This window comes from Emydura macquarii, unplaced genomic scaffold (assembly GCF_026122565.2).
Source record: "Emydura macquarii macquarii isolate MOO-44397 ecotype Brisbane River unplaced genomic scaffold, CSIRO-AGI_Emac_v2 contig_1041, whole genome shotgun sequence".
Lineage (NCBI taxonomy): Eukaryota > Metazoa > Chordata > Testudines > Chelidae > Emydura > Emydura macquarii.
Genome location: NW_027131178.1, coordinates 1,624,532 through 1,766,979, shown reverse-complemented (window position 1 = coordinate 1,766,979; position 142,448 = coordinate 1,624,532). Strand labels below are relative to the sequence as shown.

Below are 142,448 nucleotides of genomic sequence, written 5' to 3'. Positions count from 1 at the left end.
TACTAAAGCACCAAAGATGAAGGTTGAGGGCCGGCGACATGAAACTGGGAGCCCCTGAGGCCTGAAGAGTGAGCGTCAGGTAACCAGGCTGGAGGTGACCATGCTAGCAGCTGCAAGGCAGCTCTCCTGGCTGATTCACTGAGCATGCCCAGAGATCCATGCTCTCTCCAGGCCCGGCTGCTAGCATGGAACTGCCACCAGAACCGAGTTAGCCATTGATAGAAATGGAATTTCCCTTCATTCTTTAAGAATAAGTTATCTATCACCTAAGTAATTATCTGTCATTTTAGCTTCAGCTGTGCTCAAGGTGTCTTTGATTGAACAACTGTACCTGGATGAGTCATGCTTTTCTGCAGTGTAGTATTTATAACCTGTTTACCTGTTTAGATACATATGACTATTCTCCTTATAACTGTACGAGAATGTTGCAGTAGGGAAAATGAATTCCCTGTGCTGAAGTTAACCAAGAACCTCTTCACTCACTATTCAGTGACTTGGAAATTCCTCCTCTTCCTTTAGATTTGAAATCAAACATCATATTATTCCTGTTCTATGGGAAAACTTCAAAAAATCTGATTCTCTTTTCTTTGTACAGGGGATTTTTTGACTGATTGTCTAGGCAGGATCTCTGGGAATCTGGCAGACAGCCACTTGCTTCTAAAATCATCAGATCCTGCTTAAATGGAAAGCTGAAGCGCTGTTTATCTGGCCTGTAAAGAACCTTGTGACCTGGAAAAATTCCAGAAGGGAGACATTGTATCACCCATCTAAGATTTGTTAGTCTCCTTTTAATAAAAGCAAGTTGGTTTGAGATAATGTTGCTGAATTGTGTGTGTATGTTGAGGGGAGGCGAGGGGGCTGTTTCTGTCATTCTTCAACTTTAGAAATCCAATTAATTTTATTTTTAAAAATGTAAAATAAAATATTCTAAAAACTTTCCTATCACGTGTTATTTCCACACTTGGGTATTTGTAGACCATGGTCCACACATTTCTTTAGCTTTCAATGAGCTCCTATAGGTAGATCTTTATTTCTTATAATTGTTACAAATCCTTTCAGTCTGTGATGTCAGAGGAGCTGGATTCGGTTACAGATTGACTGTAGAGTGTGTGAGACCCACTGTGGAGCTCCATGGCACCTCAGTTCCCTTCCTCTGTTTCCAAACTCATCATCCACATTGAGGGGAACAGAGGAAATTAGGCCAAGCTGTATTAAGGTCTATGGCCTGATGCTCCTCCCTGTTACACTTACTGGCCTAAAACAGAAGTAACTCTGTGGAATCCACTGTAGTTACTCTAGTTTAAAACTGGTGTAAGTGAGATCAGAATCAAGTCCATAAAGAGACGAAAACAATTTTACAAAAGGAAAAGATTTTGGCTATTTCAATCAGTCACATGATCTCCCAAAGCCATATATGATCCCACCCTCCAGGTTCCCTGAAACTAACCTCTGCCACTGGACTGCGCATCAGAAATTTCTGGCAGACTTTTTAACCCTTTCAATGTGGGGGATTCACATTTGAAAATTTATCACATCCTTAATTAGGATGACGCTGTCATCTTTCCATGATTGTCTTCATTGTACTGTCACCAAAGTCCATCAGGCTGCCCTGTAAAACAGCAGGTTCCTGCTTGTCAAAAGCAAATCATGCCTAACTAACCAAATTTCCTTCCCTGTCAGGGTTACTGGCCTAATGGATGGAGGAGCAGAAGGTGTAATAAATCTTGATTTTAAGGTTTTTCACCCTGTCCCACGTGACTCTCATAAACAAACTAGGGAAAAGTGGTCTAAATGAAATTACTCTAAGGTGGGTGTACACGTGGTTGAAAAACTGTACTCAAAGAGCAATTGTCAATGGTTCCCTGTCAAACTGGTAGAACATATGTAGTGGGGTCCCACAGGCCTCTGTTCTGGGTCTGGTACTATTCAACATTTTTGTTACTGACTTGGAAAATGAATGGAGAGTATACTTATAAAATTTGCAGATGGCACCAATCTGGCAGTGATTGTAAGCACTTTGGAAGGACAGGATTAGAATTTAAAACAATCTTGATAAATTGGAAAATTGGTCTGAAATCAACAAGACGAAAGTCAGTAAAAGCATGTGCAAAGTACTTCACCTAGGATGGAAAAATCAAATGCACAACTAGGAACAGTACTGCTGAAAAGGAACTAAGAGTTACAGCAGATCACAAATTGAATATGAGTCAACAACGTGATGCAATTGCAAAAAAAGGCTAACATCATGCTGGGCTGTATTAACAGGAGTGCTGTATGTCAGACATGGGATGTAATCGACCCACTGTACTTGGCACTGATGAGACCTTAGCTGGAGTACTATGTCCAATTCCAGGAAATATATGGACAAGTTGGAGACAGTCCAGAGGAGAGCAACAAAACTGAGAAAAAGGTTTGGAAAACCTGACCTACGAGGAAAGGTTGAAAAAATCTGGGCATTTTGAGGCTATCAAAAAGAAGACTGAGAGGGGACCAGGCAGTCCTCAAATATGTTAAGGGCTATTATAAAGAGGACTGGGATCTATTTTTTTCTCCACGTCCACTGAAGGTAAGACAAGACGCAATGGGCTTAATCTTAGGTTAGAAATTAGGAAAAGTTTTCTAATCATAAGGGTAGTTAAACTCTGGAATAGTCTCCCGAGGGAGGTGGTGGAATCTCAGGCATTGGAGGTTTTTAAGAACAGGCTGGACAAACACCTGTCAGGGGTGATCAGGGTTTACTTGATCTTGCCTTAGCGCACGGGACTGGACTTGATGCCTTCTCAAGGTCCTTCCAGCCTTACATTTCTAAGATGCTATTTTTCTGTGATGGTGGAGGCAGGGACAGAACCCAGTGTGGGAGAAGCACAAGACCCAGAGATGTGGTTAGCAGTAGTTTGTGGGTAGCTTAGCTGGTAACAGACACTGTTACTCAACTGAGCTGTGTGACACACAAAAGCAGCAGCTACTATTTGACATGGTTTGAAAGCTTTGGCCATCACAGCACGGAAATAAGAATGATTCTCCCCAAGTACAGAAGTATTTTCAAACCAGTTAAAAGTGGCAGCGCGTTGAAACTTCCCCACCCACACTAAAGAGTCCATCCAGAATGGCCTGGTGGGACTAACATTTGAGTGGAAACAGAAATTATGAGTGTGTGAAAACTGCAGATACAACAGACACAATGCAGCATTTCATGGGGAGCTCTTACAGGACATCTGGGCCCAGTTCCTGCAAACTCTTCCGGGAGGAGCCACATCGAGCATGACGTAGCTCATGTGTTCTTAGGACTGAGACCCTGTGACAGCTGCTAGTTTGGACAACACAATGAGCATTGGACCCAGGTCTTCCAGTGCTAAAAGCATGAATCTCTGCAGCCTGAAAGAGGCTCTGTAGAATCTCTGAGAATCTGGGCAATGTCCCTTTGCTTCTAAAATCACTGGATTCTGGTTCCATGGAAGCCATATCCCACCATGAATTTTCTCAGAAACCTCTGCCCTAGGACCACACACCAGAAATTTTGGGCACTTCGGTTTCTTTTTGTCCCACTTAGTAAGGGGTTGGGGAGAGATGAGAAAGCTCATTTTAAACTTAACTAGGCAGAGGTGGTCTTTCCATGATTGTCTTCATTGCAGTATCACTAAACTCCAACAAGCTGTTCTGTGCTGGTTCCTACCCTCAGGCTGATATTTGGAAGAGCACCTTTCTGCAACCTTGGTCTAGGGGTTGGTATACAGGATTGAAAGGCAGGGGTCCAGTGAAAGGCGCTTTTGAAATAGAGGTAAATCTCTCCCCACCCAATCCCTGTTGAAGAGACTTTAATCTCTCCCTTCCCCAGATGTACAGAGTTTCTCAGCCCCCAGCTCCTACTAGGGACATGATTATTATTAGGCAGCTCCAGGCCCCTTTTGGTTCAAACTTTGTCTTCAACCAATGTTATTGTTTTATTAATATCTGTACTACATTTGTGCGTAGAGGCTTCAGCCTAGAACAAGATCCCTGCGTGCTAGGCCCTGTACATAGTAAAGGACAGTCCCTGCCCCAAAGAGTCTGCAATCAAAATAGACAAGAGAGAAAAAGGAAATATTACTATCTTCATTTTACTAGTCAGGAGCAGAGGTCCAGGTAGATGGAGTGACTTGCCCCTTACTCTAGAGCCAAACACCCTGTCCCCTGAAGCACACAGCCTGCCCGGATATGCCAGAGCAAACTCTAATGGTGTCAGTCTTTTTCATTGAGCTGTGCTGATGACGGAGCGGGTATGAGGACTGCAGTGCCACATCCACCCTCCGAGCTGTTGTGCTGCTTCACCTTGAGCTGGGGATGCATCACTTAAAGGTGCAGTCAATTGGCTCATTGGCTCAGTGAGGAATCTTCATGGAATGTTTGGTTGCAGCCATGGGTGTGTCAGACAACACTGGCTGCTAAATTTTGTATTGAGGAAGACTCACATGGGAGGGCCAGCTGGGCCCATGTGATCTCTTGCTGTGGGGGATTCAGCAAGGCAGGAGCCCATTGGAGCCCAATATATCATTTCCAGGAATCGAGGGTTAAGGGGGAGGCTGTTGAACTCCCAGGGGATTTTCAAAACTGGTGCCCATAGATTTCATAGATTTTAAGGCCAGAAAGAACCAACAGACCCTCTAGCCTGACTTCCTGTACAACACAGGCCACCAAATTTCCCCTGTGTTACCTGCTTGGTCATGGCCAAATTGTCTGAGAGCCCAGTGCCGTAAGCTATGTGAGGGTGCGTGGTACGGGGGATGTCAGGCATCCCAGCAGCACTTCCAGAGGGGCCCAGGTGTGCACCATGTGCTCAGAAATTACTTGTGTCAAAAGTTAGTTTCATGTCAGCCAGCAGATGTAGATAAGGTTAACTGCTTCTTGGAACAGCTAGTCCTGGAACCCACAAGGGGAGAGGCAATTCTTGATTTAGTCTTAAATGGAGCACAGGGTCTGGTCCAAGAGGTGAATATAGCTGAACCACTCCATAATAGCGACCATAATATAATTCAGTTTACTATCCTAGTATGGGGGGAAATACCAAAGAAGCCCATCACAGTAGTATTAAACTTCAGAAAGGGGAACTACACAAACATGAGGAAGCTAGTTAAATGGAAATTAAAAGGAACAGTCACAAGAGTGCAATGCCTGCGAGCTACATGGAAACATTTTAAAAACACCATAATAGAGGCTCAAATTAACTTTATATCCCACATTAGAAAGAAGAGTAAGAGGATCCCCAAACAAATTCCACCATGGCTAACCAACAGAGCAGAGGCGGTTAGAAGCAAAAAAAACCCACAAACCATTAATAATTGGAAGTCAAATCCTACTGAGGAAAATAGAAAGGAGCATAAACTCTGGCAAGTCAAGTATAATTAGGCAGACCAAAAAAGAATTTGAAGTGCAACAAGTAAAAGATACGAAAACTAACAGCAAAGCAAGAAGCCTGCTAAACAATCAGGAGGGCCACTGGACAACTAAGAGTGCTAAAGAAGCACTCAAGGAAGATAAGACAAATGCAGAAAAGCCAAATTAATTCTTTGCAAGGGTCTTCACTGCAGAGGTTTTGAGGCAGATTCCCACACTTGAGCCATTCTTTCTAGGTGACAAATCTGAGGCACTGTCCCAGATTGAGGTGTCAATAGATGAGGTTTTGACATAAATTGATAAATTAAACAATAAGAAATCACCAGGACCATATGGACCTTATTCACCCAAGAGTTCTGAGAGAACTCAAATATGCACCCTTAGCAAGTTTACAGGTGACACTAAGCTGTGGGCAGTGGTAGATACACTGGAGGGCAGGGATAGGATACAGAGTGACTTAGGCAAATTAGAGGATTAGGCCAAAAGAAATCTGATGAGGTTCAAAAAGGACAATGCAGAGTCCTGCACTTAGGATGGAAGAATCCCATGCACAGCTACAGACTGGGGACCGATGGGCTAGGCAGCAGTTCTGCAGAAAAGGACCTGGGGGGTTACAGTGGACAAGAAGCTGGATATGAGTCAACAGCATGCTCTTATTGCCATGAAGGCTAATGGCATATTGGGCTGTGTTAGTAGGAGCATTGCCAGCAGACTGAGGGAAGTGATTATTCCCCTCTATTTGGCACTGGTGAGGCCTCATTTGGAGTATTGTGTCCAGTTTTGGGCTCCCCACTACAGAAAGGATGTGGACAAATTGGAAAGAGTCCAGCGGAAGGTAACAAAAATGATTAGGGGGTTGGAGCACAAGACTTATGAGGAGAGGCTGAGGGAACTGGGCTTGTTTTGTCATCAGAAGAGAAGAATAAGGAGGGATTTGATAACAGTCTTTAGCTACCTGAAAGCGGGTTCCAGGGAGGATGGAGCTAGGCTGTTCTCAATGTAGTAGATGACAGAACTAGTAGCAATGGTCTCAAGTTGCACTGGGGAGGTGTAGGTTGTATATTAGGAGGGTGGTGAAGCACTGGAATGGGTTACTAGGAAGGTGGTGGAATCTCCATCCTTAGAGGTTTTTAAGGTGCGGCTTGACAAAGCCCTGGCTGGCATGATTTAGTTGGGGTTGGTCCTGCTTTGAGCAGGGAGTTGGACTAGATGACCTCCTGAGGTCCCTTCCAACCCTCATCTTTTATGATTCTACTAACTGTGGTGTAAGAGGCGTGACACAGACTTACAGGTAAGGGAGGGGTCTTGGCCCTGCGCATCTATCAACGGCACAAATGCAACAGACCAGGGTTCCTTCGAAAACAACAACTGCCAATTTATTGTGGTGACAATTCATAAACAAAACACGTGGGTCAGAACACAACAGGGGTTGAACCCCGGGACCCAATACCACAAAACACAAAACCTTGGATAAACCCCAAAGTCTCTGAGCTTAGATGACTTGCTCACGGTCTAGCTTCGCCTCCAGGCATTGTTCTCTGATTGCCAGATGGTACCCGTCTGCTTCTCGTCCTCACCTGCCTCCGTCTACTTCTTGTCCTCATCTCGTCGAGCCTACCCAGCCTACAACCACGATGACACTACCACCCACCACACTGTCTCTGAAATGGACAGCCTCGGCTGTCGGGTGCGTGGAACCTATATAGGCTCGGTTGGTGTGGTACGAACCAATGGGAAGATGGTATTTTCCCGCCTCTGGAGGCTTTGCACACCACTCTCTTGGATGACGCACACGGCACCTAACCTTTGCACTCAGCATTCCGCTAGAATGCACACGGCACGCTAGTCTCATTCTAGGGTCCTGATTGGTTCACAGCTGTTACTAGGCAGATCTGACTTCAACTGCTCACCTAGACCGCTCACTGCCTTGGCTGACCTTTTGACCTTGTCACTGCTGCTGAGGCAGACTCCATCTTAACCTAATATGGACTCCATAAACTATATACAAATAGGCATATAACAGGGGGGAGAGCCACAGGTCTACAGTGGTATGTCACCTATCACTTAAATCAGCCTCTATACCAGACGACTGGAGGATAGCTAATGTGACGCCAATTGTTAAAAAAGGCTCCGGGGGCAATCCTGGCAATTACAAATCAATAAGCTTAATTTCAGTACTAGGCAAATTGGTTGAAACTATAGAATTATTAAACATATACATTAACACAGTTTTCTTGAGGAAGAGTCAACATGGCTTTGTAAATGGAAATAATGCCTCACCAATCTATTAGAATTCTTTGAGGGGATCAACAAACATGGACAAGGATGATCCAATGAATAAAATGTACTTGGACTTTCAAAAAGCCTTTGACAATGTCCTTCACTAAAGGCTTTTAAGCAAAACAGGCAGTCAAGGGAACCCCAGGGAAAGTCCTCTCATTGAAAAATAACAGGTTAAAAGGCAGGAAACAAAGGATAGAAGTAAATGGTTAGTTTACAGAATGAAGAGAATAGCAGTGTCCCCCAGGGATCTGTACTGGGACTAGTGCTGTTCAGCATAGTCACACATGATCTGGGGAAAGGGGTAAACAGAGAGGTGACAAAGTTCTAGACAATATAAAATTACTCAAAACAGTTAGTTCCAAAGCAGATTGTGAAGAGTTACAAAGGGACCTTACAAAACTGTGTGACTGGGCAACAAAATGGAAGGCGAAATTCAGTGTTGATAAATGCAAAGGAATGCATATTAGAAAACATAATCCAAACTATACATATAAAATGATGGAGTCTGAATTAGCTGTTACCACTCAAGAAAGATCTTGGAGTCATTGTGGCTAGTTCTCTGAAAACATCCGCTCAATGTGCAGCAGCTGTCAAAGAAGCTAACAGAATATTAGGAACCCTTAAGAAAGGGATAGATAATAAGACAGAAAATATCATAATACTAATATAAATCAATGATACATCCACACCTGGAATATTGCATGCAGTTCTGGTCACCCCATCTCAAAAAAGATATATTAGAATTGGAAAAGGTACAGAGAAGGGAACCAAAAATTATTTGCGGTATGAAACAGCTTCCATATGAGGAGAGATTAAGAAGACTAGAACTATTCAGACTGGAAAAGAGACAACTAAGGGGGATATGATAGAGGTCTATAAAATAATGACTGGTGTGGAGAAAGTGAATAAGGAAGTGTTATTTACCCCTTCATATAACACAAGAACCAGGGGTCACCCAATGAAACTAATAGGCAGCAGGTTTCAACCAATATAAGGAAGTATTTCTTCACACAACACAAATTCAACCTGTGGAACTCATTGCCAGGGGATGTGGTGAAGGCCAAAACTATAAGTGGATTCAAAAAATAACTAGATGAGTTCATGGAGGGTAGGTCCATCAATGATTAGCTAAGATGATCAGGGATGCAACCCCATGCTCTGGGTATCTTTAAGTATCTTACTGCCAGATGCTGGGACTGGACCATAGGGACTTGAGGATTGCCCTCTTTTGGTCATTATCTTTGAAGGATTTGACATTGGCCACAGTTGGAAGACAAAATACTGGGCTAGATGGTCCATTGTTCTGAGCAAGTATGGCCATTCTTAGGTTCTTATGGCTCTGAACCTTGAAGATTCCTGTACCCAACTGGAGGTGATCCCCAAGGTCAAATGGACCAGAAGCACCTCCCTGTGCCAGCTGGTGTGCAGGGCTGGAGAGGGAGCTACCTAAGGCAAAAAACACCCAGAATGCCAGTGCAGGATTGTTCTCCACTGTACATGTACCCATGTTCAATCTAATCTAAGCCCAGAGCAATACAACTTCCACTACCCCAGGCGTGGATTCTACAGCTGGAGAGATCTCACTGGCAGGACATTATACCTGATATTCAGTTCACATTTTCCCTTTCTTAATTTCATCCCATTCCTCCTAATTAGATCCCATTATGAATAATTCCTCCCCTCTCCTCCTCAGGAGTACTTTGATGCTTGTCCCCTCTGAATATCTGTAGACTGTTATCCCTGCCTCCCTGCTGATTTGCTAAATTACACTTAAAACACATTGGATCTTTCCTCATAAACCAGCTCGTTTGAGCATTGTGTCGCTTTTTCTGAACTCCCTCCAGTGTGTTAATCTCTTCCGTTCGCTAAGGTGAGGAGAGGGCTCCAGAACTAACACAATGAGCTAGATCCTCAGCTGATTTCAATGGATCCGTGCGGATTTACTACAGCTGAGGTTCTGCCCCACATTCCAGGAGCCATACGAAGGAGATATTATTACCTCTCTCTCCCAGGTTCTGATGCCTCCCCATACGCAACCCCAAAGCGGCATTTCCCTTTTGTGTTGCTATATCACATTGCGAACCTGTGTCTCGCTCTCTGGTTGGGTTACGGCTACATGACAGCGAAAGCTTTCGCTGAAAACATGAAGCATCAGCTTTCTTTGTGGAAGACCAGAGGACAGATTTCAGCTAGAGATTTAGGAACCTTACATGGCTTGAAATGTGGGTTCGTTTTAGCTGTGTTTCTGTTGACTGAGTAGAAGGCCAACATTTGGGGTCTGGTGGGCGGATGATGAATCAGGGAATCCTTGATGTAATCTGTTTATTTACAGAAATATATACAGAGTGCCGTTTCCCTGAAGAGGAGTGGGAACATCCAACACTTAGGCTTTTACAGACATCCCAAGTCCAACAGTCCAGCCCTGTGCCCAAAAAGCATCCATCCCTCTGCCTCTGGTTCTTCCCCAGGGTCACACACAATTGCTCTGCTCATTCACTCCAACTTCTTAAACACACAGCCTTGGCACAACTCCTGCCTTTCCCTTTGCACCTGGGGAGACCTGTTTTCTCCATCTTCTCCCTCTGGCCATCTGGCTTGCCAGATCTCTTGGTCATTAGCTGTATCCTTTGTGTCCAGCTGTTTTGCCATACACAAGAATATCAGTTGGCCCTACTGTTGGGCACAAAGAAGAATGCTTTTGTGCACCCATTTCTTTTAACAAGTTCTGTGTTTGTCTGGGGAGGGCAGTGTTGCCTAATGGATAAAGCAGTGAACTGGGACTAATGAGACAAGAAATCTATTCCCTGTTCTGCCACTGGCCTGGCCAATGACCTTGAGCAAGTCACTTTGTCCCAGATCCTCAAGGGTATTTAGGCACCTAACATGCATGATTTCAATGGGAGTTAGGTACCTAAATATTATTGAGGCTTTGGCCTTCACCACTCTGTGCCTCACTTTCCCCATCTTTTAAAATGGGGATAATGATACTTTCTTTGTAAAGCGCTTTGAAATCTACTAATGAAAAGTGCTATGTAAGAGCTAGGTGGTATTAATTATTATTATTGAATCCTGACGGAGAGCCGCTTGCACTGTTTGGCATAACGTCAATGATCGGCTTTGCACAACCTTTTAACTCTGACACTAAAGAGTAACATTTAATCCTGGACTGAAGCACATGGCTTAATTAGAAGAGCTGGTGCCTGTGGCTTTGCTTAATTACCTTGCAGGGTGATGTGAGTCTAAATTCATCAGCAGAAAGACCTTTTCAGGTCCAGGGATGGAAGGTGCTATTAAGTGCTAAGTATTCTCATTCTTATTATTGGTATACTGTATTATATAACAAAGGAAGTGCTGTGCATCTTCTGGACTAACTACATCTGTCTGTGTTGCAGCTTGGCTTTGCCTGGAAATAGTGCTGTATTGAGTACTCCACAGAAGTGAAGTAGCTTCTAAGCTTCTTAGGCTGCTGTAGCAATCCCCGAGGCCCAGATTTAGACTCCTAACGTCAACTGATTTTAGCCTGGCCCTCATTCCACAACAAGCCTGAGTCATTTCCCCCTACCCCACCCTGAGCAAAAAATACTATGCTGGCCAGTTTTCTTAGAGATGTTCTATGGCCTTTTACCCCTTCTGATATCTTCAGGTAAAATCCCATTTGTATCCAATTAGGCCAGAGAGAGAGAGAGAGAGAGAGAGAGCTATGGTAGAAAGAAAGAACCAGTAGGGTATATCACAGGTACCAATGAAGAAGTTAAAATGCTTTACTGACTGTGTTTATTAACATACATTTAATTCAAATGCTTTATAGGAGTTGGGTGAAAAACTCTCTTTGTTAAATTTCAACACCTTGACCTCACCTTGTTTATAGCAATTAAAAGCTAAGGACGCTCCCATCTATTTCTGACATCCACCAATAACAGGGAGGATCAGGCTTGACTTCCTTATACTTCTAAGGTTAAAAAAACAAGTGGAGGCGGGAGAGGAAATGACATGTTAAAATCACAGTCACATCCACACACACAAAACATAAACAAAAACAAAACCCAGGTGCTTCAGACCTTATTTATACTTCTTGAGGAAGCAAAAAAGGGTAATTTTTAATAAATAATCTGGGGCTGAAATGCCCTGAGTGCAATAGAGTATTAGCAAATCCCTGATCTCACTTGAAAAGTATCACTTCCATCTCTTGCTACTGCTGTATGTGGATGAAGTGAAGGACAAGCCTCCTGTTCCCCAAAATATACCAGCAGCTTGAATTTGTGGATGGAGATGCTGGCTAGCTGGCCATCCATCCACAGTACCGGGGGCAGGGAGCGGTCAGTCTAACACCTTCTGAGAAGCCACGAGAGTGAACCAATGAAGCTACTGTCTCCTGGAGATGCTAGATGGGGAGGGCAGAGGGGGCTGGTAGATGGTAGAAGGTAAGGGTAGGGCATGGGTCTGTGGGGAGGGGGAGGGAATTGGGGAATATTCAGGCTTCCCCCATCTCCTCGGGACGGACCAGTATTTGGAGGGGGGGAGAAGGCCAGGCCTGGAGGTTAATAGAAATGGTCTCAAAAGTCAGCAGGGGTCTGTCCAGCTTGCAATGGCTTCTAAAAGGGGACTGGGATGGGCATCAGGGGAGCACTTCCTATATTATCTGACCCAGTTCCCCCATCTGCTCTCTGCGCCTTCTCCGGGGTAAGGCCTGTGCATCAGTGCTGAAAGCAAGGGTAGGTCCAGAGCCGAGCCCTGGACTCCAGCCCTGCACCAGTGGCAGGTACAGGAGGGGGCATTATACTTCTACCCATCCTCTCTGACCCCTGATGCTCTGGGGGAGCAGCTGCCGGACACCTGCATGGGACAGCGTCCTCCCTCCCTACAAGAGGAGGTCACGTGCTGCAGCCCCACTGCCTGCATGGAGGAGGGAGGCCTGCGATGGCTGGCAAGGCTGAGCTGCCTGTCCCTCACACCTGTGCTGAGGCGTGAAGTGCTCTGCCCCCTCTCTGTGGGGAGCAGGGCTGGAGAGGACCCCATTAATGCATGGAGGTCAGGGAAGGAGACTGGGAGATAGTTGTGAGCACCGGGAGATGAGGAATGCAGACCTCCCAAGGGTCCCAGGTTCCATGGGACTGTCCCGCTTTGACCCCCCCCCAAGCCTCCTGTCCTCCATTTCCCAGGCTCCCCATTTGAAAGGGCCCCCAAAGTAAGTGGAGCTGTGATGTTCCCCATCCTGGATTCCTGCAGACCAACAGCTTCTTTACAGCCAAGCTCTACAGCACTTTGCCTTTCCATCGAAGCAGGTTCCGTTGGTTTTTGTAAAGAAAGGACATATCATAAAAGAACATTTGCCCTTCGTTTTCCGACACAGGACAGTATCTGACAAGATGTGCTCTGTAAAAAAGGAAAGTGTCTATAAGGTTCTTTGTGCCTATTCATACATGTAGTGAAAACACAGTCATTGAATAGGTCAACAAAGACAACAGGATTCAACCAGTCAGGTGAGCATCAATATGCCTTAAACTATATCCCAGGGAGTTGATTTTACTTGCTGTGAAATTTTACTGCCGCGTTTTAAAGGGACACCGTCCATTTAAAAATCACACTCTGAATTTTCATTTTATTTTTGCCTTCTACGGCTCCACGTAACACCTAAGAGACTATATCTGAAATAGATTAAAAGAGGAAAATAGTTGTTTCCAGTTTGTTTCTTGGAGCATTTGAGGGCACTTTATGTACCGTCAGCATCACTACTGCCTCTGTGTTGTCTGTGTTTTTGGCAAGCAACCGAAGAAAGAAAAATGTAATTGGAAAACCACAAAAATTGCCCAGGGGGGGCGCAAGGCAGGAATAAGCCTTGAAACTATTTGAAACTCATTATTTTAACCTGACTAGATTTCAAATTGGTGGCATCCCTTTTATATTAAAGGAACAATTCTAATGATGTGCATGTCCCAATGCAACCTCCATGATCAGTGGAGACAAAGGTATTTAGATAGGTGTGTGGGTCTCTGTAGTGCACCTCTGCATATACACTTCCCCCACCCACTGTCTCTCATGTCAGGATTCCCACATCCACAGCTAAATTCCGTGTGGTTTTCTTAACTCATAATAAATACAACCATACCGAGTACATCCTGCCGACAAAGCACTCTTCTCCAGCTGCCTCCAGACCAATGAGCTGAGCAGGTTCCTTTAAGCAGTTGTTAAGTAATTGGAACCAACCCCTTCAACCATGGGTGCTTCCAGTGAGTCACCTTTACTGGCGAGCAGGCACCTAAATAAAAGTGGGGTGAATACCCACAACTTCCTCCTATGTCGAGGGCAGCCAGGGGCCACTACACCTCTGAAAATCAGACAGCTTTTATTTAGGTGCCTGAGTATGGATGGAGGTGCTTAACTTTACGCCCCCCAATTCTGAGCACGTTTTCCCAAGCATCTCATCAGGACTTCGTTCCTCATTTTACACTGTTTACTCTTTGCCAGGCGCAAAGATGGCCCCTTCCACCGTGCCTGGATTGTATTTACGTCTTACCTGCAGCAGCCTGGAACACCAAGAAGAGAAGAGCAAGCAGGAGGTGAAGAATCCTCATCACTGAAGGCCAGCTGGGCTCTGAGTGTCCCAGGAAGAAGAGGCACCAAGATCGAGTGAGAGGAGGCGGAGAGACCCTGTGTTTATAGGGCCTTGTGGGTTGTGATCAGTGGAGATGAAGAAATCTTGTTTGGAGCCAAGTGATGTTTAGAGCGTATCTGTTGCAATCTCTTATTACCAGTGATTGTTTAGGTGTACAGCCCTGTAGGTGTGCCCGGGGCACTCCTGACAGGACAAAGCCCTGCCCTAAGAAAGGTTATAATCTGACTATTTACACCTGGTACACACCCAGGTTTCGGGCAGCCAGGAGCAAAATCTGAACCTGAGGCTCCTCATCCTTCCAAAATGTCTGACCCCGCCCCCTGGCCCAGAGCCCCTATTCCCAATCCTCCAGAAGCCCCTGCCTCCCCGACCCTGATCCTTAACATACCCCTCCCTACTGGCAAGACTAACCTTCAGGTAACGGATCCGTCCCGATTCCTGGCCAGTCCCTGGCTCTCAGAGGAACTGCCGCAGCTTTGGCAGATGGGGACCCAACAGACGGCAGGCTACACACAGGGGCTAGAGTAGCTATAGTCGTGCTGTGACGCCAGGCACCACATCATAACACCACTCACCCAAATTTGACCCAGCCTCCCTTCCATCATATTGTCCCAAGGGTTGGGGGGGGCCCTCTCAAATGGGGGAATCCAGGGTAAATTGCCCCTTTTACTCCCACTGCCACCCCAAGCAGCCCTGGGTAAATACCCATGCCCTAATCCAAGTCAATGGGAGTCTTTGGATCAGATAGATAGCGCAGAGAGATAAGTCTTTGGATCAGATAGATAGCACAGAGAGATAAGCTTTCGTGGGCAGAAACCCGCTTTGTCAGCTGCATGAAGTGGAAACTGCAGTTAGGTAGGTATATATACACATGGAAGGATGGGTGAGTTACATCACAGTGAGGGGGGCAAGTGTTACTTGCCTGCCTGCCTAACTGTAGTTTCTACTTCATGCAGCTGACGAAGCGGGTTTCTGCCCACGAAAGCATATGCACAAATAAATGTGTTAGTCTTTAAGGTGCCACAGGACTCTCATTGTTTTGCTGAAAACAGACTAACACGGCTACCCCCTCCGGAACTGAGTCAATAGGAAGACTCTGACTGACTTCACTACGCTTTGGATCAGGCCCACCGTGACCGGAAGAGTTTTTACTGAGTTTTGCAAAAGGCTCTTGAGGGGCTGTGCTTTCTATGAACCAGGGCATTTCAAAGGGTTATTAGCAGTATGTGGCAATCAGTGTCCATGACCCTAACGTGGCTCATCAATGAAGCACTTTGCTGAATGCATTCAATTGTTGTGAAATGTTATCGGAGAAAAAGCAGGCACGCACTTTCCAGATGTTATCGGTGCTACTGATTGCACACATACAATTGGAAGCATTACTACAGTGTCATTGGCCTGATACAACCACCATTTAAATCAATGGGAGTCTCTTTATTGGCTTTCCTGGCAGCTGGATCAAACCCAGTGTGCAAGTTACAATGGACGCCAAGCATATTATTGCAGACGTACACGCAGCATTTCCTCAACCTTGTCGTGCTTCCTTTGCAGCGGGCACTCCATAATTGGCCTCAGCACAGTGGCTGGCTCTTAGGTGTGTGAGTTGCATTTTTACTGCTGTATTCTGCACTTAGCTAAAGGCCTTTTAGACTAGTTGTCACGTAAGCTGCTATTATGGACGGCGTGGCCAACTCTCGTGATTGGGTTGCAAGTCTCACAATATTTTTTTTCATAAAGTCCCAGCTCCTGGACTCATGTGAATATCTGAGAATCTTGGCATCCATTTAATAAAAAATAGCTTTCAGGGCCTCTTGGCTGCAGAGAAAAGATTGAAAACAGGAACTGAGTGCTCCGTAAAGGCTGAAAAACACTGAAGGTAAATAAAAAGAAACCCCAAATCTCATGATTTTTAAACCAGTTTTGTGATTTTAGGAAGCCTGAGTCATGATTTTTGAATGCTTGTGGTTGGTAATGCAGACAATACGTGGCCATACGTATAGCAGTGATAAGGCCAGCGCACATATATGTTGCTCAAGGATATTAGTTTACAGGGTAAAGTTTTCAAAGTAATATTTATTATTTGTATTGCAGTAGCACTTAGAAGTCCTAGTCATGGACCAGGACCCCCGTGTTGTAGGCTAGTGTTATACACGGCACGAGGTGTCAATACCGCTAGTTTTACATAGATTCCAAAATCTCAATACGATCTGCGGATCTCACTGTGCTCTGAATCTCTTTCACAACCTGGAAGAGATGTATGTGTGAGTGTGTTAGTACTGCTGTCAACCTTTCTATGTACAGGCTCGGAGAAATAACAAAGACCAAGGAACACAGCCGAGCTTTAGAGTTGATTTCTAATAGCTTTGACAATTTCCCTGGTGAGTTTAGACTTTATTTGAACAGCCCTTTTTTCTCGTGCAAGCTCCTGGTTAGGATTCTTTTTTTAAATCTGTGTGGTGGGCAATGACTATTTTATCTTGAACATGGATTGTAGCGCTGGAGGCTAAAAGCAGAATGGCAGGGCCGCATGCATAGAGCTAGATCCTCTGTTGGTGTAAACTGGCACACAGATTTGCAAGCTGTGGAGACAGCATTCATGATGCCTGTTGCTTACAGAGGACACTTGAATGACTCGATGCCTTTAGCAATTGTAATATTGCCATCTAGTGGTGATTTTATGATGGCCATTCTATTTTGCAGGATTTTAGAAACTGCCGGGTTGATAATCCAGTGAGTTTGTTGGGGTAGGAATAGTCCCTTCTTGTGCATCTAGGAAACAGCTGCAAACGAATAATAATCCGCTGGCTCCTCAGATGGTGCAAAACAGCATCGTTCCGTTGGCTTCCATGTAAACACCTGCAGAGGATCTGGCCGTAATGAGGTACAGCAGTGTATAAAAGCAAAGCAAATTTAACATTGAATTAAATAATGCATAAAAAAATACTGCATAATTGGATGATCCATTTTCATAGTTCATCCAATAAATCCCTCTGTGTTTTAACTTACCTGAGGCTGTGGCTTCAGCCTGCTATGCTGGAGAGTCACAGAGTTCAAGTCAAACTTGCTACAGAGCACGTAGGGTACTGGCAATGGGCCGAAGTATCACTACTAATAATAACAGGTTGGAATTCATCCCCGTGCAGAAGGCTTAAAAGGGATGTAATTGGTGTATAGGCCTCTCCACAGAGGCAAGATTTTCCCCTCCCTCCCCCACAGCAAGTTGGGAAACCCTCTGCAAGTGTTCAGTACTATTATCATCACTGCTAAGCCTCAGCTTTTGCTGATGACCCGGGGTGCAGCGGAAGGTTCTAACACAGCATCACAGGCGGGGACCTGATGTCACAGGGACCCGGCGGGGCAGGTTCCATGGCAGTTTGAGGCAGCCGGGAACCGGCAGGCCACGCTGCGCCGGGAAGGAAGCTGTTGGCAGAAGCTCAAAGGGGCAGGGCAGTGAGAACAACATTGTCCTGGGACTGCCGCTGCCCAAGGCAGCACATCCTGCTCTCCGGTGAGTGCCTCTTGCTGCTGCTTCCCCAACAGATCCACCAAAGCCTGGGGTCTTGTCAGACAGGACTCGGGGTAAAGGAACAAGGAAAAGGGGATCTGAGGCTATAGCCATGGGGCCAGAGAGAGAGGGAAACATAAGAAAATCCATGAGGAATTCCTATCCCACAACCTTTCCCCCTTCTTACCCCAACAATACTTTCCTCTCCCCCTACTTCAACCCCAAATGCCCCCTGGTCCCTTTAAAAAATCCTAAATCTGTTTTGTTCAGTAAATAAAAGAAACATATTCAAAGTTACATGTGGACAAGGAGAGACACATGGAAACCCCGTGCCTGTGAGGGAGCAGAGTGAGGGGGAGCACCAGCATTCAGCTGGACTAGACCAAGGTGGCCTCAGATGTGTGGGTCCCGTGCCTAGCCAGATCTCCCACTTCTCTGTAACCATGACAGGCCAGATACCCAACCTGTCACATCCTGCTGCTGGTGGGTGGCATCCCTCAGACATACACTCTGTGCTCTGAAGACAGCTTAAACACTGCCAAACCTGGCCTGGGCCAACACTATGGAGGCTGAGTGACAAGGTCCCTGATGCTAAGAAAAGCTCTGCTACTGGTCTAGTGAGTTTGACTCCAGAACGGACAGCGAGAGTGTCTCAACTGATGACAACCAGGACTTAGCGAATAAAGGGTGAGGCAGCCCCAGGAAGCTGAGTCTGGATCAAATAGGGCTTTACAGATTGGCACCATCATCTTGCATTGCACCCAGAAGTGAAACAGCAAGCTAGGGTAGATCCCTTGTACCAGGCCTCCTCCCAAGAGGCAGGGAACTGCACTCTGTGCCGGCTGATGGGAACCCTAAGCAGAAGGCATTAGTGTCATCTGGCCTGCAGGTGGAGCTGGAGGGACGCAAGGTCATGTTAGAGAGGAATAGCTGGCACCTCTTAGCCAGTCTGAGGGTATGTCTACACTGACGGCAGCAAAGTTGCCACCGTCAGATCGACTTATCTGGATCGACTGAGCGGTCAGTGTAGACCTGCTCAATCAAGCACGAAGCTGGTAATCCACCCCCTCAAGTGGCGTAGTGCTGCGTCGACCGGAACACGGTTCCCATCGGCGCAGTGCAGTGAAGACGGCGCACAGAAGGGAAGCACAGCCGTCGACGGGAGTTACGCAAACTACTCTGCGTAGCTTGCTTAACTCCTGTCGACTGCCGCCGAATCGCCGGGTAAGTGTAGACCAAGCCTTGAGATGATTAAAAAAGCTTTGTCAATGTTTTATCTGTTTTCTAGTGATTTTAAATGCTAACTTAATTATTGCTATTATTTGCATTATGATAGACGCTACAGGTTCCAGCTGAGATCAAGGCCCCATTGTGCTAGGCGCTGTGCAAACTCACTGAAAGAGGCAGTCCTTGCCCCAAAGAGCTTACAGTCAAAACAGACAAAGCAAAAGGAAGTATAATTACCCCATTTCTCAGATAGGCATCTGAGGTGCAAAGAGATTCAGTGACCAGGCCAAATTCACATAGGGAATCTGAAGCCAAGCTGGGAATGGAAGCCAGGTTCCCAGAGTCCTACTGAGCGTATGCCTACAGCCCACAGCAGCAAGCCGCCACGTTCCCATCTACAGAATCAGACGCAGGGGGCTTGTGCTATGGTGCTAAAAATAGTAACGTAGACACTCTAGCGGGAGCCCAGGCTCTGAAACGCAATGAGGGGGATGGTTTCAGCCAGAGCCCAAAAGTCTACACTGCGATTTCTACGCCCACAGCCCAAGCCCTGAAAGCTTGAGTCAATTGATCCAGGTTCTGAGACTCAGTACTGCGGGTGTTTCTTTGCAGTGTAGACGCACCCTCAGTTGGACACCCGTGGCTGGCCCATGCCAGCTGACTGGGGCTCAGGCTAAGAGACTGTTTAATTGCAATGGAGATGTTCAGGCTTGGGTTGCAGTCTGAGCTCTGGGACCCTCCCACACAATTAAACAGCTCCTTAGCCCGGGCCCCACAAGCCTGAGCCAGCTGGCCGAGGCCAGCTGCGTGATTTTATTTGCAGTGTAGCCATACCCTCAGTGTCTTCCTGTATGGATTTAATGTTCTATGTGCGGTGCCATGGCAGGCTGGGGCAAGGTGTGTGTTCTCGACAACATTATTATACTAAAGAATCTCCAGCTCATTTTGCCTTTGTTTCTCTTCTCCCTTAGTGAGGCACCCGTCCCAGCTGAATCCCAGCGATCATGAAGGTCCTTTACCTTCTTTTTCTTGTTCTCTTCTTGTTCTTCCAAGCCACTTCAGGTAAGATGGAACATACCGTAGGACTGATGAAGAGAAGGGAGAAAGAGGAGGATAAAATAATGATCAACCAAGGAACTAGATCCTGGTCCTCACACCAATGGACTTGATTCTCCAGTGCCATGCACCTTGTGTAATCATTAACGCATATGCATCATGGGCATCAAAGGCTACTACTAGTGGGCGTGGAGAATTCTGATTGGCTGGCATTTTACACTCACTTTGCACCAGTGTAAATGCCTCCATGAGGTGCCAGGTCATCGAGAATCAGGCTTATGGTCCAAATCCTCAGATAACTTAAATCCACATGGCTCCATCAAAGTTAACAGAACTATGCCAGTTTATCCAGTTGAAGATCTGGCCTGAATTATTTTTATCATGGTTAAACCACTGGCAAATGGCAACTTGCCAGTAGGGAGGGGAGAACCAGTTCAGCTAAATAACCTACCCAAACCTTCTCCCAAGGCTTATAGTCACACATAGTCATAGTTTCCATAGTGCAATGGAAAGACGAGGATGTTGAATGATGTAATTATGGGGAGTTAACTTCTTATAAAGTGTAGAAAAGTAAAATAACAAATAGTACAGGATGAGTAGACGGCTTTAACCAGACAAACAGGTTAGTCTCCTGGGTTCCTCCTTTCTACTTCAGAGCTAACCCCAGTTTTACATATATTAAACCTTGCTTCACCCCCTTTATTATCATAACCACTCCTCTGACAAGGCCCACTGTCCTTTATCATTATGGAGTTAGAGGCAGAAAGAAGGGCCCAGGTATGCCTGGGAAACCTTTGGGAAATGGATGAAAGGAAAGGAACAGAGGTGACCATGCTAAGATGGAGAGCACCCCCTCTGTCCAGCCTGTATCACTCACAGCTTTGGAAATAAAAGCATAGAATCTAACACTGAAATAACAACACGGGAAAGGGAAAACACTGCTGCTCCCCAACGCAGGGGTACATTTCAAGTCCTCTGATCATACCCATTTGAAACTTCCAATTGGGAGGCTTGAAAGAAACAGAGCTAATTTTACTTTACTTTACTGGGTTCCTCCCTTCCCCAAATATTGATGCTGAAACTCAAGCACTTCTTATCTTATAGTGATATTGATCTTAAAAATATGGAGACATATAGGGCCTCTCCCTCAGCTGGTATATATTAGCAACACCTTATTGAGTCTGGTTCTCATTTACGCTCAGGCCCATCGACATCCATGGAGCAATGCTGATTTACACCTGCTGAGGATCTGGCTCATATATCCCCTCCCCCACCCCCTGGCCTTTCATTTCCCCAGGCTTCTGGACTGGGCGTTAAAACTTGTTTCGAGGATTCCTTCTGGGGCATCGTTCAGACACAGGGTCAGTGGAAGGGGGAGCATCAGCACTGAGATGCCCTCAGTACTGCTGAAAGGATTTGGTTGCTGGATCTCTTGCCACCTGTGAAGACCATGCTGGGACTCAGGGGAGGTGAATGGGCTGGCTATGAATTCTGGAGATGGAGGGGGTGGGAGAATAGATGGTTCATAGATTCATAGGTTCCAACGGCAGAAGGGGCCATTGTGATCCTCCAGGGTGAATGCCTGTTATAACACAGGCCATAGAACTTCCCCCAAATCATTCTGAGAGCAGATCTTTTAGAAAAACACCCAGTCTTGGAGAATCTGCCACGACCCTTGGTAAATTGTTCCAGTGGTTAGTTTCCCTCACTGTCACAGAATCATAGAAGATTAAGGTTGGAAGGGACCTCAGGAGCTGATCTAGTCCAACCCCCTGCTCAAAACAGAACCAACCCCAACTAAATCATCCCAGCCAGGGCTTTGTCAAACCGCACCTTAAAAACCTCTACGAATGGAGATTCCACCACATCCCTAAGTAACCCATTCCAGTGCTTCACCACCCTCCTACTGAAAAAGTCTAATTAATATCCAACCTAGACCTCCCCCCCTGCAACTTGAGACCATTGCTACTAGTTCTGTCATCTGCCACCACTGAGAACAGCCTAGCTCCATCCTCCCTGGACCCCCCTTTCAGGAAGTTAAAGGCTGCTATCAAATCCCCCCTCATTCTTCTCTTCTGCAGACTAAACAAGCCTAGTTCCTTCAGCCTCTCCTCATAAATCATGTGCTCCAGCCCCCTAATCACTTTTCGTTGCCCTGCGCTGGAATCTGTCCAATTTGTCCATGTTTTTTCTGTAGTGGGGGGCCCAAAACTGGAAACGTACTCCAAATGAGTACTGATGTCCACTGTCAACAATTTACGCCTTATTTCCAATCTGAATTTGTCTAGTTCAACTTCCAGCCTTTGGATCATGTGATACCTTTTTCTGCAAGACTGAATAAATCATTATAAAATATTTGTTCCCCATGTAGGAACTCATAGACTGTGAACAAGTCACCCCTTAGCCTTTCTCTTTGTTATGCTAAATAGATGGAGCTCTTTGAGCCTATCATTATATGTTTTCTAAACCTTTAATCATTTTTGTGGCTCTTCTCTGAACCCTCTCCAATGTATCAACATGCTTCTTGAAGTGTGGACACCAGAACTGGACACAGTATTCCAGCAGCAGTCACACCAGTGCCACAGACAGATGTAAAATGACCTTTCTACTCCTATTCGAGATTTCCCTGTTTATGCATCTAAGGATTTTATTAGCCCTGTTGGCCACCGCATTGCACTGGGAGCTCATGGTTAGCTGAATATCCACCACAACCCCCAAATCTTTTTCACAGTCACTGCTTCTCAGGATAGAGTCCCCCATCCTGTAAGTATGACCTACATTCTTTGTTCCGAGATTTACACCTTTATATTTAGCCATATTAAAATGTAGATTGTTTGGTAGAGCCCTGGTTTACCAAGTAATCCAGGTTGCTTTGTGTCAGTGACCTGTCCTCTTCATTAATTACCACTCCCCCAATTTTTGTGTCATCAAACTTTATCAGTGATGATTTTATGTTTTCTTCCAGGTCCTTAATAAAAATGTTAAATAGCATAGGGCCAAGAACCAATCTCTGCATGACGCTACTAGAAACACACCCATTTGATGATGAATCCCCATTTACAATTACATTTTAAGACCTCCCAGTTAGCCAGATTTTAATCCATTTAATGTATGTCATGTTAATTTTATATCTTTCTAGTTTTGTAATCAAAATGTCATACAGAACCAAGTCAAATGCCTTACAGAGGTCTAAGAATATTACATCAATACCATTAACTGTTCCAAGACTTATTGAAAATCAACATTAACAGTCCAGCAAGCTCCTCAGACAAATCTTTTAAAAGTTTTGGATGCAAGTTATCTGGATCTGCTGATTTAAAAAGCTACTCTAGTAGCTGCTGTTTAACACCCTCCGGAGATACTAGTAGAATGGAAAGGGTGTAATTATATGATATGGCTACATCATCAAATTTTTTTTTTCCAAATACAAAACAGAAATATTTATTGAACTTGTCTATCTTTTCTGCATGATTACTAATAATTCTACCATTTCCATCTAGTAATGGACCAGTACCATTGTTAGGATTCTGTTTGTTCCTAATGTATTTTAAAAACTTTTTCTTATTGTCCTTAATTCTGCTGGCCATAGATTTCTCCTTGTGTCCCTTTGTTTCTTTTCTCCATTTTCTACAGTTTCTAACTTCAGATTTATATTCATTACTATCAACCTCCTCTTTCTTCCATTTGTTTGTTTTTATGGCTGCCTTCACTTCCTCTCTGAACCAGGTTGTCTTTTTAACCAATATGGACTTCCTTGATAGTCAGAGTATGGCTTTTTGGGCACCTAGTAAAATGTTCTGAAACAATCTCCAATTATTGTTCACATTTTTCTGACTAAATTCTTCCTTCCAGCTGATTTAGCTCATGACTGTGTACAGCTTTGTGCAACTGGCCCTTTCAAAGCACCAAGTATATACTGGTCCGGACTTTGTTCTGTTGCACATCATAAATGTGATCACTTGTACCTAAGTTACCATTAGTTTTTATTTCTGTGATCAGTTCCTCTTGATCTGTCAAGACAAGGTCTAATATAGAATTAAGAGTCCTGACCTTGTCACCGAGCCTCCTCCTTCTCCACTGTAGCGTCCTTATGGTCAGCCAGGTATTAACTCTTTTCCTAATTCTCAATATCAGGTTCTGCCTCCAGTGGCTAAGCACTCATATCCATGAGATAAGAATCCCGACACACTTGTTTCCCTTCACAGGCACAGGACGATGCAGAAGGCTGAATGGCTTGTGCCGACACACTCTGTGCCACCACATCGAAACGTACGTTGGCCGATGCCACCACGGGATGGGAAACTGCTGTATCAATGACGACGATGATCGAAAGCAGAAAATGTAGCAACTCTGCTGCTGTGGGAAGCAAAGAAAAGCAGAGGAGCAGTCCAAAGCAATGCTGGTGATTCTGTGCTTCCAGGGTGCAGCAGGGTCAAATTCTGGTCTTTCATTGTTCCCTTAATAAATGATCATTATCTATAGATCCACCAGCATGTACTGTGCCAGGCTCTTCTAAGACAGAGGTTCACATCCTGGGGGTCATAACCCTCTGGGGGCTTGCAAAGAGGTGTCAGAGGTTGCAGCCCCCCTGCCCTTCCCATACTGCGAAGTAGGAGCAGGGTCTCAGCTGGATCCTAGCTAGACTGGAGGGAGGGATAAGGAGATGGGGGTGACCCACTGCCCAGAAAGGAAGGAGGCTCCAGTGGTTAGGGCACTCAGGTGGGCCTTGTGAAACCCAGGTTCAAGTCCCTGCTCTGCCACAGTTTTCCTGTGTGACCTTGGGCAAGTCACTTCGGCCCAATAAACTTCTTAAAATTTAGGTCAGCACAGCTATGGCGTTCAGGGGCATGGATTTTTCACCCCCCTGTGCGCTGTAGCTATGCTGACCTAACCCCCAGTGTAGACGCAGCTAAGTTGATGGAAGAATGTTTCCATCCACCTAGCCACCCTCACTGGGGGAGATGGTGTTCTACAGTGACAGGATGCATCTATGCTATGGGGTTATGCAGGCATAGCTACAATGCCATAGCTATGCCACCAGTGTAGACATGGCCTTAGTCTCTTTGGCCCTAATCATTGAAAGCTAGGACCCGAAATACCTTTGGGGATCTGGGCCTTTGGGCCTTAGCTCCATCTGTAAAATGGAGACAATGTCACCCCCCCTTCTCACCAGGGTGTTGTGAGGGTAAATATATTGCAGATGGTGAAGTGATCAGATACTACAGCAACGGGGCCATATCAGCACCATAGACAGATAGGAAACGGGGTCATGAGGAGGAAAAGGCTGAGAACCACGGCTCTAAGCCACTTATTCGCCTTCCTCTGTAGCATGGGGCACGGGTCACTTGCTGGTGGATTCTCTGTACCTTGAAGTCTTTAAATCATTATTTGATGACTTCAATAACTCAGGTTAGGTGATCTATTACAGGAGTGGGTGGCTGAAGTTCTGTGGCCTGCCTTGTGCTGGAGGTCAGACTAGATGATCATAATGGTCCCTTCTGACCTTATAGTCTATGAGTCTATGTAGAATCTAGGCCATAAATGAGTGGTGAGCAAACATCGAAAGGTTCAAACTCCTCCCTCCCACCCCCGCATCCTCCCCCCATGTGTTTGCTTGCTGTCCTTCCTCCAGCAATGGACAGATTCCAAGGTGATAGGAAATCAAATGCACCTAAGGATCAGGGTGTCCCAGATCAAAATGTGATGGGTCAGCCTGGGGTAACCAAAACCAAAATACCTCAGCACAGGAGTAAAAGAGCAAATCATGTCATGATTAAATTAATAAATAACAAATAAAACAATTAATAAAACACCAAACAGGAGAGAAAGGGACTTTACACACCCAAGCGGAAATGAAAGCCGCTAAAAGTAATCCATCTGCCTCTCCAAGACGTCCACTTCTGTTAGGAACTAAAACTAAGGTGGGGGGGTAACTTGGTAGTAGGATTAAAGCTGGTTAGACTGTAGTGAGGTCTTGCTTTAAGGTCCAGCTACACAGACATGGCTGAACCACTGTAGTCTGTGACATGCACTCGAGTGGGTTACTGGTGCGTGTCCCAGTTTAGCCAGGTACAGATACATAGGTATAGTCACACCAGGGTAAAAAAGCATGGGCCGCTTGAAGCTTCAGGCTAGTCTAATCTGTCTGTCTATCTAGGGCAGCGGTTCTCACCCCACGACCCAATCAACACACAGCTGCAGCCCATGTGACATCCTCAGGTAGTATATATATTGTATGGATGTGACCGCATAACGCATAGAGAGCTGCATATGCAGCCCCAAATGGTAAATAGGTTGAGAACCGCTGATCCAGGTATTTATCTGGTCCCCATCACTACCACACCTGAGCTTTGGGGCACTCCTACTACTATACACACACACAAAAACATTCTGCATTTGCACACTTAATACTCACGCTATGGGTCTAGCTGTAGTGGAAATGACCTGACGTTTCCCCTTTAAAATGGCTTCAGTCAGGGGCTGGCCTGCTCATTTCTGCCCCAGAAGGGAGAAGTGATAACAGCAAAGGCTGACAGACTCATTGGTTTCCCCCCTTGCATCCTCTTCCTGAGTGGAGTGAGGCAGCGCAATGATTAGCAAGACCAAGTTCCTGTCAAAATGAATCCCTCTCGCTGAGCTTCTCAGGGAGCTGCCAGGACTCTCAGCATGACACATGTCCATTGTTGCTTCGCTCAGTGCTGCTGAGTGTGCTGTGGGCATGAGGCCATTGGGGCGGGGAGGGGAGAGAGGCCAGGGTTTTGTTGTCAGGTGGATAGTGCCAGCCTGAAGCACAAGCAGCGTGGGGGAGGGTCACCTGTTTGGAGGCAGGTGCTGACTTAGGGCCCAGTCCTGCAAAGGTTTGTGCGATTAACCCTTCTAACAGGGTTACACACAGCCATAAAGTTACTTATGTGCATGTCTGAGGTTGGGGTCATAGCTGTCTGTCTGCGCTGCAATGTAAATCCAGGTTTAGTGGACTCGAGTCTGCGGATCCTGGGTTTGAAAACCCAGGGCTTGAGCATCTACACTGATTGGTGACCTAGATTAGGAATTTTTGAACCCGGGCCCCACAGTGGGGCTCCAGCATCCACACAGCAGTACGCAGACCTGAGTCTAACCAATCATATCGAGGCTTCCTAGCACCCTCCTGAAATATGGTCACTCTAGTCTTTTGTTTGTGGTGCAGGGGAAAAGTTGACTGTCCATCGCACTCGTTACAGGAAGTCGTCGCAGCCCACCAACACATCCTTCCGAGCCATCAGTTGGGTCTGCACGCTCCCGGCAAGGGTAGCCAGCAACATGGAGGAGACAGCATTTCAAGAGCTCCTCTTCCTTGCTCTTTCACTCCTATTTCAAGAAACAGGCAGAGCTTCCCTGAGACACTGGTGGACATTTATCACCAATTTTTTCTGGCCCAGCAAAGACACTTGACAGAGCAGGGGAGGACGATACAAACATGGCAGACTCAAACTGGCTCACGCTGCTCATGACACTCGGCCTAGTCGCTGATGCCTCCTTCATGCTACAGGAGCAGGGCTACAAGCGCAGACTGGTGGGATCACATCGTCATGTGGATCTGGGATGACCAGCAGTGGGTCCAGAACTTTTGCACGAAGAAAGTTATATTTCTGGAGCTTTGTGAGCAGCTTGCCCCGACCCTCCAGTGTCACCACACACGAATGAGGACAGCTATATTGGTCCATAAGGGCACTGCTATAACCATCTGGAAGCTGGCTATCCCAGACTGCTAAAGGTTTCCTACTAACTAGTTTGGTGTTGGAAAGTCATCCGTGGGTAAAGTAGCAGCAGAGGCTGTGGAGGCAATCAGGCAATGTGTGATTTACCCAAAGGTGATGGGAATAAGCAATATCTCTGAGGTAACTGAGAAAATGGGCTTCCAAACTTCCAAACGGGGTTACTGATGGGACTCATGTGCCCATAGTTTGCCCTCCTCAAGGAGCACATGATTAACCCTTCATGATTAGTCCTACTCCAGAATTACGCAGGTCTTCATGGACCACGGAGGCTGATTTATGTGCACCAACCTGGGTTGCACTGGAAAGGTTCCTGATGCTAAAGTTTTCTGACAATCAGAAGTCTACATTCATGGACAGCCTGGGCCACTATTCCCACCAAATGACATTGTCATAAATGGAGTTATTGTCCCCAGTGTTATCCTACAGGGCCCCATGCACCTCTTTTGTCTTGGTTTATGAAACCATACCCTGATCTCAGAGGGCATGGTGAAAGCAGGTTCAGTTACACTCTAAGCAGGTACAGAACAGTGGTTGAATGTACTTTTGGCAGACTGAAAGCCCGCTGGTGCTGTTTACAGACATATTTGGATGCCTGTGTCATCAATGATGTCCAAAGTATTGTGGCTTGTTGTGCTCGTCAGAATCTTTCTGAAGCGAAAGGCAAGCCAGTTGCCCCTGAATGGAGCTATGACAGTCATGGCTGGTGAATCAGTACACTCAGCCGGAAAGTGCACCTATCACAGCTGGAGCGGGATGCACCCAGGCAACAGAAATCAGGGATGCTCCATGCTCCCATATTATGGACTTGCATGAAGCACTGGATGAGGGAGAATAGTACATTTATGAATGTTTTTGTACAGCAATGCTTTCAGCACATGAGGTATTGTCACATCATGCAGTGAAGGGGGTGTTATTCTCACTGTACACAGTGAACGGGGGTGATTGTTCAGAATTTTTCTTATGGATGAAATGACTGTTTATGACAGGGTGGCTATCCATTTACATTATGAATTCTTGTACATATATGAACTGAGAAATTGTGTTAGGATAAAACTTCCCTGTTGTGCCTTACCATGTGCTTATCTTTATTATTAAAAATACACGTATAATGTGATGTAATGATGGCAATAAATGTTCTTAATTAAATCAAAGCCTTTATTTGTGAACATGGATGTATTACAACACACACACACACACAAAATAGCATTGCCAGGCAGGTCAGCTGCCATTAGAACACCAAAACTGCATTGATAAACCAATATCAAAACCAATATTAAAAAAAATTTCATAAACAAAACACTGCACAATGCAACCAGTGCAATCAATACAATCTCCTAAGTTTGCGTGTCCTCTGGCATGTTTAGCTTTCCCTTTCTTGTGCATTTAGCATGCATTTGGCACTGCTGCATGGGGTGGAGCCCTGTAGGGGTATATTTGCCCTGTCCAGCTGCTGTTAAATACCGGTTGTATGAGCCGCTCAACCATGGAATTGTGTTACCTGACCAACTGGGATCTGATATTAGTGCGTTCAGGAATTGACATGACACTCGTTCGATAATGACAGAAAAGCTTTAATTACTACACTTATAAAATGAGCCCCCAAACCAAAATTCCAGTATATGTTAGCTGCAAAAGCAATTTTCCTGCCCACTTCAGGCAAGAGGCGGTGGTTTCAATTCTTGACAGCTTCTCTGAGAGCTTGGAGCCGTAGTGTCAGAAGAAAGCTGGGCGAGATGACAGTTCAGCGTCTGGAACAATTTCTCAGTCTTGAAGCGCAATTGCTAGTTGGATTGCTTCCCTCTTTATACTCTTAAATTTAGTGTTTTCAAAGCATTTTTGGTAATTACAAAAGAGAACAAAGGAAGTCGAAACAAAAACAACACAGGAAAGACCTACATGTTTCTAAGAAGGTGTTAGCCACCTCAATTCTGTTTAATCAACATTCCAGCACTTGTTTGTCACAAAGTTCCACCCTTTCCTAACAAAAAGGGATTAGGGTTTGTTGAGTTGAGGATAGATTAATACTTGAAGTAGCACCCATCAGAAGATAGGATCATAAAATATCCTCCAAAGATACCGAGCCTATGAGGTACAGATGAGTTAATTACAGAACATAATTTCATTAGGGAGGCTGGTGAGTCAAGAGAGGCCATTAATCATAGGAAAGGCAGTTACCCTGCTGAAATACCAGACATGCTTAAAGAAGAAAACAGCACATATGTGATGCAATAAAAAGCAATCACTTCTTTTCAAAAACAGATTCCAGCCACCACCATGCTATTACAATATGCTTCTTATTAGTACTCTCTGTTGGTTAATTTTAAAATAGGCACAGCCTAGCTTGAATTTCATAGTCTACAATTGTCCAAAGTGTTCCTGGTCTCCAGCCCATGGTACTGAGGAGGGACTCAGGCTGTCCAGTGGGTGATGCAGTAGCCTGAGCTCTAGAGGCCATTAGCGAAAGCAGCTGCTCAAACAGGACTTTCCACTGCACTCTGTCTCCCACATTCAGCCAATGTTCCTGTTCCAGGAACCGCAATGCAAGTGTCAGCTCCCATTCTGTCCTCAAGCTCTGCAGCCGCCTGTGCTTTTCAACGTCCCTTTCCACTTGCCGTGAATCCTTCTCTCTTTGATTTGCACCTGCTTGTTGGCCCTGTCCAGAATGTCAAGCATAAATTCGTCAGAGAAACCCTTCCTCTTCGACCAGTCCACGACGATATGGAGCCCCAGGGTTCTGCTGGAGTGTACCTGAGCTGCTGTGATACAACAGTCAGCTGAGGTCGAGAGACCTGCAAGCGCACGTAAAACAGTACATTATTGTCCATTAATTCACAGATGGTTCAGTGCATGAGCACAGGAAAAACCTTTATGGACTCTCAAGGCCAAAATATGATACTTTATAAAGCTGAACTTCATGTATCTTGTGAGAGGAATACTTCAAGTCCCAGAAACTTCATGGACATAACCAGGGTAATATCAGTGAAAAGAGTGCACAGAAAATCGTAAGTTAATAACCATAAGACCACCTTGGTCTTTGGGGGAGGATGGGGACTTACTACAGAAGCCCTATCTATCATTTTAGGCATTCCACATTTTGGAGGACATAATTCTTGTGGTTCCAGAATGGCAAAGGGATATTTTATTCCAAGCTGCCGGTGGCAAGTCAGCTGGGTATGCCACAGAAGTTTTCAAACTTATGCTGACAGAACAACATGTCTACGAATAGAGTGGGATGGTCACATACCAAAGTGGCCCCACAAAATACACCCTTCCTGGAAATGTGCCTGGAGTATCTGGAGTTCTGCTATTGGAAAAGTTTGCAGCCATCAGCACACAAAATTGAGTCAAAATTCATGGGGCAATCAACAAGATGCTGCGTTAGCAACCACATGGAGTATTGCCTCTCCATGGCTTCTGACTACATGCAAGCACTCACACTAATATGGACTCACCAAGAACTCCACAGCTGGTCACCTCGCTCCCCCTCACATTTGGGACAAATTATTTCATCAGCTGTGGGCTACATGGACTACAATAAATAGACTAAATTTCACACTTCCTCCCACTTACAGTTCACTATTTACAGTTAAACCGTTGGACTGGTATGGAGTGGAGTAGTAACAGGGAAGGCAATATGTAAGCAGGGTCTGAATGAGCTCTCCCCTGCTGAACTAGCTGGGGAGGGCAAAAGGCATCCGACTGTATTTGCATGAGCACACCCATCCTGCCTAGGTGCTCAGTATGAAGGGACTGCTTTGGCTGTTGGGTTACAAATCATTTCAATGTTCAACACGGGGCAATGAAATGTTGTTCTTGTTGTATGAGTAAAGGGCAGCAGAACTGTGCTTAGCCTCTCCCGACTGAGGGGTCACCCTCATCTGAACTGAACTCGGTAAGCAGGGGGCTTGGATGCAAACCCCTGTGAAAAGTAAAGGAGGTGGGGGACTGGTGTTCCTGTTAGGAAGTGTAGCTCTACCTAAGCATGCCAGGCATGGTTTAACTGGCCCCTCCCCACGATATAAATAGAGAGCTAATTAAGGCTCTATTAGGAGTCTTTTGTTTTGTTAAATAATCACTAGAGCTGAAATCACTTGTTGTGGGACAGGGTTTTCTGCCCAGCCTACGTCAGCAATGTAGTTCCCCACCAAGAGCTAACAATCACTATGAACTGGGTGGAACCGCAATGGACTGACCACCAGAGGTCAGAGTAGAGAAGCAGGTGGCAGGAGAAGGTGGGGCTGTGCATCGGTGATGGCTGGCAGGGCGGCCAACGGAGCAGGGAGTGGCTGGCAGGACAGCCAATGAATGCAGCGAGCAGCCAGACAGCAGAGCAAACAAAGGGCATTCTTTCCCCCCATATCCCTCAACCAGGTGAATTCTGCAGCTACGCCTCTGAACTCTGGGTCTGCGCTGACTAAGAACAACGACTGTGAGCGGGCTGCTGCGAGGGAGGGACACAGTAAAGGGATTTCTGGTGGCTGGGCTTAAGAAACTGAGGCAAGTGGAAACTGCCCAACGTGCTCTGGGCTGGGTGTTTGGCTCATGGTTTTGTGCTTGTGATCCTGCATTTAAAAGGAACTCCTAGATATTGAACCCGCGTGGCCCTTGTTGATGTCAACTCCGCCACCAGCGCTTTATTACAGCCAGGTCAGCTGGGATGGCGACCTTCTGACCCCTGAATCCAGTGTAGGACTGGAGGGGAGCCGCAGGCACCGGATAGGGCTACCAAAGTCATTCTGGTGCTGAAACCAATGCCTGAGGAGGCATTGCCGCCAAAGCAACTGCAGCACATGCTGGATCCCTCCTGGGAGGAGCTTAGCCTGCCCTGGAGAAGCAGCCACAGAAGCAGCAGCAGAGATGGAAGAAGCAGAAGTCGCCCCAGAGCCTGGTAAGTTTCTGGCTCCATGTTTGTTTTTATTAATATTCTAATGGGAGGAATTGCCTGGTTACGAATCAATGCAAAAGTTATTAGCAGCCGCGGGTAGCAGCGTGTATCTGCTAATGGGGGATTGCACACCAAAGGCTTAGTGCCCCCTGCCCACTCCCTTCACCACCGTGTCGAATTCAAAACGGAGACTGAGAAGTACAAACAGTGAAACAAACATTTTAAAATGAAGTTTGAATAGAAACTTTCATATTCTTGCTACAACGTGCCAGAGGTGTTAAAAATATGAATTTTATATTGGTAGCCCTTCTGGGGACGCCACAATTTAATTTTTCCTTCATTGTGAAAACTATTTATTCCTTCTCTTTGTTTCCTGTCTTTTAACCAACTACCGAGCCATGAAAGGACTTTCCCTCTTATCCCATGACTGCTTACTTGGCTTAAGAGCCTTTGGCCTGGGACCTTGCTAACGGCTTTCTGAAAGTCTAAGTACACTATATCAACTGAATCACCCTTGTCCACACGTTTGTTCACCCCTCAAAGAATTCTAATAGACTGTTGAGGCATGACTTCCCTTTACAAAAGCCGTGTTGACTCTTCCACAACATATTGTGTTCATCTACATGTCTGATAATTCTGTTCTTTACTATAGTTTCAACCAATTTGATTGGTACTGAAGTCAGGCTTATGGGCCTGTGTGTTAGTCTACAGTCTCATGTTCATCTATTTTACAAAACTATGATAAATCTTGTACAAAGTATGCCTTGTGAGGTATCACTTGAAAATTCTATTGTATGGTCATTCTTTGGCAGGCAGAAGGGTGTGAGAAATTTATATCCTGTGAAAACAGACTAGTTGTCATCTGAAACCCACCTGGAGATGATTCTCAAAGAGGAGGAAAAGATATGAACAGAGGCCCCAAATCACCTCTCTCCCTTCTCTACTCAGAGCCTCAACAACCTTTGAAGGACAAAGGATGCATCATTGAACTGGGAGAGTGGTCCTGGCTGAAGGTATTGCAGCCATACTGTAAGCATAGGCGTGCGCACGGGGTGTCCCGGGTGTGCCCAGGCACATCCTAACGCAGGGGTGTCAAACATACGCCCCTTACGATACATCCCGCGGCGCCATCTGTAAGCATATGATGAGATGAGCATATCACTTACCTTGATGAAGTAGGTATTAGTTTATGTTTTACCTTTTATTTCTTTGTAACCAAGTCTGACTTTTTATGACTCATTACTTGTAATCTCTTAAAATCTTTCTTTCTGTAGTTAATAAACTTGTTTTATTGTTTTACCTAAACCAGTGTGTGTTTGGATTGAAACATCTGGGAACTCCATTTGAGATAACGAGGTTTGTGCACATCATTTTGTATTAATGAAATGATGGACTATCTATGAGCTTGTGTTGTCCAGGAGAGCTGGGCAGTACAAGACACACATTTCTGGAGACAAGTCTGTGACTGGGAAATTGCTGGTGTCACTGTGCAATGTAATTCAGGAGAGGCTGGCTTAGGGCATTCTTAGAGCATACTCAGCTGGGAGTAATTTGCACGCTGAAGGCTGTGGGAGAGCAGGCCAGGAGTGGTTCCTCTCACACCAAAGCAGTGTAAAAGACACCCCAAGTTGGAGAACTCAGGGGACACAGCTGTCCAACAGTCCAGATTGTACCCTAGGGAATGTCACAGCTTGTCATTGCCAGGGTTGTCTTTGGAGCCTTTTTAAAAAATTGGCGTCACATTAGCTATCCTCAAGTCATCTGGTACAGAGGCTGATTTAAGCGTTAGGTTACATACAGGAGTTAATAGTACAACTTCATATTTGAGTTCCTTCAGAACTCTTGGGTGAACACCGTCTTGTCCCAGTGACTTACTGTTTAATTTATCAGTTTGTTTTAAAACCTCCTCTGTTTTCACCTCAGTGTGGGACTCATCCTGAGATTTGTTACCCAAAAAGAATAGCTCAGGTGTGAGACTCTCCCTCACATCATCTGCAGTGCAGACTGATGCAAAGAATTAATTTAGCTTCTTCACAATTGCCTTCTCTTCCTTGTGTGCTCCTTTAGCACCTCAATCATCCAGTGGCCCCACTGATCGTTTGGCAGGTTTCCTGCTTCTAATGTACTTCTTAAAAATTGCTGTTAATTTTTATGTCTTTTGCTAGTTGCTCTTCAGATTCTTTTTTGGCCTGCCTAATTATACTTTTACACTTGACATGCCAGAGTTCATGCTCCTTTCTATTTTCTTCAGTAGGATTTTACTTCCAATTTTTAAAGGATGCCTTTTTGTATCTAACTGCCTCTTTTACTCTGTTATTTAGCCGTGGTAACATGTTTTTGGTCCTCTTGTCTTTTTGATTTGGGGGCATACATTTAGTTTGAACCTCTCTTCCGGTGTTTTTAAATAGTTTCCATGCAGCTTGCAGGCATTCATTATTGTGATTGTTCCTTTTAATTTCTGTTTAATTTCTGTTTAAATAACTTCCTCGTTTTTGTGTAGTTCCCTTTTTTTAAATTAAATGCTACTGTGGTGGGCTTCCCTACAAGGATGTAAAATTTAACTACATTATGGTCGCTATTACCAAGTGGTTCAGCTATATTCATCTCTTGGAGCAGATCCTGTGCTCCACTTAGGACTAAATGAAGAATTGTCTTTTCCCTTCTGCGTTTCTAAGTTCCAGGACTAGCAGCCCTAAGGAGCTGGCTTGATCCCGGAAGCCACTGACATACTATGGTGATGAGAGCAGTATAAGCACATATATAGAATAGACCAAAGGAAAAAGCAACTGCTCTTGGTCCATTTCACCCTTCTGGCAGTTTGGGACTCCATGTTTGCTTGCTGATAGGGAGGGAAACCTGGCGGAATGAACACCCAAGAATGAACATCCATGTTCTGGATAGACAGCACATTTATAAAATGTGTAGAAAATACCGAGCTGGATTAGGTTGCAAGGGATTTGGAGGATGGGATTAGAATTCCACATGATCTTTACAAACAGGAGAAATGGCCTGAGTTCAATAGGATGAAATTCAATAAGGACAAATGCCAACTATTACACTTAGGAAGGAATAATCAATTACACAAACACAAAATGGGAAATGACTGCTTAAGAAGTAGTACTGCAGACGAGGATCTGGCTCACATACTAAATATGAATCAGAAACTAGTGGCTCACAAACTAAATATGAATCAACACTGTGATACTGTTGCAAAAAAAGCCAATGTCATTCTGGGATGTATTCGCGGGAGTGTTGGAAGCAAGACATGAGAAGTAATTCTTCCAATGGATTCAGCACTGATAAAGCCTCAAAGGGAATATTGTGTCCGGTTCTGGGCACCAAACTTCGGGAACGATATGGACGAACTGGAGGCAGTCCAGGGGACAGCAACACAAATGGCCTATGAAGAAAGACTGAAAAAATGGTGTTTGTTTAGTCTGGAGAAGAGAGGCGTGAGGAAGGACATGGTACCAGTCTTCACGTCCGTAAACTGACGACAAAGGGCTTTCCTGAGCCACTGAGGCCAGGATGAGAAGCAATGGGCTTAACCTGCAGCCAGAGGGAGGTAAGCTAGATATAGGGAAAAGCTGCCTAAGGGTTGGGGTGGGTAAGCCCTGGAGCACACTGCCTCTGCAGATTGCAGACGCTCCATCCTTTGGAGGGTTTTAAGAACAGGTTAGACAAACACCTGGCAGGCCGCTAAGGGGGAGGGAGCCTTGCAAAGGCCCAGGCCGCTGGCCCTTTAAGGGGTGGGACTGTCTGCAGCGCAGCCGGGAGGGGCGGGGAAGGGCTGCCAGTGCCGGACTCGGTGCTTGCAGCGGGTGCTGGGTCTGAGCGCGCTGAGCCTGGCTCGCGCTGCCCCGGGAGGATGCGCGCGGCCTTCGCGGGACTCTCGCTCCTGTGGCTCGCGGCCGAACAGAGTGCGCGTGCGTGAGTTCCCCCTGCACGCGGCTAACTTGGGGGGGGGTGCACGCGCAGCAGCGGACACCCGACGACGCCTCTCCCCCCCTCCCCCCCCCGCCAATGCAATGCAATGCAATGCACGCGTGTAACGGCGCTGACCCCCCTCCCCCCCCCGGTCCCTGCCACAAATGCACGGAGCTCCCCCCACGCAGCGAGCACCCACCGACCTGAATGACACATCCCTCCCCCCCGGGGCCGTGCAGTGCAGTGCAGTGCGTGCACCCCGCTGAGCCCCTAGCACAGGGGGTCTGAGCAGCAGCAGCAGGACACGGGGAGCGGCGGCCCCGGCTCCGGCCGTTTCCCGGAGCGGCGGCTGCTGCGGCTGCACCGAGGAACTTGCAGCGCGCGTAGTTTTTAAAATCCGTAACCCTGTGTGTGCCGGGTTCCTCCTGCTCCCGCTGCCCCCTTCCTCTGCAGGCTGCCCCCGTGGGCGCTGCTGCCCTCCCAGAGCCGGCAGGTGGATGGGAGAAGCGGCACCTTGTGCTGATGCCCCGTGCTCAGGGCTGCTGGCGAGGGGAGGGTCCCGCGAGGCGTTGCTTAACCCTCCCTTCCCCCACTCCGTTATGCTCTGTTGATTTGCCAGGCGTTTTATGGACTGAAACGTGTTTTCAGTGACTGGCGCCAGAATCCTCAACCTGAGCAAGCCCAGAGTTTGGGGAGTTCGGGCTTGGCCCTGCTTTGAGCCGGGGGTTGGACTAGGAGACCTCTGAGCTTCCTTCCAACCCTCATCGCCTGTGATTCTATGATCTGGGTTGGCCTGAGCCGTTCCTCGGCGTCTCCCTGGCTCCCCTAGATCCATCGCTGACAGCAGTGGAAGTGCAGACGACTACAACATCTTTGGGGAGACCATGTGGCCAAAGTGATAAAGCACTAGACTGGGACTCAGGAGACCTGGATTTGTTTCCAGCCTGCTGATTCTGAGTAGCCTTAGGCAGGTCTCTTCCCTCTCCTGCTCCCTTAATTTGGGGATGATGATGCTGATCACCTTGGTAAAGCACTGTGCGGTCTACTGATGAGTGCAATATAAGTTCTTTATTAGTTTATTCATTGCTGTACACACAACCTTCAGGAAACAAGCCCCTACACGTTTAAAAGTCTTTGGCTAAACTGAGGAGAGAGTATTTATTTGTGATTTGTATTGCCTTAGCACCAGGCCCCATTGTGCTAGGTGCTGTACAAACAGAACAAAAAGACAGCCCCTGCCTGAAGGAGCTTATAGTCTAAGTCAATATTGTGGTAGTACCTAACGGCCCCAATCAAGATCTAGGCCCCATTGTGCCAGGTGCTGTACGCACACACAGCAATGGATAGACCCTGCTCCAGAAAACTTACAGTTTATGACATAAATGAAGGAAACATGCATAGTTATGTCGTGCATTAACCTACACTTAGAAATAAGATTTCAAAAGTGTTAAGGGAAGGGGAGCCCAAACTGAAAACCTAATCTAAACCCTCTCTTGCTGTAAGAGCAGCGAATTTATTTTTATTATTAATTTGTATGGTGGTAGTGCCAAGCGGCCCCATTTATGAAGAAGGGCCCCTGCGCCGTGCAAGCAGATAATGAAAAAGGCAGTTGCTGCCTCCCAGAGAGCTTGCAATCTAAATATAAGACTGTAGACGGATGCAAAAAGATACAGACTGACGGAGCACAAGGTAGTGTGCTCAGATGCTTATGCTCAAAGTGACAAACAGAGGTGGCAGCACATGAGCTGCCTCGCCATTGCTGAGCGTTGTGTAGGTATTGTGGGAGAGGTGAGTTTGAAGGAGTTTAATGTAGTGCCTCTGTGGATCTTCATGGGGAGCTTTGCCCAGGCATACCAGTGGCATGGGAGAAAGAGCCACAATGCCTGTGGCCAGATGGGATTTGGGCCACAAAGTCTGGCACTGTTAGAGCGGAGGTGGAGAGGTACCACGTGTGTGTCCTCATCCGTCGTATTGTTTCTTTTCCCTTTTTCAGGGGTCTGCACCATTGTCCATTATCTTCTCTCTGGCCAGTATCTCTGGTGCTGGTTGACCATTGGCTTGCTTCTACCTGCCTACATAGTTCAGCTCCTCAGCTTCTCTTGGTTCCGGGCAGATGGGCACAGAGGCGGCTGCTGTCTAGTGATAGTGCACGTGCTGCAGCTGGGGATTTGGAAGAGGTGAGAAACCAACTCGTAGCATTTGAAAAATTAGGAGGTTTGGAATCTAATCTTCTGAGGTCAAATATATGTACTTTGCATGGAGCGTGTGCATGCATGCATGTGTGTAATGTGGTAAGGAGAACCCTGGGGATTGTGTTAGGTGTCTCTTTCTGCAATGTAGGATCAGGATTTTCCTATGGAGCATTGAGACTGCAAAGCACAGAACGGTGTGTAAACACTTCTCTAGAAAGTTGCTAGCCTGGTTTCCAGTTACAGTAGAACCCTGATGTTATGAGCATTGCTCTCATGAATGACTGGTTATCTGAACCATCTTTCTGCCACCGTATGTGACTCTGATCCTTCGGCCAACATAGATTTATAGAAACGTCAAGCAGGAAGGGACCTCAAGAAGTCATCAAGTCCAGCCCCCTGTGCTGAGGCAGGACCAAGTAGAGTTAGACCAGTGGTTCCCAACCTGTGGCCCAGGGGCCAAAAGTGGCCCACAGGGGGCTTTCAATGCTGCTGGTTGCAGAAGGAAGCCACTGCCTAAGGACCCGGGTGGAGTGCGTTTCCGCAGGGCTAAAAGACCGGCGCAGGCTCCTTGCTGCAGCCAAGGAGACGGGAGATCAGCGCTGTTACCAGATTTGCCCTTCACCTTGGGGTATGCTCATTTATTCGGGTTACCTTCCTGGAAGGGTGTGTGATTCGAGGGGTGTGATTCTACTAATGTACTGCTTGTGTTACTTGTGTGTTCATAGGGCTACAAAAACCCCCTCCCAATGGAGCTATCCTGCAGGACCTAAGGTTTTCAGGGCTGGGTTCCTCCAGCACCTGATTCAAATAAACCCCCCACAGATACACACACTCATTTCAGATTAACTGAGTGTGTCTGAGCAGACCGGGCTATCAGCACTCTCAGCTGACCCCTTATGTGTCCATGAACTCAGCAGGCTGGGTGACTCCACACTTTCAGTGGCCACCCTTATATGCCCCTTTGCAACGCACCAGAACAGAGCAGGCTGGGTCCAAACAGCACCTTTTTGGCTAGCCCCTGGACTCAATCAGTGGGTCAAACAGCACCTTGAGCCGCACCCTTATTTGCCCCTGGACTCCATAGGCTAGGCAGAGCAGCACTTCCCGGCTGTCCCCTTCATATGCCCCTTTACACCACAATTGTTCTAGCAGGAACCCCCTTGATGAGCAAACCCCATAGGATTTTTGGGCACTCCAGAGATCTTTGACTTAGGTAAGAGAAGCGTTGCTACAGAGCAAGATAGAGACCAAGAACACAAAGGAGTAAAATAAAGTTTGGAGAGATAAAGAGATAAAGAGGCAACCAGTTTGATTATAACAGTTATTTTATTGCTAGGTATATAAAACTTATGATACTAATAGTAATAATCAAAGGAGAGAAAAACAATCAAAGGCAATACAACACAATTACAGTTGGGGTATTGGAGAAAGCTAGCCCAGGTTTGATTACAAAAGTAGAAAGTTATACCTGGACTAAGGGGGGGGGGGAAAGATGTGTTGGGGAAAGAAGGCAGGGGGAGGAGGGGGGTGGTCTCACCACTCCATGCAGCTCAGAGGTTCCCAGGAACAGGCTGGTCAGCTTAGGGTCTGGAGTGCTTTGAGTCTGGCAGAGTCCCCAGCAGGATCAGTCAGGAAGAGGGGGAAGTTCCAGTGGAACTGATGCAGCATTTGGATCCAAGCATCAGAACGGAGGTGTGACTTCTGATTGGGGGTTTGTAGACCCCAGGTTTGTTTGTGGATAAACAATGTCTGGACAAAAGGAGCTGATCATTCCCGGAAGGGCATCTTTCCTAGAGAGAGCTCCCAATGCAACCAGGATACAGTGTTTTGCATGTCAATAACTAGAATGATCTGATAACTGCGGAGCTGGATGTGTACAGTTTTCTCACACACAGAAAAATCAAGCATGCTATCAAGTTGTTACCATTGATTATATGAACTGTTATTGAGTGATAAATCAGTTCACCTATGCACTGCACCTACTGTAATCTTGATGTTCAGTTTTATAAACTTTTCAGTTTTACCAACTCAATCCTGCATAAAATAGGGGATAGTAAAATAGGGGTTCTACTATCTGGAGGAAGATGGGAGCTGGGAGTAAGATGATGGGAAAGTTGACATGTTCTGGCACCTCGGTGACATGCAAAGACACATCACACTCTTAATGTCATTTTTTAGATCGACTGGCCCAATATTATGATACTATTTGAGAATGCTTCTCTTTTCCCAAGTGGTGGAAAAAAGTCCTAAGGATTTGTCCATTGTTCCTGGTGTTGGAAGGAAAGCTTATTTGTCTGGTGTGGTTTTTTTTTTTTTTGTTTTTTGTTCTGATTTTAATTGAAGACCCTAAAAACCCTTCTGATCTTGTCCACATTAAATTGGGGTGGGAGGGAAGGGAAGGGAAGTGGAAGATGCTCAGTTAATGCTCACAAAACTTGTTTGCACTTTATATATAACTTTTGATTAATGCCAGAGGGACTTCTTTTTAATTCAGTAGTATTTCCTCTGCTTGTTTGTGAAGCTCTCCTTAGCTATAAAGTATATAATAGTGCCATTGTAAATGGACATCTCAAGGACATGTTGCACTTTTCTTAAGGCAGCCAGTCACTCTCAGAAGCTTGGAACTGCAAGCTATCTCCATAACTGCATTTCTTATCTCCGCCCTTGAGCGTATGCAGTTACATTTAATAATGTTAGCAGATGATTGGGGAGAAACTGTCACAGATTTCTTTTCAGGCCAGGATGGGCTGTTATCATCTAGTCTGACGTTCTGCATAGCGCAGGCCAGGGAATTTCACCCAGCGATTCCAGCTTCTAGCTCAATAATTTGTGCTTGAACTAGAGCACTGCCTGGCGAATGAGGCCTAGGAGGGTGTGAAATAAGAGGGTGGGAACCGTTTTAAAGCTATACTGGAGAAAGCATTGGAGGACAAATTGCATGGGACCGTTGCTCCACTGATAGAGGAATGGACTAAATGACCAAATCACATCTGTGTTACAACAACTCCGTCTAGGGAGCTGGTTCCAGAACTCTTCCATTTTGTAATGTAGGTGGGACCTAACCACGGTCACGAATCATGCAAAAGCCTTTGAGATGCTGTAGTTCGGGGAGACTGTTAACAGCTAAAATAGAACCACGTGAAAACAACTTGGTGCACACACAGAGTTGCACCATTTTAAATGAATTGGTTTGACATCCAACCTTTAGTTGAACCAGTAAAATTTCTGTGTGTAGACAAGACGGTGCTGCAACACAATTGTAGAGCTGACTGGTCTTTGTGCTGAGGGATTAGGATTCTGTAGTTGCATGGCAGAGAAACACCCATTGTATGAACCTTTGCAGACAGAAGGCAGTTGGAGAAAGTGAGCTAAATGTCGGACTTGTCACTTTTTGCGCTGTCCTTTCATGGTGGCAGTGATGGGGTTATTGGTTCCTTGACGCTCCTTATGTCCATTAAATCCAGTGTCTCTGTTGGGAATGTCTGTGCATGCCTGAAGTGTAAAAGTAAACTAAGAGCCTCTGGCTGATAGCAGGTCTGCCAGATGGCTGTATTTACAGTGTGCCTAGGGTTTATTGCAAAACCCTGGTAACTACCTTAAGTAAACCTCTCTAAAAGATTAAAAGCTGTGAAATAAACTACATTGGGTGTATATCAGTAACGAGTCACTGATTAAACCTGTGTCAGTGTTAACGGATTAGCTAAAGTTCACGGTACTCAACCTGATAAAATAGTGGTTCTGGAGGTGGAGGAGCAGCTTTCTAAGCATTAATGCACTCAGAGCGGCTGTAAAAGAACTCTTGAGAGTGTGTATCATTCGTGTGTGTGTATTTAATAACTTCACCTAGAATTCCTGCTCAGAATTATTTGTCTAGCACCAGCAACGTGCTAAGTGGCTTTACCGAGAAGCATTAAGACAAGAGGCCTGATTTTCCTCTGCTTTAAACCATGTGTAGTCATTTACGCTGGGTGTAAAATGCTCCCGGATCAGGATGTCATTGCTTTACACAAGGGGAAATGACTTTACAGGGTCCACAAGGCCTGATTCTCCTGTAGATCACACCTTTGTACATCAGAAGTAACTGCTGAAAGCAGTAGAGTTATGCTGTAAAGTTGGTGGAAGTAGGATCAGAATCAGGCCCAGATCCTTTGCCCCGAGGAGCCCTGATTGTGGTTTTTCCTCTTTCAGGCACTGGGACGCTCTGTGGACAGCTGCGAAGGCTGGAGGAAGCTCCATCGCTGGAGATCTCCTCATGCAGCAGGGTGACCTGTCAGTTCTGCGGCTGCTGGAAGCTCTGCTCCAGACCTTGCCCCACCTGTTGCTACAGAGCTACGTTTTTGTAGCGGTGGAACCGACTGGCCTTGTCCCAGGTGAGTAGGGGGTCTTTAAATGTAGAAGGAAGGCGATGTAAGTGGGTGATGGACCCTTGTCCTCTAACGTACCCAGGGTAGATGGGCACAGGCCGCAGGAGTGGACTTTCAGGATGAAGGATCATATTGCAGACTGACTGGAGAAAAACAAATTCAGAACAAGGTTTTTCAAAATGAGCATCTTGAGTGGCAAAGGCGGGTGTCTCTCCCCCTCTCTCAAGGGTTCCCCGTCTTTTCCCACCCGTTGCTCTTGTGACCCCACGCAGTGGACACGTTCCTTCCAGCAGAGAAAGCCCAGAGCGTGTCTGCTTCGCTTCTTAATCTGCCTGCAGCACGACTGCTCTTCAACAGCCTTCTGCTCAGTGGCTAGCTCATGCCAAAGCAGAGAGACGGGGGATCTAACTTGGGTTCTGTGTGTGGGCACGGAAGGCCGTCAGGAGGCCTGTGGTTGTCTCGCCTTTTGGAGGAGTTAATCACTAGGTTTTGTTGGGGTGTGTGATGGCTCAGGGACTGATCTTGGGGTAGGAATTATAGAATCCTTGCTGTTGAGATGGACTATCCAGGTCATCTCTCTGCAACTACAGAATTATCTCCTGCAATGGACCCGCAATCTGCCCTCTACAGAGAAGAGCTCTCCACTTCCCTGGCAGGTTTGAATCCAGCTCAGGTGCATGATGATAGGCCACCGAAAAGCTGGGCAAGATAAAATTAGTGTTCTCGGCCCATTGGAGAGAAGCCACTGTGGCTGACACTAAGGGGCAGTCTTACAAGAGAAGCCAAGGACTGAATGAGCATGAAGAGTTAAGAACCATGATGCTTAGTTGTCTCCATCTGTAGCCCTCCAACTGCTTTTTAAAGGAGGCCAAGTGTCAGCTGTGTTTTGCAAATAGGGACACTAAGGTACAGAAAGGTTGTGTGTTGCCAAGGCCACGCTGCAGTTCAGTGCCAGACACACCTACTAAAGGAACTGCTGGTTCGCCCAGACTAGGGTTGTGGGAGGATGGGCTAAATTTGCCCTGCCGCTGCCTGTGGTATCCCTACTCTGCGTGTGCACACGTGGGAATATCAGTCCCACAGGTGCTACGAGTCCCTCCCTCACACACAAAGGTTTCTCCATAGGCTCTCTGATCTGCTACAGTGTGTAACAGCCTGTCCTTGTAAGAGAGATTGCAACCACGTGCAGTGTCTGTGGGGAGCACTGTATTGCATTTATGAATGGTTGATGTGCGATAGTATTCTGTGCTGTGGAGGAGAGTTTCCCACGGCACCTCCAGGAACTAAAAACAGGGTTGGAGGAGGGGAGGGTTATGGCAAGTCACTGAGACTAAACCGCTCCGGGGAGATTCTATCCCCTGTGGTCGTTTGCATAGAGTGGCTCAGGCTGGGTTTTCCAGCAACTAGGAAACCAAGAAAGGGTTTTTGCTATAAAATAATGAGCCTCAACTGACTCGTGGGCTTCCTTCTGATCAGCAAAGGTCCAAGGGGGACCCCAACCCTTGTGGAAGGGTTGGAAGGACTTTGGCCTATGAGAACCTCAGAAGATGAATGGGTGACTCCTGGTACGTTCCGTGTGGGTTTAAATCTGTATTATTTCGATTGTTTTCTCTGTAATGCTTCTACCTGAAGAATAAACATGCTTGCTCAGAAGGAGCTGGGTGTAATGGGGGGCAACACACTGTTCATAGCTCTCAGAGAGAAAGCAATGCCCAGGGGCTGGCTATTGGGCAGACTAGCTTGCTGGGGCTAGCACAACGGAAGCCAGGGGGTGCTGTGCAGCCTTAAAACCCCCAGCTCAGAAAGGTGTGGGCAGGGTCCCTGCCCAGAGACAGATGATGACTGGAGACCTGATTGGGTACCCCTGGGGTGGACCATGGGAGGAGAAGTGGAAGGTACAGGTGCAGTTCTGTTGAAACTGTGACAGCGCTGATGAGGTATTGATAGGAAGGTGCGCTTGATGCACTGCTGTGTGTTAGCACGAAAACACTTGTCAGGGGATTGATAGTCTCCTAAAGGCTGTTGCAAAAGATGCTTTTAATCCTCATAAAACTGATACCTCCGGGGAGAGATGGAAGGAGAGAAATTCAGGGTGAGAGTTTAGTGGAGAGCAAACACGGGTGAGCGGAGGAACGTTTGGTAAAATGCTCCAGCTGGAGTGAAAACCCTGCGTTCCTGTGGAAGGCAGATGACCTGGATTTCTGAGCCCGCGTGGTGCCTTTCAGATAATGTCCCTCCCCCTTCGTTTGTAGGTGTGAGCGCTGGACTATCCCTGCTCTCCCTCTCCTGGGCTTTGGTCTCTTATAGCCGCTTCACGTGCCTAATGAAACCAGGTCATCTCTACATGCCAGCGGCTGCCCTCCTGTGCCAGTTGCTGTGGAGGACAGCGATGCTAGGATCAAGGGTCGTGGCCTTGGTGCTCTTTGCCAAAGTCTACGCTGTCTGGATCTTTGCTGTAGCAGGTAAGATCAGATTTCCTGTGCATGCTCCTGCAGTTAATAGTCTCCTGTGTCATCTGTTGCAAACAGCCACTAGGGGGCATCATTCTCCTGTTCTCTCAGGGAGGTAGGCGTATGTCTCCACTGCAAAGAAAAACCGGCAGCGCTGAGTCTCAGAGCCCAGGTCAGTAAACTCGGGTTGCGGGGCTAAAATAGCAGAATAAACTGTCCCGCTCGGGCTAGAGCCCAGACTCCGAGACCTTCCCTCTCGCCGGGTTTTACAGCCTGGGCTTTTAGCCCCGAGTCTATTGACCCAGGCTCTGTGAGTCAGCACCACAGGTTTTTCTCTACAGTGTAGACGTACCCCAGGTGTCTGAATCCAGATCATCTGTTTTTTTAGTAAATGCACAGCACATGAACAGTGTTGCCTTGACAGCCCTGGCGGCTGCAATCCTTCTTCCATCCAGGACTGGTACAACACGGGCAAAGCTTTCCGTGTGCTGCCCCACAGGCCCGGGTGCAAGGAAGTGAATCTGTTCCTTTGCACTTCGATCCCTGATTTCTCCGTCCACTCACAGGGCTTCTTGCCAGTGGTCCCCCGTCCGTGCTGATGCTTGTGAGTTGCTAGCTTCCCCCTCAGCTCACCGCGGCAGCTAACTTGCTTTATGCTTTCTGCCCTCCCCGCCCAGGTGCTCACTGGCTCGTGATGTCCTTCTGGCTGGTGTCTCAGCAAACCGACATCGTAGCAGGTTCCTGTCACTGGAGACTATTCAACTTCCTGGTGGGGGCTGTGTACATCTTCTGCTACATTAACTTCCAGGCTGGCCCCTCCAAGTACAGAGTGGCTGTGTTTTATGTGGTAAGCGCTCGGTCTCTTCCAGGCTCTTGTAGTCAGTCACTAACAATGAAAAGAGTTAAGAACTAATCCAACCATAAAACCTGGGCAGCAAGGGCCATGGCTGCTTCTGTGTGTCCTACAATGCAGCCCATACAGTCCGGCCATAAACTATAACAGACCCCACCCAAGGGCTTCCAGCAGTGACCTTCACATCTTGCTTCCGGTGAGCCATTTCCCCATCTCCCCCTTTGAACAGCAGTGCTCCCTGGGGTGGCACTTCCTTCCTGACCTTTATAAAGGATCAATCTCTGCCCTGAGGCATAAGATTGGATTGCCCTTATTTTAGCATGCATAGCTACATCTTTATGTTGGCAGCATCAGTTCCGCTTGCAAAATCCCGCTCCAATAAATGGAGTCGACACACGTTTCTAGAATTGAAGAGATTATAAAGATTAAGTGAGTTTAGTGTCTGTGAAAGATGTGGATTGGCAGCCCTGGAAGACTCCTTTTCGATACAATAATGGCTCCTATTATTATTGTCAGTGGGCAGCAGAGGCATGTTGGTGGTTCTGCCGTGTCTGATGCTACTCCCAGATCTGTGCTGAACCCATTCCATGTTGCTGGTATATTTGTGCTTCAGCACAAAAAAAGGTGCGGTACAAGCTTGCAGTTTATTCTCATAAGCAAAGAGCCACGTTTCATTTCTATTCAAAACCTACGTGGGGGAGAAGCTCAGGGTCTGACAGCAAGTGAGGGCAAAATAAATAGGTAAAGCTTAGCACTTATTCATGTGCATCGTTTATCTCCCTCCACGGTAGGAGCCGTGTCTATAACCGGAGCACATGCAGCTCTGAGTGACTGCTGCCTTTCCTTTGCCCTGCAGATAATGCTGGCAGAGAACGTCTTCCTTTTGCTGTTGGCCACAGACCTCGTGCAGGGGGTGCTGTGGGGTAGCCTGTTTACGGCAGGGACTGTGATGGCTGGATTCGTGATGGGTAAGATCTGTTGCTTTCTCAGAATCTGAATCGGAAGGCCCTCGGGTACTATGCCGATGGGAGTACTGTCGGAACCTGCTTAGAATCGTGTTGCCAGCTCTCCCCATTTTCTCATAATGTTCAGTGTTTTTTCTAAAAGCTCTGGTTCCTGGAGTCATATTGTGAGGACCGGAAGGTGCAGGTCTAGAACCTGCAGCCGGGGGGGGCTCTGGGTCGCTGACGCTCCCTTGGCATCACTCAGGTGAGATAGGTGAGATCTCGCTGAGCTTGGAAGTTCCGTCAGAGCATCCGAGGACTCTGGCTGCCTGATTGGCTCATGGCCGCTACTTAAGCCAGGAAGGGACCCGGCTGGGCCATCCAAGCTGCTGTGCAGACTCTGCTGCCGCCCCGTCGGGCGCTGCTCTTGCCTGCCTCCGGCAAACCGGATCTAAGCCTGGTGTGGATTCCTGCTCCATTCCTGACCTGCTCCTCGCTTCTAGCTCCTGCCTTGCTCCTCTTTCATCCCTGATCCTGGCCACTCCCCCGTTTCTGTCCTTTTACCTGGCTCCTGACCATTGGCTACCAACTCTGGTTTTGACCCCTGCTCCCAACTTCTTTGATTCTCTCAACTTCAACTTGATTCTGGCTCAACCCTTAGCTTTGGCATTTGGTATCCGGCCTTGGCTCTGATCCTCAGCTGTGGTTCCTGGGCCCCATTATGGTTCAGCACCCTGGCTCTGGTACTTGGGAGTTGACTCCAGCTCTGACCCCCACTTCCGTTCCCCAAACTGGATGCCTGCTTAGCCCACTAGACCTGACTTCTGCTCAGACCACGGCGTCCTGGTTCCTAGCAGATGTGGTTCCGTGGGAGTGAATCTCAGCTTTTCCTTTTAAAAAGGGTAACTTTCTAGCCCTCACAGTAGTAGAGGGATGCTTGAAAAAGTGAGCGTTGGGCACCCTGAAGGCTCCGAAACTAGGAAGCAAATGCTGTGGTTGGCGTAAAAAAGTCTCGTTGTTTTGAGAGCCTGACTCCTGATTTTGGAGCGTTTGGGGTGGGCGATGTTGTGACGAAACTCTTCCGGTTTAACACACGCCCGTGAAATGAGTAGGGATACACAAGGGATTGGGCTTGTTAAGGTATGTTCCTTTCTTCTGGGTGAGAGTATGTTGCTAAAGGACTGTGCAGAAATGTGGGAGGGTGGGGGAGGTTCCCCCTCTTTCAGGGACTAGATTTGACCCTTGGCGGGTGATCGCGGCTCCCATTAAGTCAAGTGCATGAGTTTGAGGCCTGAACGTGGCCCGCCCTGCATTGTGAAGGATGTTGGGCACAACTATCATTTGCAACAGTGTGGTGACTCACACGGGAAACTTTATCCTTGTTTCTCTCGCATCGTGCTTGCTCATCACAATCTCCTCCCCTGGGGTAACTTACAGCAGCTCAACTTATGCCTGGTGTTCCTCTCCGCCTGCGTGGATGGGGTGGGGGAAGCGGCTTCTCCACAATGTGCTCTCCACCCCCAAGAGACTGTCCCAGGCATGCAGTGGCCTTGGGACTCAAGTCGGGAGTAGGAGAGTCACAGCACAGAGCTGGGAAGCAGCCACTGACACCTTGACTGAATTTCTCTCTCCGAGGCTGTGATGCCATAGGGGTGAACAGTTAATGCACTTTGACCTGGTTGGGGAGGGACCAGCTGCCATGGGCAGGGTTAGGGGGAACCAACCCTATGGCTGTCCTTGTATCCGCTAGGTTGTGTTCGGCTCTCCGCGCTGAACCTTGGGGGTTTGCAAATTGCCCCTGCATCGCGCTTTCCAAGTCTGTGCACCCTTCAATTGCATAGGGAGCCTGGCTCCAAACTTGTTGGGATCTTCTTGGGAAGTTGTTTCCTTTACGTGGGGAGGGAAGTATCAAGCCCCTAAGTAACTCCTCACTTCACCACCGTCACTGCTTTTCCTCCCTGCCCCCCGTTATCATGCCGTGCACTGCATCTCATGCCACGGACCAGGACTTGAGCGATCTCCTGACTGGAACTGAGCAGATCCTGCATTTGTTCAAGATGAGAATCACGCCGTCTAACTTGATACTTGATTCCATTGACTTCCCTTCTGCCCTCAGCTTAATTTTCAAAGAGCCTGGGGGTAACGTTTTCAAATGCACCTAAGTCACTTAGGAGCCTTTGAAAATGTCACCCTAGAAGTCTCCTTTGGGTCTCTCGATTCCTGGGTGGACAAGAAGCTGTTCTGCAGAAACAGCTCCGGGATGCCGCTTCGCTGTGCCATGACCCTACTAATCTACAATTCCTTCCACCAGATTAAGCTTTTTGAAGGCCATTTCCAGAAACATAGCCCTGGAACCCAACAGCTCCTGCTCTTCATTGCTGGGGTCTGCCCTCAAACCCAGAGATAGCTCGAAAACACCCTCTCTGCATGCTGAGCACTGCAGAGTTCGTGGCAGCGCTTTGCACGACCCTCTGCCTTGCCTCCGATGGCTGTGCGCTGAACCTGATGCAGAAGCCTTTTCTGGACTGGCGTTAGGAGTGGTGGATGTTCTGATTTTCGAGCCGCTGTTCCACTGTCCACGCCTTGACTTCCTACGTCCTCTGCTAACCACAAGCCCTTACCCTTCATCTGCCAGTGACTAAGCAGATTGGTGGCCCTAATAAAATGAGGAACTCCCTGCAGCACAACAGGAAGGCTGGAAGGCCACAAGAGTCATCAAAGCAGTTCTGTATGATGTTTTTGAAAATGTCACGAGACAACGCTCTGGAATAATTTCCACTGGCAAGCAGTAAGTCTGCGTGGTACATTTGGGGCTAAAAACAACTGACCTGCCTTCCGACTAGGTAGCGATGTGCAGAGATGCTAAGCTCTGCTCAAGTCTCTTGTTGGATCATCATCTTAGATGGATCATTGCTCACACATATCCCCTCCCAGTACTTAGGGACTGCTTATCTCTGCCCTTGAGCCATCAAGTGGGAGGATACTGATGCTCCCGGAAGAATTCTTCATATAGGTTCTGTGTAGCCAGATTGCATCTAGCCTCTGGTGCATTGTCCCTCCCCATGACACGGCTTCGGTAGAGTCCTTTACATAACCAACTGAAAATGCTTAAATTGCAAAACCGACCCTTACCTCAACAACTTTGTATACCACTAAATATCAGCAAATGGTACTGCTGTTCATACACCAAATCACATGAGTATTGCTAACTGTCTTGCACTACATGCCACAGTGAGGTGTTGGCAAAAATGTCACCTTGTTCCTCTTTGCTCTCTTTCAGGCTCTGCAGCTCTGGTCATCTATTATAGTCTGCTACACCCCAAATCTACAGAGATCTGGCAGGCTTTCCTGAAGAAATCGTGCAGCATCACAGCTACAAAGGATAACGGGACAGAGGGATCCCCTTTCCAGTCCACCAACGAAGCCGGAGAGAGCTTTGCAATTTCAGGTCAGGGGGATTTTGTATCTTCAAATGCAGTAGTGTCAAAGGTGGTGCATACCAGGCCTGCTTCTAGAGCACACACTGAGACCTCACTTGGAGAACTTGGAAGTCAGACTTCTATGAAGGACACCTGGGCGAACCATCATCACTGGCTGTTGGTAAAGCTAGCTTTGAAAACTGGGGATGTGTCCAAGATCAACGCAGCCTTTGGAGATGGTGGCGTTGGGGAGCTTTATCCGGAAGGATGGGTGGCAAGCAAACACTGCAGTGCCATGCCTGGGCCAGGGACCAAACTTGCCTTTTCTTCAATGGGAAGTTGCTCTGGAACTCCTGAAGCCAGGATGGTGGGACAGAGGCTTGTGGCAGGAGAGGACGGGGCTGGAGAAAGCCTGAGCGGGAAGGAGACGACTTACGTCACTCTAGCAAGCAGCGAACATGGCATGTGCTCTTTAAGAACGCCGCCAACAGTGCAAGAGGAGCGCAAGCCAATAGACTCGAAGAGCAAACATGATACTCGGGCAGACGAAATGGGAGACGTGTCTGTGCCTCTCGCTCCAGACCGCAGTGCCAACGGGAACGCTGCCTGGGAAGCCGTTGTGGAGCACCCAGCAGGAACAGTGCAGATGCATGAGGGTCCCACTCTGTACTTCAGTGCCGATGCAGAGGGTGCTGCGTTTCCGAATGCAGATAGTGGAGCAATCAGTTGCGTGACTGACGGCCTTGTGGAGCTGGTGGAGGGCAGCAGGCTCAGACCTGTACCAGATAACCTGGTAAGTAAAGGAGAGGGCTTCTCCATCACCGTGGCTAATATCAGCCCAATCCTGGGCGTGGGTGCTCACAGCTGTCTGCAAAGCGGTTCTTCCCTCTGCTGCACCAGTCAGTGCAGAGCACGGAGTTCGTCCGAGGAGACCTCGGAGATCGCTGAGCAGGAGGGCGTCTGGAGGGCGCAAGGTAACCACTGGGGCACCGCATCCGTTGGGGCTTGGCTTGCTGCTGTGAAGAGCAGACTGAGGCCAGCCGAGGAACCGTGCTTCACGTCCACCCCCAAGTCTGAGCCCCCCAGCCAGGCCTGCAGGCTGAGAGAGGCAAAGGAGAGGACGAAACTGATGGGGTTGGTGGAGCCATTGTCATGGAGCGAGACTGTAAATTAACCAACTGGGACCGTGCATTTGGTGTCCAATCCAATCCTCTGGCAGCTTGTTAATAATTTACTCCACAGGAGCGTACAGCTCCATTTGTTGTCCGTCTAGAGCTCTAACCTTTTCCTCCTGCTGTGAACACATTGCTAGATTCCTCCTTCCTTGCATACGCGTACTGTATCACGCAGAGTAACTCGCCAGTTGTGTGCAGTCTCTTAACACTGCTTCTGGAGTCCAACTCTGGAGATGTGCACGTCCCTAAAATTCTTCTAAAATGGCCATGCTCTTCTGCAATCTGCAGACACGATGGCAGGAGTTGCGTGGTAAATTGCCAGCAGCAATTGACGGCAGAGGGATGGATGACGGAAACCTGGCAGAGTGTCTTCCACCGAGCATGCTAGCAATGCCAACGGGTACGATGAATGCCAGAGACTCTGTCTGCCTGGCTCTGACCCTAGCACTGAGACTATGCTGCAGCAGTAGGAACTGTAGTCTCCTCTACGATGGCCTGGCTCGGCTGTCTGCAGCACAGGGAAGTTACAGATGTTAGCTCAGGCATTTTAAGAGATGTACAGAGTAATCTTACTAAGCAACTATAGCACGGTGCCTCTGACGTGTTTGTGACAGTGTCTTGAAACTTGGCCATTAGCAGCACTCCTTCCACAGGGGTGTTTCCCCAGCTGCTTGCTTCTCCCCAATGTGGGAGAACAGCTGCCGCCTCAATTTCTCTGGCTGATTTTAGTGCTGTGACCTCTACCCAAAGCAAGAATCTTTCCCTTCCAGGGCAAACGTGAGATCAGCACAGAGCACCATGATCTTCCCTTCCATGTGGGGAGGGCTGACCAATCCCTATAGCAAGGCTCAGGAAGCTGCCCTCCTCCAGGCTAGGTCTTTGCCCCAGGGAAATTTTTCACCCCCAGCTCTTCTTTCTACTCCAGGCTGCAGCTTGGGACCCCTAGGGGCATGTCTACGCTGCAACTGGGCGAGCCTTTCACTAGCTTGGCTCGAGCGAGGGCACTAGAAAAAGCCGTGTGGATGTTGCGGTTCTGCTGGAGACTCTGGCTCGCTACCTGAACTCAGACCCAGAAGAACCCAAGCCGCAAAGTTGCTGCTGCTTTTTCTAGCGCACTAGCTGAAGCCCGGCTGGCACAAGCCTGTGTCACCAGGCTGCGGGGCTTGCTCCCGGGTGCAGTGTAGACATACTCTAAAACAGGAGCAGAATCCTGCCTGTCACAGGGCCGCTTCCTACGGTGGCCGCCTCTGCTTGGTTTTTCTCTCCGGCCTCCTCCTGGCATTCCTCCGCCCAACTGCTCAGTCTCTGGGCCTCACTCCAGATCTTGCTTCAATCCTGCTGTCTCCGAGACTGAGCATAGAGCTTGCCTTATACATGCCCCTAATTCTCACCGGGGCTGACTTCCCGCTTGGTTACGTGATCTGTCTGGGGCGACTGCCGTCCTTGAAGGGGCTGAGCCTGGGAGCTAGGCCTTGACCTTAAAGGGACAAACTGCACTATGGCTGCGAGGGAAGGTCAGCGAGCCGCTGTACCCAACGCACAGAAACAGATCACTCGGGGTGAGTAAATGGCCCCCAAAAATGTCCTTGCTGTGTCTGAGCATTCACTTAAAATGGATGGTTTTATCAGTCTCAGGCAGTGACTCCAGCCCGGCTGAAGCAGGAACAGGAAACAGGTCGGGATGGCATCAGTTCTATCTTAACTAGCCCACAATAATAATGGTCTGAGTCATGTATGTCAAGCCCAAGCAAATGCATTTCTTCCTCATTTAACAGAAGAAGTGAAGTCTCATTGGTATTTGAGCCATAACCCACCCGTGGCGGCTTTCCCTATTGACTACCCCTGGTAGAAATGCCCTGCTGTGCCGCCAGCATGGCCTGCCGCTAGTGAGATGTCAATAACACCCAGCAGCATGGCAGAGAGAGCTGGCGGTGAAGCGTGGTGAGGAAGAGAGCCGTGATTTGCCGATGGGACGTGCAATTAGTAAAAGCCCCCTTCCCCTGTTTTGATTAGGTTGTAACAGGTCGGACACGCCTTGTTGGGCATGTTTCATCAGATTTTTGTGTATTTAACTAACAGCTGGGTGCTAACGTCACACTGAAACTACTTTTCAATGTACCTAATTCTGGATTGTATTTTTTATAACTATAAAATGACATTTTGGACGGGCTCAGTATGGAAAGAGGCAGTTGGAGTGAGTTTTAATCCTCTCTCTACAGCAGAAGATACATTATGGAGGCACAGTAGTGGCTCCATTGTTCAGCTTTTATTAAGCTTTTATCTTTAACAGTATCTCAGACTGACTGTTTTAAAAAAAACAAACACTAAAACTAGTAAATGCTGTCTGAATTTTTAGATGTATTGTATTAACTGAGGGGTGCTCAAGGGACAAAATATAACCCCCAAAACTGTAATTTGGGCTGCTCTGTCTCACCTTTGGAAAACAAACCACTGGCAAAGCTTTACACCAAACAGATGACCGTCGGCTCTGATGCAAATGCCGCTATTGTTCCATTTCCGTTGTAGAAAAGGGAGGAAAAGGTTATTTGTCCCATAACACAAACCCCACTAGAATAGCCAAGAGAGCTCCCTTGTTTGGTTCCATGTGTCTTGTTTCTGGTTAGAGCAGGCTCAAAAACCAGACGACAACTTAGAGAAAATTGCAGGTATTAGACTGTTTTTCCAGTAGTTCGCAAGCTGACATTTCACCCCAGAAAAGGAAATGCAAGAGCGGCCGCATTGAGCAGCTCAGCAGGGGTCGCGCTCAAGGAGAAGAAAGGAGTTTTTGCAGGGGGCCTCTCCTGCATCACACAACTCCCTGCCCAACAAGGCCAATGAAATGGAGCAGTGATGGAAATGGATGTGACTGCATTGTCTGCAGCATAGAGAGGCACTGAGAGTCAGGCCCGATGCTTAGAGCACTTGCCTAGCACCTGAGAGCTGGGTTCAATTCCCTTCTCTGCCACAGACTTTTGTGTGTGACCTTAGGCAAGTCATGTAGCCTCTCAGTGCCTCAGTTCCCTATCTGTAAGTGGGGATAATGGCACTGCCCTCCCTCACAGAGCCAGTGTGAGGGTAAATACCTTGAAGAGCTCAAATAGTACAGGGATGGGAGACAGATGAAGATCTTAGATATGACCAGAGGTCTGCGCTCTGTGAAGGGAGCTTGGAGGTCAGCAAGGGGTAGGAATGTGGGTGGGAACTTGGGAAACTGGTACCTCTAAACTCCAGTCTATAGTGCTATAATATCTACCTCAGAAGAGTCATGTGAGGATCAATAATGTGCTTAAAATCCCTCCTCCCAAAGTATGAAATAGAGTAAAAGAGTAACAAGAGGCATGGAAGAGGTCCCCAGGCACAGCTGGCCCTTCAAACAAAAAGCAAAAACACATATTGTGTTGCAATACAAACCGTCCCCAGCTGGACAAAAGCAAGGAGAGCTGGAGGTAAGCCCATTTCTAGTTTAGCTCTCCTGTATCTAAATAATGCAGCGATTGGTTTTTCTGTGCAACGATTGCTGGACACCCCAGAGGGAGTTAATGCATATGAGTCAATTTCATCCCAGCAGGGGTGACTCTGACCCAGTGTTTCCACCTTATCTCCTGGCTTTCGCAGATGAGTCAATGCACTCTGTTTTAGCTACTTATATAGCTCCCTTTACCATAAGGTCTGTCTTACACTCTTTTAAGTATTTTTCCTTGCATCAGCCCTGGGAGATAGGAAAGAACTATATCCCATGTTACAGGTGGGGAACTGAGACACAGAGAGGCTAAGTGACTTGTCTAAGGTCAGACATGAAGTCTGTGGCAGAGCAGGGACTTGAAACCTCATCTCCCAAGTACTAAGCTCCTGCCCTAACCACTGGACCATCCTTCTGCAAAGAACTGCTTCTAATTCCCCCATAGGATTCATAGGTAGTTGGCGTCTCCACCTCCAGTTGGAAATCTGACACCTTTACAGCATTGAAATACTTTGTCCTTTTGCTTGTATGGTGTAAACAGTTCTACCACACAGGGGATTCTGCTTTGGGTTAGGTTGGAGTTCACTTCACCAGCATGTTGCTATGATGGAGACTTTCAAAGGAACAGGTGGGAGCTAGGGCCCCATCTCCCCTGACTTGCAATAGGAGTGGGCTCCTTGGAAAATTTCCCCCCTTATTATTATTTATTTGTATTATGATAGCATGTAGGGGCCCCACATAGATGTGCTAGGTGCTGTACTAATACTTATTTAAAAGACCAACCTCTGCCCCAAAGAACTTTCCATCTAGGTTACAAGGAGCTGAAACGCAGGGCTGAGGGGAAGATGGAGGATGCTCATGAAGCTTATCAGCCTGGTTTTAAAAGGGTGGAGTTAGGGGGAGGCAAAATACACCCCCCACACACACACACACACACACACACCCTGGTGCAGTCCAGTCAGTTCATAGGTTTCATCTGTGGACACAGCCCCTTTGAGTACTATAGAATGAGCATGACACAACGGGAACTCTTTATTTGCGTGGTGTTGGTGCCAAACAAAAAGCTGCTCACCTCTATCCCAGCGTCAGTTCATTTGGGGCCGATGTTGAACCCACTCTAACAGAGACCAGCTGTCCACATGCTCCCCCCACTGTCACCTCCCTGGTGGTGGCCAAAGTTAGGACTTGCATGGCATGTGAGGATCTTGCCTGATTCTTTCATCCCAGGTAGATTTCACCTTTAAACGGAATGAGAAACACAGAGAGCGAGCTGGGAAAATAACTGGTCCAGGATCCAAGTTGTCTTCCCAAGTGCAGAGGGAATTCTCCCGCATTTGTGTCCAGGGGTGAGCTGTCTTCTATGGCTTAGTGTCTGCTTGGGAGCCTCGCTGCGTGGCCGGCAGAGCTTTCTGCGGGATTTCATTTCTTCTCAATGGAAAGGTTTTCTGATCTTGCTCCAGACTGCTTTGACATCTCACTGAAACCCAGACTGCAACACCAGGGCTTTTCTTTCTTTCTGCTTGGTTACTGTATATCAAAGGAAGTGTAAACACTTGTCCACACTCCAGGAACCAGAGCTTGAGCAAAGCCATTTTACTGAGGCATTTGTTTTTTGGAAACTCCGATCACGCTGAGGGATTTGCTGATGTCTCATGATGGCTTCATCCCTGGGGCTTGCGGTAGGCCCAATTTTACAACCTCTTATCACTGAACCTGTTGCTCATTACTGTGAAATGAGTGGGAATCCCGGCAGTGGCATGCACTTAGGATTGATACTGCTCCTCAGCTCCTGGTGAGTAGTCAGCAGAATTCAGCCATGTGTGTTTTGCACAACTAAAAGCGGAGGAAGGATTTCTTCCTGCTTCAGCTGAACAGACATATGTACATAGGTGCCAGCATCTTTGAAAGGGCGCTGCCGGCCTTTTCAGCCCAATCCTGTGATGCGGCTTTGTTAGAAGATAACGTTGTTGTGATGCTACAGCCAAGGTGGGGCAAGCAACTGCATCCTGTGGGTACGTCTACAATCACAGGGTGTGACTGTGGTTGGAGTAGACCCACCCGCACTAGCTTTAATCTAGGTAGCTATGGGAGTAGTGAAGCCATGGCACCATGAACTGTGCAAGCCCGCTAGCAATCCTGGGCAATGACTTGCGGGGCTAGCCTGTGCGGAAACACATGCTGCCGCAGCTTCACCGCTCTGCTGCCTGCTAGCTCAGTTATGTCTGCTCGGCTGATTGTAGTGTAGACATACTGTGTGAACAGCTGGCTCTGAATCAAGTTCTTAGAACCAAATCCCCCCGTTTGGATTTAGGGCTGTTTGGAATCTGGAACTGGATTATGTGTATTATGGTAACCCCTAAGAGCTGCTGTCATGCAGCAGGACCATGTTGTGCTAGGTGCTGTACAAACAGAGCAAAAAAAGACAGTCCCTATATCTTGAGCTGATATATATTTAGTTTGTTCTAAATGCCTGATTTGAGTTGGAAGATCTCCCAGCTGCATATAACTTACTTGGAGGGTTTGGAATGATTTGTGGGGCAGAAAATGTTTTGTCTGTTCCTGACGTTAATTGTTGTCAGTTTAAAGCTATTAAGCTGGGTGGGAGGGGGTTATATCGTTGGTACATACAGCTAGAGATAGCAATGGGCACGTTTTCTAACTGGAAACATAAATACACTCCGTGCTGATCATCTTCCTATTTTGTCTCCGCATTGATTTTCTCCCACTGGAAGTCTAAATGCAGCATGCCTTCTAGCCTAACAAAGGATACACTGAATCTCAAAATCACCATGCCAGCCACTCTGACCCCAGAGTATTTAAGGGGACGTTGTCCAGCTACAACTCATGCACCTGATTTTCATAGGTGGCCCTACCAACTTCAGTGGGGCGTTGAAGATGCTCCTCACTTCTGAAATGGAGTTAGCTAGTCTCCTAAATTCCTTTTTGCGATGGCTGCTTTTGGCTTGTATTATTCATAATTACAGCACCTGCCACCTCCTTCCTTTATAGTTAGTCACTTCTGTAAGTGAAAGGCAGGGAGTTCATAGCGTCTAGCTATCGCCCTGGTTCTGATCCGCACAAAAGCACCTGGGCCACTGAGTGGTGGTAGGGGTGAGATTTTTCATGCTGTATTCTCTGTGGCCATCAGAGGGAGCTGCGGTTCAAAGTCACAAAGCATATCTGTTACAAACAGCCCTAGAGAGGAGCTCAGGATACAGGAAGCCGGGAGCTCCTTGCACTGGTACATGATACCACCCCGCTCCTATGAACAGCTGGGAGCCGAGGAAGATAGGCGGTAGCCAGCATGTAATATGTATCCAGGAATGATGTGTCTAACGCACACCCGCAGCCTGTGTAACCTCACCTTTGGAACCCAGCACTGGTGTCGCGGTTGGGATGAAGTTCTAGGTACACGTTGGGTTCTCTAGTGCTAGGGTCCCACTCTGCCATGCGTGGGTGTCCCCAGGCCCCGACTTGGCGCCCCTAAGGAGGTGGACGTTTCCCCACCTTACTGCAGTTTACAATGGCTTTTTTGCCATGTTAAAAATCACGAAACGTTTGTAAATCCACGTACTAGACTCTGGCCGAGGGATGTCCCCCTTGATGTGCATCTGTCCAGGCTTATTCAATCACTGAGCTCTCTGCTGGTGCTTCCAACAAGGAGACAATACAGCAGAGGCCTCTTACACAACCCTAGGTCCCCAGCTGGTGCCAAGCAGCATAACCCCAGCTGCCCTGTCACTTTTTAAAAACAACTTCGCCATAAGCAGCGGTTCACTAGAAACAGCATCTGCACATTTCAGTTCAGTTAAACAACACGCCACTTTCATTCTACTCCAGTCTAAACCATTAAAGCAGGGATGGATTGGACCCCTCCCCACAAACGCGTCGCTTGGGAGTGAGGGGCCAGTGGACGTTTTCCTGTAGCCATATAGCTTCCATGAAAAATGGCACGTCAGCAAGAATGAATTTTTTCCCCGGGATTTGGTTTGCCAGTGAACTTTTTTTTTCAGTGTTTGAAAAACAGATTTCAAAGGTCAGGGTTTATTATGGGTGTGATTTTTATCAACCAAAAGATGCTCAAAGGCATTTCAGTGACGACAAAAAAAGCTGCACATTTTTCAGTATATCCCAGGTGTTTTTTCGGCTTGCTCCGTCATTCAGAGCTGGGGATTCTGAATGCTCCCAGAGCCCGGGCAAGCTCAGAGCTGGGGTTTGAGATGGGCGCGCCTCTAGTTAGAAAGGAGTCTCACCATGCCCCAGTTCACTGTAAACAGCTTCTACTCCACCTCCAGGAGGACACTTGTCCAAAGGACAGGCCTGGATTGTCTTGCATTTCTGAATACCCCCGAGTCTGTGATTCAGGCTCGTTTGTCCCCTGCCATGCCTTCCCTGGCCCTGTAACAGTGAGAGCATAACTGAGCCCCTGCTTTATTGGCAGCAGTTTCATTCCACTTTTTTTTTTTAAAAATGCCGAACGTTTTTGGCCGTTGGAAAGAAAACCAACTGGAACGGCTTTTCTTTTAAAAAGCAAACTCTGCCCAGCTCCATATAGGGTCTGGCACACACGCCATAGCCCAGGAATGCTGACTCTAAGGCAGCGCAGCTGATTCGCCAGCTGACTTCCCTGCGAGCTCTTTCCGCCCACTCCAGTTCCCATCTGGAGACTGAAAGCAGAACAACCCCAGCAACGGCCCCTGAACGTAGGCCTGACCCTGTAAAACACGCCAGAGTTGAGATATCTCAGCTCCACTGCGGATCGTGACCCTTGTTCTCGATCCTTCTCTCCCTTATTCCAACATAACTCCATGGATTTAGGTGGAGTCAATCTTGTTCTGCATTGGTGTCAGTGATTAGAAAATCAGTTCCTCCATCTAAGTGCCTCTGTAGATGGCGTCTCCTGTAGATCCTCTTCCTGTGACGCTAATGATTAGGTGGTATATTGGGTCTGAAGGGCTGTTCTCAGGCTCCCTCATCAGCCTGTCTCAGATGGATGAGAGAAAGAACATAAGAGGTGCCATACTGGGTCAGACCAACGGTCCCTCTAGCCCAGTGTCCTGTCTTCAACAGTGACCAATCCCAGATTCTTCAAGGGGAGTGTACAGAACAGGGCAATTTTGGAAAGATCCACCCGTTTTCCCCTCCCATCTTCTGGTAGTCAGAAGTTTAGGGTCACCCAAAGCATGGGGTTACATCCCTGACTATCTTGACTCATAGCCATTGGTGGACCTATCCTCCTTGAGCTTATTTAGTTCTTTGAACCCAGTTACACTTTTGGCCATCACAACATCCCATGGCTATGAGTTCCACAGGTTAACTGTGTGTTGTGTGAAAAAGTATTCCCTCTTGTTTCCTCAGCTCCAGGTTTTGTACATGTTTTCCTGATACCCAGTCTAAACGCCCCGCTTTGTTAATTTTACCCCATTACAACCCCTATGTACTGGCCCAGAAGTTCCTCTCCCCTCTTTGTGATCGTTCTTAGGCCTCTCCTTTAGCGGTCACTTAGACAAGCTATTTTATCGTTTAATCTTTCCTCCTACACTGGTCATTCCAGCCCCCTCCTCATTTTTCTTGCTTTTCTCCGAACAATGTCCAATTTTTCAATATCTTTTTGGCAAGGGAACGGCATCTCCCTGGGTGTTTGAACAGCACCTAGCACAGTGGGGTCTGCAATCCTGAGCGGGGCTCATGGACAGTAACGCAGTACAGCCAATACGTAGTAAGACAGAATAGGACTCAGTAGCTCAGGTGTGACCATGCCAGTGTTGATCAGAGAGGGACCATCGTCTGCCTGCTCCAGGATGTGATGTTTACAAACACGTAGCCCCAGATCTAGGTATCTTTTACTGTCTTGCATGTCTAATTCACTGCTACCTACCTAAGGTACTTACCATAGTATCTGAGCACCTCTGTCTCTAACATACAACACCTCTGGGAAGTAGGGAACCGTTATTTTCCCCCATTTGACAGATGGGGAACTGAGGCCCACAGAGGTTAAGTGGCTTACCCAGGTGAAGTAACTATGACTTACACAGGAAATCTGTGGTGGAGAAGAGACTTGAATACAGGTCTCCTAAGCTGGTTCCCAGGATCACACTTCCTCACAATCTCCCTTTGTTTGGTCTCTCTCAGTGTCTGTTCTTCCCTAGTTTCTCCTTCCCACTGAGTCAAGGCTTATCGGCCTTTCTTCTCCTGCCTCCCCTGTGTAGCCGGAGCAGAATCCTTTGTTACTGAGTCACATGTCAGGGATTAGCCCTTGACTGAAAGCCCCCTGCCGTCGAAGACTCCCGTTGACTGCAGTGGGCTTTGGACCAGACTCTGAGGCTCAGGCTCTGAGTCGTGTTGCAGCTATGCTGCTGTAATGTAGACGTGCTCAGTGACAGGGTTTTTCCATCACTGGAATAAATCCACTCCTGCAAGACTGTAGCTAGGTTGATGGACAAAACAGTGCAGCTCCTTCAAATCTGCTGGAGCAGTCAATCCATCATCCATCTTCTAACTCTCCCAGGTGGACAGACTGGGACAGATTGCAGCCAGTGGAGCTATGCTGATTTACACCAGCTGAGCATCTGACCCAGTGTGTCTGCTGGGTAGGTCTTTGAGATGACATCTTAAAAACAAAGGGTCTAATTGCAGCTTTTCTGAGCTACTGGCAGTCACCTCAGTCTTCTTCTAGGGAGCCCTCCCACGCGTGGCATGACCCCAAGTTCATCTGCAAGGCCCTACCTGGTCCACATGTCAGTCCCTCTTGAAGACACGCTTTTGCCTGGCAGGCTATAGTGAACGGTGCTGACTTGTATGTACATTGTCGATCCTTCTCCCCAACCTTTGTCTGCTTCTGCCCTGGAGACCTTGGCCAGATTGTTTTCTCTCGTCCTCCAAATTATCCGCCGTCTGCCTGGCTGCTGCTCTCTACCCCGGAAGCAGCTTCACTTCAGCGCCCGCTCTGTGCCTATAACTTGTGAAGCACTTTGAACCCCGGAGTCTGGAAGGGGGTTCAAAACGTGCCGTGTTATTATTCAGTAGGTGTCCCTGCTGATGTTAACATGGGAGACTCCTCGGGCAAGATACTAGGGGTGGGAGTGGGAAGTCAGTGGGGTTCAGTGCCTCTGAAAATAAGGCCTGAGGGGCCCAATCCTGCAACCCCCCCCTTACTCAGGTGCTTTAATCACATGAGTGACGCTCAGCGGATAGAGGCTGCAGGCAGGACTAGGTGCTCTGTTTCTGGGGGTGGCATAAAGGGGGCTTGGGAGGCAGCGTAGCCTAGGGGCTAGAGCCCGAGACGGCCGCTCTGGAGACCACGGCTCCATTGCCAGCGCTGCGACCGTGGGTAAGTCAGCGTGCCGCTCCGTGCCTCAGTTTCCCCGCCTGGGGGGGGATATATAATGATACTGACCTACTTGGTAAAGGGTGGGAATCCTGGCAGGGCTCAGGGGGGAAAGCAGCCGGCCGGGGTGGGGGGCAAGGAGCCGAGCCCGCCGGGCGGAGAGTCCATGGGCAAGGACGGGTTAAGCCGCGGGCGGGGGACGGTCGGGCTCGGCGCAGGCGCGGCCCCGGGCCGTGGCTGCCGAAGTTGTCCGGGCTCGGGTGGCTGCGGGGCGGGCCGGGAGAAGTTTGCGGCGCTGGGCGGAGGCGGAGGCGGCAGTAGCGGCAGCGGCGGGCGGGTGGCCGGGCTGCTCCGCTCGGCTCGGCTCCGGCCATGGCCTTCCGCCGGCGGGCCAAGAGCTACCCGCTCTTCAGCCAGGAGTTCCTGATCCACAACCACGCCGACATCGGCTTCTGCCTGGTGCTCTGCGTGCTCGTCGCGCTCATGTTCGAGGTGAGAGCCGGGGGGGGGGACCCCACCCCCCGCCCCGCTGAGCCCGGGGACCCCCCTTGCACCCACGCCTGCTGCACCCCCCCCCCCTTCCAGGGATCCTCCTGCACGCCTCCCTCCGGGGGAGCCCCCTTCCTCGGGGCGCCCTCCCTGCACCCCCACCCGTGCAGCCCTTCCGCCCGGGGGGGTCGTGCACCCCGAGGCACTGTACCCCCCTCCCCCACACAGCGTAACTCCTTCCCGGGGGGGCCCTACAGCCCCACACCCTGGTGCACTCCCGGCAGAAGAGTCTTCCCAGCCGATCCTCTCCTGGGGCAAGCTCCAACCTCCCACGGGCCCCCCCCCCCCCCTGGGAGCCGGGATGCCGGTGCAGCTTGCCCATGCACCCCGTCTGGGTGTGGGGAGAGGGGGTGACCCCGCTGCATCCTGCCCGGGTGTGAACCTCACACTGCACTTTGCATCACTGCCCTGGTTGTTCCCATCGGGGCGAACCCAGGATATTAAGTCCCCCCTTCCCCCCAGGCCTCAACCATCCTCCTTTCCTACCCCCTTCTTGGGTTAGTTTCCCTCCCCTACGCTGCGCTTCCTTCCCCCATTCATTCTCCAAGGAGCCTCCCCACTTTTCTTGTCCCCAAATGCAGCCATCAACCCCCAGCCAACTTTATTTCTCCTCTTTCACACTCCTGGCTGCTTTTCCGCTCTCTGTCGACACCAACAACTTGGGCCCCAGTCTCCTTAATGCATCCTTCCCCCTTCCCAATGCCCGCCACCGCCGCTGCCTCCAGTTTGCAGCCTTTCTCCTCACCCCCACCCCCCGAGTCCGTCTTAGATTTGGACCGGTGCCCAGCAGGAACAAGATTTCCTCTGCTGAGCAGACGATGGCAGGTCTCCAGTTCCCTGGTTCTCGGCCGGTGTAGGGGGACACTGACTAGCTACTGCCAGGGGGCGGCAGTGCTTGTGGGACCCCTGTCCATAGGGTGGGATAGTCCCACTGTGTCAAGGGCTGGCAGGGTGGCATCTGTTCTGGGAGGGAGGTGGCATCCTTCAGTCTCTGGCTTTGGGCTGGCTGGGGGTGGCGTGATGACTGTCTTGCACCCTTCCCGTGGACGGCGGCGGTAAAGGCTTTTGGGGTGGTACTCTCCCTGTGCCAGAGCCCCGGGGAGGGTGACAGCTGGCTCTGGCCCAGGCTTTCCCCAGGGCTTGGGGATGAGCCGTCGGATGACGTTGGCTTGTGCCCCAGAAGTTGGGGGAGCTGATAAGTGAGGGGAAGTTCTGCCCAAACTGCTCCGTTGGATCTGGCCTGAGGTGAAGTGGGGCGACTTTAAGGCAGGGGATGTGTTGCGAGGGGGGCACAACCTCTTGAGGTTTGGGGGGAAACCCCTGCAGTGTCTTGGCGTGCTGTAGTTGGCAGGAGAGGTGGCAGCGCCCACAGCCGGGCCGCCTGAGGCTGTGATCCTGACAGCTCTCTAGCAGGGCAGGCGAGGCCATTACTTGGCCTGGAGATCTCTGAGCAGCCCGTAGGTGCCGCTGTGAAGGGTGAGGGCAACTCGGTGGAAGGCTAGCGCTCAGCCCGATCCAGTGCCACTGTGCTGCTGAATTCCCCGTCTTTCAGGTGCGTTGTGGCTGTGGGATGCAGTGTTGGATTTCAAGTGAGGTGCGTCACTGAGATATTGACTGCTCCTGGACATTTCAGACCCGGGATGCTTCCTGCCACGATGGGCTGTTGATCTTGGTGTCCTTTCTGAATTGGGACTGGGGGTGTTACGCTTACTTAGATCCCCCTCCATGCAGTTCTTGTCCTCGGTGCTGTACAGATGGATTGGCGGGCTCTGTCAAAGGGGTGCTATCAGATTTAAATTCTTCTTTTTTTTTTTTCTTCTTTTAATCCCATATCTAGGTTATCGCTGATACCTTTGATTACCAAAATCAAAAGAACTTTAAAAATCCAGCGCCCTTTTCACCAGTTACGCAGCTTCCTCAGGGTTTCTCGCCGCGTGGACTCCTTCCTTCTGTGTGTGTGTTTACAGCCCCCTTTCTCACTTTGGATTCTTGTGCACCAGCACCTCGTTGTAATGTGCGGGGCGTGGGGGGGGGCAAACTCTGCAGGGGAGTCTGTAAATCCAGCTCAAACGGAGGATAATTTAAAGAAGTGGAAACAGTTCCATAAAAAGGATTCATTTAAAGAAGAAAAATAACTTTGCCTGTGAGGCGGCGGGGTTGATGTTGGTGGAGGGTGTCTACCCCTTCCCTTTGCCCATAGGGAGAGAATCGGTGTCAGTGGGGGTGACGGCCCCCCCTTTCCTTTGCCCAGGGGCTAGGCTTGCCATCTCGGCGGTACAAAAAACTGGGACATTTGGGATGCTCTGGCCAATACCCGGAACAGCTACCACACACAGGCACAACCCTGGGATAACCTGGAGGAGTGGCAATGCGACTATCCCACCGTGGGGGTCCTGGGGCTTCGGTGTCAGGCGCAGGCCGCTGGCCTTCCCCTTCCCAACACCTTTTGTCCCTCCACCTTCCCAGCGTTGTCCGCTTCCTGGAGTGAGTCGAGTGGGGGGGGACGGCCTGAGCCTGGCCTTAGAGAGCCGTCCTGCTGGTGGAGGGCAGTGCCCCCTCCCAGGCCAGGCCGTGCTGTCCCGGTGCGCCTCTTTCCTCTCCACCAACCCCTGAGGGAGCAGCTGGCCAGGCCTGTTGCTTTCCCTTTTTCCAGAGACATCCCTGAGAGGCTCTCCTGCCTCTCTCCAGCCAGCCCCTGCCTGAGGGGAAAACCTTCCACCCTCCCTAGACATGAGTGCCCCCCTCTTTCTGTGGGTGGGGGCTTGCCTTGTGGAGGGGGAGTTGTTTATCAGCGCCTCCCCCCCCCCGTACATTCCATAGCAATGGGAGCCCTGGGAAGGGGAGAAAAGCAGATGCTTCCCCTCTCCCAAGCCTGGTATCAGGGCTTCCTCCCTGCCTGTAGCCAGCAGGGAGAGCAGGCCGGCTCCTTGCAGCCCCAGCAGCTTTGCACAGAAATGTCAGGAATGTGGAGCTTCCCCCCTCCAGCTTTCTCCTTTCTTTCCTCTCCTCTTTCAGGGGAGGAGACTGGATAGGGAGGGCGGCTGCCGAACAACTCAGCCCTTCAGGCTTGCTCCATACATGGAGTCTGGCCAGCCTGGCACCTCGGGGGCGTGTGCGCCTCTGTGGTCAGTGTCTGAACCGTGCGTGTCTGATAGAACTGTGTCTCTCCCTCCTCCCCCCCCAGCCCAGTGCCACGTTTCAGAGTAAAGGGAGACCAGAAGGAAGGTGATGGGGGGGGGGAGAACTCTTCTCCAGCAAATCGGAGAAGGGGGAAACTCATTTCCTTAATTTAAAAAAAAAAAAAAACACCACACACACCGTTTCTCCCTCCCGTTCATTGCAATGCACTGAATGAACAAGTAGTTTTCAGTGCATAGAAATCTTAATGTCTTTAAAGGAAAAAAAAGAAACATCGAAATTAGAGCCAGAAAGACCAGCTGGCTGGGGTATAAATTCCCAAACCACATGCAAATGCTGCAGAGGGGCACACCGGCTTCAAGTTTCATAGTTGTACTTTGAAAACAAAACAACCAGTGACTTTGAGTTGCAGGGGATTTTGTCTCCTGCTAACACAGCATGCCAAGGCTTTGCCCTTTGCTGTTGCTGGTGGTGACTTTACCAACCCTTCCTTCTCTGTCTTAGCCTAAGGGCTGCGTGCGGAGCAAACTCATCTGGGCTCTCTTTAGAAAAAGAGGCTGGAATTTTTTGTGCAGATGGAAGATGTTGGCTTGATGGCACTGGTGACAGGCTTGTCTGCACTGGTATTTTTATTAATATCTCCCACCGTTGCAGCTGCACTAGTCAGAATCCTGGTGTCAACAGAGCATTGTTATCATCCAGGCCTTCCGGGGGTGGAGGAAATTGTCAGAAGAACCTGAAGGACTTAGGTGTTTTTGAGAGGCAAAGCGGGTGAGGTAATGACTGTTGTTGGACCAACTTCTGTTGGTGAGAGAGACAAGCTTTGAAGCTACACACAGCTCTTCTTCAGATCTGCGGAAGCCGCTCTGAGCATCACAACTAGATGGACCAGATTGTTTAGCATCAGTGGTTAGCCTGTATTCCAAGGGTCCATTCAAGGTGGAGTGGCCCATCACTACCTCTTCAGTTATAGGACAAAAAGTGGGGTTAGTGGGTTGCAGATTGGTGTAATCAGCCATAAATCCAGTGGCTCTGTTCAATCTGTGATTTTCAGTGTCTAGCAGAGTTATGAGTTTAAGATCCCAGGTTTGTCTTTTGAAAGTGGTGTGCAGGTTTCCTTTGAGGATGCGGGACTGGTAGGTCAGATACAGAGTGATCGTTTTGTGAAAAGAGTTCCCCCACAGCTGATGGGGTGTTTTTTTGTCTTATCCTTTTCCTGTGGGAGTTTATTCGACCTAGGTGCTTTTGATAATTTTACTCCCTCATCTAGACCTGCACTGAGACAACACAGTAATAAAAATGCCCGAGTCCTCTCTTCACAGGATCTGCAACAGTGGGGGAGAATCGAAGGTTAGTATAGGGACAGCCCATGCAAAGTCACTATTAGCATAAAGGAGACCTAAAGGAACAAAACTTGTTTTCTGCTTTATTTTTTTTCTTTTTGATGTATAGAGAGGATTTGAAATTTGTTTTAGGCTGGAAATGCTGTTCTTGTATCCCCTGCTGTCTCCCCTCCACTCCCCCCCCCGAAAACTGTGGATGGCTGGAGAACTCATAAGTTTAGGACACGTGACATGCCATGCAAATGAAACCTGCTTAAGTGGGAAGGGAAGTGACAGTCACAACACACCTACTCTCCACCTATAACCCCTTTGCGTGTCCAGTGAGCTCAAACCCTCGATCTCCTTTCACTTCTTCTCTTCCACTTCTCCCCTCTTACTGCTGCCTTTCGTCCTACCAGTCTGCTATGATCTCCACACCCTACACCCTCAGGCTACGTCTGCACACATGCGGCTGTAGAGTTGGGGCACTACATGTGTATTTGCATGTCACAACAGGGAACTGCCCAGCCTTTCCTTGCTGTCTCCACACTGCTGGGGTCTTTTCCCACAGTGGGGAAAGGCTCTGGCTGTGGGATACTACACTGAACAGTAGCAGTGTAGACACGGAAGGCGCTGCTTGGGCGTGGAGGGTCGATACGCTGGCGGTTCAGACAAGTGGGGCGTTCCACTTGCGTAAGCCATGTCTCGCTGTCTACACTGCTGTCTATGGCCGTGCTATTGAGGAGTGCAGTGTCTGTGCTCTACATGCTGCTGCAATGTGTGTAGACATACTTTGAGACGTTCATTTCTTGGCCCCAGCTGCCTCTTAAGTACCACACCATCTCCTTTGTACCCGTCACATCTACACCCACTGAATGCACCAGCCACAGGCAGCACCTTGAGATCCTCTCTCGCATCCTGGCTCCCCTGGCGCTCCATGTCCCACTGCAGCTGCTGTCACCGAGGTTTTTAATGGCCTCTTCGGGGCCTCTGGTCCGTCCTCCTAAACTGTGCTGCTTTTGGCAGTGTCAATCGTGCTCTCTCTCTCGGTGTCATTCCTTAGCTTTTGTGGCTCTGTCCTGTCCTGGTTCTCTGACCTCTCTGATCCCTCCTTCAGAGTCTCTTTTGGTGGGTGCTTCTCCTCCCCTTCCCCACTCTGGTGAGGTCCCACGGGGCTCTCCTCCTCGCTTTACCGTCTCTCCTTGTGAGATATCATCAGTGATCTGTGCTGCAGTGGCTTCTCTCTTTGCACTCCTGACTTGCATCCCTTGTTCCTGCCCTGTGTCTTGGCCTGTCTCTGACACTTTCAATGTGTCTTACTGCCACTGTGCACTTATCCTGGCTAATGCTGAGCTTCTGATCTCTTTCCAAAACCCCCTTTATCCCTCCACCCCCACCCAGCCTTGGTCATCATCATTGCCCGGACCCACAACCTGGGTGTCACCTTTGACTCTTCTTTTCCCTTCTCACCCTGCCCAGGCATGCTGTTTCAATGTACTGCCACTTGTTCCTCCATGACATTTTGGAGATCCAGCCTATGTCTGCTAGAGTTGGAAACCGTTTGCACAGTGGAGACTCTTCTCCGGGGATGGGTGAATGCAGCCTGCAGGGTCTTTGAGCCGTGGTTCCCAGCCTGTGGCCCAAGGGCCAAAAGTGGCCCGTGGGGGCTTTGAGTGGCCTGCTGCTCCCCTCCTGCTGGCCGCAGAAGGGAGCTGCTTTCTAAGGACCCAGCCAGAGCGCGTGGCCATGGGGTTACAAGACCGGTGCAGTCTCCTTGCTTCAGCCAAGGGGATGGGAGATCAGCGCTTCCCTCCCGCTGGCTGTAGCAGGGAGCAGGGCAAAGCGCTCCGCCTGGGTCCCTAGGCGCTGGGGTCCCTGCTGGAGCCAGAGGGAGGAGAGCACTGGTCTCCCGTCCGCCTGGCTGCAGAATGGAGCCACTGCCTAGGAACCCAGGTGGAGCGCACGGGGCTACAGGATGCGTGCGGTTTCCCTGCTGCAGCCGGGGAGACGGGAGATCAGCGAGGAGGTGGTCTGTTGGTGGAGACTGGTGGCCTTTCAGGGTTATAAAAATGATATCTGTGGCCCTCGAGCCAAAAACGTTGGGAACCACTGAGCAGAGATTCTCAAGCGGTCTCCTAGGCCGCACTTCCATAGTAATGTGGCTATAGATGCTGCCGTCAGCTGGCGAAAGGCTCGGCGCTCCTGCTGTCTGAAAATACGGGAGGAAATGGGAGAACCTGCCTCACAATAGAACATTTCCTGTAGGGAAGGATTTCTCAGGGCTCCCAGGCACTTCCCAGCAGGCTGTAAATGCGACAACCATTTCCTTCCCAATCTGCAGCAGGCTGACTTCTGACCTAGGCAGCCATTGTTGTGTGTCTGCGAGGGCCTGTGGAGTTGTGCGCTCACAGGGGGTGAGCTGCTATCCAGCCGCAGTCCTTGTGCTTCCCTAAAGCTTGCTGTGTAGGGCAGCTTGCGGATAAGGCCTCCACTGGAGTATTGTGTCGAGTCCTGGGCGCCACATTTCCGGAAAGATGTGGACAAATTGGAGACAGTCCAGAGGAGAGCATCAAAAAAGATCTAGACACATGACCTGTATGGGAAGATTATAAAAAAAAATAGTGGGTTTGTTTAGTCTAGAGAAGATTGAGAAGGGACAATGATAACAGTTTATATATAAAAGATTATTACAAGGAAGAGGGAGAAAAAATGTTCTCATTAACCTCTGAGGAGAGGACAAGAAGCAATGGGCTTAAATTGCAGCAAGAACGGGTTTAGGTTGGACATTGGGAAGAACTTCCTGACTGTCAGGGTAGTTAGACTGGAATGCGTTGCCTAGGATGGTTGTGGACTCTCCGTCAATGGAGGTTTTTAAGAGCAGGTTAGACAAACACCTGGCAGGGATGGTCTAGTGAATACCTAGTCCTGCCTTGAGTGCAGGGCACTGGACTAGACTACTTCCCGAGGTCCCTTCCAGTCCCACGATTCTGAGTCTATGAACGTGGTGGCTAATATGATGCTGAACAGCTGTATGTCATTTCATACTTCCAAAGCGCTGTGGGTATCAACTTTACCCTGCAAGTCCTCTTCACACACACAGCTTCTGTTGACTTCAGTGGGAATTCCTTGTGCAAAGAGCGCTTTGTAACCGATGCTCTGCCGTGGCAGGTCAGACCAGTGCCCGGTCTAGCCTGGTATCCCGTCTTTGACAGCAGGCAGCTGCCAGATGGAGACGGAGAGCGCAGCGGTTAGGGTACTAGCCTAGGACTCAGGAGACCTGAGTTCACGTCTCTGCTCCACAACAGGGTTTGTGTAAGTCACTTAGCGTCACTGTGCCTCTGTTTCCCATCTAAACTGGGGATAATAACACTTCGCCACCCCACAGGGGTGTTGTGAGTATAAATATGGTAAAGATTGAGGCACTCAGATTGCATGGTGATGGGGGAACCTCATATGTCCCTTACTAGGCAGATAGCTTTGAAACTGGACTGACACAGTGCTATAAAATGTACTAGAGGACAGTGGCTCAGCTTTTCCAGACGACTGTGCCCTTGCTTACAAAATCAGACATTAAAATGCCACATCACAGCACGCTATTGCTGAAAAATGGCTGACTTTCTCATTTTTACCATATAATTATAAAATAAATCAATTGGAGTATAAATATTGTACTTGCGTTGCAATGTATAGTGTATATAGAACAGTATAAACAAGTCATTGTATGAAATTTTAGTTTGTACTGACTTCACTAGTGTTTTTTTTATGTAGCCTGTTGTAAAAGTAGGCAAATATTTAGAGGAGATTGCTACATACCCCCAGGATACGTGTACCCTGGTTGAGAACCACCGCTATAGGGAAAAGTCTTGCATTGGCAGGGAAATGTGATCTAGTCTAGGCTTCTCCATCTCTAGCTCCTATGATGACTAAGCCCTAACGTGATAAAAGTGGTTTGTGGGTTTTTTGGGTTTTTTTTTTTTTTTTTTTGATTGAACCCAATTTCAGTCCCCTCTTAATTCAAGTTGGATCTGGTTCCCATCCAGACCAGTTGCATGGAAGTTGTGGTCACTGTGTGAGTCAGAAAGCAGCGCTGGATTTTCTACAGCTCTTGGCGCCTCTGGCAAACAGACTAAACGGGATTTGACTCCTGACCTGTCCAGGTCGCTGCACGAAGCCACAGGACAGAACGTGCTTTGAAAAGACATGCTTGCTTATTCGAAAAGTAAATCGAAGTGACAACGAAGAATCACTTCCACTATTTTACTGATGAAAATTACACTGTATTTACATTTAAAATGAGTTCTCTTCACCCAAGCCCCAAATTGTTTTTATTGCACTTGGTAGTTTTGTAAACCATGTTCTAGCAACAAATGAATCTTGAAAAGGGCTTGGTTTGTAATTCCAATGCTATGACATGGATGATTGAATCCACCAGTTGCTCTTACCCAGTTGGTCAAGCTTGGACTAGGTTACCCGTAATAATACCACATTTTTACGCAGCATTTTTCATCCCTAGATCAGCAGAGTGCTTTATCAAGGAGGTGGGTATCATTATCCACATTTTACAGATGGGGAAACTGAGGCACGGGAGATGAAGTGACTTACCCAAAGTCACCCAGTGGCAGAGCTGGGAATCAAATCTGTATCTCCTGAGTCCTAATCCAGGGCTGTCTCTGCTGGCTTGCAGAACTGTTGACATTTATGGTAATAAAATCATGCCAACTTGTGTTAAATTCCTATTTGTTCCAACAGTTCAGATAGGCTTGTCACTACAGCACACTGGGGACTTGGAGCAATGCTGTTTCATATGCCCTGTATTCACTACACTTGGAAACTGCCACCCACTCTACTTTGAAAGCAGGGGGCTTAGGTAGTCAGAAAGAAAAGCGCAGTTGGATTCTAGGGTCACTAACCATACAGCTTGGTGGGAGGAGAAATGAATCCATTTTACCCAGAGCCAATAAAGTTCAAGTTGCAGAGATTTTCCCTGTTTTCTTGTTCCTTTCCTTGTTTGGAAAATCCACTGTCCCCATGGTCCTGAATCATGATCTCCCAAATACTGCACTAGGAGGCTGCCAAGTGAACTCCTGTTTCCAGACTAATACTAAATATACTTTGCCCTAGTATGGCTTCCTCCCTGCAAAGCTCTTAAAACGCCATGCAAACAGCAATGAGTGAAGCCTTACAATAGATCTTTGTGGCAGGGAAGTGCCATCTGTGTTTGATGGACAGGGAAACTGGAGAACAGGGAGGTGAAGTGACTTGGCCAAGGTTGCAGAGCTTATGGTGGAGCCAGGATTAAAATCCTAGATCTTCTGGTGCAGAGGGAATAAATAAAGGGAAATGTGTGGTTGATGAACTATAGTATGTTAAAAAAAACAAAAGAAAGAGACAGGTATATGAGAACTGTTTGTTGTGTGTTGAATGTCAGATGCTAAAAAAACCTTTTTTTTTTTTTTTAAAAAATCATGTCCAAATTGGGGAGTCCAGTTTACATGCAGGTCTGTTCTGATGCATCTGGAATGTACTTTGGATGAACAGCTTTTTATTTTTCTTTCAATGGGCACTCAAGCTGTCAGAGCACAACATTGCGTGGAAAACGTCCTAATGTATATTTTTAAATTTGTTTTTCAAACCTCTAATCTGAACAGAAATATTGTAATGACGTAAGGAGGCTGTGGCATCTCTGTCACTGGAGATTTTTGAGAACTGGTAAGACAAACACAGGTCAGGGACAGTCTAGAACAGAGGTCCCCAAACTGTGGGAACGTCCCCCTAGGGGCGTGCAGAGGAACATGGGTGGGGAGGGGCAGGAGGGCTAGGCCAGCCACCCACCAGCTCCGCTCTGGCTCCAACTCTGCTTACGCCACACCCCCAGCTGCAGGTTTGGCCCCTGGTACCCCTTGGCCACTGCTCCGGCCTCAGCCCCTGGCCCCAACCACAGTCCCAGTCACAGCTGTGGCCCCGCCCCCGGCCCCAGGTGAAGGGAGGGCAGGCATGGACAGTGTAAAGGAGGGCATGGCGTAAAAAGTTTGGGGACCACTGGTTTAGAATCATATTAGTCCTGCCTCAATGCAAGAGAGTGGACTAGGTGACCAGTGAAGGTCCCCTTCCAGCCTTACATTTCTATGATTGATTTCTAAGCAAACTTCCCGGGCAAGACCAGGGGCAGGATTGTGCATTTAAAGATGTCCATAACCAAACACAATAGCCTTGTGTTAACTGCAGACCTCTGCAGGCACACACCTGAAAGTGAAACTAACCAGGTTCTGACCAGAAACACTCGTTAGTTTCACTTTTGATTTTGCTGGAAGACCTGCAAAATGCCAACAGCTTGAACAATAAAGTACAAGCGGCCAGGATTTTTGGGTGCCTGACTGAGACCTGTTAAAGGGGCCTGGTTTTGGGGGGAGGGAGGGAAATACCCTTTAAGAGGTCTGTGTTGGGTGCCCAGAATCACTGGTCACATCTAAAAACCTTGGAGTTTTAAAATTCCAGCATTAGTAATCTAGGTACATCGGGAACAGGAGTCGTGAATTATTGATGCATGGGGCTGCACGTGCTCTGGGTCCTCTTCCAAAGGGGAGAAAAGGGCACCTCAGCATTTATATGGGATAAGCAACTCCCACACTAAGAATTATTTTGACTTCCCTCACTCTCCAGTTATAAGTTAACAGCTGGGCTATGCAGCGTGACTCAGTCTTCAAATACTTATCATTATAATCGTGGTGTCCTTTGATTTTGGTCCCCATTATCCCATTCTCTTCCCTATGGCATGCTGAGTGGTTCCAATATGATGTTTCTCTGATATTGGCAGTGCTGTATTTGTCAGAGGTGACCGTAGCCGTCCCCATGCTGGATTTTTCTCTTTGGTCCAGATGTTCTCTGTAGCTGGTTTTGCTTTGTTGCACCATATGCCGGGGCGGTGCGCGTTGCACTGGTCACAAAGGGTGTGGAAGGCTATTCTAGCATGTGACCCCCTTACTAAGGCTTCTGTTAGAGGCAAGCAACTGAGGGCATGTTTACACTGCACAACCGGTCCTGCAGCAGAGACTCTCAGAGCCTGGGTCTACAGACTTGGGGTCCTGCTACGGGCCTAAAAATAGCAGTGTAGACATTCCCACTCCGGTTCTGAGACCCACCTCTCGCCAGCTTTCCATGCCTCTCCTCCAGTCCAAAGGGGAGCGTGATGGTGCTATTTTTAGCCCTGTAGCTCAAGTCTCATGAGATTGTGTGTAGACCTAGGCTCTGAGACTTCCTGCCACAGGCTTTCTTTGCAGGGTAGACACACCCTGTGTGGCCGTTGGATGTGTCAGCATAGTGCTAGAATTGGCGTTTGAATGTCCCCAGTTTAGGCTCTCAGAGAATCAAGTGTCAGTATCATATCCACTGCCTAGCCGGGAGCAGATCCCCGTCTGAGTGATTGGGAGATGGTGAATGGAGCATTTCATTAAAACCCATCTGGCTAGTCGCTGGAGTGGGGCAGGAGAGCTGTGACTTGCACGGCATTTGGGAAGCTTCACTGGCTAATGCTCTTCCTGACCCTGGCAGGGAGCTCTGTGCAAACAGTAGCTCCTTTCTCACCCGCTTGCTCGTTACTCATTCCCCTAATCTGACCGTTTTCCACGTCACCAGCTGGCATCGCACTGGCTGGATTCCGAACTCCAGCTGGTGCCAGTGTGTTTACACAAGCAGCAGGAGAGCCTGGCAGATGGCCCGCCACCAAGTTGCTGCGCAGCTTTGCAGAGAGAGAAAAGTAAAGGCATCTCGGAGGTGAGCCGCCCTGTGGCTGTAGGCGTGGCACAGACATGCGGCACGGGCCGGTCGCTGTCCTGAAGAGCTGACAGCCAAGGGGGCAGATTTCCAAAGGAGCGCATGTGACTTATAGAGCACATCTATACACTGCAGCCAGCGGTGTCATTTCAGGCTTGTGCACTCAAAATACTAGCCTGGCCAAGGCCCCGTGGACGTTGGTGTGGGCTAGCTGCCCGAGCATACACCTGGGGGTGCACAGGATTGTACTTGGACAGCTAACCCGTCTCAGCGCCGCTGCTGTTTTTGGTTCACTCAGTGAAAGCTACATCTGCCTGGGCCAGAACTGACGCCCCCGGCAGCAGTGTAGACGTAGCCCCAGGAGCACAACTCCCTAGGAGCGCTGTGACTTCCCCAAGTCCCGGGGCTTGGGCTCCTGAATGACTTGGGAGCTTTCAATAAGCCTGTCTCCAAACCCCCCCTGATCTTCAGTGAGATTTAGGTGTCTTGCTCCCTGAGTCTCTGAAAATCCCAGTGTAAAAGATGAGACATAACAGGCAAATGAGACAAACAAGCAGGCCGAGGTGAGGGAGTCTGGATATAATACTGGGATGTGCCCAGTTCTTGACCAGCCGGGAGCTGTGGCTGCAACTTGCCACCTGCAGTCTGGACTTTCCTGTTCTGGTGCTGTCTTCCCCTTTGGACCCACCCTTAGCTGCCACATGATGTACGAAGGGTTCTAGTTCTTCCTTTCCTACGTCAGTAATTTAGAAGGAGCTGCCACCAGTGCCTCCAGGTTCTCCTTGCCCATCTTTTTGGACCAAATAGTTTGAAAGTTACTGTTTCTATTATAAGTTTCCTTTACAGTGAGCTCTTTATTTGAACAGTGAATGCAGTTCATCCTAATGCTTTACCAACAGCAGGGCTTGCCATGCCCCTGTGAGCTAGGGAAGTCTTATCTTTTACTGATGGGGAAACTGAGGCACAGAAAGGCATTATGTGACTTGCCCAGAGTCATAAAGCCAGGGCTAGAACTCCTGAGTTCCTGTTTCACTGTCCCGTGTGTGGACCAATAGATCATGCCCCTCTGTCTACACAGTACACTGAATTGTGTTAAACAGCACATGGCAATCCATTGGGTGGTGTAAATACTTGGTCCCAGCCCGGCTCCAAATGAAGTTATCCAGCCACATTAGATCATACACAATGGGTCAAATACTGGGATGAAGTTACTCTGATGGGTAAATGCTGGTGTAATTTAGCAGAATTTGACACTCTAACTTACATGTGATCCCGTGTGGCCAGCGGGGACTGCACGACATTACAGGTGTCCTGTTAAATACCCCTTTAACCTGCCAGTGGTGCGTGTCGCCTTTCTGCACAGCCATGTGTTCATCTTGCTGGCGTAATGTTTGTCCCTGCTCTATTCCCTCTGCTTGTTCGTTATCTGCAAGCACTTTGGGCTCAAAGTGTGTTTGCACAACCCCCAGAATGATGGTGCTCTCAGCTCACGGCTTCGCTACGTTTCAGATGCGACAGTGTCACAACTGTGCTGCTATAGTGCTTCAGTCTAGACACTAGCTATGCTGTTAGGGGTAATCCACCTCCCCGAGAGGCAGTAGCTAGGTCAATGGAAGACATGGGACTTGGGTCGGCTTCACAATGCCACTTGAGATTGGATTTTTCGCACTCCTGCCCAACGTAGTTAAACCGACCTAACTTTCTGGTGTAAACCAGGCCTTAGTCTCTAAATCAAGACTGGATGTGCTTCTGGAAAGAAACGCTCTAGTTCCAGCGCACCTTTTTGGGCTCAGTGCAGGAATCGGGGGGTGAAACTATGATGGCCTGTGTTCTGCAGGAGATCAGAGTGGGCGCTTCTGACCTCAAAATCTTATTTGCCCGTAGAAGGCAAAGCTAAACTTGACAATTGTGTTACACAGTGGCTCCGATTCTGTTAGTGCAGTGACTTCACTGTTATTAACCTGGGTGCTTGCAGATCGTGGAGCCCCCAGAGAGCAGAGTTTAATTTTAATTTGTAACCACATCTGGGATGGTTTGAAGCCTTTGTGTGAAGTTAGTGCAGGTGGTGGGAGTCAGAAGGAAAGCTCCAGAGGCTTCAGTCCTCTGTGTAAGTGCAGAAGCAGTGCAAGCTTCCTCCCCACCTGGGAGCCAGAAGCAGAAGTCGGGATATGAACTTTGACCCTGCTCGTGCCCCCAGATCAGCGAGGCAACTCTTCACAGTCACATTAAAGGAAACCCAAGTAACCCAGTGGATTGCAGTAAAAATGCCTCTGCTTGGAATCTCCAGGCAGCGTGCTCCGCTGGACTTGCACACTGGAGACAGTCACCAGGGGGTGAAACTCACTCGGCCGGCGAATCCCTGATCTCACAGTGCTCCTGGGTCCCCTCCCTAGCTGGACGAGGAGGACGCGGGTGCTGTCAGTTGTAGCTGCCACTGTGTGGAATAATTTCACATTTATAGAAATGCTGATTTAGTGTGAAGGGTAATTTCACAGTTCCTGTCGTATCAGCCTCTTTAAAAGCTTCCCTTGTGCTTTGGTTCAACTTCACTTGCAGACAGGAATGGGGGGAGGCTGCAGCTTCCAGATGCAGAGAATGAAAATATTTGGTCCAAGGTTCATGATTAGCCCCGCTGTAGCGTCAGACAGAAGGATCTGCGACAATGTTACTGTCCTAAATCTCTTTCCTCGTGCCTGGAAACCCTTGCTGCATAGCCCTGGAAGGCTGGGATTCTCAATTTCCCAATGGCATACCACATCTGTTTCCAAACCTGGCTGGTCATGAGACATCAGACATTTAAAACTGGATCATTCTGATGCCTAATTGGCTTTTGATTCCTTTCCCCTTCAGTCCAGAGATGGATTTTAGTGGTTGCTATCTTGATTGGCCAAAGCTAGTAGAAAACAGCGCTTTATGCCATCTGACAGCTTGGAACCTGGCTTTGAAATAGCAGAAATCATTAACTTTAGCCATTCATGAGATTGTCTGCTAAAATCACATTGGAATTGACCAGAGTTTAGGGACTAGGATGGTGAGAATGTCATGGTATTAAGGTATGAAATCTTGCAACCAGCATGACTGGAAGTCCTTTGGTGGTCAGTACAAGTGCTTTAGGACCAGTGAACTTTACAAAGCTCTGGTCCAGTGACTGGAAAGAAGTACTTTTGTTCTCTGCTGTGTGTCAATATTATGGCAGAAGGTCTCTGGGATGTTCACTCAGGGGTTGGATCGCAGGTGCAGCTAGAATGCAGGAGACCTGAATTCTGTTCTGCGCTCTGCCACTGACTTGCTGTCTGACCATGGGCAAGCACTTTCATTTCTGTGCCTCAGTTCCCCATCTGTGAAATGGAAATGATACAGGTCTCCCCTTTATAAATCTGTCTGAGACATACTGATGATAGTACTATGTAAGTCATAGTGTCACTTATCGTTACCTATTAAATATTCCATGTAGGGCTTTTTAGAACCCAACTGAAATGCAGCCACCTCTGGTGTGGAGGATGGCTGCGAGGTGAACAATTGTCATGCTGCACGTTGCTCAGTAGTTGTGGGTGAGAGAAGGGGATGTTTGGGCAAGATGGTGGGCAAATCCCTTTCTTGTATTAAATGCTGAGGGATCTCTAATGTTCCCAGAGGAACTTTATTTTTCAGGACTTATCTGAAACATACTGAGACAGATAGCTGCAGTGTTTTGTAGATTGCAGGCCCCTAAATAACTGTGGCTAATCTATATTAAATGCACCTTCTGTGTGTTTGTGTTCAGCCCTTAGTGCATTCAATCTTTTGTATCTAAAGATCTGCACTTACCTGTATGGAATGGTATGGAAGTTAGATGGCTCATGGGGTTGTTAAATAGAACACACGTGGTTTGCCGCTTGTGTGGAAACATTAATATTCCCAATATTCCAGGTTTTGGTTCTCTGATTTCAGTATAGATGATTCAGCTTGTCACATTTTGGTATCACCAAGTCAAGTGTTGTCTGCTAACACTGCACTCTTCGGTGAAGGGTGTCTTTGCAAACAGTGAATTCCACTTCTCCCGCCCCTGTGAGGTAGGGTAAATACTCCCATTTTGCAGATGGAATAACTGATACACAGATGAAGTGACTTGCCCAAATTCATTTTGTCACGAGCAAAGTTCTGACAGTAGAACCCCTGGTTCCTGGTTCCTAGTGCCCTGCTTTTACTAGTAATCATAATATCTAATAATACCTAGCTCTTATACAGTGCTTTTCATCAGTAGATCTCAAATCGATATACTAAGCAGGTAAGTATGATTATCCCCACTTTACAGATGGGGAAACTGAGGCACAGGGGCGTGACTGGCCCAAAAAAAGTCACCCAGCAGGCCAGTGGCAGAGCTGGGCATAGCTCCTGGGAAGCTCTGAATCCCGGGACGTTGCTCTGTCAGCTAGACTCTACTGTATTTACATTAAATGACATCAGTGCTAGCTGGTATTTGGTATCTGAATTCTCTAATCCTGTGTGTGTGTGTGTGTGTAATAACAATATATTTTACATTGTAAAAATTCCTCTAGATATTGAATTACCTTCTTTGACAAGATCACTGGCCTAGTGGATAGAGGTGAAGCTTATAGATATCTATCTTGCTTATGGTAACTCTTTTAACAAACGACATTTTCATAAGCAAACTAGGGAAATGTAGTCTAGTTGAAATTACTGTAAGTTGAGTAAGCTGGTTGAAAGACTGTACTCAAAGAGTAGTTACCAATGGTTCCCTCTCATATCTAGTACATACCTAGTGGGGTTCTTCGAGGATCTGTACTGGGTCTGCTCCTGTTCATTATTTTTATTACTGGCGTGGCTAATAGAGTGGAGAATATGCTTACAAAATTTGTGGGTGACACTAAACTGGGAGGGGTTGCAAGCACTTTGGAGGACAGGGTTAGAATTCAAAACAACCTTGATACATTGGGGAATTGGTCTGAAATCAACAAGATGAAATTCAGTAAAGATGAGTGCACAGTACTGCCGTTACAAAAGAAAAATCAAATGCACAGCAACAAAACAGAGAATAAGTGGTTAGGTGGCAGTATTCCTGAAAAAGATCTAGGGGTTATAATTAGGCTTGGCAGAAGAAGATTATTTATTTTTTAATACATTTGATGGATAATATTGATGTTTATTTTTAAGCATTTTTCTATTAATTTAAATTTTAACAGTTGCAGGAAATTATTGGGGGCGCTAAACAGTAAGGGGGGTTCAGATCATCATTTAATCACACTAGTAAAAGTAAAATCTTTATTACTATTAAAACACAAATTGTCAACATCATGTGTCAAAATAAACAAAGTAAATATCCTTAAATCAAACTCTAATAAGTTTTCAAGCTGCATTTTTCTTACTTGGCCAAGCTGTAAATTTCTGTTATCAATGGAAGTATTACTGACACTTACCGGTAAAAATCTAATCCTTCCAAGCCCAGTTATAGTGGATCACAAATTGACTATGAGTCAACAAAGTGATGCAGTTGTGAAAAAGGTCGATCTCATTCTGGAGTGTATTAGCAGGAGTGTCCTACGTGAGACACAGGAAATAATTGTCCCATTCTACTGGGTACTGTGTCAAGGTCTGGGCACCACACTTCCAGGAAGATGTGGATAAATTAGTGAGAGTCTAGAGGAGGTCAACAAAAATGGCAAAAGGTTTAGAAGACCTGACCTATGAGAAAAGGTTGAAAAAACTGGGCATGTTTAGTCTTGAGGAAAAAGGGTGGGAGCTGATGATAATCTTCAAATCTGTTAAAGGCTGTTCTCAAGAGGACAATGATCAGTTGTTCTCCATGTTCACTGAAGATTGGACAAGAAGTAATGGGCTTAATCTGCAGCAAGAGAGATTTAGGTTAGATATTAGGGAAAGCTTTTTAACTCTAAGGATACTGAAGGACTGGACTAGGCTTCCAAGAGAGGCTGTGGAATCTCCGTCATTGGAGTTTTTTAAGGACAGGTTAAACAGAAACTTGTCCAGGATGGTCTAGGTATACTTGGTCTTGCCTTGGTGCAAGTGGCTAAACTATATGGCCTCTTAAGGTCCCTTCCAGCCCTATATGTCTATGATTCTGTGTATAAATCAGCCTCCCGAGAGCCCACACAACCCCTCCCACTGTCTTGTCTTTCCCATCTTCTAAGCAACTTTGCATTGTCATCATCTCTTGTTTGTTCTTAATTTAGGAATGCCTATACTGGATCTATAGTCTATGTAGTTCCATATTCTGTCTTAGATAGTGGCTGTTACTAGGTGGTTCAAAGAAAAGTACAATAAACTGTTATGAGCTAACCTGACCCCAAGGAGAGTCTCTTCCTGACTTGTACGAGACAAAGCTCAAAGTATGAGGTTTTATAGCCCCTTAGATTATATCTTCTCAGCAGAAAATATAAAATCATCATTGATAAAGTTTGCAGATGACTCAAAAGTTGAGGGCATGGTGTATGAAGGGGGTAGGTCACTAACTCAGAGTGATCAGGATGGCTTGGTAAACTGGGTACAAGTAAACAATGTCCATTGTAATGCAGTGAAATATAAATGTGTACCTATAGCAGTGGTTCTCAAGTGTGGGGCCCAATCAGCACACAGCTGTGGCCCATGTGACATCCTCAGAGGCATGCAGGTAGTATATATATTGTGTAGATGTGGGCCACATAACACAGAGAGAGCTGCATATGTGGCCCACAATGGTAAATAGGTTGAGAACTACTAACCTATGGGAACAAAGAATGTAGGCCGTATTTATAGGATGGGCCATGCTGTCCTGGGAAGCAGACACCCTGGAAAAAGATTTGAGTCATGGTGAATAATCAGCTGAACGTGAACTCCCATAGCAACACAGTGGCCTGAAGGGCTAGTGTGATCCTGGGATACATAAATAGGGTAATCTCGAGTAGGAGTAAAGAAGTTATTTTACTCTGTATTTGGCATTGGTGCAACTGGTGCAGGAATGTTATGTCCAGTTCTGGTGTCCATAATTCAAGAAGGATGTTGGTCAATTGGAGAGGGGTCAGAGAAGAGCCACGAGAATGATTAAAGGATTAGAAAATATGGTTTATAGTGATAGATTCAAGGAGCTTAATCTAATTAGCTTATCAAAGAGAAGATTTAGGCGTGACTTGACTACAGTCTATAAATACCTACATGGAGAACAAATATTTGACAATGGGCTCATCAATCTAGCAGAGAAAGGTATAACACGATCCAGTGGCTGGGAGATGAAGCTAGATAAATTGAGACTGGGAAGATGTACATTTTTGACAGTGAAGGTAATTAACCATTGGAACAACAATTGTTGTACCGTTGGAACACAAGGATCGTGGTGGATTCTCCATCACTGAGAATTTTTAAATCAAACCTGGGTGTTTCTAAAACGTTGTAAACTCTCTTGGGTAGAGAGCTCTCTAGTATTTATGGTCGTGCATATCTATGGCATTTTAGAGGCAATCACGTGTGGTTTACAGTAGCACATTGCACCCTTACCCTTTTATGTGCAGTGGCCTAGTGGATAGAACACTTGACAGGGATTCATGCAACCTAGGTTCTGTTCTAGTGGCTTGCTGGGTGACCGTGAGCGACTCACGCCGCTACTTTGTGCCTCAGTTTCCCCATCTGTAAAGTGGGGATATGCAGCTGACCTCCTTTGTAAAGTGCTTTGAGATCTACTGATAAGAGCAAGGTATAATTGTTAGGGGCATTGAGCTGAATTGCACTTCCAGTTCCCATAGCCTTGTGGGGATGATCGAATTGGATTGTAGTCACTGTCACTTTTTGGAAACTCGATGGGGGCGTGATCTGAGTGGGCAGTTCCTGGATGTGTCTGGCATGCTGCAGAGTCAATACACACTGTGCAGCACAAGGCTCCAGTTGTGGTGAGACTCTGAACTCTGGGTTGTGCTCCTGGTGGATTAAGCAAGTCTCTGAAGGTTAAAGAAGCAAGTTAAAGAAGTATGGGTTGGGTGAATGGACTATAAGGTGGATAGAAAGCTGGCTAGATCATTAGGCTCAACAGGTGGTGATCAATAGCTCGATGTCTAGTTGGCAGTTGGCAGTAACAAGCGGAGTGCCCCAGGGGTCAGTGCGGGGACCAGTTTTGTTCAACATCTTCCTTAATGATCTGGAGGATGGGGTGGAAACCTGCAGCTTCTGTTTACTTTTATACTAAGCAGCCAGTTTATTTAGCAAGGCACATGTGCCTTAACCTTTAGCCCTGTCCATACCTAGGAACATTAGTAAAAGTGATCTGGCTTTCCGTGGGAGTTGTAGGAGCTCTGCCCCGCGGAAAATAAAGCTACTTTTATTTAGATGCTGAAGACTGATTGCTTAATCACTTAGGAGGGATCTGGGGAAGAAGTGAGTTTTAAAGAGGGGTTAGAATAATAATACCTAGATCTTATATACCACTTTTCATCTATAGTTTTCAAAACACTTTCCAAAGGAGATCAGGATTGTTATCCCTATTTTAGAAATGGGGAAACTGAGGCAGGGGGAGGCTAAAGTGACTTGCGCAAGGTGACCCAGCAGGCCAATTGCAGAGCCACGACTAGAGCCCAGGTCTTCCGAGTCCCAGGCCATTTCTCCATTCACTTCGCCACATTAATAACTCGGTCGCCCAACGCTCAGTGCCTCGGTTTCCCTACTGCCCAGGAGTGGTACACGGCTTGTTTCACTGAAGTACTCAGAGACCCTCGGACAGAAGGTGGTAAATAAAGTGCGTACTTCTCATCAAATCTGCTTTCTAATGAAGCCTGTTGAATTGCAGCAATCTCTGCCCTGCCAGCCTGCCTGCACCCCGTGGGGGGGACTTTACTGTCACCCACGCAAGGCATGGAAGGTGCGAAGCTCTTGAAGTGCTCCGCGTTGCTGTTGATTGGCTGGCCTTGGAGGCAGTAGCTGTGCTGCGCCCCTCTTTGTGCTCTGTCCATAGCATTTGACCGCCATGGTCTGTCGGGATGGACCCTGGGATGTTGGCTCTGCCTCTGTGTTTTAGGCGCTGTTATGCCTGTTGCTGGAAAACCACTTGATTTAATGCTGTTTTCTCCCAGGCATGCCTGCCTTTGGAGCTGGGCTTGGGGCTCGGCTGAGTTTTTGTGGCCCAGGCTTTGCTACGGGAGCGTGTGCTTCAGGACCAGCTCCCTTCATCCGCTAGGGGTCAGGTCTCCGAGATTGCTTTTGGCTCTGTTTCCCGACGCATGGAGGGAGTCATTTGCTTGGGCCCTGCTGGCGGGGTGGCATTTTGTGACTGAACGCCGATGAAAACGCAGCTTTCCCTCTTGGTTCCAAATGGCTCCGGTGCCTCCGTCCCAAGCTTTCCCCTTTCCACGCATCTCCCAGCCTCTGCCACCAGCCAAGCAGCTGTCTTCCTACGTCTGCCTCAGCAGCATGGGCCAGAGCCCCAGAGAGCATGTCAGCGACCAGAGCTCCGTGCTCCTGCAATGAGGGACTGACAACTAATACGTGTCTCCTTCTCCCCTCCCGCCCCCCAACCCGCCAGCCTCCAAGACGGACTTCACGCTCACCTCTACTGCCAGACTGACTCCTCCCTGCCTCGGCCTGAACTTCCAGTCCGAGTCGCCTCCCTGCGAGTTCTGGACCCAAGGGTCAGACTGAGACTTTGTCTACACTTAAAAAATAAGGTCGACCTAATATGTCTGCACTGCTCTCCTCATGGAGGTGGAATGCATCCTCACCAGCAGCATTTCTGCCCACCTACAGGGCAGTGTGGGGAGCTGAGAGCTCCGTCCCTTAGCTCCCTATGGGCTGCCCCCCGGTCCCAATCGGGAACCTGGGGAAGCTGCTGAGGACTTCTCCCCTCCCCTTTCCCTGCCGGTGTGGGCTTTCTTGTCAATGTCACCGCTCCACTGAAATTGACAAGAATGACAGCCCCACAGCCAATGGAAGGGGACGCCCTGTCCACATTGACGCGGCGTCGCCCTGACGCCGCCGAGAAAAGCCCTACACCGCTCATGGAGATGGTTTTATTTTGTTGAAAAACCAGGGCAATTCGGCGGCAGGTGGCTGGCTGCAGTGTGCACACCGCGCCTCTGTTTTGTCGACCAAAGCTGACAAAGCTCTCTAGTGTAGACCAGACCTGGGGCCCAGCAGCAGTGTGAGAGTGCAAGCCGGGGGTGTTGCTTCCCAGCCTTCCAGAGTCCTGAAAATCCGGACCGCCCTTGCTCATCCCCAGCCTCAGCGCCCTGCTGGCCCCAAAAGGCTCTTAGAGCAGCCAGCTCGCCAAGGATTGAACACCCACGGGATTTCAAGGAGCCAAGAGAACGTGCACAGATGCCGGATGCACACTTGGGAAAAACCGTCGCCCAGGTGTCCTCGAGGCTGTGTGAGCAGGATTGCATTAACCCTGAGATGCTTTCCCGGCTCTCAGCCCAAAACACGGACTTCACAGGGTGTAGCTAGAGATTTGTGCCATCTGCAGCAGCTTAAATTTGATTCCCAAAGCGGCTTTTCCTCCCCACCATAGAGTCTAGCGAGCATCTGCTGCTCTGCTCCGTGGTCCTGGCATGGCTAATCCATGTGTCCGTCACCAGTGGGAGGGATTGTTGTAAAGATCTGTTCACAATCCACAGCGCTTTGCACCCAGCACAGGGCTGAGGTTATTCTGGGGAGCCTGGACGTTTGTTTGCGAGCCAAAGCCAGCTGACTTACTGTGCTGGCGTCCCTGTCTGGAACGTGAGGAGCTGATTCAAAACCAATTTGTTTTCAAAGGGGAACGCTATAAATATGGCTTTTCTTCCCTGTGGTTCCTCTCCTTTATAAGAGCAGGAGGCTGGGGCGGGCAAGTGAGGACCTGTCCCTGAGCAGAACGTCTTGCTTGGTCCTCTGAGGGCTAGGTCGCACCATGACTAGAACTCCTGGCTCCTCCGTACAAGGCTGTATGCAAAGTATTCTTGGATTGGACTGGGCTTGCGTGGTAACAGGGTGCCTGGATGGACGGAGCATGCTTCATCCTGAAGGACCTGGGAGTGCTCCGCTAATGGACAGAAGGGGCGCTTCAGGGCTAGGGGTGTGTAATTCTGTCCTGGTCATTGTAAGTCCATCTCCTCCCTGTGCTTTCCAATGGGGCGCTTTGTTTCTTGCCCTGGCCTACGTCGGGCTGTTGGCATGGTAGCGCCGTAATTAAGTATTTGGGTATGACACAGTTACATCCCGTTTAACTCCACTCCGTGATGTGACATCAGCGCTAGAATGTGGCCCTCACCACTGTTACCAGATTTGCCCTTCACCTTGGGGTATGCTCATTTATTAGGGTTACTTTCCTGGAAGGGGGTGTTATTCTAGGGGTGTGATCCTACTAATGTACTGCTTATGTTACTTGTGCTTTCATATGGCTACAAGCCCCCTCCCAATGGAGCTATCCTGCAGGACCTAAGGTTTTCAGGGCTGGGTTCCTCCAGCACCAGATTCAAATAAACCCCCCACAGATACACACACACACATTCCAGATTAACTGAGTGCATCTGAGCGGACCGGGCTATCAGCACTCTCAGCTGACCCCTTATGTGTCCCTGAACTCAGCAGGCTGGGTGACACCACACTTTCAGTGGCCACCCTTATATGCCCCTTTGTAACACACCAGAACGGAGCAGGCTGGGTCCAAACAGCACCTTTTTGGCTACTCCCCTTCATTGCCCCTGGACTCAATCAGGCTGGGTCAAACAGCACCTTAAGCCGCACCCTTATTTGCCCCTGGTCTCCATAGGCTAGGCAGAGCAGCACTTCCCGGCTGTCCCCTTCATATGCCCCTTTACACCACAATTGTTCTAGCAGGAACCCCCTTGATGAGCAAACCCCATAGGATTTTTGGGCACTCCGGAGATCTTTGGCTTAGGTAAGAGAAGCGTTGCTAGAAAGCAAGATAGAGACCAAGAACACAAAGGAGTAAAATAAAGTTTGGAGAGATAGAGAGAGAAAATGGCAACCAGTTTGATTATAACAGTTATTTTATTGCTAGGTATATAAAACTGATGATACTAATAGTAATACCATACCAGGAGAGAAAAACAATCAAAGGCTTACAATACTACACAATTACAGTTGGGGTATTGGAGAAAGCTAGCCCAGGTTTGATTACAAAAGTAGAAAGTTATACCAGGACTGAGAGAGAGAGAGAGACAAGGTGTGTTGGGGAAAGAAGGCAGGGGGGGGGGGGGGGCGGCGAGGGGTTGATCTCACCACTCCATGCAGCTCAGAGGTTCCCAGGAACAGGCTGGTCAGTTTAGGGTCTGGAGGGCTTTGAGTCTGGCAGAGTCCACAACAGGATCAGTCAGGAAGAGGGGGAAGTTCCAGTGGAACTGATGCAGCATTTGGATCCAAGCATCAGAACAGAGGTGTGACTTCTGACTGGGGGTTTTGTAGACCCCAGGTTTGTTTATGGATAAACAATGTCTGGACAAAAGGAGCTGATCATTCCTGGAAGGGCATCTTTCCTAGAGAGAGAGCTCCCAATGCAACCAGGATACAGTGTTTTGCATGTCAATAACTAGAAAGGTCTGATAACTGCGGAGCTGGATGTGCACAGGTGTGAGTTCATTTACATCGAGAGCAGAGATTTCCCAACATGCAGTGCATCCCTGAACTCAGCAATCCCAGAGTTCAGTGCGTTCCCTGTTTTACCAATTCCATAGTTCAGTGCCTGTTCCATCTTCGATGTAGATGAGGCTTCAGTATGCCTCCTTTTTACATCTTTGATGCAGATGAGGCACGGGGAGTTGTATCACCCTTGATGGGAGGATTTTCCACTTCATTTTCATATTGAGATGCCTTTGGTTTCTGGTTCAAGCAGGGGCTGTGGGGGGGGGGGTATTCAGGTGAGCCAGAGAGAGAGATGGGGTTTTGCACCCTGGTTCCCCAAGAACACAGAGCTGCCAGGTACCACCACCCCTTTGCCGGTTCCCTTTTAAGCTTCGCTTTTTGCAGCAATGGGAAATGGCACAGAAGAAACAGCTGCTGCCTGCTGTTTGCCCACAGAAGTGATGCAGGGCCGGGGGGGGGGGGGGCAGCGCAGTCTCCCCGCCCCCACAGCCCATGCTGCACTGCCGGCATGCCTCAGGCCTGATTGTGCGGGATCCGCTCTAGGCGGTGAGTGGAGGTGATTATTAGGGGTGCTAATAGCGGTCACGGACTTCACCTGGGAAACAGTCCCGAGGGATCGGACTGAAAATACCAACCTCACCCAGGGCACCTGCAAATCGTGGTCTCCACTGACCTAGTCTCAGAACAGTGAGCAGAGGCACTGGGCTTACCCAGCATGCACTGCAGTGTGATTTGTGGATGGGACACATGACCCCAAGGGGGGAGAGGTTGCTGACAAGACTGGACTTTGTCTCCTGCGCCACGTTCCGTGTGATTGGTTACCGGGCAGTCGGCATTGCAGAGCAAAGGCGGCCGGCTGGGAAGAGGCAGGGCAATGCAAACAGACGTAGCTGTCTCTGACATGGGACTCTTTGGCCTGAGCTGCACCGAGCTGGGATTTCAGTGGGGGTTGGTTCCTGCAAGGTGGATTGTTCTGGCTGGGATATGGGGGGTGGTGGAAATCTGTACCTGGTTCATTGAAAATATTGTGCTTCACTTTAACCAGGTGTGTGTTTGGTTTATTTATTTTTTATTTTTTTGTCTTTAACAGGCTACAGCCAAGACTGCCTTCCTATTCATCTTACCTCAGTATAACATTAGTGTGCCTACAGCAGGTAAGAGAATCCCTACCATAGCATAAAAATCCTCTACAAGATCTCAGCAGATCATGCCACTCACCCTCACTGCTAAGCAACCCTGACTGAATAGGATAATCTCACATTCCACAAACATACATGACATAGGGGATTTTCCCATACCTAAAAAAGGTACTTCTAAAAAAAAAAAAAAACATGCTAGCAATTAGGGAGTAGCTCATTTACCATTTATCAGGGCTGTAATCCTCATGCATCAGGGCATAAACTTCCCACTAGGTGGGGTCAGGAACAAATTTGCCCTAATGATATATAGTAGAAGTAATGCCTCTTCCATCCTTCTCTTCCAACACCACTTGGCCACACCAATCAGGGCACTTCACAGTATTTATCCCTGTCCCCTTCCACCTCCCCCCAATAAACAAAAATAATAATAATAATAGCCTGGCTATATGCACAGGGTGTTTTTATGCTCTGCTAAGAAGCATCTGGTTGAGACATCGCGTTGGACTGCATGGGCTATTGTCCAGTTCCAGTATGGCAATTCCTACAATGTTTAATTATTGATGTAGTTAGTTGCTGGGTGTGGGAAGAAAAAGAAAAGGAACTAGATCACTGAAAAACATTCCTGGGTGAACAAACCCACATGCGTGATGATAATGGCATTGGGTGTCCCATTAAAAGAAATGCAGCACAATCTATCATGCTCTGCTCAAACGTATAGTAGATGCCAGTCCTTTCCCCAGAGAGCTTGCAGTTTTTAATAACCCTAGCCGCTGGAGATGGAAAAGATCTATTAGGTTGCTTTGCCACATACTTTACTCAGAACTTGTCCTACAGTTTCTCTTCCACTGCTCTATCCAGTCCTATTTTAATTGTCCTAAGTAATGATCCATCTGCTTTGTTCTGTGGGAGACAACTTAGGAAGAAAGATTTAAGCGTTAGCTATATGTAGCTTGCTTAAGTGATGCCTGACAAGGGTGACTGTGGGGTGCATGGCGATCTGCAGATATTTAAAGTGTGTAAATGCCAAGGAGTGGTTGGAACTAAGAGGCTGTTCTGCACTGACATGTTACGTCTGCATAGCTACAACTCTCGGAGATTTGAAAAACTCACACCTCTGAGAGCTGTAGTTAATCTAATCTAACTCCTGCGTAGACAGCGCTAACTCGGGAGACGGATTCTTCTACCAGTCTAGCTACCACCTCGCAGGGAGATGGATTAACTAGAGCGATGGGAGAACCCCTCCTATCACTGTAGGCTGTATCTACTCTGAAGCTGTAGCATTTTGAGTGAAGACGTAGCCTGATAATGTGAAGTATAACTAAGACTAATGAGATGAAAGGGAAAAGTTTTTTATCATAACATTAATGTTTAGGCTTGAAGGGACCACTCTGATCATCTAGTTTGATCTGTTCGGCACAGGTCCAAGAATTTCACCCAGTGAATGCTTCAGTGGAGTGAATTATTCTTTCTCACTACGTATTATCTACGAACCTGTGGAATAATCGCCCAAGGGAAGTGAATGAAGCCCCATCATTTGGGACATGTGAAAACAGGACAAACCATTAGCTATAATAGGAAACAGCCCAGCATTGGCAGCGGGGAGATGGGTTAGCTAGCCTAATATAGGCTCCTTCCATCTCTGACCCAACTGTTCTGTAGCGTAGTAGAATGAACTTGTAGGAAACTTCTGTTGCTAGCCCAAATTTTTCTTGGTTCCGCTTCATTTGTGTCTCGTGATGAAGAGACTGTCACGGTAACTGCTCATAAATCTAGTCAACCCTAATTAATTTACTCACAGGTACCTTTTCCTGCTGTTAGGAACTGAACAATTACAGGTGGAAAGGCCCAACTACAGTGTCAAGTAATGAAATTGCTAAATAAAACCATTCAAGCACTGCAACATTTATTATAGGAACATAGGAATTACCAGACTGGCTCAGACCTAAGCTCCATCAAGTCCACTGTCCTGTCTCTTGACAGTGTCTGGCACCAGATTCCTTAGAGGAAGGTGTAAGAACCATGCAATGGGCAGATGTGGATTATTCCACTTCACACACAGGTTTTGTCCAGGTCTCTGATGACTAATAGCCTTTACAAATTTTTTGTCTTCTTTAATTAGAACTCTGGATGTTTTTCTTATGAAGATAAATGTCCAGTGCTTTCAATCTGGCAAAGTTCTTGAACTAAACAATTTCCTGTGGCAATGAGTTCCACAGTTTGTGTTACATGAAATAATATTTCCTTGTTAATGATTTTGAAATTGCCACCTTTCAATTTCATTCCATGTCTCTTGATTTTTGTGTTATGAAGCAGGCAGAGTAGATGCTTCCAAACCGCCGCCTTTAGACTAGTAATTATTTTATCTTTTTTTTTAATCAGGACTCCGTTTATTCATCTGTAAGGTAACAATCCCCATCTTTTCAATCCCTTCCTAGGAGAGCTTTTCCACGCTTTTGATCGTTCCCATAACTCGTCTCTGTTTTCTTCAGTACTTATTTTAATCATTTAAATGTGATCAGATCCCACACGTAGCTGGGATTATACAAACCCATATTTAAAATGTGACTGTCACGCTGTCTGGAGTAGCTCACAACTGTGAGTGCCAGTCTCAGGTCAGACTGTCAGAAAACAGGGCAGACACCCCAAACTGGTGGTATATTCTATAATTAGATTTTATCCAGCCAGTAACAATTGTGAACTCCTGGATCTCTATATTAGCTTTATCGTGGCATCACAGGTGGTCCCCTTAGGCTCTCCTGCCTATTTTACCATCCAGACAAATTGGACTTTGTTATAATGGTCCCTTACGCCAAGTATCACATGACATTATGTTTCTCCCAACCACAAAGGGTCGGTCGCTTCCTCCAAGTCACTGTACACTCTTGACAGAGACAACACCAGTAGCCAATTTCTCTAGTAAACTAACTAGAGGCTTATTAGCTAAGAAAAGAAATGAGTTATTGAGAGGTTAAAGCAGGTAAGATACATTAACAGGTGTGTCAAAGTTTGTAAGTCCAAAATGATAGCAGAGACGTAGTGATCTGCAAGTTTCCCATAAGTCTCTCAGGGTTACACAAAATAATTCTGGGGATCTCTGTCTTGCTTCTGGAGTGTTCCCCTTGTGAGTTTCCAAACAGTCCACAGATACAGGATCGCTCCCTGGATCAATTCTTACAGCTGCTTTCCACAGAACGCAATCTGGCAAGTGTTTTCATCACAGCACGGGCTCTTCCTTTGCCGACTAAATGCAGACTGAGCTTGTGAATTTCCATTGTTGAGCACAAGTGACACATGCTTTGAAGTTAGCAATCTTTTACATTTCCAAGGCTTCAATCTCCTGTGATGGGTAAACCGAACATAAACACAGGCAGAAACAATCCTCCTTTATTTTTCATGACGTTTACATGTCCAGTACATTTGCATTTTAACACTAACACACACTTTAACCTAGGGTTATCTAATTATCGGGTATATGTAATGTAATGTGATAGTAAACAACAGGTTGTAGGTAAGTGAAGACAATAACTTTAACGTTTCTTTGATATTCACCTACAATTGACTTGGTCCATTGTTTTGATCTGAGCTGGCCTGTCAGTGTCACAGTGACATTGTCAGGCCTCAAACCCCCAATTTGGCCCATTTAAAATGTTTAAAAGATTAGTCATAAAGGCCCGGTTTTTTAAAGGTACATAAGCGTTGCTGCTCTCAGCATCACACCTACCTGATTTAGGAGCCTAAGCCTTATTTTCAAAAGGGATTCAGTCACTTAGGAGTCTAAATCTCAACAACTGCTTTTCAAAATCCCAGTATGTGCATTTCTGCATCTTTAGGCATGTAATTCCCTGTGGAAATCTGGCCCTAAATTTTCATTGAAGATCTACAGAAGTGCTGACAGTACAAATTATTTTAGAAAATAAGAACCTAAGAACGGCCATACTGGGTCCATCCAGCCCAGTGTCTGTCTTCCAACAGTGACCAATGCCAGAGGTTTCAGAGGGAAAGAACAGAGCAGGACTATTATCAACTGATCCAGCCCCTGTCATCCAGCTCCAGCATCTGGCAGTCAGAGGCTTAAGGACACTTAGATGCATTATGATATTTACTATTTTATTATCTATCCCTTTCCTCATGGTTCCTAGCAGTCTATCCGCTTTTTTGACTGCCACAGCCCATTGAACGGATATTTTCAGAGAACTATCCACAGGGACCCCAAGATCTTTTTCTTGAGTGGTAACAGCTACTTTAGACCCTATCACTTCATATGTATAGTTGGGATTATGTTTTCCCATGTGCATTACTTTGCATTTATCAACACTGAATTTCATCTGCCATTTTGTTGCTCAGTCGCCCAGTTTAGTGAGATCCCTTTGTAACTCTTCGCAGTCTGCTTTGGACTTAGCTGTCTTGAGTAGTTTTATACCACCTGCAAATTTTGCCACCTCACTGTTTTTTACCCCTTTTTCCAGATCATTTATGAATATGATGAACAGTGCTGGTCCCAATACAGACCCCTGGAGGACACCACTATTTACCTCTCTCCATTCTGAAAACTGACCATTTATTCCTATCTTTTGTTCCCTATCTTTTAACCAGTTACTGATCCAGGAGAGGACCTTCCCTTTTATCCCATGGCTGCTTATTTTGCTTCAGAGCCTTTGATGAAGTAATAGATAGATGAAGGCATGATTTCCCTTTACAAGAGCCACCTTGACTCTCTCCCAACAAATCACATTCATCCATGTGTCTGATAATTCTGTTCTTTGCTATAATTTCAACCCATTTGCTTGGTATTGAAGTTAGTATTATGAGCCTGTAACTTCTAGGATCTCCTCTGAAGCCCTTTTGTTAAAAATTGGTGTCACATTAGCTACCCTCCAGTCATCTGGTACAGAAGCTGATTTAAATAAGTTACATACCACAGTTAGTAGTCCTGCAATTTCACATTTGAGTTCCTTCAGAACTCTTGGGTGAATACCATCTGGTCCTGGTAACCTATTGCTCTTTAACTTATCAACTTGTTCCACAACCTCCTCTATTGACACCTCAGTCTACGACAGTTCCTCAGATTTGTCACCTAAAAGGAATGGTTCACATGTCGAAATCTCCCTCCCACCCTCTGCAGTGAAGAGCAGTGCAAGGAATTTTATTTAGTTTCTCTTCAGTGGCCTCATCTGTCTTGTGTGCTCCTTTAGCACCTCAATCACCCAGGGCTGCACGGATTGTTTGGCAGGCTTCCTGCTTCTGATGCACTTACGAATTGTTTGCTGTGAGTTTTTGAGTCTTTTGCTAGTTGCTCTTCAAATGCTTTTTTTGGCCTGCCTAATTATACTTGACTTGCCAGCATTTATGCTCCTTTCTATTTTCCTCACTAGGATTTGACTTCCAATTTTTGACCCCTTTTACTCTGTTGTTTAGCCATGAGTGGAATTTTTTTTTGGTCCTCTTACTATTGGTTTTCATTTGGCATACACATTGAATATGAGCCTCTGTGGTCTTTTTTTCATTTCACTCTTGTGACTGGACCTTTTTAATTTCTGTTTAACTTTCCTCATTTTTGTCTCATTTCCCTTCCTGAAGTTAAATGCTATTGCGTTGGGCTTCTTTGGTGTTTTTCACCCCCTCAGGGATGTTATATTATGGTTACTATTACCAAGCAGTTGAGCTATGTTCACCTCTTGGACCGGATCCTGTGCTCCACTTAATTGAGAATTGCCTCTCCCCCTTGTGGGATTAGTCTCCCTAATCTCCCTGAGCATTTGACCATCACCATCCTGGTCAGCTGGTCGATTGTATATTCCTACAGCTCTACCCTTATTATTCAAGCATCGCATTTCTGTCCATAGAGATTCTATGGTAGAATTTGATTCATTTAAGATTTTTTACGCTATTTGACTCTGCTTTCTTTCACATATAGTGCCACTTCCCCACCAGTATGACCCACTCTGTCATTATGTCTATATGTTTTGTTCACTGGTATTACCATATCCTATTGGTGGCTGTCATTCCACCAAGTTTCTGTGATTCCTGTTGCATCCTCGTTTAATAGCAGGCCCTCAAATTCACTCATCTTAGTATTTAGACTTCTAGCATTTGTAGCACTTATAAAATTTGTCACAGTTTAGTGGTCTGCCTTCATGTGATGTAATTGATTCGGACTCCTTTTCATTTGACTGCTTTTCTTCAGTTCTTACCTGTACTTTATCAACTTCTATCCTCTCCTCTTTACTTAGCTATAGACCCTCCCCTGTGGGATGTCTCTGTCTGAACCGTGTGCTCCTCTGTTCCTGTTGACTTTCCCCAGCCCTTCGTTTAAAAACTCGTCTACAACATTTTTAACTTTATATGCCAGCCATCTGGTTCCATTTTGGTTTTGGTGGAGCCCATTCTTCCTGTGTAGGCTCCTCCTTTTCCCAAAGGTTCCCCAGTTACTAATAAACCTAAAACACACCTCCCCTACACCATTGTGTTATCTATTCATTGAGATCACGCTGTTCTGCCCGGCTAAGTGGCCCTGTGCTTGGAACTGAAAGCATTTCAGAAAATGCTACCATAGAGGTCTTGGACTTTAATCTGTTACCTAGCAGCCTAAATTTAGCCTCTAGGACCTTTCTCCTACCTTTCCAAATGTCACTGGTACCTACGTGTACCATGACCACTAGCTTCTCCACATAAGCCTGTCTAGATGGCTTGAGAGATCTGCAACCTTTGCACCTGGCAGACAATTCACCATCTGGTTCTCCCGGTCATCACAAACCCAGCTATCTATATTTCTAATGATCAAATCCCCCATTATTATTACCTGTCTCTTAATAACTGAGGTTCCCTCCCCTGGCAGGGTATCCTCAACGGGAGGGAATACCGTGACATCATCTGGAAGGTGGGGTCCCAACTATGGGATTGTTTCCTTCCGCTCCAGTTCGATGTTCTCCTTCCCTGAGACTTTCATCCTCCTCAACAGCACAGAGGCTGTCAGACTGGGGGTGGGATCGCTTTACCGTGTCCTAGACAGTCTCATTTAGGTACCTCTGTGTCTCGCTTAGCTCCTCCCGCTCAGCTACTCTGGTCTCCAGAGCCCCTGCTTGGTCTCCGAAGGCCAGTAGCTCATTGCAATGAATGCACACACCTGCCAGCTGCTCTCAAGGCAGGTAATCACACATGCGGCATTCAGTGCAAGAAACTGGATAGTCCCCATTTGCTGCTGAACTTCTGCCTGCATTCTTTTTACTCCTGCAGCTTTTGGGCGGGGGTTGTTCAGGGCTTATTGTTGGTTGGGGAGGAGTGTTTATTGGCCTCAGGCTAGAGAATGTATCTGACTTTCATGCTGCCTCTCCCAGCTCCCTCGCAAAACGCCCATTAGCTGCTCCTGTTCGCCAGCTCCTCTGGAAGCTTAGGAGCTGGCTTTTTAAACGCCCTGTTCTTTCTGAGTAGCCCCATCCCCTGTTTAACGGTTAATGGATCCTTACACAGATATTAAGAGAGGTTGAAAAGACTCAGCGTAAGCTTCTACAGCAGGATTAAGGTAGTTTAGCTTAGGGCTCATCTGCATGGAGAAAGTATTGTGAAAAAAGCTGGAGTATGAATGTGAAATTTAATAGTTAGTGTGTGCCCTTGCTCCCGTGTGGAGGGATGCCTGTGGCTCCCAGTCAGAACTCTACCTTCTAGCCCTGGGTTTGGTCTGAGTCACCGGCAGAGGTTGGGTTAGGGACGCCTTCATTTGGAATCTGAATAGTAGAAGTCACTGGGCCTCTCTTACTCTTAGCACGGTGATTGCCGTGAACTGTGGAACTCAAACCCTCTCTTAGAAGAATCCCTTGTCAGGTGGTTCTGTCTGTTGTGTGCGTGGCATTCCTGAAAACCCACCCCATTAGCCAGGCTTGCTGGAAGATCAGCCTGGTCACTCAATGCTTCCTGGGCGCACACATCTGTAATCCCAGCATTCCCTGCTAGTGATAGTTGGGTCACCCAGCTATGCTCTTCCATGACTGTTGCAAGCTCCGTTATAAGACTGGGTGTGGTTCTCCCCCCGTGTTTGGGTGATGCTTAAAATATCTGAAGGAAGAATCTGAAGCTGTCTGTCTTATGGCCCTCATTACCGAAGTATCTGAGCACCTCGCAGTCTTTAATGCATTCTTCTTAGCATATGTGCAGTGTGTCTCAGCTGGCACGTGACCGGGATTCATCACTGAATTTGGTCCGCTGGTTGGTGGGTTTTTTTGGTTTTGTGTCTCTCACTGACAGGAAGTAGGGGGAAAGGCTATGACCGATACAGCGGCAGTACTGGTAGTCACTCAAGCAGTGGAAGAGACAATGAAGATGACTGGATGTGGAAGCTGCGGGATGTACATGAGCCTGGAGGGAGTACCTCAAAAGAGCTCTGTTTGTATGAAGTGCCGCCTGATAGAGCTGGTGGAAGAGAAGATTGAAGGGTTGGAGATGCAGGTGGAAACTCTGGTTGAGTTTAGAATGGGGTTTGAGCAGATGATGGAGCAAAGAAATGAGGAGGCTGAAGGGAAAAACCCAGCCCTGAAGATGGAAGCAAATGAACTCTGAGGGGAGAATGCTGGGTGAGGAAAGTGGCCAGTAGAAGCATGTGACTGCGAGAGCCCGGCAGAGGAAAAGACGGGCTAGTGAAGGAGAAACAGGTTTGCCGAGTTGGAAAATGAAGAAGGGGCACAGCAGGTGATGACTGAAGGTGGGAGGGCGAGGGAGAAGAGAAGAGAAGCTAGTCCTATACAAAGAGTGAATGAGCCAATGGAGATACCACCAAATAAGAGCCCCAAGAGGATACAGGAACGGTTGCAGAGGATTGCAAAGGAGAATAGTAGAAGAGATGACTTGCAGCCAGAAAGAACAGGGGATAGGCCAGAGAATTGCACAGTTACCAACCAGAGCTGATCCAGAGAACAGAAGGGTGTGCCGTCTGCCAGGTGCTAAGATACGGGAAATGGACCTGAGGCTGAAGAGGATCCTAACGGGAGTGGGAAAGAATCCACTGATTGTCCTTCATGTGGGTACAAATGATACGGTTATATTCTCGCTGAAACGTATCAAAGGAGACTATGCCAGGCTGGGGAAGACTCTAAGGAAAGCAAGGCTCAGGTGATCATCAGTGGGATTCTGCCTGTCCGTACGGGAGGACAACAAAGACATGACAAGGTTCTGATGATCAACGGATGGCTCAGGCAGTGACTTCTACTATAAGGAGGGCTTTGGGATGTATGGTCACTGGGAGGCATTCATGGACAGAGGACTGTTCTCTTGGGATGGACTTCACCTGAGCAGGGAGGGAAATGCACTTCTAGGATGGAGGCTGGCATAACTGATTAAGAGAGCTTTAAGCTAGGGAGTTGGAGGAGATGGTTGGGAGATGCCCAGTAATCTCCACGCTTGATTTTAGCATTGAGGGAGAAAATGAAGTAAGACAGAACACAGCAGGGAGTAGCAGAATGGACATTAGGAGGAAGGGCAGTGTAGATACCAGTCTAATAGGCGAGACTGACAGTAGAATAACTGTGCCAAATCAGGTAAGGAATGTGAGAGAAGCCAAACAGCAAAAATGAAGATGTTTGTATATCAATGCGAGAAGCCTGGTAACAAAATGGAGGAACTAGAGCTACTGGTAGAGGAAGTGAAACCAGATGTTATCGGGATAACAGAAACATGGTGGAATAGCAGGCACGACTGGTGTACAAGTATTGAAGGATATGTTCTGTTTAGGACAGACAGATATGAAGGCAAAGGTGGTGGAGTAGCATTGTATATTGATGATGAGGTAGAGTGTAAAGAAATTAGAAGTGATGGAATGGATAAGACAGAGTCTGTCTGGGCAAAAATCACATTGGGGAAGAAAGCTACTAGAGCTTCCCCTGGGATAGTGCTTGGGGTGTGCTACAGACCAGCGGGATCTGATTTGGACATGGATAGAGACCTCTTTAAGGCTTTTAATGAAGTCAATACTGCTGGGATCTGTGTGATTATGGGAAACTTTAACTTTCCAGATATAGACTGGAGGACAAGGGCTAGTAGTAGTAATAGGGCCCAGATTTTCCCGTGTGTGATAGCTGACGGATTCCTTCACCAAATAGTTACTGAACCCACAAGAGGGGATGCCATTTTAGATTTGGTCTTGGTGAGTAGTGAGGACCTCAAAGAAGAACTGGTTGTAGGGGACAGCCTTGGTTCAAGCGACCATGAGCTAATTCAGTTCACACTAAATGGAAGGATAAACAAAACTAGATCTGTGACTAGGGTCTTTGACTTCAAAAGGGCTAACTTTAAAAAATTAAGGGGAGTAGTTGGGGAATTGGACTGGACTGAAGAACTCCTGGATCCAAAGCAAGTCAAAGTTGCAGGAACTGTCAGAAGCTTCCATCCCAAGAAAGAGGAAAAAATTCATAGGCAAGAGTTGTAGACCAAGCTGGATGAGTAAGCAGCTCAGACAGGTGATTAAGAGAAAGCAGAAAGCCTACAAGGGGTGGAAGATGGAGGGATCAACAAGGAAAACCACCTCTTGAAGGTCAGAACATGTAAAGATAAAGTGAGAAAAGCCAAAAGCCAAGTAGAGTTGGACCTTGCAAAGGGAATTAAAACCAACAGTAAAAGATTCTATAGCCATATAAATAGGAAGAAAACCAAGAAAGAAGAAGTGAGACTGCTAAACACGGATGGGGTGGAGGTTAAAGATAATCTAGGCCTGGCCAAATATCTAAACAAATACTTTGCCTTTGTTTTTAGTGAGGCTAATGATGAGCTTGAGGATAGCGGTAGGCTATTGGAAATGAGGATATGGAGGTAGAAATTACCACATCCGAGGTATAAGCCAAACTCGAACAGCTGAATGGGACAAAATTGGGGAACTGGTTAATTTCCATACAAGAATATTAAAGGAACTGGCACATGAAATTGCAAGCCCATTAACAAGGATTTTTAATGAATCTGTAAACTCAGGGGCTGTACTGTATGACTGGAGAATTACGAACATAGTTCCTATTTTTAAGAAAGGGAAAAAAAGTGATCCAGGTAACCACACGTCTGTTAGTTTGACCTCAGTAGTATGCAAGGTCTTGGAAAAAATTTTGAAAGAGAAAGTAGTTAAGGACATTGAGGTTAATGGTAATTGGGATAAAATACAACATGGCTTTACAAAAGGTAGGTCGTGCCAGACCAAGCTGATCTCCGTTTTTGAGAAGATAACAGACTTTTTAGACAAAGGGAATGCAGTGGATCTAATTTACCTAGATTTCAGTAAGGCATTTGATATGGTTCCACATGGGGAATTATTAGTTAAATTGGAAAACATGGGGATTAATATGAATATTGAAAGGTGGATAAGGAACTGGTTAAAGGGAGACTACAATGGGTCATACTGGAAGGTGAACTCTCAGGCTGGAGGGAAGTTACTAGCGGAGTTCCGCAGGGATCGGTCTTGAGAGCGATGTTATTTAACCTTTTTATTACTGACTTTGGCACAAAGAGTGAGAATGTGCTAATAAAGTTTGCGGATGACACAAAGTTGGGAGGTATTGCCAATACAGAGAAGGATCAGGATAACATACAGGAAGATCTGGATGACCTTATAAATTGGAGTAACAGAAATAGGATGAAATTTAATAGTGGAAAATGCAAAGGTCATGTATTTAGGGACTAATAACAATAATTTCTGCTAAAATCTGGGGACACATCAGTTAGAAGTGATGGAGGAGAAGACCTGGGTGTATTGGTTGATCACAGGATGACTATGAGTCACCAATGTGAAGTGGCCATGAAAAAAGCTAATGCAGTCCTAGATGCATCAGACAAGATATTTCCAGTAGAGATAGGGAGGTGTTAGTACCATTATACAAGGCGCTGGTGAGACCTCATCTGGAATACTGTGTGCAGTTCTGGTCCCCCATGTTTAAGAAAGATTAATTTAAACTGGAACAGGTGCAGAGAAGGGCTACTAGGATGATCCGAGGAATGGAAAACCTGCCTTATGAGAGGAGGCTCAAAGAGCTTGGCTTGTTTAGCCTAATCAAAAGAATATTGAGGGGAGATATGATTGCTCTCTATAAATACATCAGAGGGATAAATACCAGGGAGGGAGAGGAATTACTTAAGTTCAGCGCCAATGTGGACACAAGAACTAATGGATATAAACTGGCCATCAGGAAGTTTGGACTTGAAATTAGACGCAGATTTCTAACCATCAGAGGAGTGAAGTTCTGGAACAGCCTTCCAAGCGGAGCAGTGGGGGGCAAAAAACCTAGGTGGCTTCAAAACAGCTTGATAAATGTATGGAGGTATAAATGTATGGAGGTACTAGGGAGCTACGTGTCCGTATGGGGGGAGCTTTCCCTGCCACTGCCCTTGCTGTGCCCAGATGAACAGAGCCCTCCAGGCTTGTCATCCGGCACAAAACTAACTTATTTTAAAAATCACTTGATCTCCCTGGGTGGTTTTAAAACCCAGCCCCTGCCCTCCTCTTCAGCGTCGGAAGCCAATGACCTCTCAGCCTCACCCCCCGGCAGCTGCAGTGCTGATGTCTCTCTCTCTCCAGATGGCGAGCTAGTTCACTACCGCTACGGGCTAAAGGATTTGATCACCATCCTCTTCTACATCTTCATAGCAATCATCCTGCATGCGGTGGTGCAGGAGTACGTCCTGGATGTAAGTTCTGTTTCTGTTTTGAGATAAAATCCCTGGGGGTTCTCTTGTTAAAGAGCCCTCAGGCCTCTGTGTTGACCCTTGTGACTACAGCTGGCCTCTGTATGCTGGCTGGACTTTCTGTGCGGTTGCTTTGATCAGGGTCGGGGGGGTCACTTAAGGGCTGACATGGTGACAGGTGACCCCTCGCTTCGGGGGCCGGAGATAGTGGATGGTGCGGGATGAGGGGGTGAATTATCAGCATTGTGGCTTATGGCCCCTTATTATTTTTCCTCTAGAAAATCAACAGGCGGCTCCATCTCTCCAAGATCAAACACAGCAAGTTCAATGAATCGGGGCAGCTGGTAGCCTTCCATCTCACCTCCACGATCTGGTGCTTATATGTAGCGGTGACGGTAAGCTTGTGGCAGAGGGCCCAGCCGAGGCTCGGCATGGTCCGTTTCAGGTTTCCCTTGGCACCCAGTGACCCGTGGATCCTTTCATACAGATTGGGCCTAAATTGAAGGGGTCTATAGCAGATACCTGCTGGTGTGGGTACTTCAGCGTTCCCTCTGCTGGGTGTTTTCTGTGCGTGCAGGCAGTACTCATGCTCTTGTTGGTCTGAATCGCTCCACTGTTACTTACTCTGGGGGGGCAGCGGGTCGAGAGAGAGCAGGCCACCGGACTCCAAAGCAGCGCGTACGCTGGGGGCTCCATGAGGGGATTGCATGGCAGGGGGAAAGTTCTGTGTCCCTTTCACTACAATGGACTAAAAACAGAGGCTCGACTGAACTAAATCCGAGAGTGAATCATGCAGTCAGCACGGCAGGCCCTGTGCTGTTCCTTTTGATATTACATTTAATTGATCTGACGCTTTCTCCAGACGTCAGGTTGTCAGCTCACAAAGCACCCAGTGAAGCTGCATTGCAGAAGTTGTCACAGGGGGCACCTGGGATGGGGAGGAGACGGTCTGGGACCGGACTGGGATGAGCACATGAGCTGGGTGTTTCTGCAGAAGCTGTCAGGAGCGAGACAGCAGTGCTGCCATTTAAACTGCCACTTCAGCAGTGGCGTGCTGACAGGGGGGGCAGGTCCCTGGGCACTGGCCTGCGGGGAGGCGCCGGGCTGGCTCTTGACGACACAGAGGAGGAGGGTCTGCACCCCTCAGGGCCTCCTGCATCCCCCACCCGTTGCAAAGGGTTGGCCTGGAGCGCACTTACCCGCCGCTCCAGCCCCGCAGCCCCGGTGCCGGCTCAGATGGGGCAGCCTCACGCCCCCCCTACCCCCCCGGCCTGCGGGGGAGGGGACCGGTCGTCCCTTTATGCAGCCGCCCCCCAGCACTTCACACCTCCCCCATGCATGCGTCATGAAGGACCAGCCCAGCCCCCCTCCCCAGGCCGGGTGGGTGAGGCTACCCCATCCCAGCTGGAAGCAGGCTGCAGGGGGAGAGGCAGGCGCTACCTGGCTGGGTAAGTGCGGGGAGGAGGGGGCAGCGGAGCCAAGCCTGCATTTGTGGCCCCCTCGTGCCTACCCCCCGCAAGTGCAGATTCCCCCCTCCCCGCATGTATGGATCTGCCCTCCCCGGGGCAGCTGGGGGGCAGCGCCAGAACCCCTCCTGCCCTGGGCGTGGGGCAGGGGTGGCGTGAGGCCAGGGCAGGGGGCACAAATGTAGGCTTGGCCACGGGGCTCCAGAGACCCTGTGTACGCCACTGCACTTCAGGAATCCGCAGCAACAGGCGCCCCCAGACTTCGGCGAATGGGACAGTTCACCCCTCTTAGCAATTGTTTCAGGCTGCCTGCAGACTCAGGCAGCCATCGCGTCGGTTTGCACTCGAATCAGGGTTTCAAGGTTTTCTTTGCAAGCGTGAAGGCTACAAACATAAGGTGAAATTCTGGACCTCCTCAAGCCGGGGAAAGTTTTGCCACTGACTGCCGTGGCACCAGAGTTTGCCTGGCCTATGTTGTAGGGAACGCTTAGATTGTGGAGCATGGTTCTGTGACCAGGGGAAGATTCTCAGGCACAACGTTTGACCGTGGAATCGCATAGTATCCTGGGCCCTGCTTTACAATCCCCTGGCAGCCTGCTCTCTTCCCTCTCTCTGGGAAGCCTGTTGTTCTGGCTTTCTGCTATGTGAGGCCCCTTTATTCAAGATGAGAAGGCTGGAAATGTTCAACCAATCCAGCCATCTGATCGACTGGAGTCAACACACAGTACTGTATAATCAACAAAGCTGCTGCGTGGAGTAGCCGGGGGCGGGGTTGGCTGTGTGCATTTTAGCAAGAGCAGATCTCTTAACCTGGGAGACCAAAGCCCCTGGAATGAGCAGAGCGAAGGGAATAAACTCTGCTCAACACAGCTAATGCCTCTGAACTCCAAGTGTCTTGGGGCCAGTTGCTATTCCGCTCACATTCTGATTCCAAGTGGGGGGGGGGCAGCCTAGCATAAAAGACTGGGGATGCCAAGAGACTTTAATATGCATGGGAATGTAAACTGTGACTTTCTATTGGATTTGGACCATTTTCTGGGGGAGGGGTATTGTGTAAACATAGTGTAAAATGTGGGTTTAAAGCTTTAGTCGGTGTCCCCCCACCCAGGTCCCCCTCCCTGCAAAAAATCCCAACAAATACCTGTGTAATTTCAACTTGAATGCCAGAGAACGTAAATGCAATGGGCAAAAGTCAGGCAATGCAAAAGTTAAGGATCCTGGCAAGACTAACTCAGCCGTGGTGGGGCAGGGAGGGGAATTTTTGGATTCCTCTTAAATACGTGCATCGATACATGTCCCATCCGAAAAGCTTCATGCGAAGATCGTTCTTGTTGAAAGGATGCCAACGCTTACTACAGTGAGTTACCACTTGACCAGCTGCATTTAACCCTCTCGTGTCCCCCAATGGCCAGAGGTGTCCCAATATGTGGCATCCAGCCACCGCTGGATAGTACCTGACCATTCACTGCCGCAAATTACATGCGACTCCAGCCCCTGGGTGAATAACCCTAAAATCCACTTGCAGCACCTGCCCTAGTGCCCTCATCCTTCCCAGTTGGCTGACCGCTGCGTGCCTGCTTCCCCACTGCCTCTGGCCCCAACTCTGCCTCCAGCGCGGGCGGCTCCACCCCAGCATTTCCCCTCCAGATGTAACTCACTCCACGGGGCTGGGCTCCAGGCTGAGGGAGGTGGGCATCAGAAACCCTCAGAGAGCGGGGGAGGGATCCCTGCAAAAAAATGGATCAAGACCGATTCCGAAGGCGAGCCCCCCCGCTGGTGCTCACTTCTCCTTAGCTGTGACCAGGGAACTGGATGATCCCCAACGTGTTCAAAATTAGCCGGCGTCTTGGGGGTTAATGTTTTGGTTGCTCGCTGTCTGCTAGATCTTTTGCAGGCTGGGGGAAGACCAAACCAAATAAAAAAAAAAAAAGCAGGTTCACTGTAATTTTGTGTCTGACCCACGTCATTTCCCAGCCCAGTGAAATGGGCGCCCGGCCAGGCCCAGGGCTCCCCGTGACCCTTTCTTTGCTAGTTCAGTGAAAAATGACTGAGTTCAGTGTTCCTTTGGAAGATCCACCTGGCCCTGCGCTGCCTCTTGCTGTCTGTGTTATTTTAAAATACATTCGTTCCTGAGACGCTGAGGGCCATTTGGATGCACCCGTGAACGATGCAGGGCCTGGTCCATTGAAACAGGTGGCAGAGCTGCTTTCGGATCTGCCCCGTGATGCCTGTTCTCTCGCTGCTGGGGGTGGTCCATCCGTCTCTTGTTAGTGTGGCATTAACCCTTCGGAGACTGCCCATCTAGATACCTACTTCTGCTCCCCGCTCGCTCCCACCAGGGAAACCTGGTGTCCTTAAGGTTAACAAAAACGTCTCCAGCCTCCTTTATGCCCCGCACCGTGCTCCCTGGGAACGAATTAGCAGCATCACTCTGGCTTGAGCACTTCACTGCTACAGTCGCCTCACCCCCCCATCTCCATCCTGTTTCAGATGTCTCCTCTAACCGGGGGCGGCAGAACTGGGTGGGCAGGGGGACAAGCGCCCCTGCAATGGAAATAATGTGGGAGGGCTGCCCCTGCATCAGTTTGCACCTGCCCGAGCGGGAGGGGAGGGGTTGCAGAGGTGAGAGCAGGGCCCACAGGGCTAGAATGGGCCCAGGCTCGGACCAGGAAGCAGGACTGGAGGGGCTGGAATGGAAGCCCCAGGATCCTCCTTCCAAGCCTGGAGCTGGCTTCTGGCCTCCTCCTCCTCGCCGAGTCTCAGTACCTCCTTTCACTCCTCCTCCTATTCCTTTGCTCCTGTTTTCAGGGAGTTTCCGCCCTCCTGCCTCTAACGGGGCTGCAGTCTCCTGTTTAAACATCCTGAGCTGCTATGCCAGGGAGCCTCAAGAGGCATGCCAGCCGACTGAAAGAAGCTTCTGAGCTTTCGAACTCTGTGTACTTTGTCCCCCAGCCAGCCCCTCTCGCTGGCTGCAGCTCTGCATCCATGGTGGGTTTGCAGAGAAGACACTGTCGATGAGGGTGAATCGTCGGAGCTGGCCCTGGCTGTGTGTTTCGCCTCCGGATCCCAACTCTTTACATGGGGCCTTCCCCATTCCCCATGCCAGAGCCAGGCTGTGCTGCAATGCACCTCTATTCTCCTGAGCTTTCCGTAAGGGAGGGGGAGTTAAAGGGAATTCTACTCCCATCGGTTTCAGGGGTGGGCTTGTCTAGAAGGCAAGAAAGCCCAGAATAGTTAGTATACACCAGCCACTCCCCATGTGGACGTTCTTACTCCGTGCTAACAGTGCCTCGGCGTGCGTTAGCTTAATACGCCTCCAAAGCGCGCAGTAAGGATGTCCGCATGGGGTAGCCAGTGCACTATAAAATCCCCCTGGCTCACTGTCCGCTAACTGCCCCGTGCAGACAAGCCTGGTGTGTAGGCTTCCGTGTGTTGAATATTGAACCACACGTTCGGTATCTCTCCCTTCCAAGGAAGCCTGCAGTGTTGAAGTTGTATGTCTGGTAAATAGGGAGTCCGTGCAAAGACGCTGCATTAAAAGAGCACTTGACTCTGCGGAGCAAAGCGCTAAAAATAAATCTGGGACTGTCCTAGTTCAGGTTTCCTGCCCCACCAGTTTTATTTATTTGTATTCTCACAGCCAAGTACCAGGACTCCATTGTTGATAGGCCCTGTAGAAACACGGAACGAAAAGAGGGTCCCTGCCCCAAAGAGCTTACAGTCGAAGACGAGAGACTAGAGATGGATACAGACAAGCGGGGGGAGCACAAGTAGACACTGAGACAAAACTTCAATTCCGCCCCTTTGGGCTTATGCTGGGTTTTAATTACAGGATCGCATCACGTTACCTCTGACGAACCCTGGGCTCGTCATAGCTTGGTGGAATCCAAATGTATTTTCACTGGATCCCTAAAAGGCGCATGGGACCGTCTCCATCCTTTAAATACCAGGTTTCTGCCCCTTCCCACCGAGCGATTAGCTGGGGGAAGGCGGCAACGGTTTTATAAGGGAAAACACTCCCCTGGGTTCAAAAATGGCTGAAGAGGTTTTGTCCTCTTTGACCTTTTCTCCACTTCCCTTCAGACAGAGGAGACAGAGAGAGGCTCAGCCCCATTGTGTGAAAGTTGGACTAAATTATAAGCCACCACGAGAGGCCTATTAGAATGGCACTGTTTTGGCCACCTTAATGCTGGCCTTACCTAATGTGCTCCAGCTTCTAATACAATAATTACAGCGGCTCTGAAAGGGTCCAGGCTTCTTTTCTTGGTTTCTTCTAATTGACAGGGCGTTGGCATGCGTGGTCGGAATTAGCACGGACTTGGTTAACCCCCGAGGTGGCACGGGCGGATGGTTTCCTTTGCTTAGTGCTTGCCTCTCTTCTTCTCTTACAGGAAGGATACTTCCCGAACCTGAGGAGCCTGTGGGAAAACTACCCTCATGTGTTTCTCCCGTAAGCACCCTTGCAACACGGCTGTTCTGCAGCTAACCGCTTCCTTCCTCTTTTGGGTTTATGTGAGGCCGTGGCTCGGGAGCCAGTGTGTCACATTAATAACAGTGTTTGCCTTGCTGTATATTTTCAAAGCACTGTACAAATGACCCCACAGTCCTTTCCCATCGTAGGATTGCGGGAAACCCCTGCTTTCGAGAAAGGTCTTGAGGGCCATTTGAAATCTTAATACAAATTCGGGGGGTGGGAGGCATTGTGTGATCAGGCGAGTCAGTGTATGTCTGCCCTTGAGGATTGGGTTCAATTCCCAGCTCCCTATGACCTTGGACAAATCACTTAACCCCTCTGTGCCTCAGTTTCCCTTCTGTAAAATGGGGGAGGTAATAATGTTCCTTTCCTCACGGGGATGCTGTGATGGTGAATTTGCGAAGGTTTGTGAGGCCGGGGGGGGGGGCTATATAAGTACCAGGACAGAAAGAGGGGGCACCAGTCAATGTGTAACCAGTGTCTGGTAACCTTGTTCAAAAATTCAGGGGTGCTCTGTACCGTCAATAGAGAGGCTAATGGGGGTGGGGAAGTTGGGACTTGCCTGAAGCCTCCTGGTCAGTCAGCGGCAGAGCTGAGGTTAGAAATGAGGACGTCCCTGGCCCCCCAGGAGATACTCCCATGCTAAATCGGGGGGGGGGGGGGGGGGGGGGGGGATGGACTGGATGCAGGAATCCCTGGGTGGAGTTCTCTGGCCTGTGTTACACAGGAGGTCAGGCGAGGTGACCACCATGGTCCTTCCAGGCTTGAAATCCGTCTCTAGATCATTGTGGCCCAGGAACCCTGGATCCTGTGAATGATTCATTAAACCTTCAGATTTGGCCCCTCCTTCCTAGGTGCTGGTGGGTAACCGGCTCCCAGTGTAGGTGCGAACCGTGGGGGAGAGGGGCTGCGCAGTGCCCCATGCAGTGCAAGTGGACGTCTAGCATCCCCGTGCCACGCCCATAGTGAGTCTGAGTCTGCCAGGCCTACGCGCAGACACCCAATGTTGCCTGTTGGTTGCGGGCAAATTCTCCTCCTCTCTCTGCCCTCCCATTCCTGGGGCGCAGTATCCATTAGCTCTTGAAAAGCGGTAGGCCCTGGACCTCTTTGCCTAGGCCAGACGCCTCTTTCCCAGTCCTCAGATAGGAGATGAAAAAACTAGCCCAAACTCCCACGTTGCTGGGGACCGGCTGCTCTCTGCAGGTTTTCTGCCTTGCCTGGAGGCTTCCTCTTTCCAGGGAGAGTCAGCAGGTGACAGACCCCAGCTGAGTTAATTGGCATAGGAAAGCAGGCAGCCTTTTTCCTGCTGGGACTGGAAGAGCTGGTTTGATTTCCAGGGATCAGCTCGGGGCAGGTGCTTTCTGCTCAGCTGGGTTCTCCCTGCAACCCCCAAAGGGGTGATTCCCCATCCCAGTCCCTAGCGGGGGAACATTTCCACACATTGAACTTCCAGTCTAGAGCTGAGTTTGCCCGCCGGGCTTTCACCTGTCGTGTCCATTTCAGGTTCCAGGTGAAGTTTTTCTACCTTTGCCAGCTGGCCTACTGGCTGCATGCATTGCCCGAGCTGTACTTCCAGAAGGTGCGCAAGGTGAGTCCCGCACAGGCCGTGCTGCAGGCTTCGGCAAGGCTGCCTCAGCTGGTGGAGCCTTTCCAATCACTTAAAAAAAAAAAAAAAGGCAAAAAGCCGGAGAAGGCTGCCTATGTGGAACTTGGGGAGACGCACGGAGCTGGGAGAGCCACGGCGGCTGCATGTTCCCCTTAGACTTACCCAGAGCGAGCCTGCAAGTTGCTTTCTCTCAGCTGGCATAGGTACCCCTTGCCACCTTGTTGTCTTTACATCCAGCCAGTTAGGTGGGATCTTCACGGCTGCGGGATGATGATGTGTGTACCACGGGGAGCTCTCCACAAATCCTGGAGGAGCAGGGAAAGCCCTGGGCTTATCCCCAGGCTTTGCTGCTCCGTTGTGCGCGCTGCTTCGGTTTTCCGAGTGAGGAATGTCCAGCTTAACGTTAGATCTTTGTTCCCTTGCCAGGAGGAGATTCCTCGTCAGCTGCAGTACATCAGCCTGTACTTGGGGCACATAGCTGGAGCATACCTCTTCAAGTGAGTGCTGCGGGACTTGGTTTACGGGGCCTGCTAAGGACTCGGCAGCTAGATTGATGGGAAAATCCTGATTTTCGGAGGGCGGGTGCTCAGGACTTGCCGCAGATTAGTCCCCTGGAAGGGGTCTTGGATTGGGCAGCCAGGTCATGAATCGCCATGAAAATCCTGGCTGGCACATTGAGAAGTGAGTAAAGGAGGTTATTTAAGAACCAACGATAAACACAACCGATAATTAGCTTGCGGAGCTCCCAGCTACAGTGTGTTATTGGAGCCAACAGGTTCCAAATTGGAGCCTAGCTATTTTTAGGAATGAGGATACTGTCTAGTTAGTCCCATCAGCTAGGACAGATGAGATGCCAGCACCTAATGCTTTCAGAGTATCATACAGTGCAAATGTTATCTGAGAGCCATCAGCCTCATGCGGGAAGGTACAATCCCCTTTTGGTGGCAGGAAAGTCTTTCCCTGGACATGGTATTGCACCGTTCCATAGACGCATTCTAAAGGCTTTTGTATGTCTTCCTGTGAAACATGCAGCATATGTGAGAGGGGGCAGGGTCCAGTGGCTAGAGCTCCGGCCTACAATTCGAGAGACCTCGGCTTCTGTTCCCAGCTCTGCTACTGATGTGCTGGGTGACTGTGGGCAAGTCACGTCACCGCTCTGTGCCTCAGTTTCCCCTCAAATCATGTCTTTGTCTTATTTTGATTTGTAACCTGTTGGGGGCAGGGATGTGTATGTCCAGCACCCAGCACAACAGGGGTCTGATTTTGGTTGGAGCCTGTAGGCGCTACCGCGGTACAAACACTAAGCAGCAGCGCTAAGACAAATCGCAGGCTGGAGCCACGCTCTGTTCCAATATGGCAATGTCTGTCCCTTCTCTCTTTAGCCTAACCCGCCTGGGGCTCATCCTCTTGCTGCTGCAGTACTTGCCTGAATTCCTCTTCCACATGGCCCGTCTCGTCTACTTCACGGACGAGAACAATGAGAAGCTGTAAGTACGCCAAGCTGAGAGGAGAGATTCCCCCCCTTTGCCGGCCAGAGATGTTGGTAAATGGGGTCGAGGAGGAGCAGGGGAATCTGCCTGCCTTCCTTCTCCAGAACTGATCTGCAAGGGGGGCAGTCACCTTGGGGTGAGGACCCTCATGGGGTCTGCAGTTCCTGGCTAACCTGTTGGGGGTGGGCAGGGGGATCTCCATAGCACAGGCATCAAGAGAGCGCTCAAGGCCAGGTTAACATCCAGGCTTGATTTAGTAGGCATAAGAACACCCGATCAGTGCATCCTGTGAAGGGCCTGCTGCCCTTTCGCCCTGTACCTTCTGTCGTCATTTACAGTGATGCAAAGTCGGGGAGGTAGTGTGGTCTAGTGGATAAAGCGCTGGGCTGGGAATCAAGAAACCTGGGTTCTAATCCTGGCTCTACTGCTGGCCTTCTGAGAGAGATTGGGCCAGTCACATCCTGTGCCTATGTTTACCCTCCCGCGGTTTGTCTTCTCTATTTAGATTGTAAACTCAGCAAGACTCTGTTTCACTAGGTATATGTACAGGGCCTAGCACAATGGGGCCCTGACCTCAGTTAATAATAATGAATGTCAAAAGCTACCAGGTCGGACTGGTGGTGACATTTGTATACTCCCGGCGCAGTGGGGACAGCAAAGGGCACCAGCGAATCGGACCGAAAGTCCCTCTGGGGCTGGAATTATCTGTTCGTTAGTGCCAGGGGCCTGTGGGCAGGTGTGCCAGGAAATCCTGCGCACGCACACGAAGTGCCATGGTGTTCTAGAGGGGGGCGGCTGTGATGGTTGCTTTCGTGGTGTAGGACCCTGGGGTTGAGGTACAAGGAGGAGGGAGGTAAATTGTTCCCATTAACCTCTGTGGACAGGTCAAGAAGCAATGGGCTTAAATTGCAGCATGGGCAGTTTAGGTCTACGATTCTGTACTAAGCACCGCCCCTCCGCCAAGATCAGGGCTATTAAAAGTGGGTCCCCGAGCGCAACATGCTGCTCCTGGCATCTTGAGGGAGTTTTCTGACCTGAATGTGGACGTCTCGCGACGCCTGCTGCCCTTCTGGTTAGGCTGGGGCCTGCGCCCCCCCAGTGCAGATGGAGGCTTGTCCCAGTGACGCGCCTGTTCGAATTCACACAGGTTTAATGCCTGGGCAGTGGTGTTCGTGGTCACCCGGCTCTTCACCCTCACCCTCTCCGTGTTGGTCATTGGCTTTGGGCTGGAGAACCAGGCGTTCGACTCTGAGAAAGGAAACTTGAACGCTCTGTTTTTCAGGTAAGACGTGGGCCTGTGCTGCTCCTTCGGCTTCCTGCCGGAGGCGGAAGTGCACTGCTGGATTGCTGAACACATGGTCCTCTAGTCAGGAAGGGGATTGATCAGAGCTGTAGCGATGCCCATGTTTGGGCTCTCTACCCATCTACTCCCTGCAAAGTCAGAGGGGTCTGAAAATCCAACTGTCCTCTGCTTGGAACGCCTCTCCTACCATGGTTTCTGGAGATGCCGTGTAGCGCCGGGCGGGCAAGCAAGCTGGGTGTTAGGCTGCTTTGAGGCTCAGCAAAACCGTCTGCTGAACAGTAGTGTGAAGAAAAGAAAATCCCTTGTTTGTTCAGCAAAGTGCCCAGATATGAAGAGCGCCTCCAAGCAGATCTATCGTGTCAGGAGGTGGCACTTAACCTACAATCCCTTTTCTGGCCATAACTGCGCTGTCAGGGACGTGGTCAATTTCAATCAGACTTCTGTCTGGCCGTCTCTTCCCGCCTGTTGTCAGTGGAGCCCAGGGACGTGGCGGGTGCGCCGGCCCTTGCAGGTTTTCAATCTAGTCTGGATGTCTTTCTGAAAGATACCCGGTAGCTCAAAGAGCAGCTGGGGACTGGATGCAGAGATTTTCCAGTGAGGATCCCTGCCTGTGCTGAGCAGGGGGTTGGATGAGATGATCACAAGGGTCCTTTCTGGCCTGAAAACATCGGACTAAATAACACTGAGATTCTGGGAGTGGGGGAAGAAAACCTCTTTTAATATTTCCCTTTTCCTTTGTGCATTTGGCAGTGCTTTGTGTAGGTCTGTGTCCCCTGCGTAGCCCCCAGCCAGAGCCCTGGGAGTGGGGAGGGGGTCTCACAGCAAGGCGCTTCTTTGAACAGTAGGAAGGCATGATTGTACCTAAGTGGGTGGTCCCTGCATCGAGATCTGGGGAGTGTGGGTGTGAAGGGCTATTTAGGAGGTGACTTAGTTGGGTCTGGGAGTGGCTGCAGGGCCTCCTGGCTTTGGCCTTCCCACTCCATTCTCAGCCGGCCTCTTCTCTGCCCCCTGGCACCCCGCAGGCTGTGCGTGCTGTTCCTGGTGTGCTTCTCGCAGGCCTGGATGATGTGGCGCTTCATCCGCTTCCAGCTGCGGCGCTGGCGGGAGTACTGGAACGAGCAGAGCGCCAGGCAGAGAGCCGCCGCCCTCACCAAACAGCAGTCCAAGCCCATCAAGAGGGAGTCGGGTGAGTGCCAGGCCGGGGCGCTGAGAGCAGGGCCGGGGGTGGCTGAGCCATGGGCAGGATGCAAGGGCCCAGGCTGTTGTCTGGTCCCTTCCTCTGCTGGGGAGGGGTCTGTACTGGCCATGAGTCGTCAGGGCCCCGGCAGCAGTGTAGTGCCCTGAAGGCTGGACTGGCGCTGTGCCCAGGAGCGACAGAGAGTGTCCTATGAAACAGCCCCAGCTTGTGGGGTCTGATGGGACCATGGCACCGGGTGGAAGGGCCGCAGGGCACTGACATCCCCTCCGCAGTGCTTCTGCGTGAGCCCAGGCCAGAGGAAGCTGAGGAGCTGACCGTTCTTACCCCTCACACTGAGCTGGCGCTAAGCGCTCGCCCCCTCTCGGCCGACCAGGCCCCGCCGCCTCCCTGACAGGCTGCGCTCCCCCATCCCCCAGGTTACCACGAAAACGGAGTGGTGAAAGCCGAGAACGGAACCTCCCCGCGCACCAAGAAGCTCAAGTCTCCGTAGAGCCGAAGGCTCGTCTGCCGGGGAGGAGGGCGAGAGACCAGGACTAAGCACCAGCTCTTCCCTCGACCGCCCGGGTGCCGAATGGCTTGGAAATGTCTCACCTTCCCGAGGTCTCTCTCTCTCTCTCCTCCCCCCCCACCCAAACTATTTGCAATAAAACCAAAAACCCCTGCTCCGTCACACGGCCTGTAGGAGCCAGCCCCAAAGCTCCCGTCCTCTCCTTCCTCTCCGTTTTATTGTCACTCAGCGTGCAATTTTCCCCCCTGTTCTGTTGGGTTTTTTGTTTGTTTGTTTTTTACGAACGCACCGTGGGATGGTTCCAAGCGTTCAATCCCTTTTCTAAACCAGGTTCCTCCCCTCCCCTCTTGGCCCCGCCCTGCGTGCTGGGCTTCGATGGGGCAGGCGGCGGCTTTAAGGCACTATGTGCCCCTGAGGGTAGAGTTTGGGGAGCGGGGGGAGCCGTGCCCTTTGTGCAGACTGCCCGCTCAGCACCAGGGTGGCATCCTTGCGGGGTGCTGCCACTCCTGGAGGTCTTGGGTTTGCTGCAGGGCAGCCTTGCACCCAGCATAGCCGGCGGGTGGGCAGAGGCATGCCAGGTCTGGATTGGGCCCCGCTGCTTCTGACGGCTTAGCCCGGTTCTGCCCGCCTCTCTCCCTCCCCTCGGGACAGTGCCTGCCTCCTGCCTCTGCCCTGTTACTCTTTGTGCCTTACTCAGGATGGCGTCACCCAGCGAGTCCTCAGACCAAACTCAGCTGAGGATGTGTGCATCCTGAGAGCCCCCCCGCAGCCGGCCAGCCCGGGTCCCGGGCCTCTCTGCTTCTTCAGGGTCTGCTGCTTTGCCTCACCCAAGTGCCGCGGCCTCCCTTATCTGGGCCGGGGCCTTTCACCTCGTGCCTCGCTGCTGCCTTGAGCCGTCCCTGCCGTCCCACGCCAGCAGTGCCCTCTCTGCTCCCTCCACAGCCGCCAGCTTCAGTCTTTCAGCTTCGCAGGGTTCCTGTCCCCCTAGGGGACAGTCCAGAGCCTCTTCATTCCCTCCGAGGCTGGGAATAGCAGAGAGCAGCCGGCGGAAGAGGGCGTGCCTCTCGCCGGATCCATGCCACCCGCCTGCCCCACTGGTGGATGGAATCCTTTCAAACCTACCTCAGAGGCCGCCTCTTTCCTAAGACCACTCTCCCTCCCGACCCCTGGCTGGCTGCGTAGGTGGGCAGGAGACCTGGGGGAATTGTTCTAGCACCTGAGAGCCCATGGGTTCTGTCTGCTGGCTGGGAACAGCATCCCCTGCCCTCTTCTTGGTGGGGTGGAGCCCCACGCACTTGCCGGCGGGGCTCTTCCAGGGCCATGCCCTGGCCAAGGCTGACCGGGTTGCTGTGCGGCGGAGGGATGGGTCTTGGCAGCCGGCGTCTTTCAGTGCAGTGAGGTGACTTGGCGCTTCCCGTTCTGCTTCGCTCGGGCAGGAGTTTCCCTCTCTGCAAAGCTGGCTCGGCTGCCCTTCCTGCTGCGGCAGCATTTCCCTTTGGCTGAACGGGGAGAGGCTGCTCTTGCTCCCAAAGGCTCGGGAGAGAGGCGAAGTGTCGTGGAATCACTTCTAATGCAGATCGGGATCAGGGCTTTTCCTTCCTAGCCGGACGAGGGCCGCGGGCCAGAAAAAACCACACAGGATGTTCCTGGCTTGTTTCATGCTCCATGACCTTCCTTGTCGGAGGCGATTCTGGCTCGTGTCACCTACGGATTTTTATTTTTTGGGGGTGGTGAAAGGAACTGGCTGACAGTGCTGCTTTCACAGATTTTGAGTCCAATCCACACCTGTTCTGTCTCCCACACTGGCAGCCCCGGCCGTGCAGGGGAGAGAATACCTGGGAGCCTGGATGCAGCTAGTCAGATTCCATTCCTTCCCCGTCCCCCACGATCTTGGAATGCCAATTGAGGGCCACTAGCGGGAATCTCCCAGGGATCTTCCTCCCGCTCCCCCTGTATCTTGGAACAGAGCACCAGGGAATATCTTGTGACTGTTCCTCCTTAGCCCTGGCTGGATATATACATAGCAAAGCCAGCCCGGGGGCAAGGAGCTGTGCTAACGGAGGAGCAGTGGGAGACACAAACTCTTGGCACCTGGGCCTAGCACAGTTCACCCCTCCATCCCCCTCCTCTTCCTCATCCACTGCCAGCCACAGGATCGCTGCTACAGAGCCCTCCAGAGAGTGACTGCCCCCCCCCCCCCCCCCGGGACCCCTCCAGAGCTGTAGCTGGCCTTGCTTCTCTGAAGTCAGTGGAGGAGCTGACCCTCCCCATTAAAAAGTGGCTTGTAAGATCCAAATAAAGCAGGCTGCTGAATGATTCCTGCCCTGCTCCGGGCAGCCTTTCCTCTGGCACAAGCCTGCAACTGCGTAAAGCAGCTCATTGTTCTCTGTATACCAAGTGCCTTACGTTGCTGTACAGTCTGTTGTGCTCTTGCCTATGCGCTGCATCAATAGCTCCGTGTCCTCTGGCTCTGTGTATGTGTGTGATGTGTGTTACAGAGATGCTCTTCTGATTAGAGTCACTGGTAAAAGGGACAGCTCACCTTGGACGTATCCCCTCCTTTTCTGTGCCTTTTTTGATTTGTGGAACGGTTCCTTCCTTTGTGGCTAAAATCCCCTTCCCTTCTCCCCCCTCCTGCTGGCACAGCTGCGGAGCGAGTCCTAGATCAGTCGGTCCCTGCAGTGATGCCCTCGCTGGTTGCAGTTCTGCAGGCATCGCTTGGCTCATGTGAAACGGTGTGGCTGGAGGGGCTCCCAAGCCATCCCTCCCAGAACAGTAACCCTTGCTCCTCTCTGGTCCAGTGTGCACACCGTCCCTGACCCTGCAGTCACTGGTGCAGGATTCCTTGCAACTTCCTAGCAGACCAAAACTTCCTCTCTCTCCCCAAGAAACTCTGTACGTGGATTGGTCGATGAAAGAGTTAACATGAGAGCCTCCAAAAGAAAACAAAGGTGCAGAGAGCCAGGGGAAGGGGAGATGCACTTCTCGAACGGGTCCTCTTCTTGGACCCCACCCTGCCCCGTGCTGTGCATCTTCTGCAACAGTTTGAGCACCCCCCTCCTCCCGCTACAGTGCAGAGTGAGCTCAGGGTCCTGCAGGATTGGGCCCTGGGTCCCAGATTCAGTGTTAGAGCACCACTACTCCACTCCCTCCTGGGTTGTGGTCACTTTTGCAGTGCTCGCTTTGTCACCAAGCCCTGGGAGGGGAGGATCCCTGAGCTGAAGTCAAGTTGCATGGAGCACAGAACCCGTCCCAACCTGGGCTGTGGCAAAGTCTCTTTAAGAACCAGCAGTTCTTCTCCCTATATCCTTGTCCCAGATGGATCTTAAAGGGGTGCAGGAGAGGGAGAATGTAGCATTTTGAAGATCAATTTTTTAAAAAGCTTGTTGAGTGAATCTTCCTTGCTCGATGGGGCATTAAAGTTTGTATTTTTGTAGGATGACTTTTTCCCACCCATCATGGACAGGTGTAGCGAATAAAGATGGTTATCTCTCTGGTTTTTATGTTAAGTGGAGGATGGTCTCTCCAGAACTAGTCATGAAGTCTGTAGGTGGGTTGCCTTCATTCCGGTGGATTGGAGTTCCAGCTATATCTGACTACGGAGTCCCAATAGATGGAATCTACGGCGATAGCTGACTTCTTCTACAGTAGATGACGTCTCCGGCTGTCTGACTGCACAGCTCTGTCTCCTTTTTGTAATCTTTACAAGTGCAGAACAGATGACTCAATTTGGCAGTATTTATATTTACGCTATAAACTGGGTCACTCGGTTTCCCTATGTCCCGTGTGTACGTCTTTCCAGAGGGAGGGATGAACACAAGACACAAACTTTGAGCGGGTGCTTGTATCTGTCTTTTTAACCTGTTTAATTCTGTGGACCAAACTTCAACAAAGAAACTCAAGGAAATTTCTGTTCTTCCATATTTATGCTTTAGTGCAAACGTTTTCTTCCTCTGTGTGTGTGTATGTTTTGAATTTGGTTTGGTTTGGGAGGGGAGGTGGCTTTTTTGGACAACCATTTCAAATTCCCCCACCCCCCACCCCCCCACTTGTTTTTTGTCATTTCAAAAATAAAAACAATTTTGTACGGAATCTTTTTGTTAAATGGCTTTTGTGAACAAACTCTCGACAAAGATATTTTCTGAAATAACTCAATAAAAGGCATAGAATCATCAACTGCTGCTTAATAATGGTGTGTGTTTTGTTTCCTCAATTCACTAATACCTCATCGCTATGACTAGCTATTAGAGTGTTCCCCAGCCGTGATGGGGAAGACCCACCAGGTAAGGTAGAGAGAGGTACAATCTGCCCCATTTGGTGTTTGATCCTCTCTCTGTCATAGACAACACATCTTCAGGTGACTGGCTCTTTCCATGGCTTGGACCTGTTATGTGGTTCAGGCAGCATATAAGGGAAGTGATTCCTGCACAACATGCTGAGAAAGCAAATGGATTCTGAAGGGCAGCTCTGTGGCTTGACGCACCAGTGCCCTGTGCTAACAGCCACTGATGTCAATGGAAAGACGCACAGTGATCACGATGGGCTTGGGACCAGGCTGCAGCTCTGCGCACACTGGCGAGGAGGGTTTGAAGCAGGTTCTAGAACCGAGGAGGAGCAGAGGTGGCCCGGTAGTGGCCTCGTCCATTCTCTGAATAAGGAACAGCATGGACGGCCCCGGAAGGCAAGAGCCTAACCTAGAGGGTGGGAGCTGGTGTGCGGCTGAGCCATGCCTGGTTAAGTGTGTTGGGATTCTCAGGTGTCTGTGAGGAAACAGGGAACCCCCACCTCCTCCGGAAAAAGAGACAGAGAAAATTATCGTTTTTCTCAGAGAGGTTCCTGAGGGCCGAGACCTGCATGGTCTCTGTCCTAGCTGCTCTTCAGATGCACCTAGGCATCCCACGGGCACAGAGGGCTGGCTGACTTACAGCACAATGGGGGTGGGTGGTTTGGGTCAGCTTCCTTCATGTAAGGATAAGTGACCAGATGTTTTAGACAGGGTGAGAATGCTGCTCATGTGTTTCTCTCCACTCGGAGTCTAGAGGACCACATACAGCTCTATCCAGTCACTAGCCAGCACTTCCGAATGGGTCCAACGTTTCTTGTAGGGCAAATAAAGTGAGAGAACGTCCAAAGTGTGTGGGGGGGTGAAGGGGATATGTGTATCGAAATCCATTCTCCTGTAACACCCACCTCTGTTGTGAGTGTCAGGGGCCTGGCTCTGGGTCAGCTGCCATCATGAAATGACCAAGAGCCCAGTGCTAAGTTCCATTTTAAGCAAGCATTTTAAGCTGGTTATTTGATCTTTCGCTTTAATCCTCAGCTATTCAGACCCCTCAGTGTGTGTATTTAAGGCAGACATGGCCTGCTGGGTTTCAGATACTACAGCATCTCGTATAACGGGCTCTGCTCCGTGACTGGGGGCCCTTCAGCAGCACAAATAATACGTTTTAAAAGGTACCAAGTTGTGTTTTGTATCTCAGAAAACGTATCCCTCCTCAGGCAGGATGCGAGAAAGGACTGGAGCTCTCAGCCCATCCAGTCCACCTCCCTCCCGCCTCAGAGCCCAGAAGGAGAACGTGCTGGAACCAGCTGGATTCATTTCTTTAATATAAAGGAAGCTTTCTCTTCAGGTTTCACTTGTAGACCCAGCATTTGTGGCATTGAGCTGAGTGAGGCAGGAAGCGGCTGGTGTGGGAGGAAGGTGAGTAGGGCTCAGATGAGGTGACTTGATGCTGAAGGGCCAAGCGGGGCTAAATGAAGCAAGGAGGGAGTCCTGAGGTACAGCATTTGAAGAAGTGTCATTTCGACTGGGCCAGTCTTGGCTGGTTTTTGTCTCCCCTTCCAGGGGCCGCTCAGCAGGAGAAAGCTCTGATGAAGTCATGGTAACTGATCTTGTTCTCCCCATGCGAACACAGGCTGATGAGCTGGAAAAGAAACAGCAGTTTGAGGAGAGGAGAGAAGCTGCAAGTACCGTCATGTTTTCTGAAAGGATAAACACAGTGAGCAGTTTCTGTGGGACAGTGCAAAGGGCCCCGTTCTTCCCTGTAGGGAAATAAGCCAGCTATGGGAAAGGAAAATGCAACCGTCACTTTCCCTTATAATAAAGGGCCCTGTTCACTCAGGAGTAAGCTACTCCATGAAGTTTCAGCCTAGCTTCCTCCTCAGTCTAATAGGAAGAAGTCAAAGGTTCCCCATCCTTAGCCCACCCACCTCAGGGGACCCCCAGGACGCGAGAAGGACTCACACGGATGCCCCTTGCCTCTGCTGTCCAGACGCAGCAGATCCCACTGACACAGCTCCTAAGGAACCGTGCTTCCCTGTGACAACAGGTCCTAGACCCTGCCTGAAGGCAGCATAAATGACCAGCCACAGGCTGTACGACTGAGCCTGGGGGCTACTGGGGCCTTTCAGAGGAGAAGTAGGGTTTTTAATGGGGTAATTAGTGTCTCCTTTTTAACACCTTGGGATTATCATAACTCCTTTGAAAGACGTATTCACCCTTTGTCACCTGGGGCCTTGTCTGCACAGTCACTTGTGTGCTGGATACATATCGAGTTAATTATGTCTGGTTTGGAGGTAAATTTTAGCTGCTGCTCAGTGCCTGTTTTTAACCAATGGCTCTGGTGTCTGGTCTAGGGCGCCAGGCACCACACAGCTAGAACGGAGAGACGGCCCTGCGCCTGCCCTGGCTTGGGACTCAAAGGTGGGTTCAATTCCTGGCCTTGGCCTGGGTGACCTTGGGCACGTTATTTAATCTGCTCGGCATCTCAGTTCCCCGGCGTGTCAAATGGGGATAACCCTCCCTCCTTTCTCCCATTATTTTCTGTAAACGCGTCTCCTGCAAAATCTAGCCCAGCCCTGATGATGAAATAACCTTATCGCCTTTGCTGTAATAGCAAATTAACAAGGCCTGCTTGAATGCATCGTTTGAAATCGCGTTAGGCCCTCTGCTCAGTCTAATTTTATGGAGGAAATGGAGGATATCGTCTGCAGGTTTTATACATTTCTCCAGATGGAGACTTTCTGCACTGCAGTCTCTAGCAGATGCAGCAGTGTATGCTGAGGAAGGCCAAACTATAAGTCCAAACAGATATGTTCTGTTTCTTCCCTCACATGCATGGTTCTCGGACCCATTTCCTGCAAGGCAGCCTGTGATCTCTGCTGGCTTCTGCTCATGTCCCTCTAGCTGTATTGCCATTGACCCTTATTAGCTAAGCCCATAAGGTTATCTAGCCTTAGCGGAGGCCTGAGGTGGAGATGGCGGAGAGGACAGGCGGGCTCGGACTTACTGCACCTTCTCAGCAATTCAGCTGGGAGGCTGTATGGAGAGTCGGAAGCATGACTGCGATGCCTATGCCAACATCCACCTGGAGAAAGGCTAGTTACTTGGCTCCCCGTGCTATATTGGCACCTACATGGGATTAGACTTCCCCTGGGGGCTTCTATTTAACACAGCCGGGGGTGACGTGGTTGTCAGCTCAGGGGTGGAATGAATTCCTCCCACCTCTCGCTAGGCCCACTGCCAGACTGTGTGGGTCTCCGCTGCCTCTGCGGCGCTGAGTAGGGCTGCTCTGGGAGGTGCGGGGGTAGCACTGTCTGGTTCATGGCGTTGTCTGGAGAATCGTGCACTGCCAGCAACTAGGCTTGGCTTCCTTCTGTGTGCAGACGGGGAAGCTCCTTTGGAAGAGCCAGGGCAAGTGAGAGAGGGCAGGGCTGTCCGCAATATTACATGGCTCCCAGGTCAACGTTTCTAAAAGCCACACTCCGTTCACGCTGCCCGCGCCTCCTCCTGACCTTGTTAACTAGGGCGTCGCTGACCGGCACGTTGAAGCGGTCGCAGAGGGCAAAGAACTCTGCCTTATCAAGGAACCCGGAGCCATCCTTGTCATGGTGCAGGAACGCCTCCCGCATGCTGCTGTTACTCAAGCAGTTATGGTGCTTCAGCTGCTCTTGAACCTGCTTCACTATCTCCTCCACTTCCTGCCTGCCCGTCCCAGCTGCTAACTGCCTGTGGAGGGAGGAAGGGAGGAAATTACTGCATGTGGAAGTCACGCTTCATGCAGCTGAGCTATGTCCTGTTCTCATTTGTTCCACCAACTAAAATCTCTGGCGGCCAGGCCTGGGTCTGGACTGGACAACTGTTATTCCTGCATCTGTGTGTAATCGGCTTCTAGAGACGCACGTCTTTGAATAACAAGCTCATCTGATTGGTGGACAGGGCACTGGGCTGGAAGGCAGGAGATGAGGGCTAGTCCTCCTTTTGTCTGTGTCATTTTAGAGTGTAAGTTCTTTGGGGCAGAGACTGTCTCATTCTGTGTGTTCATACAGTGCCCAGTGGCCCCATTCTCAACTGCAGCCTCTGTGCTACCATAATAATCAACGGCTGGAGCCCACAAGAGCTTGGAGTGCTGGCGTGGTCTCCCAAGGGATGGGACGGAAGCCCTCGCCCAGGGAGAGGGGAGGTCAGGTCATATAACATGAGGCTGGACAAAGCACTAGAAAACAGGGGAGGGTCCCATCCTTCACAGGCCCAGGAATGGTTCAAATGACCTAATAGCACTGGCCAGAGAGCTGACACTGAGGCTTCTCGTAGTCAGAGTTCACCAGGACGTCGATCCTGGTGCAGTGAGCAGCCGCTCTTTCAGAGCACTGCCGTCCTCCATAGAAGGGCTACTTAACTAAGCTGCAGCACTCAGGGCGAAGCCACTGCCCTCTAAGAGAGATTTCCAGCCCCTGGGCTGTGACAGCCGCAGCTCCGCATTTCTTATGAACGGCCTCAGTGACTTCCTTCTCTCAGTGCCCCAAGGAGGGGTTCCCGGAGTGGAGCAATCAGCTGCTCGGTCATTAGCCAGCAGGACCCAGAGTAACAGGCTACAGAGCGGTACCGCTGGCTAATAAAGATCTACGCAACATTGCACCAGAATGCACAACAGGGGTGCTACTAAAAGTAAATAATACTGCTTTGACCAGCTAAAAGTTGAATGACTTACCAACCCCCCTTCTCCCTGCTTCCCACGTGCTCTCCATTGCAACCTACCTCTCAGCTGCTTGCATTGCTGCTCGGCGAGGGGCAAAGTGATCGCGCAGAGACTGCAGCGTTGCTGCAGGGAAACTCTCGGCGTTGCTTTCCATGTAATTCAAGACGTACTCGTCGGCATCGGTGATGATAAACCTGTGGCCAAACACTGGGCAAACGACAGCACATCAAGCGTGACGTGTGTGCGCGCGTGCGTGCGTCAGGTTACAGACACAGGCGGAGACAAGGTCCCGGCCCCGAGGAACTTACAATGCAAGAGCCTTATCTGAGCAGTTCACGCAGAGTTTTTTTATTCAGTTTTGGTGTAGCAAAAGATCTCAATGAACTCTATAGGCCCTTTGCCTATGAAAGGAGCTACCGAGTAAAGACCTCAGGATTAGGCCCAGAGTAATTATACATTTAGCACTGTCTAGTTTCTAACTTGCTTCAGGCTCAGGGTTATTTTCCTCCATGGACGAACTGATGGGCCATGCTACTGGATTTCAGCGGGCCCAGTGCTCTCCAGCATGAACCCTTACAATGCTGGTATGCTCCAGAACAGCGGCTGCACAAATGCGAAGGAGAGTATAGCGCTCCCTGTATGTATAGTGGGGGCCAGATCACCAGCTAAAATTAAGGGAACGACACCATTTTACACCAGCTGCCGCATTTTACACTAGATCCGGAACAAGTAGTTTGTAGATGGAGGATGTTGTGTGCAAAAATGAAGCCTCAGAACACCCATTTAAACAAGGAGCCTGCTCTAAAGTGGGGATGCTTGAACAACACCGTCAAGCCCGTTCCAGACCTACCTTCCACCGTGGCACCGATGGTGAGGTCTGCTGGCTCGTAATAAACGGGGTTATCTGTAGTGGAGCCTGGCTTGGGGACTTTGGTCTTTCCTAAGTATTTGCCTCCAATCGTGCCTGAATTGCGAACAGGCGGCTCGTAGATGCTGATCATGTCAGTGGAGAGGAAATAGGAGAGGATGAACCGGCGCTTTCTGTCTTCAGCGTTTGGAGATTCCTAGCGAAGGGAAGGACCAGAGTGGTGGGGTGGTCAGGAAACACATACTTGGACATTCAAGATACTTTCCTTGGACACTCACGAATTACTCCTCTGCACCCCAAATCTGGATCTTTCATATTTATACCTGTCTAAGCACCTACAGCACTTGGTCCGAGCACTTGCCTAAAGAAGGCAAGAGAAGCAGCCAGCCTGCTGCACTGTAATAAAAGCATGGCCTACGTTCAAGAGCGGGCTACCGGTGGCTCATCGGACTACTCCCAGCCCAAGGCACTGCTCAGCATGCCTAAGCATGGCAGCATCTGGGCCACAGAGACCGAATTCATTCATTACGTCCACATGCTCAGCGCTCCAAGAGCATGGAGCATCCTGTCTGAAGTGAGTCATACCACAGAGGAGGATTGGCTGTAGAATTAAAGTCTGCACCGCTGTGAGATGTGGATAGATTCCAGCTCCTAACCACAAGCTGAAACCCTCTGAGCACTCCACTGGGATTATGGGTTCAGGTTAAAATTAAATTTGATCTAAGCACTAAATTATGGCCTCCAGGACAAATGCACCAAGAGAGAACAGCCACGGCACACTCCTTAGAATGTGGGAGGGGCAGATATCAGCTGAGCCCCGGGTCGGATAGGAACCACCACTGCCGTTCAAAGGGTCCTTACATCTTACCTCGCCGGGGCCATGCACATGGCAGTGTGAAAAATGCAGTTCCCAACTGGGCTCCCCCGCCAGCTTCCCAGCCTGCAAACTGCCTATAGTTCGGCAGCAACCAGTCCTGCTATAACGAACCACAGCCGGCTTCGGAAGCGGGGATCGCCCAGTGGGAGGAGGCGGCAGCGTGCACAGGTGCGGAAGGCGTTACTGGAAAAAGATGGTGTGATAAGGAACGTGGCGTGGATGTAGGGGGCCGGGACAGATGAAAGAGTAAGGCTTCAGCGGTGCTGCTGCTTATATGAGCACAGATCCAACACCCACTGATTGAAATCAATGGGAGAGTGCTGCAGGCCCATGTAGCATTGTCTGGTCCTGCTTTTACTCTGCCTTTCTGTATTACTGCTTGTCCTAAAGTCAATCCTGGAACACATGGCCGTCCTCAAGCAGAGGGCTGTTCTCTGGTGGCTGTTGGAGATCTTTCTTGTAGTGTTCACCCAGGATAGAAGAGAGCATTTGCTACAAGCCAACAGCAAAGACGCCACTCCCCAAGCGCGCGTTCATGGAACAAGCTCTCACCAGCACAACCTGATAGCGCAGCACCTTGTGGTTGTTCTCTAGCATCTTAATAAAGTTTTTCCTGGGGGGCTGCGGCAGTAGGGAGAAGCAGTTCTGCAGGGAGTCTTCGAGGAAGCCATATCCGTTGTAGGGAGGAATGATCTGCACACAGAAGAGACAGGAGGCACAAGGCGTTACAACTAACACAATGACAGCGACTCGTGGCAATCGTTCTCTGCAGAGAGCATTCTGCCAGCACTGCATGCCTTCCCCAAGGGCAGAGCTGTTTCTCCCAAGGCTGTGACGTTATACCCTGGCCTGACCAGCCAGAAAGCGTGGGCCAGGTCCTCAACTGCTGTAAAGCAGCAGGCCTCCCATGACTTCCGTTACATCAGCTGAGAATCTGACCCTTCGTTTTAAATACTGTGAAAAGAGTCTCTGTAAGAACAAGTCCAAGTTTAAGGACGGAAGGGCCAGCAGATCATCCATTCTGACCTCTTAGCTCCACCATGCCACTCAGCCAACAACCAGAATTAGACCAGTCTACCAACCTGCAAAGGGGCCGGCAGAGCACAGGAGACACTGAGGTGCACCAATCCCCAGCAGCCCCTGAAATGGCAGGGAATTGAGGGCATTGTGGGGTTTCAGCTTTATTGTTGCTCTGACTGCAGATCGAATATGCTCCAGCCAAGAGATGCTTATTTTCCTAGCTGCAAATCCTACAAATTCAGCCTCAGGCTCGAGGGTCAAGCTGGGTTCTTTCCTTTCCAAGCACCGGGGTCAGTAGTTATGCATGCTTGGGGATATTTCTGCAACCCTATTATCTTCAAGGGGGTTGCACCGCTATAACTGATTGAAGCCAGCTAACCAATTCTGTTGACAATCTGGAGCTCGTGACGTAAGCTCCTAAATCACTGAGGCCTAATGGGAGTTAGGAGACTAAATACTTTTGAGGATCTGGGCATTAGGCAGCTTGGAAAATGTTACCCCCAATCACTTTTCAGAGTACAACGGCGCTGTAACACGGCAGCAGCCATGCACATGGAGAATGGGACCAGAATAATTGACTCACCTACTCAATTTGAACACCCTGCTCTTTAAAGGTAATCAAGCTAAGCCGAATTTTCCTGCATGAGCTGTGATGTTAAGCCTTTCTCCACGGCTGGCATAGCATCCTAATGAAATCCCTGGGCTCTCAGGGACTGATCAATGGTCCATCTAGTCCTGTCCTTTCCCCAACACTGACCAGGACCGGACATGTGCTCTTCCCCAATAATGTACCTACTTGTGTGCAAATCTACAATTGTCTTCTTAGCCCAGCTGCTCACCCGGCCCCTGCAGCATGAGAGGTGCTAGCCCCTGCACTTTTTATCCTCGCGAATGTAACTGCATCTACTCTCTTTGGCCCAAAGCCTGAGCTGTTTGTTCAGTTTTCAGGCAGTCTTTACTCCGGCAAACTCCTCCGGAAGTTCGTAGGACTCTACTCACATAGACCATAAAAATGCAGGGCTAACAGGGACTTCAAGTCCCAACTCCTGGGCCAAGGCAGGGCCAAGTAAACCTAGATCATCCCTGACAAACATTTGTCCAACCTGTTCTGAAAAACCTCCAGCGCTGGGGACACGTGACTCATTGCTCCTCTGAGAGGCAGGGCTGCAGAATTTGGCTCTGAGTCAGGACCTCTGGCATCTTGTTCATATCAATATCAACTAAACGTTGTGGGAAAGGCATAGGGTGCTTTCCCCAGCATTAGCAGGTGCGTTTTGCCTTCCTGCTGCTGTCATTCAGCTGTGGAATTAACCGTAGAAGTAGATAGCTATACAGTACTTCACTGCTATGTAGGTTAAGACTCCAGCCCTATTGCCCCTGGCTTTCCCTCTGGCTTCCCCTTAATCTGACCAACACAACATTAGGAGAAAATATTTCTCAAAGTTTTACAATAAGGGCCCGTAGGAGTTCTAAGAGCCTTTGCCTGGTACGGACTGATGGGTTGCTTCCCCCACGCCCTGTGACTTTTCTCCCAGTACCTGTGGCACTTCCTCTGGTGGCTTCTTCTTTACATCCACCGGCTGGCAGTCAGTGATGCCGAACTTCTCGCGATAGAACCGTCGCGTGAACTCATCACAGTCGTAGATGAAGAAGGGGCGTCCCAGGAGGGTGATGGGCTTGCCAACAGCGAAATCTTTGACAGTGTACCACTCCAGAACCTCCTGATCAGAGAACTCCAGCACACAGCGTGGGAAGGCTTCTGGGGGAAGATTGGGGTAGAAAAGGCAGCTCAGGTAGCTAGAGGGTAATCTATCTTACTGCATACAAAGCAAGACATGAGAAAAGCCTGTCTGTATGTGAAAGGTATAAATAGCTTGAGTGGGATGATGGAGGAATGATGGAGATGTTGCATTGCTTTGGTAAATCAGCAGCAAAAGGTTAAATGTTTTAAAACCGATAGAGATTGTTTCTGGTGTCAGCGATGGAAAGAAATTCTAAACTCCACAAAGGTTCCTGAGATGAAATTATATAGACAGTATATTTATAATATGAGACACACATGCCCTGCCCGTGTCCTCCCACCTGTGCTCACATACACACACAATCTCTCTGTCCCCCCTGTGGCCAGAAAATGGGTAAAACTGCAAGCACAAACTCTTACTCATCTTGTCCACAAAGGTTTTAGGCAAGCGCTGGCGTTTGATCAGCACCGGGAAAGGGTCCCTGCCATCATTGCGCTCATGGAGTTCCCGAACCTCCACTGTGTCGTCCGCCAGGTAGTAATGGATGATGAAAGGCCGGTTCTCGCCAAACATGTTCTTGGTGTCATCCCATATGGCGTAGAAGCGAAGGACCTGCAGGTGTTAGTGAGCCAAGCAAGGGCTGTGAACCCAATGTGAAACCAACATGTGCCCTGTCTGGATTAGGCCAGTACAGTTTGGGGACTGTGTGTGCAGAACATCCAGCCTGGAGCACCCCAGGGCCAGGTTGCCCATGTTAAGCACTGGTGAGACACGCCATGGAATCCTGCACTCATTGCTGGGACCTATGGTCAGTGAGTCAGGGAGGGAGGCAGTGCAGAGAAGAGAAGCAGAAATGATTCAACGGCTGGAGGGTTTTGACTAGAAGACCCAAAGAAAACTAGCTGGGCTACGCAGCAGCTCTGGGGAAAGAAGACTCATCTACAACTAGCTGAAGCAGCAAGGAGGAACAGGAATAGTTCATGGCGTAGGCTGAAGAAAGTACCCAAAGGAAATATTGGGGAAAAAGGCCCTAGCACTGAGCTGTATCAGTGCTTAAGCAGAACGCAGGGACATTAATAACTAGGCTGAACAAAGCTCTAGAGAATAACAATCTGGCACTGGCCCCAGGATATGGACTAGCTGATTCAACGGGACTTGAATCGTGACCATTTCATGACAGAACTTCCTTCCACCCCAGAAATCAGCAGACACAAGGGGCAGGGATACTGCTCTCAATCGTCAGGCTGCCTAAACACTACATCTCTGGTGGGGCTGTGGTTTATTTACCCCAGAGGTCAAAATAATCACACAGAGACGGATATTTGCAATGCAACATTATCACCCACTGGGGTAGCAGCTAGCTGCAGAGCTGGGTTATAAAGCTCCTTTCATAACAGCAGATGTGAACCCAGGAGTCTTCAGGCGCCAAACAGTCACTGCCCCTCACTGAGGCAGGCGGTTGGTTACCCCACCTGGATATAAGGCTTTCTGGAGAGAGAGAGAGGATCTAGAGTGTGGGCTGAGCTGTTCTGAAGGAGGAACTCTAGAAGCAGCCAAGCCCAGGAGAAGGTATAAGCTGGACTTCATATTCTTGCTTTGTTGATTTTTTTTTGTTAACAAAGGCAGGCCCCAGCAAAGGGAGATGCATTTGGACTCTGCACAATGTGTGGACTGTATTTGTGGAGCAGATTAGGAAAGGCACTGCTCATACGACACGCATACAGGTACTTTCCTGAAACATCCTGAATTACAAACATGCATAGGGAACGACCCACCTCAAGGACAGACACCTGTGCCCCACTCACTTGTTTGTCAAAGGTCAGAAACTGTCTGAACTGGTCGAAGTCTGACGGTGTGACATACATGCGCACGGGCATCTTCCGGAGCTCCGTGTATGGGTCGAAAATCATTTTCTCTGGGGGGTTTAGTTCAATTCCTTGGCTCTCCAGAAATACCTAGGGAAGTAGTCTGGGCTATTAGTGCTGCGATGGATTCTTAGGAGGCAAGGAAATTAGTGGGGTGGGTTTGGGAAGGTGGCAAGAGACTGTAAATTCACTGTTTGCAGTTGAACCTAGGCCACATTCTCATTGTGCTAGGTGCTGTACAATAATCATAGACTTTAAGGTCAGAAGAGACCATCATTATCATATCATCATCATCATTCATAATTAATACAGGTTTTAACTGTCAGTTGCCTCTTTGTTGTCACGGACCTTTCGGATCTCACTGCAGGCCAAATCTTGAAATCCTGCCTCAGGTTAGACTCAGACAAACCTCCCATTGGCTCCCATGCTGGGCATTTTGCCTGAGAAAAGACTGAAGAAGGACTTCAGGTCTTGTCCCTCTATGTTTCTTTTACAAATCGAGAGGGTGAGTCTCTATTTTTCAATGGGATTTTTTGGTTTAATTTGCAATCCCCCTGGAAGGCGCCAGCTATGAAAAGCAGAGTGCTATTTCTGTGCTCCTGTCACTCAGCCGAGAGAGTCTCTGCAGCCAATGGGACCGCTCACCTGCTTATGTCACCAGGATTTAGCCCAGAACACATGCAGTGCGGGAAGCAGTAGCACAAGCTTCCTCACCAGGGAAATGGTGTCAGAAGGTCATGAGTGAACACCCCACCCTTCCCGTGGTCTTATGTGGGTTGGGGGCGCAGTATGGAAAAGGCTGAGAATCCCTGATCTTACACTCATTTGTGTGCTAGGACTAGGCAGAGCTCAAAGTATTTGAACTGCTTTACACATAAAAATGGACTAGACCAAACACTGGAGCCTCGGCTGTAAGGAAAAATCCTGCATGGCTGGGAACAGATGAGGGATTCTAGTAAGCCCTGCCCATCGCTAACTCTTAGGATTCTCTTAGTTGGCTAGTTCTCTGCACCCCCGATGCACCTGTGTGAACGGGTCGCAGTCCACTATGCGGAAAGTCTTGCCATAGATGGTGATGTTCATGCCCCGATTCAGATCTTTCCAGTGGTAATGGTCCCCAACGTCATTCTTAGGTATCCGCTGGCGTTTGATGAGCTTGCCCTGAGGAATACCAGAGTTCTCCACAACGGGCTCCATGACGGACATGCTGTCGTCCTCCAAGTAGTAATAAATGCCCACTTGGCGGATACGGAAATGCTCTTCTGTAGATATGGGAACATCTTCTTGGAAATAGGCATCAAACTTCAACACCTGCAACGGGGGAAGGACCCCGGAAGGAGAGAAGGAACTGACTTGAGTGAAGGGATTTGTTAATCAAACACCTTATTAATGTTTGCCCTGTGCTTTGACAACATGGATCATTGGGATTATTATTTATCCCGCGCAGAGTCTGACTATGAACTGACAGCAAGAGCATGACGGGAGCTTTTGTTGCTGATGGTTTTTCTAAAGCCCAATATTTTGTAAGATTTTTCCCTTGTAGGAAGCACCCAGGGCCCAAGTGTAAATAGCTGGAATAAACGTAGCACCTGCCCCCGGAAGGATCTCCAAGGCCTTTTCATCCCTGGGCCCCACCTGGCAAGTTACTGAGCACTCCAGTTCCCGGAGACTTTGCTTACTGACATACACGAGCTTCTGTAACACACTCAGCCCTGCAGAGTCAATGCGGCTGCCGCTCTCCCAGTGAGGGAAGCCATTCTCATTCTCGGGCTGCATTGCTGAAGAAGTTGGCCGTGTCCTAATGGATTTTAGAATCTGCCTCACTCTCCTGCAGTTGCATTTACTCTGCAGGCTGACACCCAGAGCCAGACTCTGTGTGGGGAGAGAGGGGTCAGGGCAGCAGGCGACTGTCCTGTCTTGGGCACCCTGCACAAGTGCAGCCACAGTTACCGTTCCTGTGCTTGGGCGAGGCACAAGGAATGTTCCCTCCAGAGGCTCCGGGGGTTGAACGTTTCCCCAAAAGGGGTGTGGAGTAGCTAGGGCCATGGCCCTACATCAGCCCACAGACCTGGCCAGGCATGCTGTGGGAAGCAGATGGTGCCACCCGAAAAAGCTGGCACCGCCTACGTGTTCCCCCTTGTGCTCTGGGTGCTCAGAGAGGGATCGCAACTTACTGGAGCATAAACCCTCCCAAGCTCTGCAAGGGGTTGTGCAGCAAGTTCCTTAAGGTCACCATCAGGCCCTAAGCCGATACGATGACAACGACTAACGCAGGAAGTGTATGTGGGGCAGTATGGGCACCAGGATGCTGTGGTGATGAGCACCCTAGCTGACAGCTAGATGGACAGGAGATGCCCCCTTTGCAGGGGCCCTGTAGGAGATAGGCACTGTAGGCAGCTCCAGCATAATTTTGGAAGGAGAACGTGAGCAATGGTTATAAAGTGAAGCTTCCAGTGTTAATCCAAGTTCTCGTTACACTGCGGCTGGAAATGGCATTGCATAGCCCGGGGGAATGTTTTATAACGTTTACTTATTGTAATCCTTTTCCCCAGCAAAGAAAGCCTCTTTCAATCAAGACTTCAGTTGCCTATGACTAAGAACTACGCCATGTGGAAAATACATTCTATGCTGTCTGTTCCCTGACCCCTGGACTTCACTGCTCACGGCTGTGGGTTTGCCTAGCAGTACTCCAGGAATAAGGCTCTCTGTACCTTTTTGTCAAACGCCACGTGTGCTGGAATGAAGTCGGAAGGTGGGGCCTGCTTGGCTTGCCCATAGGTCAGCGTGGGTCTCTTGTTGGACAGTTCGTCTAATTCGGCCTGGGACAGCTGGTTCACATGGAGTCGCTCCCTGCCTATCCCCACCGTCGGTAGCCGAGAACAGGCAAAGCCATTCCGATAGCCCAACGTCTGGGAGCGGTGGAAAGCTGATTTCTAAGGAAAGCAATTCAGCCATTAAAACACAGCCTGGCACCTGCTAGATCTTGATGCACACAGCAAATTCTCTCATCGAAAAACAGCACAAGGCGTCAAATAGTCTGAAAAACGGCAGGGCATTTTACTGTAATTTCTTGCAACAATTATTAATTTAACCTTTCCTGGTCCCACTCAGCTGAAAGAGGTTGCAAAGAGGATAGGTGTTTTGTGGAGCAGGCACTGGACTGGAACTCAGGAGATCAGGGAAGATAGACTTCAGATCCTCCTGCTCCAAAAGCCCCTCCCATTTAATCTAAAGGAGAATCTCAATTCGTTTTTAGCAGTATAGAGCCTCTGACACACTGATGAGCACTTGTAATACCCTGCCATAGAAGGAGGTGGGAACCAGGGCCTTACAATAAATGGAGAGAAAACACTTTCCTAGCCCCAAATTTGCCATCACTTCAGTCTTGTACATGTGAACAAAATACCCCGTGGTTAAACCTCTACGCCTGTTTATAAGGTACCATTTTTCCTTAAGCCAAATACAGTGGCCTCTGCCAGCACTGCTTTGGACAGAGCAACAGTGAAGCACGAAGGTTTATTTGAGGGAAGTTAATGGAAGGTTGTATAAATATTATACTTGCCGCAGACTAACGATTTCATGGCAGTAAATAAATGCCAGGCAAAGCGGAGGTGTTTGTGGGAAAGACAGCTGAGACAAAACCAAGAAGCTTATCTTTAAAGAGGGGGAGGGGGCAACAATCCTGTGACCAAGGGCAGTGTATTGGGGCCAGATCCTGCAGCCCTTAACGGGCTTTTAAAAAGTCCACTAGGCGCCTATCTGCATGCTTAGGCCCCAGATGCCTGTCCAGAGGCTGGCCCACAAGGCCTGCCAGTGACGTTACTAGGACAATGACGTGTGTGTGACTCCCAGATCAGAACTCACGTACCAAATGACTGGTGTGAATTTAAAGAGACAGCCCCAAATGTAAACGACCATGTCCGGGCTCAGCGATGCCAGCACATAGCTGCAGGAACGCCATTGATGCCAGTGTTCTTCTGTTTGCCCGTTTGGAGCTTGTTCTCCCCCTAAATCAGCACAGTGATCATCTTTTGCCTTCCTAGTGAAAATCGCTGCCAGCAGCTCAGCCCTTTAATAATAAACCATCTGGCCAAATCCTACTCCTGGTGGCTGTTTTTCTAAAAGCTGTGCTCTAGTGCAAACAGAAATTAATTCAGCAAAGGTCTCTGGCCTGTGTTATACAGGAGGTCAGACTAGGGGACCTTCTGGCCTACGAATCTAGAAGTCAGTATGAATTACACCAGTTGCCCTGCTGACGTCAATGGAACTAATCACATGAGTAGGGCAAGCAGGAGTTCTAAGGGACGCAGTCAAAAAACATTTGGCTAAGGAAATAGATTTGCATTTCAAACTTTTAAGGTGCTATAAACAATAGCAAAGAAAAATATTTAACTGCTGAAAGAGCCGGGACAGAGACCCATTAACTGTCTGTCTGGTGCGGGGGCAAGGAGTGACAGTTCTTCACTTATCACTGAATCGCTGACTTCTCACTGGTTTGTCAAACAGGTTGATTGGACTGTGCGCTTCAGGCTGCAATTGGCCAATCATTGCACACTGAGCTGCGCCCTGTGTTGCCACGAAAATCATTATAATCCAGGCAAAAGAGAAAAAAGTGGAGGAGTGATTAACAAGGGTCCTAGGAGCCCAGCAAGGACTAGCGGGGAAATCAGGCCCCACTGCGGGACATTGAGTTTCAAAAGGAGTATGAGGGTAACCAATCAGCAGTACTGGGGTTATCAGGAGTATCACTGGGGGTATGAAGAGTTAGCATCAGACCCTTCAATGCTATCGTTCCCTATTAGGGGTAGGGGGACGCGGGTATCCAACCGGTGGGTTGGAGAGCAGTTGGAAGGGTATCTGGGGGACACTATAGCCCAGTAGGGGGCATTGGGCTCCCATGGAGGGATCAGGGAGGCATGGGGTCACTGTCTTGGAGTATCAGGCCCCAGGTGGGTATCAGAAGGACACAGAGATATCAGGCACCATGGGGCACAGAGGTACTTGTCCTGGGGATATCAGTTTATCATAGGAATATCAGGAGGCGATGGGATCCCTTCCATAGCAAGGAGGGTACGGGGTCCCATAAGAGTATGAGGACAGCATGGGACTACTGGTTCCAAGACTATTGGGAAGGCACAGGGATCCCTGTACTGGGGTATCAGTTGCCATGGGGTACTGCACTGGTTCCTATGCGGGGTATTGTGAGGACACAGGGATCCCTCTGTCAGGCCCTATGAGGGCATCAGAAGGGCACAGGGGTTCCTGATCTGTGGCATTGGCCTGGGGATATCAGGTCTTGCGGGGGTCTTCCTGTTGTGGGGAGGGATCAGTTTACAGACGGCAGGGATTGGTTTGGGGGTATTGGGTCTCGGGGGGGGGGATAACAGAAGGGCATGGGGATCCAGTCCTGGGGGGGAGGGGGGTTCATTCTTGGGGTCTCCAGAATTCCAGGCCCGTGGGGAGTCAGGTCCCGGGTGGGGACTGGAAGGGCATGGGGATCCAGTCCCAGGGGTATTGTTTTGGGGGTATCCTGTCCTAGAGGGGAAAAGCTCCCAGGGGGATTCGGAGAGCATGGGGATCTGGTCCCCAGGGGGCGGGAGGGATCTGGGGTCAGGGTATTGGGTCCCAGGGGGCTATCAGGAGGGCTCAGATCTCTGGTATATCAGTCCGGCAGTATTGGTCCCAAGGGGACAGGGTGAAGAATGCTGTCTAGAAATGGCATGGGGATCCGATCCCAGGATGGCTATTGGGTCTTGGGGCAGGGGGAATGCTGTCAAGGGGTTGGGGGAGTGTCACATCAGGGGGCGGGGGATGTTGGGAGGGCACAGGGATCGGGTCCTGTGGGATATCGTTCTGGGGGTATACAGTCCCAGGGGGATCAGGTCCCAAGCGAGGGGATGCGGAAGGGCAGGGGCATCCGGACCATGGGGGTATCAGGTCCAAGGGGTCCTGTCCCAGGGTCGGCTGTATCGGGTCCTAGAGGGGGGGGGCGTTCTATCGAGCGGGCCTGGGGATCCAGTCCCGGGGAGTATCAGTCTGGGGGTATCCGGGCTTGGGGGGGAGAGGGACCCGGAATCGGGAGGACATAGGGATACGATCCTGACTGGTATCAGCTCCCGGAGTCAGGGGTATCGGGTCCCAGGGGTATCGTCCGGGGGGGGGGGGGGGGATCCTGGATGGGGATCCTGTCGAGGGATATCGGATCCCAGGGGCGGGTATCGGGTCGGGGGGGGTCGGGTATCGGGGCTGGATCCTGTTCCGGGGGGATGATCAGGAGGCACGGGGATCGGGCCGGGGTATCGGATCCTGGGGGGCGGGGATCGGGCCGGGGGATCGGGGGGGGGGGGGCGGGGATCGATCCGGGGGTATAGGGTCCGGGGGGGGCGGGGATCGATCCGGGGGTATCGGATCCCGGGGGGGGGGCGGGGATCGATCCGGGGGGGCACTGCGTCGCCTTACCGTGGGGTCGCTGAAGGCGCTGCCCGGCAGCAGGGGCAGCCCCTGGACGGGACGGGCGCTCATGGCGAGCGGGCAGCTCGGGTCCCCAGCCTGCCCCGGCGCCCGGCAACGCCGCCTGTCTCCCTGGCAACCGAAAACATTCCAGCGCGCGCAGCCTCCCAAGGGATGCAGACGGTGCCTCTGGGCATGCGCGCTGGGGGCGGGCGGGGGCCTGGTGCGAGGAGGAGGGGGCGGGGCAGCCTCACCTCGTGCCGAGGTGCAGCATCGGCTGGTCCTCCCAGCCGCGCGGGCGTGCGTGGAGGGGCCTCTTCTGGGCCGGGGCTGGGGGCCATCCGGGCCCCATTGCACCCTGGGGTAGCCAGTCCCTGCCCCAGGGGGTGTGCACAACGTCCCCTTCCAACTTCTGGGGCCAGGGGGGTTATGCCCCCCCATGCACCATTGCAGCCACGATTCCTTGGGTGGCTAGAACCTCTGCCCTGTCATCTCCCTACCTGATCCCGTCCCCGCAATCAGCACCCCCTTTGCACCATCTACCCCATTTCACGCACTCTCTTCACCCCCAAAGGGCATCTGCGCAGCAGTGACCAGATCTTCAATGGGAAAAACCGGGATAGCTGCAGCATGGGTAGGGCCAAAGGGGTGCATTGGGAGGAGGTGGGGGGTTGTTACCTGGGACAACATCCCCCCATCTTCCCACACAGTGAGTGAGCAGCCAGGCTGGCTTGGGGACTCATTGCAGAAAGGGGCGGGGGCTGGCAGGGGAAATATTTGAGGGTGCATAGGGCCGAGTGACAACATGCAACCACTCTCTGAGGGAAGGTCCTTACTGTGCACAGGCACTTAGCCTGCCTGTCACCAGAGCAGTCGGCTAATGGCTACTACAGCCTGCAGGGCTGCAAAGGTTAGAAAACATGGACAAAATACAATGGGCTGTCAGGACAGGCACTGACGACTGGGACATTCCTGATCTTCAAGGACACACAGTCACCTTCATGGACCTCCAGCAAAACCTGAGAAGATGCCCAAACCATTGCTCTAACAGTGCAAATGTATAATAAAATGCAGACACGCTTAGCAATGCGTTTCAATGAGCTGCACTGGAAGCATTTTAAGGCAAAATCTTTATTGCCTCAACATCCGTCTTGCTGTAAAACCCACTCTGGCTTCTCTCTCAGCAAAAGGTCAGCTACTGTGACGAAGGAAGGATTTTCTGCTCTGTATGATTTTGTACCATAAAGACAATGTTTTTGGGGAGAGGGAAAGGGGAGGCTGAACTTTAAAAACAATCTGGCACCTATTTCTTTCATACCATTGACCTTTAATTCCTTAAAAGGCAGATGGTTACCTGAACTGCACCGTGGTTGTTTCAGAACCTCAAGGCAGCAGTAGGATCTATCTGTCCGTTTGTGACACGCTATACCCATGTGCGCCTTTATGGTGTGATTTGTGTTTCATTCATGTTCACCCTTACAGTGAAACTGTGTATGGTCTAATGCAAAGTACGCCATGAAAGGTGTTTTTGGAATGCTCATGACATATTGAACATTATTGTTGTGGTAGCATGTTCCCTGCAATATCATCCATGTGTACAGATATGCAACCCTGCTATGGGATAGCCCCAAATGTGTCTCACCTGGCTTGAGTAGATGCAGACAAGCACAAAGCTGTGTTTCCACGCCCAGCAGAGGCATGCCTACAGGAACAATGGACTGGCCTAAGCACTTTGGCCCACGAGGGAAAACTCACGCCCATTGCCAGACATGGACGATCACCTGACCCTACGGGGTGTCGAGGAAACTTGTTAAAAAGCGAGAGGCATCTTTGTCTTGGGCGCTCCCTTGGAATCTATCTCCCAAGCAACATCAAAGACTGGCACCTACCCACGGGGGGCGGGGGGTAGGGGGGTCAGGGAGGAGAGCTGATTGCCAGACGCATTACAACCAGCCTGTGTGGTAAGCCAACGTCATAGATTGAAAGAGACTGAAATGTTAATCTTAGTTCACAAGGCAAGTTATCTTTTAGTTGATTGTGACTAACTCCTTGATTTATGTTAATCTGACTTGGATTCACTTAAAATCCTGCTGTAATCATTAAATGTATTTCTTTGTTTTATCTAAAACAGTGCATGTAGACTGAGTATGTGCAGAGACCTCACTTAGTGTGACAGAGCTGGTGCATAGCAATTTCTTTGATGAATTGACAGACAAATGTAAATGGGCTTGCAGGGGGCAGTGTACAGCACTGAACTCTGCAAGACGGCAGGTCCCGGGGTTGCATCTGGGCCTGGGGGTGTTTGCTGGGGGTCTATCCCATGAGTGGGTGGCCAGAAGCGCTCCATCACTAGGCCAGGGACCGATTACTCACAGGAGGCCAGGCGTGGGCTGACCCAGGATTGGGTGATTCACACAGCAAAGCAGGGTAAACAGGGGTCCAGGAGTGAGGAATTGGGGTGACACAGCTACACACCAGTCCAGAGTGCAGAGGGAGAACAGTGGTGCAGTGAGCAGTGTATACGCACAGCTTGTTGCTCTGAATGAGGTTCACACTTTGAGCACTGGTATTGGTGATTTTAAATGAGCCTTAAGTGCAGTGGCTAAGAACAGTCAGGAGGAGATCACAGCTTGTTTATTTTGGGAGAGGGAAATAAGCATAGAGAAACATGGAGATGTCTGGCAGTGAGGCAACTACAAAATTGGAGATCACTCGGCTACAAGCCCAAGAGAAAGAGAGAGAACGTGAGTTCCAAAAAGTGGCAAGCAGAAATGAAGCTTAAAGAAGCAGCCCAGGCCAGGGAAACTGAGGAAGCCACCCACAGACTTGCTTTGGAGTTAAAGCAGCAAGAGGCACTTGCAGCCAGGGAAACTGAGGAAGCTGTACACAGATGTGCCACGAAGTTAAAGCAGCAGGAAGCAACTTTTGCTTCAACCAGAGAAGCTGCAGAGAGAGCCAAAGAAGCTGAGCAGAAAATCAGAGAAGCTGAAGAAAGAGCCAGCCAGAGAATCATGGCGGACAAAGAGAGAGAGAAAATACCAGCTGGAGATGATGGACAGACATGGGAGCATCCCAGGTGTTCCTATGTCCCCAGAGTCTCCTTCCACACCTAAGCCGCCAGCTTTGATAAGCTGTGTCCTGCTTACAAAGAGACAGCCTGCATCCAGGAGTACTTCACTACTTCTGAAAAGCTTTGTGCAGTTCACAAGATTCCTGAGGAGCAGAAAGCTCCCACTCTCACAGCAAAGTTGTCGGGCAAAGCTTTGCCTGCGTTGAGGAGGCTTTAAGGTCTGCTGCATTTAAGAGCGCTGTCTTGCAAAGGTTTCAGGTTACATCTGAAGCGTACAGAGTGAAATTTAGGAGTCTTAACAAGGCTAAAGGCATGACATAGCGAATGTGCCTATAAATGATGTGATTTATTGAAGACGTGGATCAAGGATCCACATGTATGACCAGCTCTTCGACTTCATGGTGCAAGAGCCATTTCTGAGCATGCATACAGATGATGTGGGGAACAGCCTGTGGGATAAGAATGTGAAATCTGTGATAGAAATGGCTGCAATGGCAGATGCCTTTGAGCAGACACGGATGTCTATGGGTCATGAGCCTCAGAGGGAGAGGCAGAGACCCTGTTCTAAAGGGGGACCCCATTTTCTCCTGGGAAGAAGGCGGGGACTGGGAAGGCAAACGATCGCCCCCTAGAAGCTCTGTCTCTCCTAGAAAAACCCAGCACAACTCACCTATGAAAGGGAAGGATCCAAGATGTTACACTTGAACTCCACTGAGCATATAAAAACCAGTGCCCAGAGCTGACAGGGATTATTCCCCCCAACCCAAGTGAATGCAGTGATTCTAGAGCCTGAGGCCCAGGAGGCATCCACCCACCCCCATTTTCATGCTCGGATTTGTGGGAATTATGGGCGCAGAGGGGAGTAGGAGTTTCTGAGAGATATCAAGATAAAGGGCAGGGAGGCTGTGTGATGGAGGGACACAGGAACGCAACTTTCTCTAGTCAGGCCAGGCTGGGTCCTAGAGGGGGACATGTTACATGGCTGGGAAGCATGGATCCAAGTAGTGGGAGGGGGCAGGATCTGTGTGCCCATAGCTAGGGTGCACATACAGTGTGACGGCTGGACAAGATCCCCACCGAACTGCTGCTTGGAAATGACTTTCCACGGGGGGCTAGGGCAAGCAGGGTGGTGACCTGCAGCGGCGAGGAATACCATGCTGAGAGCCCAGGAGACGGGGGTTAAACCCCAGGAGTTACGGTGGAGGAGGCCGGCCTGTCTCCTGGTAGGGGGAGGGCTGAGGCTGGCTCCTACCTGCCAGAGGGGGAGGGAATGGCCCCTGTCATCGCGAAACCAGTCCCTGAGGTGAGCTGGCAGCAGGTTGAGCTGGACAAGGGGCAGGTATCGCTCTGCAGGGCATGGAGGACTGTGTCCCAGAGCGGCCTCCAGAGAAGGAAGCTAGGAAGAATTGGTGGGGGTGCAGGACTGTCTCCTCACTGGGGAGGCAATGCCCAGGACCAAGTGGCGGATTCAGGATCGTTGCACCCTGATACTCAGCCTTGGCTGAGATTTCGAGAGGGAGTTGTGTGGCTGGCTTGCCGGAAGGGAGAAGACACACGATTGTCCCCTCGGGTATAAAAGAGGAGGTGACAGAGAGCGCCCAAACTCCTGCCCCGGGTTTTCAGGATGCTCACCCTGATGGGCTGGTGGAAATTAACTCTGCCTCTTTAAGACAGAAGTATCCAGTTTCCACTGCACAAGAAGCTGCCTGTGAGTATTGGAAGCAGCTTGCTGGCAGGAGGGAGGGGAAAGTTCCCCAGGCAGGTAACACACAGGAAGCACCTGGGTTGCTCCATACACAAGCTGCAGACATTCCCAGCCCAGAAAGAACACATGCTAACCCTTTAGAGAAAGGGGGTGGGAAAGAATGCAGTGCTGGGGGTGAAGACCACAAGGAAGGAGAGGGAGCATAGTTCTGGGGCTGAGCCACAAAGGTCCAACTGGCCTGCAGGATTCCCCCCAAACTCTTAGTCTGCAGAAGAGAAGAATGGGGGGGAAACACTAGATTTGATAGCAGCCTTTAACTACACTGAAAGGGGTTCATGGAGCTAGGCTGTTCTCAGTGGTGGCAGATGACAGAACAAGGAGCAATGGTCTCAAGTTGCAGTGTAGGAGGTCTAGGATGGATATTAGGAAAACTTTTTTAACTAGGAAGCACTGGAATGGGTTACCTAGGGAGGTGGTGGAATTCCATTTTTAGAGATTTTTGGCTGCGGCTTGACAAAGCCCTGGCTGGGATGATTTAGCTGAGGTTAGTCCTGCTTTGATTGGACTAATGACCTCCTGAGGTCCCTTCCATCGCTATGATTCTATGATTCTTATCTCACCAGACCCGGAGGCACCAAAATCCCAAGGGTCCAAAGCAGGGGAAACACTAGATGGAAAGAGAACCTGGGACTAACCACACACATGGGTCCATAAGGCTATTGAAGGGCGAGAAGGGTTAAACCAACCAACCCCAAAATCAGACTGCCTGGACAAAGGGTGTAGTATAATGCACATACTTGTAAGCGCCACCTGTATGATAACGAATTTGGTACTGATGCTAAATTTTGTAATGGAGAGTGGAATACTCATGTTGAACCTTGTCGTTACATGTATTGTGCATAGATTTCTGGTAAAAGCCTGTGATCGGGCTAAGAATAGCAATTGGGGAAGCTGAGGCAGGCGGGTTCATTGCTTTGATGACTAAATATCAAGAGAACGCCGGTGTTCTGCTGCCGGATTAGCCAGTGGCTAACCCTCTTGCAATTCTGTAAGAGGGGAGGTGTGACACGCTGTACTCCATGTGTGGTGTGATTTGTGTTTCATTCATGTTCACCCTTATAGTGTAACTGTGTATGGTCTGATGCAAAGTACGCCATGTCAGGTGTTTTTGGAATGCTCATGACACACTGAACATTATTGTTGTGGTAGCGTGTTCCCTGCAATATCATCCATGTGTACAGATATGAAATCCCATGAATGGCTGGTCAGAAGCGCTCCTTCACTAAGTCAGGGACTGATTACTCGCAGGAGGCTTGGCGTAGGTTGACCCAGGAGTGGGTGGTTCACACAGCACAGAGGGGTAAGTTGAGGCCCAGGAGTGAGGAATTGGGGTGACACAGCTACACACCAGTCCAGATTGCAAGGGGGGAACGTCACATCGTTCATCATCCTCAGGTATTGCAAAGGCACCTATTACCCTGATATCTAGGCCTTGGACAGTTAAAGGTAGCATTAATGTCCACAAAAGGGCTCTGCTCTCTTCTCCTTCCGCCATTACCATCTGTCCCCCACACCTCCCCTCTTCCTTTATTCTTTCTCCTCCTCCTCCTCCAACTGCTCTTCTTCCCTCTTCTGTGAGGTATCCCTCTTTTCTGAGAATATTTAGATCCTCCAGCTTTCAATCACAGGGTCTGCCTGAGCCGAAGAAGAATCTCCATTCACAGTTAGCATTACAGACTCTATGACACACCATTGAACAACTCCAATTGCCATTCTACAGCACTAATATGGATACACGGTGGCCCCTTCATTGAGATATACAGTAGCACGTTACCAGCCACAGGCACAGTGGGTTTGCTGCCCTACCTTGCACACAGTTGTTCTGTATGTTGCAAAGGTACAT

The 142,448-nt window shown here is 49.1% G+C and overlaps 3 protein-coding genes across 3 annotated transcripts; 2 read left to right on the top strand and 1 right to left on the bottom strand.

The window, feature by feature from the left end:
- Positions 1-36,564: 36,564 nt before the first annotated feature.
- On the top strand, positions 36,565-52,260 carry XKR5 (XK related 5). Its single transcript, XM_067544981.1, has 7 exons — positions 36,565-36,622; positions 38,617-38,800; positions 43,004-43,185; positions 45,432-45,641; positions 46,307-46,476; positions 47,339-47,450; positions 50,707-52,260. Exons 1-7 carry the CDS (start codon positions 36,565-36,567, stop codon positions 52,017-52,019), a joined length of 2,229 nt encoding a protein of 742 aa, XP_067401082.1. The 3' UTR covers positions 52,020-52,260.
- A 10,873-nt stretch (positions 52,261-63,133) lies between these two features.
- Positions 63,134-114,411, top strand: TRAM2 (translocation associated membrane protein 2). The gene is made up of 11 exons (XM_067544973.1): positions 63,134-63,299; positions 89,232-89,295; positions 101,819-101,928; positions 102,204-102,320; positions 107,783-107,841; positions 109,369-109,453; positions 109,898-109,968; positions 110,854-110,958; positions 112,109-112,243; positions 113,287-113,450; positions 113,879-114,411. Exons 1-11 carry the CDS (start codon positions 63,180-63,182, stop codon positions 113,950-113,952), a joined length of 1,104 nt encoding a protein of 367 aa, XP_067401074.1. The 5' UTR covers positions 63,134-63,179; the 3' UTR covers positions 113,953-114,411.
- A 5,019-nt stretch (positions 114,412-119,430) lies between these two features.
- EFHC1 (EF-hand domain containing 1) lies at positions 119,431-135,891 on the bottom strand. Its single transcript, XM_067544979.1, has 11 exons — positions 135,780-135,891; positions 132,032-132,253; positions 130,344-130,631; positions 129,261-129,410; positions 127,875-128,067; positions 127,252-127,472; positions 125,246-125,386; positions 123,799-124,012; positions 123,008-123,155; positions 121,765-121,978; positions 119,431-119,894 (listed from the first exon to the last, which is right to left on the bottom strand). The coding sequence occupies exons 1-11, from the start codon at positions 135,840-135,842 to the stop codon at positions 119,823-119,825; spliced, it is 1,926 nt and encodes a 641-aa protein (XP_067401080.1). The 5' UTR covers positions 135,843-135,891; the 3' UTR covers positions 119,431-119,822.
- Positions 135,892-142,448: the final 6,557 nt, after the last annotated feature.

Bases quoted from the DNA above. Each gene is read 5' to 3' on its own strand.
- XKR5 (XM_067544981.1), top strand. From the start codon at position 36,565: ATGCGCGCGGCCTTCGCGGGACTCTCGCTCCTGTGGCTCGCGGCCGAA. The intron at 38,801-43,003 runs GTGAGAAACCAA...TTCCTCTTTCAG, and splicing joins CAGCTGGGGATTTGGAAGAG to GCACTGGGACGCTCTGTGGA. The intron at 46,477-47,338 runs GTAAGCGCTCGG...TTTGCCCTGCAG, and splicing joins GAGTGGCTGTGTTTTATGTG to ATAATGCTGGCAGAGAACGT.
- TRAM2 (XM_067544973.1), top strand. From the start codon at position 63,180: ATGGCCTTCCGCCGGCGGGCCAAGAGCTACCCGCTCTTCAGCCAGGAG. The intron at 109,454-109,897 runs GTGAGTCCCGCA...TTCCCTTGCCAG, and splicing joins ACTTCCAGAAGGTGCGCAAG to GAGGAGATTCCTCGTCAGCT. The intron at 112,244-113,286 runs GTAAGACGTGGG...GGCACCCCGCAG, and splicing joins TTGAACGCTCTGTTTTTCAG to GCTGTGCGTGCTGTTCCTGG.
- EFHC1 (XM_067544979.1), bottom strand. From the start codon at position 135,842: ATGAGCGCCCGTCCCGTCCAGGGGCTGCCCCTGCTGCCGGGCAGCGCC. The intron at 128,068-129,260 runs GTGAGTGGGGCA...TAACACCTGCAG, and splicing joins TTCTGACCTTTGACAAACAA to GTCCTTCGCTTCTACGCCAT. The intron at 125,387-127,251 runs GTACTGGGAGAA...TTCTGTGTGCAG, and splicing joins CACCAGAGGAAGTGCCACAG to ATCATTCCTCCCTACAACGG.